The 141,136-nt window shown below is 47.2% G+C and overlaps 5 protein-coding genes and 1 pseudogene across 18 annotated transcripts in view; 3 read left to right on the top strand and 3 right to left on the bottom strand.

Annotated features, from left to right (window-relative positions):
* STAT3 (signal transducer and activator of transcription 3) overlaps positions 1 to 9,630 on the bottom strand; it is a gene marked incomplete at its 5' end in the record, with an annotated part of 60,777 nt that extends 51,147 nt beyond the window's left edge. For 3 of the 5 annotated variants that reach the window (XM_081220389.1, XM_081220388.1, XM_081220390.1), the window contains one exon: positions 8,907 to 9,186. In XM_081220389.1, the coding sequence (XP_081076515.1) occupies positions 8,907 to 9,186 (280 nt within the window). Of the gene's footprint in view, positions 1 to 8,906; positions 9,187 to 9,576 lie in introns of those variants that run through there. The other 2 variants (XM_081220391.1, XM_081220387.1) reach the window with 2 other exon arrangements.
* A 15,113-nt stretch (positions 9,631 to 24,743) lies between these two features.
* Positions 24,744 to 37,823, bottom strand: CAVIN1 (caveolae associated protein 1). 2 transcript variants are annotated; one of them, XM_081220162.1, is made up of 2 exons: positions 37,176 to 37,819; positions 24,744 to 27,180 (listed from the first exon to the last, which is right to left on the bottom strand). In XM_081220162.1, exons 1-2 carry the CDS (start codon positions 37,644 to 37,646, stop codon positions 26,479 to 26,481), a joined length of 1,173 nt encoding a protein of 390 aa, XP_081076288.1. In that variant the 5' UTR covers positions 37,647 to 37,819; the 3' UTR covers positions 24,744 to 26,478. The 2 variants fall into 2 exon arrangements, with proteins under 2 accessions (XP_081076288.1, XP_081076289.1); XM_081220163.1 differs by lacking the exon at positions 24,744 to 27,180 and adding an exon at positions 30,035 to 31,705 and having other exon boundaries at positions 37,176 to 37,823.
* A 28,736-nt stretch (positions 37,824 to 66,559) lies between these two features.
* On the top strand, positions 66,560 to 122,393 carry ATP6V0A1 (ATPase H+ transporting V0 subunit a1). 6 transcript variants are annotated; one of them, XM_081219507.1, is made up of 23 exons: positions 66,560 to 66,600; positions 66,645 to 66,699; positions 68,599 to 68,762; positions 78,812 to 78,890; positions 80,074 to 80,171; positions 81,153 to 81,281; positions 87,641 to 87,744; positions 88,270 to 88,396; positions 90,257 to 90,339; positions 91,447 to 91,540; positions 93,984 to 94,196; positions 97,288 to 97,438; positions 98,329 to 98,468; positions 99,295 to 99,452; positions 99,891 to 99,981; positions 102,314 to 102,432; positions 102,984 to 103,200; positions 103,778 to 103,885; positions 109,099 to 109,206; positions 110,172 to 110,189; positions 114,411 to 114,528; positions 114,835 to 115,006; positions 120,811 to 122,393. In XM_081219507.1, the coding sequence occupies exons 3-23, from the start codon at positions 68,646 to 68,648 to the stop codon at positions 120,902 to 120,904; spliced, it is 2,538 nt and encodes an 845-aa protein (XP_081075633.1). In that variant the 5' UTR covers positions 66,560 to 66,600; positions 66,645 to 66,699; positions 68,599 to 68,645; the 3' UTR covers positions 120,905 to 122,393. The 6 variants fall into 6 exon arrangements, with proteins under 6 accessions (XP_081075633.1, XP_081075630.1, XP_081075628.1 ...); XM_081219504.1 differs by lacking the exon at positions 66,560 to 66,600 and having other exon boundaries at positions 66,618 to 66,699; positions 87,662 to 87,744; XM_081219502.1 differs by lacking the exon at positions 66,560 to 66,600 and having other exon boundaries at positions 66,618 to 66,699.
* Positions 107,182 to 107,846, bottom strand: LOC308607517 (large ribosomal subunit protein uL15-like; annotated as a pseudogene). The gene has a single exon. The product of its transcript is annotated as a large ribosomal subunit protein uL15-like (transcript).
* A 6,146-nt stretch (positions 122,394 to 128,539) lies between the features above and the next one.
* Positions 128,540 to 135,714, top strand: NAGLU (N-acetyl-alpha-glucosaminidase). Of its 3 annotated transcripts, XM_081219508.1 has the most exons (6): positions 128,540 to 129,106; positions 129,950 to 130,097; positions 131,599 to 131,745; positions 131,925 to 132,010; positions 133,027 to 133,283; positions 134,266 to 135,714. In XM_081219508.1, the coding sequence occupies exons 1-6, from the start codon at positions 128,721 to 128,723 to the stop codon at positions 135,474 to 135,476; spliced, it is 2,235 nt and encodes a 744-aa protein (XP_081075634.1). In that variant the 5' UTR covers positions 128,540 to 128,720; the 3' UTR covers positions 135,477 to 135,714. The 3 variants fall into 3 exon arrangements, with proteins under 3 accessions (XP_081075634.1, XP_081075635.1, XP_081075636.1); XM_081219509.1 differs by lacking the exons at positions 128,540 to 129,106; positions 129,950 to 130,097; positions 131,599 to 131,745 and having other exon boundaries at positions 131,929 to 132,010; positions 133,040 to 133,283; XM_081219510.1 differs by lacking the exons at positions 128,540 to 129,106; positions 129,950 to 130,097; positions 131,599 to 131,745; positions 131,925 to 132,010 and adding an exon at positions 132,563 to 132,618 and having other exon boundaries at positions 133,040 to 133,283.
* A 1,793-nt stretch (positions 135,715 to 137,507) lies between these two features.
* Positions 137,508 to 139,873, top strand: HSD17B1 (hydroxysteroid 17-beta dehydrogenase 1). Its single transcript, XM_081219501.1, has 6 exons — positions 137,508 to 138,032; positions 138,142 to 138,309; positions 138,454 to 138,633; positions 138,801 to 138,894; positions 139,360 to 139,537; positions 139,627 to 139,873. The coding sequence occupies exons 1-6, from the start codon at positions 137,936 to 137,938 to the stop codon at positions 139,864 to 139,866; spliced, it is 957 nt and encodes a 318-aa protein (XP_081075627.1). The 5' UTR covers positions 137,508 to 137,935; the 3' UTR covers positions 139,867 to 139,873.
* Positions 139,874 to 141,136: the final 1,263 nt, after the last annotated feature.

The following is a 141,136-nucleotide window of genomic DNA, read 5'->3' as shown; positions in this document are numbered from 1 at the left end:
TTTAGCAATGGGGATAGGGAAATGCCCCCCACACCCACACCCATCATAGGCTGACTTCTCCCTTATTTTGGTGCGATTCCATTTGATTTTTGCCCCTGAAGATTTCCCTAATTTCCTGGAGAGCTCAGTGTATCCAACATTTCTTGGTGTTTTGTAGGGGAGGTTTTCAGGGTATCTAGTCTACCATAGAGCAGGACCAGAAGTCAGGACGAGATAAGTAAAGGAATTTAGGAAAACTTTAGAGGTAGAACCAGCAGCAGGACTTGCTGATGATTTGAAGAGAAGCAGAGGTATGAGAGAAAGGGGGAATTAAGGCTATTCCTAGGTTTTTGGCTTGTACCATGGGCTAGGTGATGATGCCATTTACTTAGATGGGGAAAGCTGAGTGGGGAAAAGGGCACAAGCTTGTGGTCAGAAAGCTTAAGAGTTCTGTTTCTTGGGGGGAGGTTTAAATTAGGAGCATGGGATTAACAGATATACACCACTATATATAAAATAAACAACAAGGATTTACTTTATAGCCCAGGGAACCATATTCAGTATCTTGTAATAACCTATAATAGTAAAGAATCTGAAAATATTTATATATATATTTAACTGAATCACTTTGCTGTACACCTGAAACTAACACAATACTGTAAATTAATTACTTCATTTTTTTTTAATTTATTTTTTTGGCTGCACCACGCAGCATGTGGGATCTTAGTTCCCCAACCAGCGATCAAACCTGTGCCCCCTGCATTGGAAGCGTGAAGTCTTAACCACTGGACCGCCAGGGAAGTCCCCAACTACTTCAATTCTTTAAAAAAAGAGTTATGTTTTAGACAAGATAAATAGGAGATAACTACAACTGTCCAAGGGGAAATGTCAATTAAGCATCAGGACACAGGAATTGGGAGCCTGGAGACACCTGGGTTGGAGATACGCCCTTGGTAGTCAGTCACCAGGATGGAGATGATAAAGTCAAAATAATGGATAAGATAACCTATGGAGAGAATATAGAAAAAGAGGAGAAAAGAGAGCCCCAGACAGAGGCCTGAGGCACTTCAACATTAGTGTTCAGGGAGATGAACCAGGAAAGGCAAGCAGGAAAGACCAGCAAGACTGAAGAAAAACCAGGGGAAATGTTGTCACAGAAGCCGAGAAGAGAATGTTTTAAGAAAAAAAAAAAAGATGCTCAGCTATGTCCAATACCACGAAAAGGGTGAGCAGGGTGGTGACACCAGTATCCCCTCAACTTGGTGACCCCCCAACCCACCATCCTTACTCCTTCCTTCAGTTAGGATCTAGCAATACTGCTCCTTGATATTTACCCTAATGAGCTGAAAAGTTACGTCTATACAAAAACCTGCACGAGTACTTACAGCAACTTCATTCTTAATCGCCAAAACTTGGAAACAATCAAGATGTCCTTCGATAGGTGAATGGATAAACGAACCGTGGTACATACAGACAATGGAACATTATTCAGCAATAAAAAGAAATGTACTCTCAAGCCTTGAAAAGACATGGGGAATCTGAATGAATGTTGCCAAGCGAAAGAAGGCAGTCTGAAATGGCTACATACTGTATGATTCCAACTGTATGACATTCTGGAAAAGATAAAACTATGCAGATATTAAAAAAGATCAGTGGGGCTTCCCTGGTGGCGCAGTGGTTGAGAGTCCGCCTGCCGATGCAGGGGACACGGGTTCGTGCCCCGGTCCGGGAAGATCCCACATATACCGCGGAGCGGCTGGGCCCGTGAGCCATGGCCGCTGAGCCTGCGCGTCCGGAGCCTGTGCTCTGCAACGGGAGAGGCCACAACAGTGAGAGGCCCGCGCGTACCGCAAAAAAAAAAATCCCCAGAAGAATAAATATTGAGATATGGCTTCAGAATGCTTTGATTATTCCACCTGCCCCTGTGCACAAGACAGTGACCATCCTAATTACGTTCTATTTTGGTTAATGTTTCAATAAACTTGCTTTCCCTAAACCTACTGATAAAAAGAGGCCCAAAGGCAAAGTCGGTCTGAGATTAAATATTTATTGTGTCTAAACCACAAGTAGAAAGAAATTCGAAGGTCAACGATTTTAATGCTAATTCGATGGATGATTGCACTTTGCTTGGTTTAGAGGAGAGGTAATTACACAGCTAACATCTGGGGTTTGAGGTTTTGAGGACTACATTTGGGTGAATTGCGGGGTGGGGGTGAGGAGAGAACAAAAGGAAAGTCTCCTGATTTTAGACTCTGTCAGGAAAAGCATTTGCTCAGAAGTAAAAACAAAATTAACATTAGAAAAGAAGCGAAAACATGCATTTTAAGAAGCTTTCACCTAAGCAGGTGCTCAAGGTCACACTCAAATCCTCCAATTCTCATAACAAGAATGAGAGGTCAGGCTGCCACAAACTAATAAAATCAATCAACAAAGCGGGAAAACAGTCGGTTCACAGCAGACCAGGCAGGGTTTTCCTAAATGCGGCTCACCTTCAATAATCTCAATCAGTCTTCAGAAACGGCTTCAACAAAAACTACCCAAACATCCCCCTAATAATTTGCACTCCCCCTCCACAATAGGGAAGCCATTTATTTACCAGAAGGTTTACTTTCTCTTTCAAACTCTGCTGGCTTCCTCCTGCCCCACATTCGGCCAAGAAACAGCGGGGAGGCCTTTCCTCTCCAGCCTTCTCTGACCCCAAACTGGAGAGCTGGTGCGAGAGAACCCGTTTCATGGAAGTGCTGAGTGGCTCTTCTTAAACCACAAGGCTGTTTTGAGTATTTGTTTGCAAAAGAAAGTTACAAGACAGGAAAGCAAAGCTCAACTCCTCCAATGAAAACACACGCGCGCGCGCACACACACACACAGATGTGAAGGGACAAATCACTTCCCAGCCTCGTACGGATCACTCACTCTACTTAGGATGCTGCTTCACCCCCCCAAGCTGCATGCTGTCCCACCGTCCTTGCCTGACTCCCGTACCCCTGAAACCTTTCATATTATCTGCACTTTTTGTATCAAGAAGAACTCCAAGGGACTGTTCAAATCCTAAGTGGTCATAAAAATTTAATGTGTTGAATATTACTTCAAATAAATGGGCCAATCAGAAGATGCAAAGAGACATATGTATGACAAGGGCATCTGTGTAAACAGGAATTTACGGTTGGCCTTGTCTATTCCTTTTACGTGATAGACTTCATTTCCTCCACCACAGTGTAAATCCCCCTCATCCCTATTCATTTAGCTTTTTTCCTATTAGGTTAGAATCTCCTGATTACTCCTTCTTTCCTCTGGGTCATTAAAGGTTACTGTGAATCATAACTGGCCCGACTTTATAGTTAGATAGATACTGCAGTTTTTAATAGTAGTAATTATTAAGCACTCCAATTTTAGCTATCTCCCAAGCACTGTGCAAAGTACTTCATATACGTTGCTTCAAATCTTGCTCAATCCTCACAAATCCCTTACAATTGGACCTGGCATTTGCATTTTATGGACAGAGAAACTGAAACCTGGAGAAGTTAAAGCAACTGACCCAAGATCTAAGAGGCGCTGGATCTGGGATTAAAGCCCAGGAAGTCTGATCTCATCGCCATTCTTTTAACTCTTATTGCAACTGTGGACCATGAAACCCTCAAACTCACCGCCCAAACATTTCAACACTACAGTTACAGTTACCTTAGGAAAACTCAAAACATAAGTTCCTTGTTTGATGTAGTTAAAAAGTCAGGGAAAAGTTCAGTGATTAGGAAAGTCATTTATTCATATGGATGGGGCGGGGGGGTAGCAGAAAGGAAAGCCAGACAATCTCAAGCTTATTTTATTTGGGGGGCAGATCTGCCTTCCTTATTATTCTTTTATTAGGCTGTTAAAAAGGAATTTGCGGGGTTTCCCTGGTGGCGCAGTTGTTAAGAATCCACCTGCCAATGCAGGGCACACGGGTTCAAGCCCTGGTCCGGGAAGATCCCACATGCCACGGAGCCACTAAGCCCGTGCGCCACAACTACTGAGCCTGCGCTCTAGAGCCCGTGCTCTACAACAGGAGAAGCCACCGCAGTGAGCAGCCTGTGCACCACAGCGAGCAGTAGCCCCTGCTCGCCGCAACTAAAGAAAGCCCACGCACAGCAACAGACCCAACGTAGCCAAAAAAAATAAAAATAGATTTATTTTTTTTAAAAAAGGAATTTGCAATAAAATTGTCCAAGGTAAATTGTTAAGTAGAAAAAGCTGCAAAAAAGCTGGAGAAACATACACCAAATTAATAAGACATATATATAAAACATACAGTTTATATTTCTACAAATATAAATTTATTTACAATAGCATGCATTACTTTCATACACAGGACAAAACAACTTAATGACACTTGAACCCAATTATTAGCAGAAGAGAAGGGCTAAGAGCCGTAGCTTCCTTTCCCCCCAGTTCTCCTAAATTAAGAACTTCTACCTATAGCTCCCTGAACACACTATGCTGTTTTAAGCCTCTGCACGCTCACGTTCCCTCAGCCTTGAATGCAACTATTCACCACTCAGCTTTGTTGGGAGAATTCCTACCGATCCTACAAAACCATTTTCAGGTGTTCCCATGTGAATACCCCTCTGTGATAAACCCTTTCTCTCACCCCTAAAAAGAGTTAATCTCCTGGTAATGTGTACCAGGCATTATGCTAAGTATTTTACCTGCATTCTCTCCTGGAGTCTTCAACAGCCCTAGGAGATAAGTACTATTATCCTATCCTTTTACAGATAAGAAAACTGAGGTTCAGATTCTGACTAGCAAGTGGCAGATCCAAGATCCAATCCCAGATGTGTCTGACTCCAGAGTCTGACCTCTGAACCACTGTGTTGTCATCTTCCCAACACTAAGTCCATACTGACGCAGCACATACCCCAGCCCGACAACACCACTTCCGGTTCTGTGAAAACAGGGACCATAGTGCATTATCCTTGGATCCTGCCTAGCACAATAATTAGCTCTCAATATATAATATGCCTGCTTATCTGAACTGAGTTGTGATAATACTGATATAGGGAGAACTGACCGTAACAGAAATTTTCTTGCATATGCTATTCCTTTTAAAAACTGGAGACATTTCAAACAACTTACCACCAAAGTACCATCTAGCATTCCTGACAAAAGTGCCCCGTGCAGTAAGCCAAGGTTCCTTGCAACAAATGTGTAACCACAATATTAATTTTTTTCACCATAACCAACAAAGACTGAAGTGTGAAGTAGCCCAGGGATGTCATCTTGCTGGACCTCACCAAGGCTGCTCCAGGACACCAGGAGTTCTCCAGGATTTGGGGATGTCCTTCAAGTGCTCTTTGGCTGGTTGTTACACATGACCCAAAAGTTATGATAAATTTTTTTAAATATGGAAGACAGAAAATGTGAGTGGACATTTGTAGCCAATTAAAAATCCTCAAAGAGCACTTCTGCACTTAACAACACAAATCTGATAAGTCAGGACCCCTCTTTTTTTTTTTTTTTTTTTTTTTTGCAGTACGCGGGCCTCTTACTGTTGTGGCCTCTCCCGTTACGGAGCACAGGCTCCGGACGTGCAGGCTCAGCGGCCATGGCTCACGGGCCCAGCCGCTCCACAGCATGTGGGATCTTCCTGGACCGGGGCACGAACCCACGTCCCCTGCATCGGCAGGCGGACTCTCAACCACTGCACCACCAGGGACACCCAGGACCCCTCTTTTTGAGTGCTGGCCCAGTGTATAAGGTCAGCTTCAGTGACAACTCCCCTAGGGCAGAGGCCATATGTACCGACTTACTTTGTACAAGTTAACCAAGGTCAGGCATGGGGTAGGCACTCCATAATTAAACACCAGTATTCAGCCTCAAAAATCTTTAAATTCCTTGGTCTTGCATTCAAGACCTCTTATATGCAGGCACTCCTTCTCCCCTACTTACCTTCCTAATCTACCAGGATTTTGTTTGTGTTATATCACCATACCTCCTCACCCCAAATTCTTTATATCTGTCAAATGCCAACGATTATTTGGGCCCCAGATCAAAGCTCTCAGTTAGCAAGAAGACTTCTAGACAACTGCAAGCCTCATAACCAATCCTTCTTCTGAAGACCTGTAGCGCTTAGTGAAGCACTGTCCAACAGAACTTTCTAAGATAATGGAAATGTCCTATATCTGGGCTATATGTTTTTAAATATATAATAGCTACCTTGTTGGACAGCACAGGCTTAATGTCTCACCATCTCTTTGAGGAAAACATGTTGCACTACATGGATAAAGCATTTATGAAGCTGCCTCAGTAGACCTCAAGTTCTGTAAACAAGGCGTCTTGTTCCTCATAGCAACTTTCACAAAGTTGTAAAAAGTAAATATTTGTTGATTTGGACATCACCTCTGAGAAAGCCATAAGATTAAAAGGTGCCAGACTCGGCATCTGTAATGATGGCCACCACCTCTGCCCCATCTCACCATCTGAATGTCAAGACGTGCAGAGGCAGGGAGGAGAAAGCAACTTTCTGGAGACACAAATGACCACTGATCAAGCCACAAGGCACTTTGGTTTAAATGACATTTAGGTCATGACTGTCCTTCACCTACAAACTTGCCTAAATAAATATCTCTTTCCATTAGCAAACAGTTAAATTCTGATGGTAAATTATGCACACTAAAAAGTTAGCTACTTGTGGGGAGGGACGGATTGGGAGTTTGGGATTGACAGGTACACACTGCTATATTTACAATAGATAACCAACAAGGACCTACTGTATAGCACAGGGAATGCTGCTCACCATTCTGTAATAACCTAAATGGGAAAAGAATTTGAAAAACAATAGATACATGTCTATGTATAACTGAGTCACTTTGCTGTACACCTGAAACTAACACAACACTGTTAATCAACTATGCTCCAATATAAAATATTTTTTAAAAAAAGTTACTTCCCCAGTTAGACATAGCAGTTAGATAGGAAACAAGACAAAACCAAACCCAAAAACCTAAGGAAACCCCATCTGTACATCATTTTTCACCTGTTTATTAAATACCTCCCTTGGAGTCTTACAGACTACTGGTGGTACTTCATTGTCTAGGTATATGTCAGAATTTCACTGACACCTTTCCCAGCAGAGCCTAGTCACTTTAAATCAAGATCTAATACTTAAGCACAGATAGTCAAAAGCAAAGAAAATATACAGAAGGTACAAATTCCACCACTATGACACTCTGCTGCCCCAGGCAAGTGTTTTGTTCCTTTGATCTCAATTTCCTTATCTACAAAACAGAGTTATGGTTATATGAACTATCTACCCTTTGTGGGTCAAGTCATAACTGTGGATATTTCTAGATGGCTATTCTTCCCAAAAGAACTACATATAAAAGATTTATGAATTTTCTAGTGGTTCTTTGTGGTGGACACGCTAGCAGATATAGAGATTAAGATCAAGTCTCTAACATCTACATTTTTTGTCTTGTTTTGTTTTGTTTTGAAGACTTCTTTCCTCCATCCCACTGTGCAAATGTCACTGCAAAAATTCTACTAGTACCCCAGTCTGGCACATGTAATAAGGAAATAAATGTGTTGACTCAGGGAACAGATATATTTAATATAAAACAGAAAACTGGATGAATCAAGTCATAACACATTCTAAATCCACATATAAAAGATTGAGATAATTTACTGTTCTGATTTATTCAAACCAATGCTGTATCAGCCCAGCCAGCCAAAAAATTACAACCCACACACAGAATAAATATACCCTTTAGATGCACACACAATAAAAACCAGCAGGGACACATTACATACATTTTTAATAAGAATAAGTGTGTCAGTACCATACATCCACCTGATATAACACAGAGGGATGTGGACTAAACATGGAAAAAACAACTTGGGTGATGGTTTGAATTTTGCTAACTTAAGTGCAACCACACCCCCAAACACAGGTAAAGTTTGCACACATGACTTGGCCAAGGCCAGCCTGTCTTCGTTTCCCTCTCCTCTGCATTTACCCAAGATCTTGGCTCTGAGACAGAAAACTCCCACTCTGGATTGGTTCATTCCGTCCTATGCAATTAAGCAACACCACAATCCAGTAAACGCAAGGGCTCAATTATTTATCTTCTGGCCAAGTCTACCAGGTGTTTATAAAAGAACAATGTCAAGGAGGAAATAGGTTTATTTCCCTCTAGAGCTGGCTTGATGGGGTTTTATTCTGTATTTTTAGAAGGGGGAGGAGGGAATCACGACTTTAACCTGGAAAAAGACGGGAGGGAATTTAGAAAGAGTACAAGGCTGTCAATTTCCCTACAGGAAACTAGATTCTTATGCAATCAATAATCCTACCCACAACCAACCAGTCCATGAGGCTGTAGGGGGAAGACACCTATTCCTACCTCCTCCAGGGAGGCACAGCTGGCTCCTAAAGGAGCGGGAACAGGGCAAGGCGGAGGAAGTGGCTCAGCCGGGAGCCGCCGGGCCCCGCCGGGGGGCGGGGAGGAGGCGCTTGCCAACCCGCCCCACCAACCTCTGTGGAGATCTCCGCCGGCGTGACAGTCGCTCCTGTGGCCGGAACGTCCCCACAGCCCGAGGGAGCAGGAAGTTGGGGGGCTGTCCCTCACTCCTGCCCCCCCCACCCTAGAGTGCCCTCGCCCCACAGTCCTCCCCCTCCAGCCCATTCTCTCTCTTCCTCGGCGTCTCCCCTTTCTCCAAAGAACGAAACTTCCTTCCAGCGTACCCTGTCCCTTCAGCGGCCGGCTCCTGTCATCCCGGGGAGTTGTCCCTTCAGAGCGACCCGCCGTTTCTCCTCGTATCCCCCCGACCCACTGAGGTTTCCATCCACTACTCCCCCAAACATCCCAGAGGCTCCCAGCGCCCACCCCCCGCCCCCGTCCGGGGATGCCCAGGCCTGGAGGCCGTCGGGGGGCAGCCCCACCCTTAATCCCCTTCACCTGCTGCTCGGGCTGAGGCCCGACTGGCCGGGGCTGCGCTTGCGCAGGGGTGCGGGCCGCGGGGTCCCTCAGGCCGCGGAGTCTCGCCTAGCAGATGTGGGGTGAGCGCCGAGCTGGGGTTCTTGTCAAGGATCCGGTTCGGGCTCGCTCCCTCCGCGGCGACGTCGGAACCCCAGGCTCCCCCTACCAGTCTACGCTGCCCCAGCTCCGGAAACCGCTGAATTACAGTCCCTCCAGCCAATCCCCGCCCAGCCCCGCCGGGCCGCGACATGCCGCTCATGCATAATTCATGCGACTGCCAGTTTTCTCGGCCACCCAGAGGCCCTGGTGAGTGTACTGTACAACTGATGCCCCACCCACCGGCCAATAAGAAGAGCCTCTTGGAGAAAGGGCGGAGCCAACAGAAGGCTGGGAACGCCCCTGTTCTGGCTGTTCCGAGGGCGTAGTGCTCCTCCCTCCGCAACAGCAGGGGAAGAACCAAGGCCTTGGGCAGAGAGGCCCGGGGGGAGGGAGGGAAGATGACCGGAATGTCCTGCTAAAAACTCAGCTGAGTTCCTGGCAGTGCGTGACGTCAAGACACTTTAAATGCCCCTGATGCGGCTGTCTTTTGCCTGCTCTCCCTTTTCCCGGCCCTTGACACCACGTGGGGGCGAGGTCGGGAGCCACTTACCACGTGGGAATCAGCCAGTTAGACAGTCCCCAGGTATCGCCAGATCCTCTAGGGGCCCAAGGCCTGAATTGGGTTTCTGGGGACAGCAAAAAGAACATGGGTGACTCCTGCCTGCTTTGAACTTCAGTTTTTGCGTGAGTCGGGACACACACACCCGGAAACATGACGTGGAAATAGAGTAATTACTAGAGTGCGTGGGGAGAGGGTAGTGGATTTAACCCAGTGCTGCGTTCCGTCTTCGCTTCGAGCATCAAAGGCCAACGGCTCGCACACTGGCCGGTTCAAGGGAATGAGGAGTCAGTACAGATGAAGAATGACACATATACACATTGTTTTTATGCGTCTGAGTTGAAATACTTGAAATTGTGTGACTTTTTCTTTTTCGCCTTATCTACTTCGAATGCCAGTTTTACTGCATTAAAACAAGTAGTTTATAGGAAATGTAGACATTTTACCTTACATAATAGAGGATGTACTTTGCATAATAGTGTGATTGTGTGTGTGTGTGTGTGAAGACTATCAGGGTTTTTAAAAAATAACAGCTATTAGTGTGTGTTTGTGTTTGTTGTGTTTGTTTAGTACAAAGAGGTAGTAAGATGAAATCTAAAAAGGGCCTGTTATCTCACCACCCAAATAAACCCTGATGACAGTTTTTTCAATGAAACTCACACGTTTGTGGTTAGAAAATTCAGACAGTTAAGAAAAGTCAAAAATTAAAACTGAAAATCTCCCCCCTTCCCCCACCAATCCTTCTCCCCAAGGATAGCTATTCTTATTCATTTCTGGTGAGAAAACCAATGACTCCTAACCCTTGGGGGATCATAGATACTTCTGAGGGTTTGCTGGTGACTATGGAGTCTAGTCCCAGAAATATTCAGCGTGAGCTTTTACTCACAAATTCTCCTGGTTCCCCAATTTAGACCCTTGGACCACCTTATATGCAAGTCAGAGGTGAGAGCATCTATAGGGCAAATGGTAGGGTCACTCATGGTGGGACTGAGAGTTTCCTATTGCCCTCCTGTAGGCCCAGCCCAGCGTGGAAATTGCTATATGTGTCCGTAGTGTGTGTGTGTGTGTGTGTGTGTGTGTGTGTGTGTGTGTTGGTGGCTGCATTTATCTTAATCTTCACTTCAGGACAGATATCCCCCACCTTCCACTTCACCTAAACTCTGCTTTAGCTGTGCTCTCCCATGCAGTTGACTATCTCCTTAACAATATAGGGTCTGGGACTTCCCTGGTGGTGCAGTGGATTTGAGAGTCCACATCTCGTAACTTTGTTCCATCCACTCAAACCCTGCCCTCCTCCCTGACTCCTCTGCAGCTGGCCTTTGTTTCCCTCACTGCCCTCCGCTCAATTCACATGGAACATCTAGCCCTGAATCTATCTGTTCCACCTACAAAACCTCCCTCCAGCCCAGCCACTGGTCTTTCTCCGTACCGCCAAGGCTGCCCTTGGCTTAAAGTCAGCAGTTTCTCTCACTTGAGCCAATGCTTTGATCTGAACTCCCTTTTCCAGTCTCATCCCCTCCATCCCACACACCTGAAGCTCCCACACTGAATTTATCACCTTCCTCCAAACATGTCAACGCCTTATGTAACTTCATGCCTTTGCAAATCTCCTTGCTTCCACCCGGAATATCTTCTCTTTCCTCATTCCCTACCTGAAAACTCTTACTCAGTCTTCAAAGCCGGGCTCCCACATCACCGCCTCCGGGCTTTCTGAGATTCTTCCTAGCAAAATTGATCTCTTCTGCTGGACCCCTTTAGCAGGTTGTTTCCCCATCCAGTTTGGCATTCTCCCCATTGGAGTCTAATGAATCCACTTGTTAGCCTACTTCCTGATAAATAAAATTAATGATTAACATTCATAAAACAATCACCACTTTCCAGGAACTGTGCTAAGCTTTTTACATAGATTATCTTGTTTGATCCTCACCAAAACCCATTGAGGTAGGTACTGTTATAATTCTCATTTTCCACTAGGAAACTATGGCCGAGAAAGTTGAAAGACCAGTCCAAGGTCCCACAGATAGAGACTATAGGCAAACTCAGAATGAGAATAAGGTCTGGCTGCCTCCAGAGCCTGGACTCTTTGCCCATATATGCTTGAAAACATTTCCCCTAAGCTTCTGGTTCCTGGAAGCCTAAGCCCTTTCATGCTGACTTCGTAATCCCAGCGTCTAGCCCAGAACTCACCTAAGCCTGAGTTAATGAAATATTAATAAACGTGTTGAATAATCATATTAGCAACAGCTAACACATGGAGTGTTTACTATGCACACGTCCCTGCTTCTGAGTGTGTATTATGTAACTCATTTAATCCTTAAAATAACTCCATGAGGAGGATACTCTGATTTTACAGATGAAGAAAATGAGGCTTATCCAAGGTTAAGTGACTTACCCAAGAACACAGAGCTGGTAAATGACAGTCAGGGTTCAAATCCAAGAGTGTTTTTTCTTTTTTAATTAATTAATTTATTTACTTATTTTTGGCTGTGTTTTGTCTTCATTGCTGCGTTCAGGCTTCCTCTAGTTGCAGCGAGCAGGAGCTACTCTTCGTTGCGGTGCGCGGGCTTCTCATTGCAGTGGCTTCTCTTGTTGCAGAGCATGGGCTCTAGGCGCACAGGCTTCAGTAATTGTGGCACACAGGCTTAGTTGCTCCGCGGCACGTGGGATCTTCCCGGACCAGGGCTCAAACCCATGTCGCCAGCATTGGCAGGCGGATTCTTAACCACTGCACCACCAGGGAAGCCCCCAAGTGTGTTTCATTGGAGAGCCTGAATAGCTGCTCTTCCTTGACTTCATCTCCAGGCTCAAACTTCCTTTTGGATCCCCAAGGAAGGAAGAGTCTAAAGGAGGGGAAAAGATGATGCCCCCACCCTCTACCCACCAAGTGAATAAAGGCAGAGTGCAGAAGCCCAGCCCATTCGAGCCCATGGTGGTTTATAAACATGTCTGCAAATCATTTGACACTTCTCCCATCTAAAGGTAGACTCTCATTCCACATCAGCAGTGACTCCCTTCTGATAAATAGAATACAATGGATGTGATGCTACATGACTTCTGAGGTTAGGTCATAAAAGGCGATACAGTGTCCACCTGACTCTTTCTCTTGGAACACTCACCCTTGGAACTTAGCCACCATGTTGTAAGGAAGCCCAAGCTATATGTAGCGACCATGTGAAGGTGTTCTGGCCAACAGTCCAGCTAAGGCCTAGCTGACAGCAAGCATCCACTGTGAGTCAGCCAGACTGCAGATGATTCCAGCCCCCACTTTTCAAGCCACCCCAATGGAGGCCAAACAGAGCAGAAATGAGCCATTTTTGCTGAGCCTTACCCAAATTACAAATTCATAAGCAAAATAAATATTGTCATTGTTTCAAGCCACTAAGTTGTTTGTTTGGTTTTTTCTTTAATTTAGGTAACACTGGTTTATAACACTATATAAGTTTCACATGTACATTATATTTCTACCTCTATATACCCTATAGCCTACTCACCACAAAAAATTTAGTTTCCATCCATCATCATACAGTTGATCCCCTTTACCCATTGTTCCCTTCCGCTCTGGTAATCACTACTCTGTTCTCTGTATCTGAGTGTTTGTTCTCATTTGGTTTGTTCATTTATTCTGTTTCTTTCTTTGTTTATTGTATTCCACATATGAGGGAAATCATTTAGTATTTGTCTTTCTCTGTCTGACTTATCTCACTTAGCATAATACTCTCAAGGTCCACCCGTGTTGTTGCAAATGGCAATAATTCATCTTTTTATGGCTGAGTAATATTCCATAGAGTGTGTGTGTGAGTGTGTGTGTGAGCATGTGTGTGTGTGTATACCACATCTTCTTTATCCATTCATCCATTGATGGGCACTTAGGTTGTTTCCACATCCTGGCTATTGTACATAATGCCCCAATTAACATAGTGGTGCATATACCTTTTCAAATTAGTCTTTTTGTATTCTTTGGATAACTACCCAGAAGTGGGATTGCTGAATTATATGTTAGTTCTGTTCTTAATTTTTTGAGGAACCTCCATACTTTTTCCCATAGTGGCTGCACCAATTTACATTCCCACCAACAGTGTATGAGGGTTCCCTTTTCTCCACATCCTTGCCAACACTTGTTATTTTTTGCCTTTTTGATGATAACCATGCTAACAGGCATGAGGTGATATTTCATTGTGGGTTTGATTTGCATTTCCCTAATAATTAGTGATGTTGAACATCTTTTCATGTGCCAATTGGCCATCAACAGGTATGTGTTCTTTGGAAAAATGTCTATTCATCTTCTCTGCCCATTTTTATTTTTTTATATGTATGTATATATATATATATATATAATTTTATTGAAGTATAGTTGATTTACAATGTTCTGTGATTCCATAATTCTTTTTTTTATACATCTTTATTGGAGTATAATTGCTTCACAATGCTGTCCTAATTTCTGTTGTACAACAAGGATGTATGAGTTCTTTCTATGTTTTGGATATTAATCCCTTGGATATATCATTTGCAAATATCTTCTCCCATTCTGTAGGTTGTCTTTTCATTTTGTTGATGGTTTCCTTTGCTGTGCAGAAGTTTTTAGTTTGATGTAGTCTCATTTGTTTTTCTTTTCTTTTCTTTTCTTTTTTTTCTTTTTTTGTCCATGCCATGCAGCTTGTGGGATCTTAATTTGCCAACCAGGGATTGAACCCAGCCTGACAGTGAAAGTGTCAAGCCCTAACCACTGCACCACCAGGGAATTCCCTCATTTGCTAATTTTTGCTTTTGTTTCCCTTGACTGAGGAGTTATATCTAGAAAGATATTGCCAAGACCAGTGTCAAAGAGCATATTTCCTATGTTTTCTTCTAGGAGTTTTACAGTTTCACGTCTTACATTCAAGTCTTTAATCCATTTTGAGTTGATTTTTGTATATGGTATGAGACAGAGGTTTAGTTTCATTCTTTTGCACGTGGCTGTGCAGTTTTCCCAACATCATCTATTGAAGAGACTGTCCTTCCTCCACTGTATGTCCTTACTCCTTTGTTGAATATTATTTGTCCATATATGTGTAGATTTATTTCTGGGCTCTCAATTCTATTCCACTGATCTATGTATCTGTTTTACTGCCAGTACCATGCTATTTTTAAATTAATTAATTAATTATTTAATTAATTTATTTATTTGGCTACGCTAGGTTTTAGTTGCAGCACACGGGATCTTCATTTTGGCGTGCAGGATCTTTTAGTTGCGGCATGTGTGATTTTTAGTTGCGGCATGCAAACACTTAGTTGTGGTATGTGGGATCTAGTTCCCTGACCAGGGATCGAACCTGGGTCCCCTGCATTGGGAGCATGGAGTCTTAACCACTGGCCCACCAGGGAAGTCCCCAGTACCATGCTATTTTGATTACTATGGCTTTGTAATATAGTTTGAAATCAGGAAGTGTGATACCTCCAGCTTTGTTATTTCTTTCCTCAGGATTGTTAAGCCACTAAGTTTGGGGATGGTGTGTTACACAGCAGTAGGTAACTGATAAGTGTCCATTTATCACTTCAGAGAGACTTAGGAACTATAATCTAGATTAGGAACTGAGACTGATGAATTAGCAGTAAAACTCTAATTCAAGAAGGCGGCCTGGGGGCTTCCCTGGTGGCACAATGGTTGAGAGTCTGCCTGCCGATGCAGGGGACAAGGGTTCGTGCCCCGGTCTGGGAAGATCCCACATGCCACGGAGTGGCTGGGCCCATGAGCCATGGCCGCTGAGCCTGCGCGTCTGGACCGCAATGGGAGAGGCCATGACAGTGAGAGGCCCGTGTACCGCAAAAAAAAAAAAAAGAAGGCGGCCTGGGGCTTTCCTGGTAGCGCAGTGGTTAAAAATCCACCTGCCAATGCAGGGGACACAGGTTCAAGCCCTGGTCTGGGAAGATCCCACATGCCATGGAGCAACTCAGCCCGTGCACCACAACTACTGAGCCTGCACTCTAGAGCCTGCAAGCCACAGCTACTGAGCTCTCATGCCACAACTACTGAAGCCCACGTGCCTAGAGCCTGTGCTCCGCAACAAGAGAAGCCACCACAATGAGAAGACTGCGCACCGCAATGAAGAGTAGCCCCCACTTGCTGCAACTAGAGAAAGCCTGTGCACAGCAACAAAAACCCAATGTAGCCCAAAATACATAAATTAAATTAAATTAAAACAAAAAAGAAGAAGGCCCGGCAAGGAAGAGAAGGTTTAGAGAAGACTCTCAGGGGTGGCCAAGGGGGCAATGGGCAACTTGTGTGGGTGATGAGACCCCCATGGGACTCAGCAATAGCAAGGCTCACACAGGGCTGCTCGACTCACCCTCACTAAAATCACAGGGAAGAGCAAGTCTGTGCAACATGAGTTCCTTGGACTCCTACTTTCTCTGCAAAAACGCTTCTCAGGCATCATCACGCAAGCAGCTCTCTTCCCTCTTGTCTGAACAACCGTCCTCCCTACTCACTAGTTTTCAAGGCTAAGTGCTTTTCCTATGCTGCTTAAAACATCATTCTTATCATGTCATTCCCATGGAGCTTACAAAAAAGGAGTTCTCCTTTCTCATCCCCTTCAAGGCCCCACCTACCCCACCAAACTCCCTCCTGCTTACTAAATTCTAGTCAGTCCATTTCCACCTCAGGGCCTTCGCACATGACCTTCTTGTTTCTTCTCTAGCTCTGGCGTGGCTAGTTCCTTCTCACCCTTCTAGTGTCACCTGCTCAGAGAGACCTTGTCTAACTACCTCTACCTAAGGTTACTCCTAGGAACTTCAGTCTCTATCTCTATGTGCTGTTTCTTGTGGAACTCTGATCATAATTCTCATTTTATTTATCTGTTTACAGTTTCTTTTTTTAATTTATTTATTTATTTATTTATTTGGTTGCGTTGGGTCTTAGTTGTGGCAGACAAGCTCCCTAGTTGCAGCTCATAGGCTCCTTAGTTGCAGCTCGCCAGCTCCTTAGTCGTGGTAGGCAGGCTCCTTGGTTGTGGCTCACTGGCTCCTTAGTTGCGGCTCGTGAACTGTTAGTTGCAGCATGCATGTGGGATCTAGTTCCTGGACCAGGGATTGAACCTGGGCTGCCTGCATTGGGAGCATGGAATCTTAACCACTGCACCCCCAGGGAAGTCCCTGTTAACAGTTTCTGATCTGTCTTCCTCATTATACTGTCATTTCCAGGGAGATGGATCTTGACTGTTTACTGCTCCCTTATCTCTCCAGTGCATGGCACATAGTAGGTACTCAAAAATCACATGGACTAAATGGAAGTCCTCTTGGTCCCACCCCTCCCCCTCTGAGCTTTATCCGTTCTCCTCTCCCTCCGGACCTTTTCCACTTATTCCCTCTCTTCTGTCTCTGAAGATGCTCCTTCTTTCCCATCTTGACCCTCAACTTACCCCTCCTTTCCCATCATGGCCATCATGGCTGATGTCTTCTTCTCAGTCATTCATTTTATCTAACTCTGCTGTAGAATCTGGTACTGCCGATCATCCCCCTTCCTCCCTCCTAGACATTCTTTCCTCCCTCAACCATCACAATGGTTAACAGAAGCAATTGCATTAACTAGAAAGCTGATGGAAGCTGAAGTGAGACACACAGAGTTTGAATCCTGGCTCTGACACAGAATAAATAGTGCAACCCTGGGCAATCAGCACCCTCATCTTCAAACCGAGAACCTAATTCTGACCTTGGTAAGTTTGCATTAAAGCATTCTTGATCGGATGATACTCTCAAATTAAGTGTACAACATGGCAAATAAGAGCCAGGACATGGCAGCGTCCACTGCTCAGGCAGCCCACCTACACAGCAGTGTGACCCTGGGCCAGTTGCTTAACCTCTCTGAGCCTCAGTTTCCTCATCGACAGAACAGAGAATATGAGAGCACCTACCTCACAGGTTGTTGTGAAGATTAAAGGAGGTAACCTGCAAAGCGTTCAATACAGTGTTAGCTATTATTATCTTATGCAAAAAAAAAAAACCACTAAAAAAACAAGGGCAGTGTGGGAGAAACTTATTGGAAAGACTCTGAGATCTCTCTCAAATTCCAATAAAGACTTGAACAACCACACCTTATAGAGGACAATTCCAGGAACCTCACCAGAAGGAGTTAGTGGAAGTCCCACTAAACTCTGCCCTTCCCCTGTCAGGACTTGACTTGAGGCTCCTACTGAAATGTTCAGTCTGTAACTATGGCAACAAATGCCTTTGAAGGGTAAGCAAAGGTTCCAAGTGTTTTTAATCACTTGTGTTCTTATACTACCACTTCAAGCATTCTTTTTCATTCGATTCATCTGACTGAAATTAAATATTCAATTTCCTGGTAAATGTAGGCTCAAAATTCTAAATTGCTGGCAGAGAGGATTGCATTGGCCCAGACAGGCATCCTTTACAAAGCAGCTATGGACGGGGGTAGGGGACCTGGTCACCCAGCAGAGACAAAGCCCTGGAGGGAGGGGGCAGGTGTTTTCCAAGCAGAGGGACATCCAATACACATCTGAATTACGTGAGATAATGTTTATGAAAGTGCCCTGCACCCAGTAAGATGTCCTTCTCCCTCTCCAACCACCCCACAGTCTACTTTGCTGTTCCCCCAGCCCCCTCCATCCTCTAAAGGCGGGCGCTCCTGCTTTAATTCTAAAATCCATCCTCAAAAAAATTGAAAAAACAAAGATAAATAAATAAAGTAAAATCCATCCTCTTCTCTCCGTAACTCCCTCCCTCCCTTGGCAAACTCATTTATTCCTAGCACTTCAAAGACCACCCCTCTTCTGATAACTCTTCTATGCTGAGTCTTATAAGGTACAGATAAACTACTTTCTCAGGTCCACAGGAACTTCCTCTGTAAAACAACTCCTACTTTTTCTTATCTATAAAACAAGACCTTTTGGGAATTCCCTGACCATCCAATGGTTAGGGCTCCGTGCTTTCACTGCCGAGTGCCTGGGTTCTATCCCTGGTCAGGGAGTTAAGATTCCGCAACCCACACAGCCAAAAAATAAATTAAAAATAAAACAAAACCCTTTTTGGTCTAACATTCCATAATTCTCTTAACTGTTCCTCAATCATGCCTTCAGCGTTCCTGCCTCTTTGCCTTTCCACACACTGTTCCCTTTGCTTGGAGGACTTTCCCTGTCCCACATCACTACTTATATTTAATTAACATGTATTGAGTACCTGCTATGTCAATAGATACTTCTTGGGTCCTGCCTGGCTCACAATAAGCCCTCCTTTCGTGGGAATTGCCCCCTTCACTCCCCAATCATATGCTGGAATGGGTCCCTTTAGCCATGTCTGTATTCCATGGTCCTGTCCTCCTGGCCATAGATTATTAAATCCGGGGTGAACACATGTTTACTGGTTTAATCAGATTCTCTATGCCAGGAATTTGGAATTTGAAACTGAGAGACACAGAGCCTGGGAGCCCTTAGAGCTGAGTTGCATTAATGTCAGAGGGCCATCCATCAACTCCCTCTCAGAAGTCCCTGGAGATCCCCTGATTCCTACTCTTCCCAGCCTTGGAGTCCATGGGATAACTTGGCAGCCTTCCCATATAAGTTCCTTTTTGCTCTTTTGGCCAACGTTCTTTTCTTATGCTTTCAACCAAATAACATTAACCAGTGCAATCGTATATGAGACACAGGCTCTGGTGACACAAAAATCAAGTAAAATATGGTCTCTGCCCTTCAGCAACAAGTATTTGAAATCCTACCCTGTGCTAAGGATTGTAACTCAAAAGCCCCCTTTCTCCTTAAGTTTCCCCATATGCCCCAAGCGGATGAATCTGTCTTTGGTGTACTGATGTTGCATTTTGCTTTACCTCTCTTACAGTCATCACTTGGAGTTATTTTGAATATCTACCTCTCCCACTAATTGCAAACTGTTTCAGATCAAGAGCTAGATATGTCGTCTTCATAGTCTCTCAGCTCCTAGCACAGCATCACAAACAGATCATCCGGAAAGAACACCTGTCGCTTTGTCGGGCCCCTTAGCCTCTCTCTTTCCTCTGACAGCAACCCAATTTTCCTTTGGGAAATCAGTCTTCCTCCACTCTCGGTTCCACCTTGCAGGTGGGTTCTAGAAATGGTACATGACCTAGATTTTGTCAGAGGCACAGTGATTTGAATATGTGAACTATCAGGGCCATATCTGAGATTCTGGAAAGATTTGGAAAGAAACCCTCTTAACTGAGGTTGTTGAACTGTTAAGCCATAAGCCTGCAGCTATGGATGGTCATCTTTGCCAACACATGGGGAAAATCTGACTGTTAATGAAACAAACACAGCAGAGAAGAGGAGGCAGGAAGAGAGAGAAATTCCTGATGACATTACATCAGAACTTGCAACCAGACACCCCGGACCTATCACTGGGAACTTTTTCAATTACATTAATTCCCTCTATGTTTGTTTTCCGCTTTGGTTTGTTTGTTTGTTTTGTTTTAACATCTTTATTGGAGTATAACTGCTTTACAATGGTGTGTTAGTTTCTGCTTCATAACAAAGTGAATCACCTATACATATACATGTATCCCCATATCCCCTCCCTCTTGCATCTCCCTCCCACCCTCCCTTTCCCACCCCTCTAGGTGGTCACAAAGCACAGAGCTGATCTCCCTGTGCTATGTGGCTGCTTCCCACTAGCTATCTATTTTACATTTGGTAGTGTATATATGTCCATGCCACTCTCTCACTTAGTCCCAGCTTACCCTTCCCCCTCCCCATGTCCTCAAGCCCATTCTCTACATCTGCATCTTTATTCTTGTCCTGCCCCTAGGTTCTTCAGAACCATTTGTTTTTTTTAGATTCCATATATATGTGTTAGCATACGGTATTTGTTTTTCTCTTTCTGACTTACTTCACTCTGTATGACAGACTCTAGGTCCATCCACCTCACTACAAATAACTCAATTTTGTTTCTTTTTATGGCTGAGTAATATTCCATTGTATATATGTGCCACGTATTCTTTATCTATTCATCTGTCGATGGACACTTAGGTTACTTCCATGTCCTGGCTATTGTAACTAGAGCTGCAGTGAACACTGTGGTACATGACTCTTTTTGAATTATGGTTTTCTCAGGGTATATGCCCAGTAGTGGGATTGCTGGGTCGTATGGTATTTCTATTTTTTGTTTTTTAAGGAATCTCCATACTGTTCTTCATAGTGGCTGTACCAATTCACATTCCCACCAACAGTGCAAGAGGGTTCCCTTTTCTCCACACTCTCTCCAGCATTGTTTGTAAATTTTTGGACGATGGCCATTCTGAGTGGTGTGAGGTGATACCTCATTGTAGTTTTGATTTGCATTTCTCTAATGATTAGTGATGTTGAGCATCCTTTCATGTGTTTGTTGGCAATCTCTGTATATCTTCTTTGGAGAAATGTCTATTTAGGTCTTCTGCCCACTTTTGGATTGGGTTTATATTTTTGATATTGAGCTGCATGTAAATTTTGAAGATTAATCCTTTGTCAGTTGCTTCATTTGCAAATATTTTCTCCCATTCTGAGGGTTGTATTTTTGTCTTGTTTATGTTTTCCTGTGCTGTGCAAAAGCTTTTAAGTTTCATTAGGTCCCATTTGTTTATTTTTGTTTTTATTTCCATTTCTCTAAGAGGTGGGTCAAAAAGGATCTTGTGATTTATATCATAGAGTGTTCTGCCTATGTTTTCCTCTAAGAGTTTGATAGTTTCTGGCCTTACATTTAGGTCTTTAATCCATTTTGAGTTTATTTTTGTGTATGGTGTTAGGGAGTGTTCTAATTTCATTCTTTTACATGTAGCTGTCCAATTTTCCCAGCACCACTTATTGAAGAGGCTATCTTTTCTCCATTGTATATTCTTGCCTCCTTTATCAAAAATAAGGTGACCGTATGTGCCATTTGTTTTGTTTCATTTTGTTTTTTCTGCTGAAGCCAGTTTGAGGTGAGTTTATGACACTTGCAATAAAGTCTTATAATTCATTCAACAAATGTTTACTGACATAGAGTTCTATGGAAGCCCTGGGAAGGGAATGATCAGTATGGCTTCGGTGGAGCTGGGGAAGAGGTTGGCTTACGCAGGGAGGTGGAAAGAGGGAGGCCATTCCAGAGGGCGGTAACAACCTGAGCAAAGGCCCACGGGCCTCAAAGTGTGTGGTCCATTTCCTTCTTTCTTTTTTTTTTTTTTTTTTGCCCGCGCCACGCGGCTTATGGGATCTTAGTTCCCCAACCAGGGATTTAACCCAGGCCCTCGGCAGTGAAAGCGTGGAGTCCTAACCACTGGAGGGCCAGGGAAGTCCTTGTGGTCCATTTCTGACCAGCAGACTCTTAAAGAGGATATTGAAGAACAGTAAGGCAGGGACCAAACTCTCAAGGGATCCTGTGAGCCATGCCAAGGCGTTTAACCCTTTGGTCAAAGGAAGACATTTAAACTGTAAAGTATGTTTTCATTAAAAAAAATCTATATAAATATCTATGTCTGTATTTATATTTATATCTGTATCTATCTCTATCTCCATCTCTAACTAGCAGTAATGTGGGGAATGGATTGGAAAGAGAATCTAAAGTCATTTCAAATACTCCAAGTGAGAGCAAATGAGGTCTGGACCAGTCCAAGATTGGCTGCAGCTGTCTTCTCCTGACCCCAATGGAAAGTTACCTCTTAGGGATAAGGACTTTGGAGGCACCATTTAGAGACCTGATAACTCAATCTGAGGCTGTAGAGGAACTTCCTTAGATCCCCGGTGTGACCTAAGAACGTTGCCTGCCATTATCCGTAAACAAAGGATGTTGCAGCCATCAAGCCACCATATTACAGCTGCTCCAACAGTGAGCCCTGAGGGAACTCAGGATAGAAACAAAGAATGCCCGCCATCCTGCAGTCAACTGCTACAGCCACGCCCAATGGTGCACCCTGAGGAGACTCAGGATGAGAAAACACAGGATACTGGCCCCAATAGCTGAGGTGCATATCAAAGGAATGATTTTAATGAGCCCAGATTTTGCATCTTCCCATACGTAAAACAGCGCTAATTTCATTAACTTGAGATGACTGGATTTCTTTAATTAACAATAACCTTTTGATGTTCCAAGTACCTGGCCTTTTTGCAAAACTCCTGTATATCTTGGCTCTCCCTTTCGCCTCTTCAGAACACTTTCTCAGTGTTATCTGAGATGCTGTGTCCCAGGCTTGAAGCCCTCACTGTGTCTGCCGAATAAAACATAACTCAACTTTTAGGTTGTGCTTTTTTTTTTTTTTTTTTTTTTGGTCAACACAGGTAACATTTGATGGGATCCTCTGAGAGAAAATACCCCTAGTTTATTGTCTGATTCTAACCCATGGAACTAGTGTTAATGATGGATGGGCAAGTTCATGACCGGTTGGTAAAAAAGATGCTTTGTGGGAGTGCGACCTTGGAACGGTCGACGGTAGGCAGCTATTTCTTTAAAGCCTCCTACTCCCTTCAGTCGCAAGAGAAGAAAAGGAATAATTTCTGATGTGGGGAGAGCTTCTGGGGCTGAGGCCCCACGCTGTGACATAGAACTGGGTAGGGAAGTTACAGCAAAGTAACTTGGCTGGTATTGAAAGTGTGGTGGACCAGTGAGGGGGGTAGCTTGTAGAAACAAAGTGGGAGGGGCCAGGAGCCTTGTTGCTGTGGGTAAGAGAAGTAAACAACGGCTTGCTATCCCAGGGCCCTTCCTCGTTTCCCTCAGGCTTATCTCTCCGCTGCTGGGGTGCTGACGTCATTCCCTGCTTCTCACAGCTGCACCTCTACATCCCAGAGGAAGGAGGATCCTTAGTGGGTTTTTCCTGGCTTTCCTGGCTCCCAGGCTCTGAATTTTCAGCCTCAATTTTCATTTCTTTAATTAATTTTTATCAGAGTATAGTATAGTATAATTTCATTTCTTTTTTTAAATTCATTTTTATCAGAGTATAGTTGCTTTACAATGTTGTGTTAGTTTTCATGTTTTTTGGAGGAAAGCCAACTCTTTCTGGGGGATTTGGAACGCGAGACTGCTGTGCTTGCTGCTGCGGGCGGCAGCAGGGGAGTCCAAAGGAAATGTATGGCTCCCGAGGAAGGACTCAGCTTGTTTGAGGTAGCAACAGGAGGCTGGGATACAGCCCCAGAAATGACATCGTTTTTACTAGGGGCACCACTCCCCAGGTGATTCTGACGCTGGCAGAACCCACATGATGATGTGTGTCCATTGCTCTACGAAATCCGTAACTTGTGGGCAGGTAGGGCAGGCTGCTCATGGGGAAGACAGGCTGTACAGACAATGAAAGAGGTGCCCAGGGACTTCCGGGGTGGTCCAGTGGTAAAGAATCCGCCTTACAATACAGGTGACGCAGGTTTGATCGCTGCTCAGGGAATTAAGATCCCACATGTCGCAGGGCGACTAAGCCCGCGCGCCACAACTACTGAGCCCACGCGCCCTGGAGCCTACATGCCACAACTAGAAAAGACAAAAAACCCGCACGCCACAACTAGAGAGAAGCCCACGCACCACAACGAGCCCGTGCGCCCCAACCAAAAAGATCCTGCATGCCTCAACAAAGCTCCTGTGTGCCGCAACTAAGACCCAACACAGCCAAAAATAAATAAATAAATAATAAAATTAATCTTAAACAAAAAAAACGGTGCCCATCCTAGGGCTGTGGGGAGAATTAAATATGCTGTGTGGTTATGACTGGCATCTCTACCATGCACTGGAATCCCTTCTCTGTGACATTCAGGCCTCTGAGTCAGGGTCTCTGGCTTTTCCTCTCCCCTAGACGGCCTCCTCTAGGTCTGATTTGGCAGCGTGCATCTGGGGGAAGCTCAGGCTGAGTAGAGTTAACTGGGTGGGTCTGGAGGACTAAACCTCCGACAGCAAGAAGCGGATCTAGACAGTACAAGGTTACAGACACAGTTAAAGAGACTGGAGCCAGGCTGCCTGACCTAGAATCCCAGCTGCACAACTTACCAGCTACATGACCTTAGACCAGTCACTGTGTGTGTGTGTCTTTTTCCATTTCTAAACGGGGATGATAACAATACCCCACCCCCACTCCCCATCCAGGCAAGTGAGGCCCGTTTAAACCCAAGGTCCTCTCTCTCTCTCTCTCTCTTTCCCTCCCTGGTTCCCTCCTGTCTTCTGGAACTCATCCTATGTAACTGCCTTCGGAGAATACAATCCAACACAGATCCTTTTAGAAAAGCAGGTTTATTGGTCGGGCTGCTCACCAGGACACAGCAACACGAGAGGCTCCCCAGAGCCCACAGGAAACTGTATCCGCCCACAACTCAGGCCCCTTCAGCCCATCAGCACCAAGGGACCTCGTCCCACAATCCCCATCCTCCCGCAGCCAATGTGTCTCCAACCATCCAGAAGAAAGGACCAACAAGAAAAAAAAAAAAAAGCAAAGCTTTGTATTGTAAAAAAGATGTGTCCCCAGGCTCCCTCCCTCCACCCCTTAAAAACAATTAGCTGCAATTCTATAATGCAGAGCAGAGAAGATAAAGCACAGGAGGTAGGGGGCTAACGAAGGAGCTTTCAGCCCTCCTCTTCCGGCTGTGACTTGGGGGTGAGGGGATCTGTCCTTGCTTCTGACAAGCCACCGTTACTGGGGAGGAACAGGGGAACTAAAGTGTCCTGAGGAGAACCTGATCAGAAATCAGGCTTTTGGACTGGAAGAAGCACCCCTCTCATCCCAAAGAGTCAGGAGAGGAACCCACAAGGCCAAGGAAGTCTTGGCAAGTTCTGCAGCTTTATTATAACTAGCTCTAGGGAAGGATCTTGAGAAGACACTGCCAGGAGTGAGCCAAGTCTGGGCTGCTCTACACACAGGATTTCTATCCTCTCCTCCCCTCCCCTCCAGCTCTCAGCTTGGTGGCCTGGCCTTTAGCACCTAGTTCTTTTCCCAGTCCGTCTCCCCCCTAACTACCAGCTCTCCGCAGCCTGGTGCTGCCCTCTTCCGGGACCCTAACTTTCTGGGCTTTGAGAAATGGGCTGCCCCTGGAGCACCATGCCCAGTGGAGGCATGGCGTGAGGCTTACCTCTCCTTTGGATCTCGGATTTCTCACACTGCCCTCCCTTCTTATCCTGAAAATGGTCCTGCTGTCCTCGGAGAACCCCAGTAAGATGGGATTCTTGCGCTGTGTTTCTCACGCTGCTAATGGACATTCTCTTTTCACCCATTTCCACCTTCTACTATTTCCTGCTCTCTTTCAAAGCCATAGCCATGCGCTCCTGGGTGCAGATGCATAAACAGTAAGTGACCCCCGCCCCCGCTCCCCAAGGGCTCTGCCTGGCTCCAGCCTTCCTCATTGGGACCTTTTGCAGATACAGCCTGTGCTAGACCCTCACCCAGGGTCTCCCCCCCGACACTGCCCCAGATGCTCCCCAAAGCTGCTTTTCACATCCTTCCAGTCTGGGGTCTCCCATGTGAGCAAGGGGCCTCTTCAGGATTCACTCTTCCCTTTCACGGTACTTTTGGCTTTGAAGCCGCCAGGGATCTGGATGAGAAAGAAGAGCTCAGTGAGCAGGAATGACAGCAGCTGGGTGTGAGTGTTACGGAGAAGTGCGGGGAAGGCAGCTTGCCCAAGGGGGGCCCAATCATGGAAACGACAGCAAGTTCCTCTAAGATCCCCGACTTGGATCCCCAGGACGTGCACCACCGCCCTCTGCATTTCCACCCAGCATATGCCTAAACTGGGGCTGTCCATGGGGCAGGCTGCCTCCCCCTCCCGTCTTAACAGCCGTAAGACTCGGAGGGGTGCTACTTGAGGGGAGGTGTTCTCAATTTAGAAATATCCCAGCCCGTATGGGGCCGAGAGAGAATGCGAAAGAGGAAGTTCGGAGAGAGAAAGGAATCGGGGCGGGGGCGGGGAGAGGAGGGGCGGCGCGGCGCGGCCTCCCGGGCACAGCCCCGCGCCCCGCTCAGTCGCTGTCGCTCTTGTCCACCAGCACGGCGTCCGACTCCTCGGTGATCTCCAGCAGCGTGTGCACGTCGGGGCTGCTCCCGCGCAGCAGGTCGGCCGCCTCGCCGCGCTCCGCGCCGCCCTCCTCTTCGTCGGCGCCTACCTCCACCATCTCGGTGGCCTTCAGCACCTCTACCTCGCCCTCGCGGATCTTCTTGACGTGGAAGGTAAAGGGCGGCACCCTGTAGACCGCCGTCTTGGAGCGCGCGTAGACCACGTGATCGGGCGTGAAGGACTTCCGCAGCTTGTCTCGCGAGGTCTTAAGCTTCTCCCGCCGTTCGGCGGGGACGAGGCGCGTGCCCAGCTTGTTCATGCGCTTCTCCAGAGTGTGCCGCGTCTTCTCCAGGTTCTCCTTGGTCTTGAGGCGGGTCCTCTCCAGGTTCTCGCGGGTGCGCACCTTGGTCTTCTCCATCTTCTCCTTGGAGAAGGCCTTCTTGAAGTCGTCCACGCGCCGCAGGCCGCTGCGCTTGATGCGCTCGGCGCGCGACTCCTCGATGACCTCCTCCACCTCCACCGCCTCGTCCGACGACAGCTCGAGCACCGCCGCGTCCTCCTCGGGCCGCTCGCCCTCGGCCAGCTCGTCGCCTTCCTTCTCGGGCAGCGCCTCCGACTCTTTCAGCGACTTGCCGATGCTCACTTTGGCCGGCAGTTTCACTTCATCCTAAAGGGAGATCAGAGCGAACAGATGAGGGGGCAGAGCCGGAGAACTGGGCGGGGACTTGGGGGGACGCTGGGCGAACCCGGGGCTGGGCGGTGGCACCCGTGATCCTGCGGAGTGCGTGGTACCCGTGAAATCGGCCTGGATTTGCTCGCCGTTGTATCCCCAGCGCCTGGCACAGAGCTGGACACCTCGTGGGCGCTCAAGAAATATGTATTGAATGAATAGTAACTATACAGACAGGGCGAGGAGGGAACCGAGCTTCGGATCGGAGTCTGGCCTATGTTTTCGCACTTCAGTTAAGTATCTCTGCGGCCCTCCAACCGTCTCCTTGAGCCCTGCGACCACCCATTTTAAACCAGTCCTTGCCCTTTGCGTCCCAGGGACCACAACTTAACTTTGGAAATGGGCAGAGCGCCCTCTGGTGCACTGAGCCCCACACTGCCCAAGCCAAGCCAAAAACCAAAGGGCAGAGTCTGTTTAGGTTGAGGGGTGCGGGTAGGGGGATGAGCTCACAGCCAATCTCGGGCGGCCCCCAAGTAGGGTAACTTGAAGGCAAGTTTACCATAAAGGGAGTCCGCTTCCCAGACTTCGTATCATTTCAGAAGAACCAGTATCAGGGAAGCAGAGCTGTGGCCCTGTCTCCCTCCCCCGCCTCATACTGTTTGGCTCCACCAGTGGACATTCTCCACCCTCATGTAGAAATTGAGGAAAGAGGAGGAAGCTGTCTGGGAGCCAAGGACATGTTTTCTTCCCAACCTGGACGTTTTTTCTGGTTCTGACGTCCCTGCCTTGGAATGGAAGGGAGAAATCGCTTTTCCATTCTTGCTCTTTTCCCCCCAAACAGGAGCTCAAGGGACCAGGAGTAGGAAGGCAAGAGATCCTGGAGCTCAGAGCCAGTTCTTCCCTCTTCCCCTGGGAACACCTAGCACCAGCACCGTTTTCCATTCCGGGAAGATTTTCCAAGATCCTGACTCTGGACCAACATTTCAGAATCTCAGGACCACCTCTCACCAGAAGGTAGGGGAGACTGAGCACAGACAGGAAAAGGGGACATAACCCAGAATGTAAACAGGCTCTCCTCTTTGGCCCAGACTCTCTTTAGGGACTTCCTGCAAAGGCATGATAGGCAGTAGTTTTTCTAAAGGGTTTTCTGAAGATTGTTTCGCAGAATTGTAAGAAAACCCCATCTGAAAACAATGAGGCAACACGAGCTGACCCGTCCCACGAACACACACACACACGCGCACACATACACGTATACGTTGACTCCTTGGTATCTCTGTACCACCTGCTACAGAAATTCCTTCCCCAGCCCCCAACCTCTTTCCTCTTCCCTCCCATCCACATCCCCACAGAGTTTCCTGGTTTACATTGAAAACTAGGAACACCTCCTCCCAACTTCCTTCCCTCCCTGTCAATATTATTAGCAAGGACAAAGAGGGAATGCTGGCTCCACCTCTTCTCCCAAACTGGGCACCGGCTCTGCTGGGCACCAAGCCACCTTAAGCTCTCGTTCCTCAACTACATCTCCCAGCAGGCAAGGTGACCAGGGCTCAGGGCATGCTGGGACTTGTAGTCTCCACCTGCCACAGCTGGCTGGGTACTATCACGGGCATCCTGCGGCAGTCCGTCCATCCTCTGCTTCTTATCACTCATGGAGGCACTGAAGGGGTGTTTTCCTTGCCCTGAGTGTGGGAGGGTCCCAATCTCTCTTAGCAGTCCCTCTGATTCCCAGTTGTACCCTTTGGGTCTCCCTTTTGCAATCACTTCTCCCTGCCTGCTACCCGAGCGCTCTCTCTTACACACCATTTTAGGACTCTCTATCATCTAAACTCCCGGCTACTTCTTCAGCCATCTCCTCCCAGAATTTACCGGCAGCCCTAGTATCAAAAAATGTCAGCTCTGATCTCTCCTTCATAGCCTCCTAGTCTAAAAACCCACCCACGCTCCCCCGACGTTTGAAGGAGAATGCCGTCTTTCACTAAGCTCAGACTCTGTGGATGAATTAAGGGAAGGATTAAGCGTGATGGGTGGGAAATCGTCAGGAAACAGTCCCTGCTGCTGGAAAACAGATCCGCGTTGTCTCCCGGCCCCACCCCAGCACCCGTGATTCTCCCCTCTCCTCCACTCCAGCCCGTAAAGGCTGAGCTGGCTGGTTTTCCTGGCCTCTGGCTTCCTAGATAAAGGTCTTTGCCAGCTGAGTTTGAACGTGAACAAGGCTGGGGAGAGAGTTCCAGACTTCTTGTAGCCAATCGTGTCTTCCTGGTGCCTGATGAAAGGTCTCAAATACAACATCAGGGAGCAGTCCCAGTGAGGGGAGGTTTATTCCTGGATCTGGGGTTGTCTCCCCCCAGTCCAGAAAGGCACTTGGACGCCATTCATTCATTGTAGGCTTCCTCCAGAGTGATGGCTTATACCAGAGGAGCTGCCTTCTTGGTGGAAGGTCAGGGGATGGGGGAAGAAACTGTTTTGACCTACGTCCCGGATAATATCCAGTGGATTGGCGCTGGAGAGGGTATACCACCATGACTTTAGCTTTTTGCCTCCATTAATGGATTTTGTCTTTTCTCCCCGTTTCCAAGCCAGGTTTTCCCTATGACTCACAGCTTTGGAGTGCCGTCTTGGGCCCACCCAGTTGGCCTGTTGCTACAACAACCAGCAACACAATTCCAAAGCACCTCCCCCAACCCTGGGCACAGAGGCTGGGCACCCCTGTGCCACCCCTACTTCCCTGGTAGAGCTCCTAAGCTAAAGGAGGGGCCTCAGGGTGGCAAGGAGAGAGAGCTCTGTTTGTTCTGTTTCTACATTTTTATTAAACAAAACCACCAGTCCCAACAGGCTTGGTTTCCAGAGTTACCTTTAATGACCAGGTCTGAACAAAAGCATGCACAGCTTCCCCTGTCCCCCACCAAGCACACACAGCTCCCCAACCCAGGAAAGCGCCAGTCCAGGATGAATTTTAGAGGAGCCCCAGGGTGGCTCCCAGCCCCTTCCTCTCCACTCCCCAACTCTGCTATATAAACTTAAGATCCTCTGGCTTAGGAAGATTTTTATATTATTATAATTTAATTGAGCACCTACTATTTGCCTGGTCCTTGGCCAGGCACTTCACATTTGTCAGGGAGAAGGGACAGGTGTCATATGGCTCTGGGTAGAGCCTCTCTTGACTTAGTTCTGTCCCCAACCACTGCCTGCGAATGGCCAGAGAAGACATTGCAGAGGTCATTCAGAGACCCAGGATCTGGATCTGCTCAGAGACCATGTTAGAGGAGGGTGCACACGGGGAGACGTGAAAGAGAGGGCAGTCTTAAAAACTCAGGACCTCCACTTCAGGTTGCCAGGACAAGGGGGTGAAAGACACTAAAGGTAGAAGGGTCCTCCTTTTCTGCTATAGCATGATTCTCAACAGGGGGCATGTTGCCCCCAAGTGGGTGGAAATTGGTTCTTGCAGGGGAGGGCACAAATCTTAGATATTGCGATAGTTGGTGGGGCTCCAAAGAGTCCTGATATATAGTATATCTGTAGTGTTAAAATTTCATGGGAAATAGATAAGTAATAAGAACCTGTTGTATAAAATAAATGAAATAAAATAAAATTCAAATAAAAAAAATTTCATGGGGGAGAGGACAATCAGGGGAAAAAATGTCTAAAAGGACTCCTTAGGAGAATGATATTAAACAAACATAAAAAAGGTTGAGAAACACTGTGCCATAGGGAGGCCAGAGCCAATGAAAATGTACCCCATTCTGGCCTCTCTGAGTTGGCAGCTTTTGGGTGCCCCACCCAAGGCAGGATCTGGCAAACATAAGGGATCTCTTTGCAAAACATTTTCTAAAAACAACTGGAAAAAAATAAGTGTCAGTGTTTTCCCGAACTGTAGAGAGGGGGTGGAGAGGGCACAGAACAGACCCCAGGCCTGGGCTTCATGAGGGCCCTCTCCAAAGAGGCTTTGAGCCAAACTGGTCTGTCCCTGAGGACGAGGCAGAGGGGGAGGGGAGGGGGAATCAGAAGTGTGGGCAGTTGCAGGCTATCTCATGCAGGCAGCAGTGGGTGCAGCTCAGGTGTGGTGTCTGGAGCATCTACTGTTAAGACAGAAACCAAGACGTAGGGGATGGCCCTTCCCATCACCTCCCACCCCATCGCCTGAACTCCCCATAATGAGAGAGTGTTTTCACAATACCCATCACCCAGTCACAAGGGGCTAGTGGCTTGGAAGAGACCAGCCACCCCCGACTGGCCACTGCTAAGCAGTGAGCTGGTGGTGGACCGGGTGCGTGACACCCCATGCCCACAGCCCCATGTGACCCAGGAGATCCTAAGTACTCCCACCGGCTGTTGGCTCCTCTGGGGTGGGCAGAGGCCCAGGCTCTGGGTAATAGGGCAGGGTCCTAGGTGTCTGGTCAAAGGGTGGGAGCTCAGGCACTGTCTCAGGCTTCAGGTCAAAAGGCTCAGTCTCAGGCAGAAGGTCAAAAGGCACGATCTTGGATGTGGCCAGGTCTGAGGGTACATTCAGCTTCTTCTTGGGCTAAGATGAGGAAAAGGGGTTTAAGTGGGGCTTGGGGTGGGTGTGGACGGAGTTGGGAGGAGGAAGCCTTGGTTGGCATGCAGAGTTGGGGCTGGTGAGTAGAGGGGAGGGGAGCACACAAGGATTAGGATGGAAAGACCACAGTTTAAATGCTTCAACAAGAGGGCCCCAGGGCCGCAAGGGGAGGGACAAACGCAGGCCCATGAATTAATAACCACAATTTAATCAGAACCAACCTCCCTGCCTCCCTCTAGAGACTTCCCCAGTCCCATCCTTGGCCTCCTACCTTCTACCCCGACCCTGCTCTGGTCGTGGGACGATGCTGTTGGAGGTTGCAGTGATGGGGGAAAGAAGCTGCTGGGGGCGGGGAAGGAGTTTTCTAAGAGGCCACTTGTTAGACTCCAACTGGGGAGTCTCCAAGGAGTAAAAGAGAAGGCAAACAACTTCACTGTCTTGAGTCAGATGCTGCTGACCCGTTATTCCCCAGGGCAGGGTGGGCACGGGTGCCGCCCCGGATAAGGAGAGGGAGAGGCATGGAAGAGGGACATCCTGGCTATTTCCCTTTGGCCACATCCCCACCTCCTGCCTCCCTTGCCACCCATCCCCCCACCCACTTACAGGCCATCAGACACCCAGATGCACAGAGAAATCAGGATCAAAGACAAAGCTATTGCTATTGATATTTTTGGGAATTCCCTGGCGGTCCAGTACTTAGAGCTCTGCACTTCCATTGCAGGGGGCATGGGTTCGATCCCTGGTTGGGGAATTAAGGTCCTGCATGCTGCGCGGTACGGCCAAAAAAGCCCCCCCAAACCAAGCTCTTTTTACAACCAGTGGGCCTATGTCCTGAGGCACCCAGCAGCGGCTCCCAACTCTCCCTCCTGAGTGGCTGAGCTGCCACTCTTGCTTTGGACAATCAGGAGACGTCAGGGGAGAGGGATATTTAGGGGCACCCCCAGACTCCAGCGACAGCAGTGTTGAGTAAGGCGCGCAGCCACGAATACCCAAAGCAGCAGGTGCCCACCTTCCCTGTAGGGTACAGGGAGAAGAGGTGAGTGGCAGGGAGGCTGAGGAGAGAGGAGCCAATGTGGTCCTCTCTTAGCCAGGGGACACCCCTGCTGGCCAGGGAGCTCCACCCCTTATACCCTGCACCCCTCTCCTCCACTGCCATCGGTGACCACACATTGCCTCTGCTTCAGCACTGCGAGGCTGAGCAGCTAATGGCCACCAGCCTTAGCCACTCAGCTAACACTGTGCCCACGCGCGCGCATGCGCGCGCGCGCGCACACACACACACACACACACACGCAGCGGTCCCAGTGCCAGGACTGTGCAACTACCACCCTCAGAGAATGAAGGAGCCAGAACTAGCTTAGGGCTAGCCTCCTCCCTGATTTCTTCTGCACAGCCCGGGAACAGAAGGGGGAGGCCGGGAGCAGAAAGTGTAGCAGAAGAAGGGGTACACCTGGGCTCTTGCCCCAGCTTTGACCCCCAGTCACTTGAATGACAGTAGGCAAGTGACTTCCCCTCTCTGGGCCTCAGCTTCCTCCACTACAAAATAAAAGAGCTGAAGTTGATTATCTCCAAGGCATCTTCCAGCTCAAAAAGTCTACAGTGACTGAATGATGAAATATTCACAATAGGATGGTTCAAAATAATAGAACAAACCACCACTCATCTCTGCAGTTGGTTGCCTAGCAACAATATTCCCTTTCCCTATCAGTTGCCCACTCTGTGCCATCTCCTCCCTTTTTGATTTTGACCTTTACAATAGTCAGACTTTATTTGCTTTAAAAAAAAATCAGAGGGAATAATATGATTTCCTTTGGTCTTAGGAATACGTCTAAGAATATGCTCCCACGCTCCCTGCTTTGGATCCAGTGACCAGGAAAAACAACCCAAAGCTAGCTCTTTGGAGGAAGGGTATGGTAAACACTCTCTCCACTAGGCCACCGGGGTAGGGGGTGAGAGGGACCAGAGCCCCAGGTTGGGAAGAATTTTGGACAAAAGTGTGGGGTTCTTCTGGAACCAGATAGCCCTGATTTGCTTTGAGTCCAGGAAGGAGCTATAGGTTGGGTTAGGATTTGAGGAAGAGAAGCCAGCAGGCCCTCATTCCAGTCCTGGTATCCTCCCCTTTAATGCCCATGAGCCACCTAAGCCCTTAAATGCTTCCTGGTCCTGTCCTCAAGCACTTGGAGCAGGTCTGATGGGTCCATGGGTAGGACCCACGCCTCATCAAAACTACTTCGGAAAATGTTTAGCCTCCCTTTCTGGATTCTAGAAGAACTCTTAACAATATCCAAATTAGTCGTCGTCTGGGAGAATTGGCTCCTTAATGAGCACAGCTCCTCCTATTGCACGGTGCCCACAGCCGGCCTGATCTTCCCAGCAGTTCTCAGTCCACTACCCCTAGCTACTAGTAGAATTCACTTCTCTCGTTCACTAGCTGTTGCCTAATGAGGTGTCGCCTGACAGGATGGGATGCCAACTGCTAGTTTTCGTTTGGGAGACAGGAAGGGAAATGCCAAAGAAGGACAGTACTGACTCAGAAGTGGGTTCAAGGTGAGGGCGCTGATAACCTGTGATGGGAAGGGCTGGATTTCGTGTGTGTATGTGTGTGTGCGTGTGTCTGTGTGTGTGTGTGTCTGTGTGTCTGTGTAGGGAGGTGTCATGCAAATATAACCCGTGAAATCATTATGTCTAGCAGTTCCCTGAATCTGGGTGGGGTCGCACAAGGGATTCCCTCCTTTATCCCCCAGGAAGAAGGTGTGGGAGGCCAGATGGCTGTGATCCACACAGCTGAGGCCTTCCCACCCTTTCATGCTCCCTCCACCTCACCCCCCCTTGCCACATCACCACCTCCCACATCTGCAGTGGGGAATGCCGTACCACCTCCCCTGCTCCCACACTGGAAAACTCACATCATCCCAGGAGGCCTTCTTCCAGATCTCTCTGCCTGGCCACCCAAACATCCTACCCCCTCAGCCTGAGTTTATCGTAAATGTTGCTGCCCCCAATCTTCCCTATTAGGTCTGCCAAGGCCCAGAGCTATTTTTACCTCATTCTCTTCCCAGGCCTGCAGATCTCAGGGAGGAGCAGCCTCCAACTTCCTCCAGCAGCTGAGTACGCCACCCCCTCGCCCCCACCTGGAACATCTGCTCTGCAACTCAGGGAAGATTCCCTGTTGCTGGAATCTTTTCCTTACCTCTGAGCTCCTCTGTGGGTTGGGACCACTTTAGGTATTAGTTATTTCTCCTGTGGTTTGGGGGCTCAGGGTCCCCAGCTTGAGCCATTCCTTCTCCCTCAACTCTCTGTCCCCCACTGGCCTTGATGCAGTCAAAGCCACCCTGTGATTAGACACCCTCCCCACGGCAGATACACAATATACAGACACACAATCTGTGCCAACTGCCGAGAGGCAGTAACAGAGACACGCCACTGGCCTCTGCACAGAAGTCTCTCTCCATACCTGTCCTCTCCGAATCTCCATCTTTGACCTAAGGAGGTTTACCTCCAGGCTGAGAATTTTCCCAGGTTCTGCGGTCTGGGACATTTCAAGTGAGAAGGGTCACCCATCCAAGCCCTACATGGCTCCTTTCTACCACACCAGGCTCTGGAGAAAAGACAGAGCTGGCTTGCTGCCCCACACCCCTGCCCTGTTCTCCTTGGTTTGATGTACCCCAGCACTGGGCAGTTCTCCTTAAAAGTCAACACACACACACACACACACACACACACACACACACACACACACACACACACACACACACACACACACACACACACACACACACACACACACACACACACACACACACACACACACACACACACACACACACACACACACACACACACACACACACACACACACACACACACACACACACACACACACACACACACACACACACCCACCCCCCCCACCCCCCCCCCCCCCATCCTACTTCCTCGGAGCAGTTAAATTAAGTAGAAACAATTCTGGGCAAATATTTTCTATCAGGTAGTGCTATGTGGGGGAAGCAAACTGCTTAAAGGCCAAGTACCTCTCAGGAGGAGTCCCTGGGCGCTGGCGGGTTGGGGCAGCGCCACTTCAGCCTCTGTCCCACCACCACCTCCTCAGATAAGTGTCGGCTCAGTATGTCTGCTGCCCCCAAACTTGTCCCAGTCTGCATGTCTCTTAGCTCCACCACACTGACCAAGCCAAGGACCTCACCACATCCCTGATGGTCTCTCAGGACCCAGCATACCGGGGCCTCTGAGCAGTCAGTGAAACCACAGCTTCCTGACAGAAGTCCTCTCCCTGGGGGGATGTGGGAAATCTGGCCTTCTTTTCTTTCCATTCCCTTCGGTAGGGGCAGGAAGGGGAAGAGGGGACCTAGCCTAACGCTTCCACCCCCACGATCTCACCTCCTTGGGTGGGAACATCAACCAGGCCCGCGGGAAGCAGAGAGGAGGCAAGGCTGGGCACATTCCCACGCCATCAAAGGTCACGGAGCGCTCGGCTCAGACCCACCCCTAATGGGATTGGAGAGGAGCAGCAATGCTGAGATTCCCAGGTTTACGTGGGGTTAGGATACAAAAACTCCATTTTCATCCAGGCGGGAGGAGTGGGGAGAGGTGCAAAGGAAGCAACAAGCTGTCTGGGCGGAGCCTGGGGCGCGCCAGCCTCCCGCCGCCTGTCCTCCAGCTCCTCGGCCGCCCCCGCAGACATGCGGGGTGACTCACCACGCCCAGATCGCGGGGCCCCGGGTGTGGGGGGCTGGCCCTCCCCTCCACCAGACCCTCTAGCACTCCTCAGGCCGCGGGCCACCCTCCCGCCGGCTACTTCCAACAGACTGAGGGTACAGGCACGCCGCGGGCTAGGGTGTCCACAAGGGCCGAAAGTGCCGCGAGGCGGGAGCAGATCGCAGCGAGGGGACGGCGTGGGCGGCCTAGGCTGATGCGGGGTCCGCGGGGGCGTGCTGGCAGTCGCGTCCCTCGCCTGGCGCAGCCCCCGCGGTGCGTGCCTGAGCCCTGAATCACCCGCTATATCGGGCGGGCAGCGCCGGAGGCCCCAAACACGGGCCGCGCCGCCAGTGTCCGCTTACAGCGGGCCCCAACGGCCGCCAGGCACCGCAGCTCTCCCCAAAACTTCCTCCAAGTAGGAAGACTTTTGACAGAGCCATGTCGGGAGCGATCTGCGAGGGGCAGTGTCCCCGAGTCCAGCCCCCTAACTCGGTTCCGCTACGCGTTTGACACCAGAGGGAGGGGCTGGGTGAGGGAGCGCAGGATGCAGAGCGCGCCCCTCTGTGCGCTCCAGGAGCCCGCCGCCCACCCCACTCCACCCTAGGAACGCTCGCTGGAAGGAGGGCGGGTCCCCCGAGCCGGGCCAGGCTGGCGGGAGAGCCGCGCCTCGGGTAGGTCCCCCCACCCCAAGCCCCGGGCGGGGGACGGCGGGCCTCTGGGCGCGGTCCGCCCGCCAGCTCACCTGGTAGATCATGACTTTAAAGTTGCGGCGCCGCAGCAGCTCGGCCTCGTTGACCTCCAGCTTCTTGATCTGGCCGGCCTGGCGTTCCAGGCTGCCGCGCACGGTCTTCACGTTGACGCTGACCTTGCGCACCTTCTCTAGCAACTTGCTCACGGTGTTGCTGGTGGTGGCGTGTGCCTTGCCCAGCTTGCTCAGCTCCCCCTGTATGCTCTGCACGGCGCCCTCCATCTCCGCCTGCCGCTCCTCCAGCTGGGCTTGGGTCAGCTGGATCTGGTCGACGGCGCCAATGATTTTGTCCAGAAGGCTCAGTACCATCACGCCGTTCACCTGGTCCGATTTGATCAGCTCCTCAGAGCCGGCCCCCGACGGCTCCTCCGCCGCCGGAGCCCCCATGGTGGAGGACCCCTGGTCCCCGGCGTCGGGGTACCCGGGAAGCGGCTGCTCGATGATGTGGAGCTGGGTGTCCTCCATGGCTGCCCGGAGCCGTGCGGGGCCGGCCGGGTGGAGCTGGAGCTGAAGCGGGAGACCCGGAGAAGAGGAAGAGCGGGAGGGGGCAGAGCGAGAGAGAGCGGATAGCGGAGGAAATTCGAGCCGCGTCCGTGCGCACCGGGATGGCGGCCAGAACTGTGGGGCGGGGGATCGGTGAGTCGCCCGGCTCCCAGGCCAAATCCCGGAGTCTCGTCGCCCATTGGCTGGCTCGGCCCCAGAAAGGGAGGGACCGGGGCAGAAGGGGAGACCGATGCTGGGGAAGGGGGGGCGATCCAGGGGGACCCAGGAGCCGAGCGCCCCACCCTTCCCAGGATGGTTGGAATAGTTGGAGCGGGAGGCTAGGGCGTCCGCTGGTAGCGGAGGCGGCGGGAGCGGGACTGGGGCGGAGGAATGTGAGCTGCGGTAGGGAAACAGGTCCTAGAGCGTTGCTCTACTTTCCCCTCTCGCTCTTTTCGCTCCCCGGCTAACCCACCTCCCCCTTTTTAAGTTCTAGATAAGGTCGTCAGGTGGGACAGGATATCCTGAAGTTACGTGCAAAATATTGTAGTATTTGCCTGTGTCCAGTTTTTGAGAGGGAAAGGATCCATGGCTTCCACAATCTTTTCGAAAGGGCCTCTAACTACCCACCCCATGAAGTTACCCACCACTGTTCTAAAAGGTTGGGGTCGTTTGCGGAAGGGAAGGGAGAACTTAAGTTAGAGTCACGGCGGTGGTAAGGGGCCGCCAAGCTCCTCTAGGTTCCTCTTAGAATTACTCTAACAGAGGAAGATTAAGATGGGCAATAAAGTAAAAGCTAAAGCTTTTTACTCACTAAAAATCACCTTTCCCCGTGTTTCCGCCTGCCCCAGAGACCTGGCTGACACTAACCTCTGAGAGCAGGACTGGGAGTCATCCGTCTCTCTGGAGCCCAGAGACTCGCGCTCAGCAATCTGAGATATCAAACGCCACCTGCTCACTTGACGGACCAGAAACGGAGGGCCTGGAGAGGGCAAGTGACTTGCCAGGAGGTTACCAGCAGGTTAGCGTTGGCTTGGCACTCAAACCAGGTGTCAGGACTCCTCTCTTGCACTTCCCACCTTAGCAGGCTGTATCTTTCACTGGGTCAGGGAGGAGCAGACGCTCACCCGAATGTGCCGCCAGCCTGTCGGCCTAAGGCTTAACTACAAACATATTTTCAACCATGATGCGTACCGAGGAGCAGGCAGTTCTGAGCAGGATCAAGAAGGGCCCTTAGCTCAGAAGTCCGGGGGAGAGAGAGAGTGCCAGTTCTCCCCCATTTTGCTCTCTCCCACAGCACTGGAGCTGTGAGTTCCCTGAAGCAGCACCAGCCCCCTTTCCCCCAGAAAAGCTGCAAACCTTTTCCCTGGTTAGGAAACCAACCTTGGGTTTCCCCAGCTGGATAGATGATGGTCTTGGCAAAAGGTCAGTTCTAGTCTGGCATGCATTATCATTAGGCAGAGTGAAAAACTGCTTGGTGGGGACCCTGGGCCCTATTAATCCAGTCAGAGAAGCCACCAACCCAGAAAGGTGCTGAAGAGCTCACTGCCTGGGATAGCGTGGGATCATCTGGAATAGTCCCAACAGCTATTGAACAAAATATTTCCCCTGACACTTCAATAGCTGTTTCCACAGAAGCAGGTGGCTTTCTTATCTGAGATTCAAATAGAATGAACTGGTATATAAATCACATGTATTTGTATACTAGAACTGACAGATTGCCAATTTATTTTAGAGTTTGAGAGAAAATGTGTTTTAGCAGTTTAAGTTCCTTCCACTGAGGATTGATAAGACTTCTAGAGAGGAAGAAAAGTGACAGTAGAGAACCTTACTGGACCTTCATAAGGTTCTTTTTAAAATTGATTAGATTTATTTTCATAGGTGACACGTAAGGTACAAATTGCAAATAGCACACAAAGAAATATAGTGAAAAGAAGTTTTCTTTCTATCCCTGCCTGCAGCAAACTAATTTCTGGCCAAGGAGACAACAGTTGTTATATTTTCTTGTGGAATCTTCCATAGAAAGTCTCTGCACACCATATATATATATATATATATATATATCATCACTTTGCTTTTTGTCAGTCACTAATGTATCTCGGTGATTGTTCCATATCAGTGCACGCAGAGCTGCCTTGTTTTCCAATGTAGGGATGAATTGATACTATACTTATTTAACCAGTTCTCTATCAGTGGACATATACACATTACAATTTAAACCTCGCTTGGTGGGGGAGGGGTCCTGAAGAGGAGTTTTAGTGGTTGATTTGTTTTTGTGGTTGCATGCTTGCTAAAAGGAATCAAGTCCATGCCATCTGATTTTCCCATCAGGAAAGTATTTCTATTCTTCAAAAAGGAATGTCCGTATTTGTGGAGTCTCTGACTCATTTGATGCCTCTTTAACAGAGAAGAATTTCGCAGAAAGAGTCCTACCCTCCCTGTTTGCCTATGTCCAAGAGAAGTGTTTGCACCAGACAAGTCTCTCTCCTGTTCCTCTTCTTACTAAATGCCAGCTAAATCCAACAGGGGGAGTGCTGAGCCTTGATGCACCAGCTTTATCAACACCAACACCCAGAACTGGAGCCAAACAATCCTTCCCAGAGGACTTCACTCCATTTCAGTGAAAATAAGCAGTTTCTCTTCATTTGGAATTGTGTTCAGCATGCCATAGCTTGTATTCAGGATTGATGCTTTGCATTTTCCATTGCTCACTCTATTTGCTGAAAGGCACAGTGTTCCATTGTGTGCTTTCAGCTGGTGAGACAGGGTCTGTAAAAGGGATAGAGAGGTGGAAACAAACAACCCTTTGGCCCAGAAAAAGAACACCAGGATGCAACCCTGTCAGCAGCTGGAATCTCACAGCTCTCTATCGTGTTCCTCTGTCCATCCATTTGTTCAGCAAAGTGTGACTATTTACCAGGAGCCAGCTACTGGGCTGGGGACTTCAATAAAGCCCAGTCCCTCCTGTTGAGACGCTCATAGCGTAGCATGAGGAGACAGATGCACAAATAGTTTCTGATACAAAGTGGAAGGTGCTCTGGGAAGGTTCCCACTACTTCCTGGGAGAATAGGGAAGGGTTCACAGGGTACAGCCTTCCTCCCCACCCCACCCCCTACCCTTCCTGCAGTGACGTGAGGTGTGAAAGGACAGGCCAGGTGGGTGGGAGAGCAGCCAGGCATTCTCACCTCTTATCGAGGTTCTGCCTTAAATCTTACCAACTTACATTGAGGGAGCCTCCAACAAGGTGTGAGGGGTGCAGCGTGCAGTATGTTCCATTCAGTTTTGGATCGTGCTGGAAGAGACCCTAGGGAGACAGTGTGTTTTGTTAACAACAAATGATTGGGATGAGTGATGGGTTGTCATATCAGAGAAACCATCCCGAATGGAACACCAGTCTTCAGCAGCTGGCTTACAGCTGCCAAAGACAGCAGAGATGTTTTTCTCCCCAGATTTATAAGCACTATTCTTGCTTCTCTGACATATAGGAAAAGTGCCTATAATATTTATATATTTCTCTTCCTCAAAAATCCCTTCCTTTCTTCTCCTTCAAACATTAATACATAGGTAGCTTTCCTGAACCAGAAAACAATCAGAATTATCTATTAAGTGCTAATTTATGCACAGTGTGGTGCTTGAAAACATTCAAAGAACACAGGGAATTTGCTGCAGGGTGAGAATTTTAGTCTCAGGGAAGCAGTGAGTCTGGCTGATAAACAGAAAAGTCAAGAAAATAAGTGAATGGAAATGCCATAAAATCTCTTTTCCTCCTCTACCTTCAGCATGCACTGGTCTCTTATCCTAAAAATAAAAAACAAACATAAACAAACCAAAACTACAGTCTTAATTGGTTTTACCTTCCTGCCTTTCCAAGGCTGGGTCCATCCCGTTTTCTCCTGTTCAGATTCCTTGTTTTCTAGAACTGCTGCTACATATCCCTTACCCTCAATTCAGTCCTTAAATTTCTGCAGTTAATCCAAAAAGGTGGCTTCCTTTCTACTAAAAGAGCACTAAAAGATCACCAGTAAACTCCATATTCTACCAATTATCTCTCCTTTTCTAAAGTTACTTGAACTCTCCACAGGATTTAGCACTGCTGACCAATTTGCCCTTGAGACTCTCCCTCTTGGCCTTTGTGAGGCTGTATTATTTTTATTTACAGTATTTCTCGTCCCGCTTGCTAACATTTTTTTTCTTTCTTTCATAGTCTTAAAAAACCCCAGCTTTTGAAACTGCTCAACAAATAAAAATAAAAACGACAACCACTAGCTTTATTGACATGTAGCTCACATACCATACAATTCACCTATGTAAAGTGTACAGTTCAATGGTTTTTAGTACGAAGAGGTGGCAATCACAATCGATTTTAGAACAGTTTCATAACCCCCAAAATAAACAACCTGTCAAATAAAGAACAAATCCAGAGTTAGTAAAGAGAGGCTTTATTAGAAAGGATTATTGCAGGGGAAGAAAGGGACTATGGCAGTCAGGGGAGGGGGTCTAATGTAATAAAGAGAATGCTGTGACCATAAGATCTGCAGGTGTCTCAAGGGGTAGGCAAAAAGGGGTTTTCTTTTATAGAGAGGAGTAAACAAGCCTAGAAAGAACGAGGATGAGGGAATGGGATGAAAGGGTGGCATGAGGAGAGAGCACAGCAGAGAACGCTTTTCCCTGAAGCCAGCCTATCCTCAGGACGGGCTGTGTGTTGGCTCAGGCTAAGAGTGGGCCAAAGGTCAGGGGCCTGGAAGGAGATAAGATTAAGCAAGGTTTTGATAATAAGCATTTTGTTCCGAGTGATCCCTGGGGACAAGCAGTGCGTATCAGTACACAATGGCTGCATAAAATCCTATTGTATAGTTATGCTACATGTCTGTATGGACAGTTGGATTGTTTTCTTTCTCTTTTTTTTTTTTGGCTCTTATGAAAAATTCTATGAACATTCATGCTATTTTCTTTTCTATTTTTATTCATTATGCTATTTTCTTTTTTTAAATTTTATTTATTTTTTTGGCTGCCTTAGGTCTTCGTTGCTGCGTGCAGTCTTTCTCTAGTTGCAGCGAGTATGGACTACTCTTCGTTGCGGTGCACAGGCTTCTCATTGCAGTGGCTTCTCTTGCTGCAGAGCATGGACTCTAGGCATATGGGCTTCAGTAGTTGTGGCATGAGGGCTCAGTAGTTGTGGCTTACAGGCTCTACAGAGCAGGCTCAGTAGTTGTGGCTCACGGGCTTAGTCGCTCTGCGGCATATGGGCTCTTCCCGGACCAGGGATCAAACCGTGTCCCCTGCATGGACAGGTGGATTCTTTTTTCTTTTTTTAAAAAAATTTTATTTATTTATTTTTGGCTGTGTTGGATCTTCTTTGCTGCGTGTGGGCCCTCTCTAGTTGCAGAGAGTGTGGGCTACTCTTTGTTGTGGTATGCAGGCTTCTCATTGTGGTGGCGTCTCTTGTTGCAGAGCATGGCCTCTGGGTGCGCGGGCTTCAGTAGTTGTGGCTCATGGGCTTTAGAGCGCAGGCTCAGTAGTTGTAGCGCATGGGCTTAGTTGCTCCGCGGCATGTGGGACCTTCCCGGACCAGGGCTGGAACCCGTGTCCCCTGCATTGACAGGCAGATTCCTAACCACTGCACCACCAGCAAGGTCCATGTCATTTCCATTTCTTTGTCTCTAATCTCTTCCCTCCAATTCACCCGGCATGCACAGCGCTGCCTATTAATCTCCCTAAAAAGTTACTTTGATTTTTGTCTTCCCTCTGCAAAAAAAAAAAAAAAAAAAAAAAAGCCTTATGGGGAATTCCCTGGCAGTCCAGTGGTTAGGAGTTGGACCTTTCACTGCTGGGGCCAGGTTCAATCCCTGGCCGGGAACTAAGAACCCGCAAGCCCTGTGGCACGGCAAAAAAACAATCACCTTCTATGGCTCCACTCAGTATAGTGGAGATTTATTCGTTTTTGGCTGCCAGATTTTATACAATTTAATACAAGTGGATCATTATTGTTAATTCGTTCTATTCCTTTACATTAACTTCCTGCTATTCCAGTTTGCCTGAAAGACCCTATTCCAAAGACATGCCATGAGCAACATCCCCTTAGACATCTCTTGCATTAGTATTTCTTTCTGTGTTTGTTTGCTCTCTTCAACTAAATTCTTATAGGCTTGGACTTTTCTGAAATCTATGCAGCACCTAGCACATTTTGATATATTCAGAAGGCACTCAGTTTAGAATTATGGCTTGAAATCAGTGAACTATGGAATGTTGGCTCAGTAAGGGATCTTAGTAGTACAATGTTCTTTCAGGATCATGAATTACCTTAGGGATCATCTGATTAAATGTTTTTCAGATGAGGAAACTGAGGCCTGAAGGGGTGGGGTACATAAATGGAAACTTGCTTCAATGTGAATCGTTTTAGAAAATGAATTAGTAGAGTTTAAATTATGGAATAGTACACAATTTTGAAAAGAAATTCAACTTTATTATTTCCTGCTGTGTATACTTACTCTGATCGCAGAAGTTTTCCTAGTACAGATTATGCTTAACCCTTCTGTGATAAACAAATAGATGGAATTTGAAATTAGAACTATCTATTTGCGTAACAGCAATACTTAGCACAAATCCTTCTATAAAAAGGTTTTTTTTTAATTTTTATTTTATATTGGAGTATCACTGATTGACAATGTTGTGTTAGTTTCAGGTGTACAGCGAAATGATTCAGTTATACAAATATTTACATGTATCTATTCTTTTTCAAATTCTTTTTCCATTTAGGTTATTACACAATATTGAGAAGAGTTCCCTGTGCTATACAGTAGGTCCTTGTTGGTTATCTGTTTTAAATATAGCAGTATGTACATATCAATCCCAAACTCCCAAGCTATTCCTCCCCCCACCCTTCTGCCCGGTAACCATAAATTTGTTCTCTAAGTCTGTTTCTGTTTTGTAAATAAGTTCATTTGTATCATTAGATTCCGCATGTAAGTGATATCATATAATATTTGTCTTTCTCTGTCTGACTTACTTCACTTAGTATGATAATCTCCAGGTCCATCCATGTTTTTGCAAATGGCATTATTTCATTCTTTTTAATGGCTGAGTAATATTCCACTGTATATATGCACCACATCTTCTTTATCCATCGTCTGTTGATGGACATTTAGGCTGCTTCCATGTTCTGGCTATTGTAAACAGTGCTGAGATGAACACCGAGGTGCATGTATCCTTTCGAACCATGTTTTTTTTCCCAGATATATGCCCGGGAGTGGGATTGCTGGATTATATAGATCTATTTTTAGTTTTTTAAGGAACCTCCATATTGTTCTCCATAGTGGCTCTACCAATTTACATTCCCACCAACAGTTTAGGAGGGTTGCCTTTTCTCCACACTCTCTCTAGCATTTATTGTTTGTAGACTTTTTTTTTTTTTTTTTTTTTTTTTTGCGGTAGGCGGGCCTCTCACTGTTGTGGCCTCTCCCCTTGCAGAGCACAGGCTCCGGATGCGCAGGCTCAGCAGCCATGGCTCACGGGCCTAGCCGCTCTGCGGCATGTGGGATCTTCCCAGACCGGGGCACGAACCCGTGTCCCCTGCATCGGCAGGCGGACTCTCAACCACTGCGCCACCAGGGAAGCCCATGTTTGTAGACTTTTTGATGATGGCCATTCTGACTGGTGCGAGGTGATATCTCATTGTAGTTTTGATTTGCATTTCTCTAATAATTAGCATTGTTGAGCATCTTTTCGTGTGCTTCTTGGCCATCTGTATGTCTTCTTTGGAGAAATGTCTATTTAGGTCTTCTGCCCAGGTTTAATTTTTTTAATGCGCCCAGTGTCATCTATAGGCAGAACTGATGGTAATAATGAGTTTCTCCTAAATAACTTGGAAATATAGCTATCCTTTGAGAGTTTAACAAATTTAATTAACACATAGTATGAGTATCTCCTAGACACTGGAGATAATGACTTGCTCGAGTTTAATCTGAGCTACCAGCAAGTTAAAGAAAATAAGCCTCCCTGACCATGATAACAGCAAAACTTTATTCCAGTTCAAACTGAATTATAATAAACAGTCCACTTATCCAAAAAAGATAGAGGAGGGCTCTTGTTAATTTAATAATTGGTTAATTGAATGTATAATCTGATTAGAATAGATTGTACATAATCTGCTAGACTAGGAGAAATCCATTTTACACTACACATCTGATGAACAGAATATTTATTCACATCTGTCTCCAAATTGGTGTGATTTCAAGTGAATGACTTTCCTTCTCTTAGCTTTCACCTCTCTCTTAGTTCTTAGTTTTTTCATCTACAAATGAAAAAAATAGGAGTATCTATTAGGATACCATATAGGATATCTGTATAGGAGTTCTAAGATTCCTTCCAGTTCTGATATTCTATGGCTCTATGATTCTAATCTCTGATAACTCAGAAAGCCCTTTGGGATCTTATAGTACTTTAGAAAAAGTTCATTTTGAACATCATTAATTCAAGCAAACATTTAGCGACTAGTTACCGAGTACCTGTAAATTGCTAGTTCTAGTGCTATGAGCTGGGGACTCAAAGATGGAAAGACATGGTCTTCGCCATCAGGAGCTTATAGTGTAACATGGGAGCTAGATATGTAGCTCAACAATTACAATTTAGTGGGATAACTGCCATAAAAGGCAACATATACAAGGAGCAATGGGAGCTTAATTTCATATTAAGCTCCCATTGATATCACCTCGCACCAGTCAGGGGAAAGAGTGATTACGTTTGCATAAGGGACACAGGAGACATTTCAGAGTAGTTGAGCTGTGGCTTGAAGAATGGATAGGCATTTGCTAAGCAGAAAAAGGGAGCTGGGGGTTACGATTCTAAGCAGAGGAAAGATCTTGGTAAAGGCATGAGGACGTCTGAGCCTATGGAAAATAGCTTATTGAGGCTGGAGCATGAGGTATTTGGAGGCAGAGAGGCTAGAGGTGAGGCTGAACAGGAAATGTTGTCCAATCACAGAGCATCCGGAAATCATGCTAAGAGGTCTGGACTTTATCCTCAAGGTTATAAGGCACAATTTAAGAACTTTAACCTAAAGAGGGAGAGGAACTGATTTGCATTTTAGGAAGAAAATTGATTTGAGGAAATGTAAATGATAGTTTGGAAGGGGCTGAGACTAGAAGCAGGGAGATCTATCAGGAGGCTACTGCAATAGTCCCAAAAAGAGAAGATGATCATTTGAACTAAAGCAGTACAATGTTCATAGGGGGAAGAGATCTGATGGGAGAACTCTATAGGAGGGAAAATCAATAGGGCTTGGTGACTGATTACATGTAGAGAATGAGGGAAAGGGAGAAGTCTAAAATATTACAATTTTCATTATTTAGGAGTACAGATGTAGAAACTATAGAAGATTGGATGATATATGTATTAAGCCTGCGCTATTCTGTGGAAATTTATTTTTTTATTGAGGTATAGCTGATGTACAATGTTATATAAGTTTCAGGTGTACAACATAGTGATTCACAATTTTTTTTTTTTTTTGCGATTGCGCGGGCCTCTCACTGTTGTGGCCTCTCCCGTTGCGGAGCACAGGCTTCGGATGCACAGGCTCAGCGGCCACGGCTCACGGGCCTAGCCGCTCCACGGCATGTGGGATCTTCCAGGACCGGGGCACAAACCCGTGTCCCCTGCATCGGCAGGTGGACTCTCAGCCACTGCGCCACCAGGGAAGCCCGTGATTCACAATTTTTAAAGGTTATATTCCATGTATAGTAATTATAAAACATTGGCTAAAATGTTGGAGAGGGTGTGGAAAAAAGGGAACCCTCTTGCACTGTTGGTGGGAATGTAAATTGGTACAGCCACTATGGAGAACAGTATGGAGATTCCTTAAAAATCTAAAAATAGAACTACCATACGACCCAGCAGTCCCACTACTGGGCATATACCCTGAGAAAACCATAATTCAAAAAGAGTCATGTACCACAATGTTCATTGCAGCACTGTTTACAATAGCCAGGACATGGAAGCAACCTAAGTGTCCATAGACAGAGGAATGGATGAAGAAGATGTGGTACATATATACAATAGAATATTACTCAGCCATAAAAAGAAAAGAAATTGAGTTATTTATAGTGAAGTGGATGGACCTAGAGTCTGTCATACAGAGTGAAGTAAGTCAGAAATAAAAACAAATACCATATGCTAACACATATATATGGAATCTAAAAAAAAAAAAAAGGTTCTGAAGAACCTAGGGTCAGGACAGTAATAAAGACACAGACATAGAGAATGGACTTGAGGACACAGGGAGTGGGAAGGGTAAGCTGGGACGAAGTGAGAGAGTGGCAGGGACATATATACACTACCAAATGTAAAATAGATAGCTAGTGGGAAGCAGCCACATAGCACAGGGAGACCAGCTCAGTGCTCTGTGACCACCTAGAGGAGTGGGATAGGGAGGATGGGAGGGAGACAGAAGAGGGAGGGGATATGGGGATATATGTATACGTATAGCTGATTCACTTTGTTATACAACAGAAAGTAACACAATAATGTAAAGCAATTATACTTCAATAAAGATGTTAAAAAAAATAAATAATAGGAGCCTCCCTGGTGGCGCAGTGGTTGAGAGTCCGCCTGCCGATGCAGGGGACACGGGTTTGTGCCCCGGTCCGGGAGGATCCCACATGCCGCGGAGCAGCTGGGCCAGTGAGCCATGGCCGCTGAGCCTGCGTGTCCAGAGCCTGTGCTGTGCAACGGGAGAGGCCACAACAGTGCGAGGCCCACGTGTCGCATAAATAAATAAGTAAATAGATAGATAGATATCTAGATAGATAGATAGATAGATAGATAGGACTTCCCTGGTGGCGCAGTGGTTAAGAATCCGCCTGCCAATGCAGGAGACACGGGTTCGAGCCCTGGTCCGGGAAGATCCCACGTCTCAGAGCAACTAAGCCCGTGTGCCACGACTACTGAGCCTGTGCTCTAGAGCCTGTGAGCCACAACTACTGAGCCCGTGTGCCACAACTACTGAAGCCTGCTCGCCTAGAGCCTGTGCTCTGCAACAAGAGAAGCCACTGCAATGAGAAGCCCGCACTCCACAACGAGGAGTAGCCCCGGCTCCCCGCAACTAGGGAAAGCCCACACGCAGCAACGAAGACCCAACGCATCCAAAAATTAAAAAAAAATAAAAAAAAAAGAAACAAAAAAACCCCCATTCTGTTGCACACGATAGGACCCCTTTTCCTTTAAACATTGCAGTTGGAACAAAGTCTAAATCTATAAAACAAGACACTCTCAATAAGCACAGTAAGTGTTTAGCAGCTGTGCACATTTAGGCAAAACCATTTCATTTGTGGAATCTGGCTCTTTTCCCAGAAAACAATGTTTCCGTTTCACAATGTAACAGAACAGGAAGAGTGTGAACTCTTGTTACATGTAGATTCCTTGTGCTCCACTCAGATTTCCACATTTCCATTGTGGTCTGGTGTGAGAGTCCATCTGTGCGTTGGTGGAGTGACTCATTTTTCCACCAAGATGCATATTTCTTTGAATCCCAGGGGCCATTGATTGGTGTAAAAGAGCAGTCAGCACAGACTTGGTTCCTGGATCCATCATATGACTTAAGAGATACGATTTAGTTTTTTTGCCTTGGCTTAAATTGAAAGAGGCAATTCAACTATTCAGATAATTCATGCTCCAAAACCTTTAGTGTTTACAAGTGGTTATTAAGAGCAGCTACTTGATACCACAAGGAAATATAAAGGAAACAGAGGCAAAATTATGTCCTTTGGGTGTTTAATAATCTCATTAAGGAAACAGATGCAGAAGAAGTATAAAGATTTCCAAATGAGTAGATGATATCCAGCACAAGTGTAAGTAAGATATATCCATCAATGTTTAAGAGCCTTAGAATAATAGAGTGATCAAAATGGAAAGAGGCTATCTGGAAACTTTTTTTCTGTAATTTACAAAAATTTTTTTAAAAATTTATTTATTTGTTTATTTTTGGCTGCATTGGGTATTCATTGCTGCACGCAGGCTTTTCTCTAGTTGCGACGAGCGGGAGCTACTCTTAGTTGCGGTGCGCGGGCTTCTCATTGTGGTGGTTTCTCTTGTTGTGGAGCACAGGCTCTAGGCGCGGGGGCTTCAGCAGTTGTGGCTCGCGGGCTCTAGAGTGCAGACTCAGTAGTTGTGGCACACAGGCTTAGTTGCTCCGCGGCATGTGGAATCTTCCCTGACCAGGGCTCTAACCTGTGTACCCTGCATTGGCAGGCGGATTCTTAACCACTGCCCCACCAGGGAAGTCCTACAAAAATTTTAAGTTATTTAAAATTTACAGAGAAGTTTCTTTTAAGTACAAAAAGATTATTTTTTTCTGAACCATTTGAGAGTAAATTGGCATCCTGATGTTCCATCACCCCACAAATACTTTAGTGTGAATTTTCTACAAACAAGGACATTCTGATACATAACCACAGTACAACCATCAAAATTAGGAAATTGATATTGATACATACCACTGTCTGGTTTTCAGCAACCTATCAAATTTCATCATTTGTCCCAGTAGTGTCCTTTATAGCTTAATGATCCAACCTAAGATCACACTTTGAATTTACTTGTCACATCTCTTTTGTCTCCTTCAATCACGAGAATAGTTCCTCATTTTCTCCTTGACTTTCATAACATTGATGTTTTTGAAGATTACAGGACAATTATTTTGTACAAGATTATTCAATTTGGGCTTTCTGATTTTTTTTTTTCATGATTGGATTTTGGATTTTACCTTTGGCAGGAATAGCATGAAAGAGAGGCTGTGTTCTTTTCATTGTATCCTATCAGGTGGTACACAATTTTGATTTGCCTTTTGCTAGTACTGTTAACTTTGATCAGTTAAGGTGATGTCTTTCAGACTTTTCCAGTATAAAGTTACTCTTTTCTTCTTTGTCATGCGTATTTTGTAGCGTGGTATTTTGAGATTAAGTAAATATTCCATACTCCAATTTCTCAAATAGTACCAACTACCAGAACTCACCCAATATGAAATAGATAGTTTGGATAGCTCTATAACTGTAAAGAAATTTATTTTGTAAAAATCTAAAAAAAAAAAAAAAGGTAATATCCAGGTCCATATGGTTTTAGTGGAGACTCTACCAAACATATAAAGAAGAATTAACACCAGTTCTACATAATCTTTCCTGGAAAGTAGAAGAGAATACTTCCCAACCCATTTTATGAGACCAGTATAACGCTGATATAGAAAACCAGACAGGGACTTCGCTGGTGGTCCAGTGGTTAAAAATCCCCCTTCCAATGCAGGGGATGCGAGTTCAATCCCTGGTCGGGGAACTAAGATCCCACATGCCGCGGAGCAACTAGGCCCGTGAGCCACAACTACTGAGACTGTGCGTCTGGAGCCTGTGCTCCGCAGCAAGAGAGGCCGCGATAGTGAGAGGTCCGCGCAACACGATGAAGAGTGGCCCCCGCTTGCCACAACTAGAGAAAGCCCTCGCACAGAAACGAAGACCCAACACAGCCAAACGTAAATTTTAAAAAAAGAGTAGCCCCTGCTCGTCGCAACTAGAGAAAGCCCGCTTGCAGCAATGAAGACCCAACACAGCCAATTAATTAATTAATTAATTTTAAAAACATGAGAGGGGAGTGGCCAAGATGGCAGAGTAGGAAGACCCTGAGTTCACCTCTTCTCATGGGTGGACCAAAATTATAACGATTTACAGAACAACTATTGATGAGAAAGACCCGAAGACTAGTAGAAAAGATCTTCTACAATTAAATATATAAAGAAAGAATCACAGTGAGACAGGTAGGAGGGGCAGAGACACAGTATAGTCAAGACCCATACACCTGGGTGGGTGACCCACAAATGGGAGGAGAGTTACAATTGCAGAGGTTCTCTCCAAGGAGCGAGGGGTCCAGGCCCCACATTGGGCTCCCCAGTCCAGGGTTCCTGCACTGGGAAGATGAGCCCCTGGAAATTTTGGCTTTGAAGACCAACGGGGCTTACTTTTGGGAGAGCCAGAGGACTGTGGGAAATAGAGTCGCCACTCTTAAAGGGTGCACACAAAATCTCACACCCTCCAAGACACAGGGAAGAAGCAGTAATTTGAAAGGAGCCTGGGTCAGAACCACCTGCTGATCCTGGAGAGCCTCCCAGAGAAGCAGGAGGCATCTGTAACTCACCCCATGGACATAGACACTGGCGGCAGCCATTTTGGGAACTCATTCTCCCATGAGGACCCCAGTGCTGGCAAGATCCATTTTGGAATCCTCTCTCTAGCTAATTAGCACTAGAACCTCAACCCACCCATCATCGTGTCTGCACCAGTACTGGGACAACTCAGACCAAACAGCTAGCCAGAAGAAGACATACACCCACCCACCAGCAGGCCAACTTCCTTAAGACCCTGTGACCCCCAGATGCCCCAGGACCCAGCCCTGACACCGGTGGGCCGGCACTAGCCCCAGGACCAGCCTCATCTACCACATGAGCAGGCACCAGCCCCAGGACCCCTGGGCCCTGACCCCACCCACCAGTGGGCCAACACCAACTCTGGGACCCACAGGGCCCTGCAGTCAGAGACCCCAGGACCAGCTCCACACACCAGCAGGCTGGCAGTAGCCCAGTACCCCCGGGCTGATGCTCAAAGATGCTCAAAGAACTCAGGAGGGGGACTTCCCTGGTGGTTCAGTGGCTAAGACTCCGAGCTCCCAATGCAGGGGGCACAGGTTTGATCCTAGGTCAGGAAACTAGATCCCACATGCGTGCTGTAACTAAGAGTTCGTATGCCACAACTAAAGATCCCACACTCAGCAACAAAGATCCCATGTGCTGCAGCTAAGAACTCACACAGCCAAATAAATAAAACAAAATGAAACAAAAAGAACTCAGGAGAAGAAAGGATGAACAGAGTGAGAAGTTAGAAATTTTTAACAAAGGGTTAGAAAATATAAAGAAGAACGAAATAGAGATGAAGAAAACAATAAGTGAAATTTTAAAAATACTCCAGAAGGAATCAACAATAGATTAGATGATACAGAGGAATGAATCAGCAAACTGGAAGACAGAGTACTGGAAGTCACTTAAACTGAACAGAAAAAAGCATTTTTTTTTTTTTTTTTTTTTGCGGTACGCAGGCCTCTCAGTGTTGTGGCCTCTCCCATTGCAGAGCACAGGCTCCGGACGCGCAGGCCCAGCAGCCATGGCTCACGGGCCCAGCTGCTCCGCGGCATGTGGGATCCCCTCGGACCGGGACACGAACCCCTGTCCCCTGCATCGGCAGGCGGACTCCCAACCACTGTGCCACCAGGGAGGCCCCGAAAAAAGAATTTTTAATAAATGACGGCAGATTAAGAGATCTCTGGGACCATAACAAGCCTACTAACATTCACATTATAGGGGTCCCAGAAGGAGAAGAGAGAGAGAAAGGGTCAGAGAACATATTTGCTCAACGTTACTAATCATCAGGGAAATGCAAAGCAAAACCACAATGAAATATCATGTCACACCTGTGAGAATGGCTATTATCAAAAAGGCAACAGATAACAAGTGTTGGTGAGGATGTGGAGAAAAGAGAACCCTCATGCACTGCTGGTAGAAATGTAAATGTAAATGCAGCCACTATGGAAAACAGTATGGAGATTCCTCAAAAAGTTAAAAAATAGGGACTTCCCTGGCCGTCCAGTGGTTAAGACTCCATGCTTCCACTGCAGGGGGCACAGGTTCAGTCTCTGGTCAGGGAAATAACATCCCACATGCCGCAGAGTGTGGCCAAAAAAAAAAAAAAAAAAAGGACTACCACACAATCCAGCAATTCCTCTCCTGGAAAAAATGGAAACACTAATTCGCAAAGATCACACCTCCTACGTTCATTGTAGCATTATTTACAATAGCCAAAATATGGAAGTGCCCCTCAATAGATGAATGGATAAAGAAGATGTGAGATACATATATATATGTCAATCATATATGTTATCTCTATATAGATATATATAGATACATAGCTCAGCCATAAAAAAAGAACAAAACCTTGCCAATTTACCACAGCATGGATGGACCTAGAGGGTATTATGCTAAGTGAAATAAGTCAGACAGAGAAAGACAAATACTGTATGATTTCACTGATACGTGGAATCTGGAAAACAAAACAAATGAACAAACATAATATAATGGAAGCAGAGTCACAGATACAGAGAACAAACAGGTGGTTTCCAGAGGGGAGGAGGGTATGGGGAGGAAAGAAATAGGGAGATTAAGAGGAACAAACTTTCAGTTGCAAAATAAATGAGTCACGGGTATGAAATGTAGTGTGGGGAATATAGTCAATAACGATGTGGTATCTTTGTAGGGTGACAGATCCTAACTAGACTTATCGTGGTGATCATTTTGAAATATACTAAGCTATCGAACCATTATGTTGTGTAATAGGAACTAACATAGTGTTGTAGGTCAGTTATATTTCAAAACCAAACAAACATAGAACCACAAAAATAATTTGTGGTTACCAGAGGTGGGGGGTGAAAGGAGGGGGAATTGGATGAAGGCAGTCAAAAGTATAAACTTTCAGGTATAAGATAAATAAGTGCTAGGGATGTAATGTACAACAGGATAAATATAGTTAACACTGCTGTATGCTATATATGAAAGTTGTTGAGAGTATATCCTGAGTTCTCATCATAAAGAAAAAATTTTTTCTATTTCTTTAATTTTGTATCTATATGAGACGTTCACTAAACTTATTGTGATAATCATTTCATAGTGTATGTAAGTCAAATCATCATGCTGTATACCTTAAAGTTATACAGTGCTCTATGTCAATTATATCTCAATAAAACTGCAGGGAAGGGGCTTCCCTGGTGGCGCAGTGGTTGGGAGTCCGCCTGCCGATGCGGGGGATGCGGGTTTGTGCCCAGGTCCGGGAGGGTCCTGCATGCCGCAGAGCGGCTGGGCCCGTGAGCCATGGCCGCTGGGCCTGCGCGTCCGGAGCCTGTGCTCCGCGGCGGAGGGGCTGCGGCAGTGAGGGGCCTGCAGAAACTGCAAGGAAAAAGCATGTTGAGTTATGCTTATTTAATTTACTTTAATTTGTTCTTGTTTAATAAGCATGTTTAAAGCTATAAATATTTTTCTCATTCTCTGTGTGCAACTTTAGTGATATCTCATGCAATTTCATATGTACTGTTGTCATTATTAAAAGATTGATCTTTAACTCAGTCTTGAAGGAAACAATTTGCAGAGAAGTGGTGGAATCACTCCCAAGGCAGTCAGAGAACTGACCAGGTTCATAGGCTGTTCACAGGCAAACACGTGATCATCCTTTAAGGCAACTCAAATTTCATCTCCTCTGTTAAAGGCTTTTTTTTTTGTGGTACGTGGGCCTCTCACTGTTGTGGCCTCTCCCGTTGCGGAGCACAGGCTCCGGACGCACAGGCTCAGCGGCCGTGGCTCACGGGCCCAGCCGCTCCGCGGCATGTGGGATCTTCCCAGACCGGGGCACGAACCCGTGTCTCCTGCATCGGCAGGCGGACTCTCAACCGCTGCACCACCAAGGAAACCCTCCTCTGAGAAGCTTTCAAAGCATACTTAGTGGTACCTTTATCAGTGCATCCATAGGACTATCTATATATTACTAATAAAATCCGTATTGTATTATAGATTATGAGCTCCTCCAGGTTAGGGCCTTGTCCATTTTCCTGTATCTAGGCCTGGGTCATATCAAGCACAAAACCTTGTATTGAATGAAAGAATAGAAGAGAGGCATATAGAAGTTAACTGAAAAGCTCCTAAACTTCACTTACTTCACAGATTTTACTCAAATGCAGTGTTGTCAATAGCTATTCATATTGCCAGAAAATTTTAAGGGCCCAAAGTATATTTTTTTAAACAGGAATAATTGTTCACTTGTATTCAGAATCTCTAAAACTCTAAGCAAAAAGAAACTTGTAATGGAAATACAGCTCAAGGCAATATCCAACTGAAGGTTCCCTCTTGGATAACTTTCTGCTTCCCCTAAAAAAAATTTCTCCTCTGAAGATGACTCCCTTATACATCCTCCCTACAAGTTTCCTGCAGGCTCCCTTCCCCACCATTCTCCCTCCTTGAAATACCACAAAAGCCTGGTAAGCTGCTTTTATAAAACAAAAACAACTGAAATGTAAAGCATAGCAATCTCCAGCCTTAAATAAGTACGTGATTGCAAATAACCTACACCACTTTGTCACAAGTTAAGAAATTCCACAGTATGGAGGTTCCTTAAAAAACTAAAAATAGAACTTCCATATGACCCAGCAATCCCACTACTGGGCATATACCCTGAGAAAACCATAATTCAAAAAGAGTCATGTACCACAGTGTTCACTGCAGCTCTATTTACAATAGCCAGGACATGGAAGCAACCTGTGTCCATCAACAGATGAATGGACAAAGATGTGGCACATATATACAATGGAATATTACTCAGCCATAAAAAGAAACGAAATTGAGTTATTTGTAGTGGGGTGGATGGAACTAGAGACTGTCATACAGAGTGAAGTAAGTCAGAAAGAGAAAAATAAATACTGTATGCTAACACGTATATATGGAAACTAAAAAAAAAAATAAAAAGGTTCTGAAGAACCTAGGGTCAGGACAGGAATAAAGATGCAGACGTAGAGAATGGACTTGAGGACATGGGGAGGGGGAAGGGTAAGCTGGGACGGACGAAGAGAGTGTCATGGACATATATACACTACCAAATGTAAAATAGATAGCTAGTGGGAAGCAGCCGCATAGCACAAGGAGACCAGCTTGGTGCTTTGCAACCACCTAGAGCGGTGGGATACGGAGGGTGGGAGGGAGACAGAAGAGGGAGGGGATATGGGGATATATGTATACATATAGCTGATTCACTTTGTGATGCAGCAGAAACTAACACACCATTGTAAAGCAATTATACTCCAATAAAGATGTTAAAAAATAAATTAAAAATAAATAAATAAATGAATAGAAAAGAAATTCCCAGTTTTGCTTTCTTTCTTTCAAAAATATTAAGTGTAGGGGCTTCCTGGTGGGGCAGTGGTTAAGACTCCACCTGCCAATGCAGGGGACACAGGTTCGAGTCCTGGTCCAGGAAGATCTCACATGCCACGGAGCAGCTAAGCCTGTGTGCCACAACTACTGAGCCTGCACTCTAGAGCCCACAAGCCACAACTACTGAACCAGCGTGCCACAGCTACTGAAGCCCGTGTGCCTAGAGCCCGTGCTCTGCAACAGGAGAAGTCACCGCAATGAAGCCCGCGCACCCTAAAGAACAGTAGCCCCTGCTCGCCGCAACTAGAGAAAGTCCACGCACAGCAACGAAGACCCAACGCAGCCAAAAATAAATAAATTTATTTATTTTTTAAAATTTCATTTATAAAAAAATATACTAAGTGTATATTGAATGCCATGCGCCAAGATAAGCAGTGGGAATGCAAAAGTTCAAGGTGAATCTATCCCTTTGACCATTAAATCAACCAGATTCAATAAACCTACTGGAACTTTCCCATGTATTTCTCTACTACAGATCTCACCTCCTATCTCCAAGTCACTAGAAACTCAATACAGAAGCATTTGCTAGATTCTCCACTTCAGAAATCTTGAGCTGGTTTCTTGTTTACCTCGGCAAATACTTCAGGTCTAATGTCACAGAGAGGTGTCTCTGATCTCTGTCACTCAGTCCTTCCCCTCCTTCCCATCTCCAGTTTTCTCAATTTGATTTCTTTAAGAAGCCTCTTTCCATGGCATTTTTTTTTTGACTCGTGAATTTGTTTTTATTTTTATTGGGCTATAGGGGATGGGTTGGGAAATATCTCTGTAAGTTATGCCCTACTAGGGAAATGTCCATTCTAATTCTCCTGGGACAGCTTTCGGAGCTTTTCCTTTTTCTTGGAGCTGCTGCTCTTGCTGGCAGCAGCCTCTTCAGGTCCACTGCTGAGAGGCTCCTCCTTGGAAGAGAATTTCCTCTTTTTCTTGGGGACCCTCTTGTTTCCTGACTCTTCAGGGTCACTATCTGGTTCCTCTTTGGGGAAAGATTTCTTCCTCTTGGTAAGACTTCCACTGCCAGCTGTCTCTTCAAGATCACTACTAACCAGCTCCTCCTTGGAAAAAGATTTCTTTTTTGGTGGGGTTTAGAGGAGACAGATGGGTCTTCCATTCCGTTCTCCTGAGAAGCATCCTGGGGCTTTTGCTTTTTCTTCTTTTTGGGTCTTTCACTTGTCTCCTCACATTCCTCCGGGGTACTATTGCTGTTTTCTGAAGACGCCAGGGCAATCACAGCCAGCCTTTTCTTTTCCTTCTTCAAGCGTTTCTTCTCCTGTTTCTCCAGCTTCCTAGTAATCTCAGCAGCCACTTCCTCTGCCTGAACCATTGCCTCCTTCATGACATCCAGATTCTTTCATGGAATCTCTCCAGTCTCATAGAAGGACAGCCGATCCTCAACTTGTTCTCGAAGCTTCTCCCCAAATACACTGGTAGGTACCTCCGAGAAGCAATCAATTCGTGAGGCGATACTGCACTTCTTTGCCAGGTGTCGGGAGATGCGGCCTTTGTTCCTGGCAGCTGCTCAGCCGATGAAGGTAGAGTGGAAAATGAGTCCATATTTTGGGGTGTTACCCCTTGTCTTCAGGGCTCTGGAAAGTTGGTCCCTGTGCTGGGCCCAGGGAATCACTCAGACACCAGGACTGGCCATCCATGGCATTCTTAACTCCCACAAGTTAAGAGGCTTTTTGCCTCGTGTGGGTCACAAGAGTCTTAAGGGTTGCATAAAATGTCACATGCCTTAGGCTCATTCATATCCCCTTGTGGATGTAATCATTACCAGAGCTAAAGGAAGCTGACATTGCCTGAGCTTCAGAGGGAGCCTCAATATCTATTATGAATAGATTTTTACTTAAAGACTTTTATTTGAAACATTGACAGGCTTTGCAAGTAAAAGCACAGTGTTATGTTGAGGAACTCAGAGTGAAACTGCAAAAGTAATTACATGTTTCTGTGGAGACAAACTGCTAATCAGTATTTCAAGAACAATGGTCAAGGTCATGCCAGGTCACCTAAAGGTTGTGCAGGAGAAATCTCTCATCCAACACTCAAATCAGATCTTTGGTAGAATAGTTTAAGAATTAGAGTTCATTTTTTTTTTTTTTTTTTTTTTTTTGCGGTACGCGGGCCTCTCACTGTTGTGGCCTCTCCCGTTGCGGAGCACAGGCTCCGGACGCGCAGGCTCAGCGGCCACGGCTCACGGGCCCAGCCGCTCCGCGGCATGTGGGATCTTCCCAGACCGGGGCACGAACCCGCGTCCCCTGCATCGGCAGGCGGACTCTCAACAGCTGCGCCACCAGGGAAGCCCAGAGTTCATTTTTATAAAGAAGGGAAAAACAAAACAATTACTTGACTGGACACATACGATCATTACACTGCACTGCCGTCACCCCAATGAATGCAGACAAGCAGAATTACTTTTATTTATTTATGTTTATTTTCAATTTTTAAAATAAATTTATTTTATTTATTTATTTTTGGCTGTGTTGGGTCTTCATGCGGGCTTTCTCTAGTTGCAGCAAATGGGGGTACTCTTTGTTGCGGTGCGTGGGCTTGTCATTGCAGTGGCTTCTCTTGCTGTGGAGCACGGGCTCTAGGCACGCGGGCTTCAGTAGTTGTGGCTCGCAGGCTGTAGAGCTCAGGCTCAGTAGTTGTGGCACATGGGCTTCGTTGCTCCTCGGCATGTGGGATCTTCCTGGACCAGGGGTCGAACCCACGTCTCCTGCAATGGCAGGCGGACTCTTAACCACTGCGCCACCAGGGAAGCCCAGAATTAACTTTTTTTTTTTTTTTTCTTTTTGCGGTATGCGGGCCTCTCACTGTTGTGGCCTCTCCCGTTGCGGAGCACAGGCTCCGGACGCGCAGGCCCAGAGGCCATGGCTCACGGGCCCAGCCGCTCCGCGGCATATGGGATCCTCCCAGACCGGGGCACGAACCCGTATCCCCTGCATCGGCAGGCGGACTCTCAACCACTGCGCCACCAGGGAGGCCCCAGAATTAACTTTTAAATCAAAATTTTAGCTGCTAACTGCTTGCACTATTATGCAGAGCAAAATTTCCTTCCCCAAATTGGTAAGGGAACTGTACTGGGTTGAATAGTGCTCCCCCCAAATTTATGTGCACCTGGAATAGGTGAATATATCCTTATTTGGAAACAGTATATTTGCAGATATGGCCAAGTTAAGGCGAAGTCATACTGGATTCAGGTGGGCACTGATCCAATGACTGGTGTCCTTATCAGAAGAGGGAAATGTGGATGCAGATACAGACACACAGAAGGAAAAATGCCATGTGAAGATGAAGGCAGCCATTGGAGTGATGTATCCCTAAGCCAAAGAATGCCAAGAATTTTGGACAACCACCAGAAGCTAGGTAGAGGGAATGAAGGATTCTTCCCTAGAGCCTTTAGAAATATCATGGCCCTGTGGACACCTTGATTTCAGACTGCTGTCCTCCAGAACCATGAGAGAATAACTTTCTGTTTTAGGCCACTCAGTTTGTGGTAATGTGTATGGCCGTTCTAGGAAATTAATACAGGAAGCATATGGCAGAAAAAGACAAGAGCAAATATGTTTTTCAAAACACTTGGTTTAACTTTAACACTCCCATCTAGGAATCTAAGTTGGTTGAGCAAACATGAGCTGACCTTTCACTGGTGGAAATTTAGACAATTGCTGTGCATTCATTCAAACTAAAAAAGGAAGGAAGAAAAAAGGAGAAAAAACCATTTGTTTTAGTCATGTCACTACAGTGACAATTCTTGTAACTTTTTGAGACTCGGTTAGATCATTGCCTCTGTTCTCTCTTTTGTCTTGGTAGTAGAACTGATTTTTGTAACTATTGTTTAGACATTTTCACAGATGCTAAGACATAGCTCAGTTTAGACACCCAGAATTGCATTAGTGGCTATGCCTCATATGGAATTTCTCACGTCTTCTAGGGCTGTGTGGTAACAACCTGTTTATACTGGATCTTGTTGGACATATGCTGTACTTGTTCAAATTACAGAAAGGCATAAGCACAACTTATTTCTTCCCTAGAGAAGCATATCTAGAGGTAACTCTAGATAAAAATCAACATAAATGCCTGATTATTCTGTATCAAAATATTTTAGTCAGTTTTGGGCTAAGTTGATGTATTTGCTGACTGTGATGAAAACAATATCTGAATTTAGTTTGATATTAGTACTATTTCTGTTCTATTAGCCTTTGCTTCCTCCTCTGAACAAACTTCTATTAATCCTTTAATACCCATCGAAAATGTCATGTCTTCTTAAAGCCTCCTGCAAGGCCAAACAGGATTAATAACTCTTTTCTCTGGGCTTACATAGACTTCTACTTCAATTGCTTCTATATCATGTATGTTATATCACAGTTAGTTGGTTGTCTGTCTCTCCTGATAGACTGTGAGCTCCTTGCTCCTCTTTGCATTTCCAGTTTCTAACATTATGCCTGGCATAAAGTGTGCACTTAATAGATGTTTGCTGAAGAAATGATGGATTTTTGATGACTGAAAGGTATTTATTAAAGTACCCATCATTGGGGAATTCCCTGGTGGTCCAGTGGTAAAGATTTGGCAGTTTCACTGCCGTGGATCTGGGTTCAATCCCTGATCGGGGAACTAAGATCCCGCATGCCACAGGGTGAGGCCCCCACCCCCCAAAAAAAGTACTCATCATTGAAGTTAGAGTTTTTTCCTTATAGGAATGTTCCAATGTAGAATAACTTTGGGAACTGTACATGGAATACAAGCATCAGCACTATTAGTGTACTGAACTTGATGACTCTGTAAAGTTTTCACTGACTTCACACACAGTTTCTGATTCTAGCTTCTGCTTGGAAACTTTCCCTCATATCTCTGTTACAAGAATACAAGCATCTGTCACGAACTCTTTTCCCCACAGATAATGAAGTCCATAAAACAAAGGGGACAGAAAAAATGCAGGATGTGATCATATTCCTTTTTGTCTGAGAGCTGTGTTCTTTTGTTGATAGTCGATTTCTATTAGGAGGTCCCCGTTTCTTTCAGCATCAGCTACCCATTCACCATTCATTCAAGAAATGGTACTTACCACTGAATGAGTAGGCTCAATGCTAGGGGAGAAAAATCAGGTAGAAACTACTGTGTTTGGGGGAATCCCCTGCAGTCCAGTGGTTAGGACTCCACTCTTCTACTGCAGGGGGCACGGGTTTGATCGCTGGATGGGGAACTAAGATCCCGCATGCTGCAGGGCACGGCCAAAACCAAACCAAACCAAAAAAACTCAGTGCTCTGTAGTGACCTAAAGGGAAGCAAATCCCAAACAGAGGGGATATATGTACACATATGGCTGATTCACTCTGCTGTACAGCAGAAACTGACACAGCAGTGTAAAGCAACTATACTCCAATTAAAAAAAAAAAAAAGGAGAACACACTGCCACGAGGACCTCACTACTGACCCTGTACAAACCTTCTAGGCCTCTGTACAAACCTCAGAAGACAGACTTAGGGCAGATTTATTTTTAAGCTTAATATCTATTCATACTTATTTAAAGTTTTATACTCTCTATACAAATTTTGTTCAAGAGAAAACGCAAGGGCTTCCCTGTGGCACAGTGCTTAAGAATCCATCTGCCAACGCAGGGGACACGGGTTTGAGCCCTGGTCCAGGAAGATCCCACATGCCGTGGAGCAACTAAGCCTGTGCACCACAACTATTGAGCCTGTGCTCTAGATGTCGCAAGCCACAACTTCTGAGCCCGCGTGCCTAGAGTCTGTGCTCTGCAGTGAGCCCGTGCTCCGCAACAAGAGAAGCCACCGCAATGAGGAACCTGCGCACCGCAACGAAGAGTAGCCCCCGCTCGCCGCAGCTAGAGAAAGCCCGCGCGCAGCAACAAAGACCCAACGCAGCCCAAAATAAATAAATAAAATAAATTAATAAATTAAAAAAAAGAGAAAACTCAACACATAATGTTGACCAATTAGACATTCTTAGACAATTATTAGAAGAAAACATTCAACTGAAAGTGAAATTTTTACAAATTATAGAGTGGTTGCTTGATTTTTCACAATATAAATAGTAGAAATTGTTCTCAGAGATATTTTAATATCCAACTTGTGTTAATTTCGCTTGTGTTAAAGTAAACAATGTTAGATAGAAAAAAAGAAAAAAAAAAGGATGGCTTAAGCTTGGAGCCTCGGTAACTAGGAAAGCAATGGTGCCATGAGCAGGATTAAGGATCTCAGAGGAAGAGACAGTTTTTATTCAGTGAGAGCTCTAAGTCTTCAAAACTCGTGTCACCACCTCACTGTAAACTTTTCTGACGTCCTCAGGTCCAATACTGAGATATAGTATTTCGTATCTCAACAACAATAGTGATGATGATGATGTCTAACAATTTTTTTTTTTAAGAGGATGTTGGGGGTAGGAGTTAATTAATTAATTAATTAATTAATTTTTGCCGTGTTGGGTCTTCGTTTCTGTGCGAGGGCTTTCTCTAGTTGCGGTAAGCGGGGGCCACTCTTCATCGCGGTGCACGGGCCTCTCACTATCGCGGCCTCTCTTGTTGCGGAGCACGGGCTCCAGACGCGCAGGCTCACTAGTTGTGGATCACGGGCCTAGTTGCTCCGTGGCATGTGGGATCTTCCCGGACCTGGGCACGAACCCGTGTCCCCTGCATCGGCAGGTGGACTCTCAACCACTGTGCCACCAGGGAAGCCCCTAACAGTTTTTAAATGCAGACTGAGTGCCAAGCGTGTACTAAGTTCCTTTTCTTCCTTACAATAAACATGTAAGGCAAGTACTATTATTAACCCTATTTTATAGAAGAGGAAACTAGGGCTTAGAGAGTCGTAAAGTGAGAGATATTAAATGACAGACCAAGATTTGAATTCAGGTTGGACTCAGAGACAGCACTCTTAGCAGAGTCAGAACAGTGCAGTACTCAAGAGCACAAGAAATGGGGCCAAACTGGCTGAGTCTGAATCGTGCTCTGCTATTTATTAGCTGAGTGACTTTTGGCAAATTAGTGTACCTCAGTTTCACCATAACATCTGTTAAATGAAGACAATAATAGTGTCTGCCTCCTAGTATTGTTGTGAGGATTAAATGAGTTCGTATTTATAAAGCACTTAGAAAAGTGCCTAGGGGCTTCCCTGGTGGCGCAGTGGTTGAGAGTCCGCCTGCTGATGCACGGGACGCGGGTTTGTGCCCTGGTCCGGGAAGATCCCACATGCCGTGGAGCGGCTGGGCCCGTGAGCCATGGCCGCTGAGCCTGCGCGTCCGGAGCCTGTGCTCCGCAACGGGAGAGACCACAACAGTGAGAGGCCCGCGTACCGCAAAAAAAAAAAAAAAAAAAAAGTGCCTGGCACAAGGGAAGTATTAATCTCATCTCACCTTTCTCTCTCTCTCTCTCTCTCTCTCTCTCTCTGATAATTGTTGGGACTTTATTTCTCACTGAGCTGTGAGCTCCTCTAGGATAGGAAGAGTGTCTGTTTCATTTTACTATCTCCAGCACCTAGCACCGTCTCCGATATAGCAGACTGCCTCAGCAAACGTGTATTGCCTGAATGGCATTATTCAGGCAGCTTGAAATTCCATTTCTGAGCCTTGGAGGAATGAGGTAGATGGAAAAATAGGTATGTCTTACACATAGACATTTAAGCCTGACAATAGGCAAGACTTCCAAGGAAGAGAGCATGGAGGGAAAAGAAATAGAACACTGGAGAAAGATTGATGGCAGGAAATGAAAGGAGACAGAAGAGGAGCTCGGAGAGAATATACTTTCAAGGAAGCCGTGAAAAAAGGGAATTCAAGGGAACTGATATGAGTCCAGATGAAAGGCTGTCTTAAAGGTAAGTGTATGAAAATTTGTGGTTAGCGAGTGGCTGACCCTGAGGTTACAAAAATAACTTTTTTTTTAAGTCTCAAAGGAAGGAAATGAGTCATTGTGTAATAGTTTATAAAACTTGGCAGGCTTTCAAATGTGGGTCCTTATCCGCCTTGGGGGGAAAGTTGAGAGAACTAGGGAGCAATTAAGCTCACAGGGAAAGGGAGGGCCTGGGGCTCTCCAAGGTGCTACTTCTCAACAAAATCATAACGAAGCCGTTTATATGTTCATTCACAATGTGAGATGAAAAATGCAAATTAAACGTCGGTATTTGCCCTTTATTATTTCCTTTAGGCTGGTAAAGCAAGATTGATGATGTCTTTGCCATGTAGACATATCTCAGTCATTACAGTTGAATCTCAATAGGGTTCCACCACCCACGAAGTATGAATAACCAGTTTTCTGAGTTTTCCTGATACGGTTCTGGTTATGACAAACAACTTGGGATCCCCACTCTTCCTCAAAAGAAGGGCAGGAAAAGGGAATCGACATCAATAGTTGAGAAAGGCGTTTTTATAAATAATAGGTAGACGTCACTTAATGCGTTTTTTAAAACGTATTCTTTTACAAATTTTGAGGAATAGAAAACTTTTAAGTGGTCAAACGGGCGCACAGGAATCCATCAAACAAGATTCGAAATTAACTTTCACAACACCTGGTCTAATAAGGTTTCTGTCGAGGTCCGAACGCGGGTTGGAAAAGAATTTCCAGACACAAGGCAGAATGTAAAGAAGATAGAATTTATTAGAGGCAAAGGTCACTGCCAGAACAGCGGGCCAACTTCCTAATAGCCTGGGAGAGTCAAGCCCGAACATGTGCTATTGATCAGTTTTTATAGCCAGAAAACAAAAGAAATGGTCCGAGGTGAAAATTTCCTTTACTGATTGGTCGAGGCACATATACCTTCCTTCTTAGGGTGGGAGTGGGGCAGGGCATATGCCTTTCATTACTTGGGACAGGTCCCATTGCCCAGGTAGGCATCGCCCAGGTGGTCTCACAAATTTCGTAACCATCGCAACATGGTGGGGAGGGCGATTAGGAGTCCAGTAGGGGGTGTAACGCTGACACTTTTTCAGGCAGGGTCGTTCTTTGTCCTTGAAGCACCATTGTCCTTGGAGCACCACAGTTTCTCCCACTGTTAACTGGAGAAAAATAGAACCTGGACAGTTGCTGGAAGGACTGAAGCAAATACCTTTTTTTTTTTTTTTTTTTCGGTACGCGGGCCTCTCACTGTTGTGGCCTCTCCCGTTGCGGAGCACAGGCTCCGGACGCGCAGGCCCAGTGGCCACGGCTCACAGGGCTAGCTGCTCCGCGGCATGTGGGATCTTCCCGGACCGGGGCACAAACCCGTGTTCCCTGCATCGGCAGGCGGACTCTCAACCACTGCGCCACCAGGAAAGCCCGAAGCAAGTACCTTTTTAAAGAGGGGTTCTCTATTCTTAAATGAATGAGCCCCCGATCAGGGCTCCTCTACAGGATCTAGCACCTTTAGCAAGTCGCTCTCCACTCTAGGGCTGAAATTTTCTCCCCTGCATAATAAGGAAAAAGGGTGTGTGTGTGCGCGCGTGCGCAGAGCAGATTGGAGCTGGAAGCCCTTTAAAGCTCTGCTCGAGCTCTCCAGTCATTTCATAATAATCCCTCTCCTTCATGCTACTTCCCTCGAGGAGGAAAAAGGTGTGAATTAATTCCTTGGGTATGAAAATAAAGAAAGCAGGCAGCCTGGCCTCAAGGATACATATTAGTGAGAAAAGGTCCTGAAGGGCTCAAGGACTTAAGGCCTAGAGCACCTGCACCGCCCGCCCCACACACCCGCCCTCCCGGGGCCGGCAGCCGAGGCTGCGGGAACAAGATGGCGTCAGCACGCAGGGTCTCGCCCACGCCCCCGCGACTCCGCAATGAGGCCTCCGGCCGAGTCCTCACCCCATTGGCCAACGGCAATGAGGTCATCGTGGGGGCGGAGGCCGGCGGCAGCGCGGGGGCGGGGCTTTGCGGACGCACGCACGTCGAGGTGCTGCTGCCGGGAGCTGCGGAGGCTGCGGGCTTGAGCTGCGGAGGGTGCGGGCTTGAGCTGCGGAGGCTGCGGGCTTGGTCTGTGGCGGCGGCTTTGGCGGCGGCCGGCCCGCGGCTGGAGGTGAGCTGGGCCTGTAGGTACAGCGCGGCAGGGAGCGGCCTCCGAGGGGCACAACAAACCTTTCTAACGGCCCCCTCGGTTGTCAAAGGAATTAGCAGGGGCTTCAGGTCTCGAGGAAATGGGGGTTCACCCCTCTTCGGGCACCCCTCCTCTGGGCAGAGAAACAGGAGGTGCACTCCCTTTTGGAGGCCCCGATCCCTTACGTCATTTAAGTGGAAGGCGGAGGAACTGAAGGTTATTGGGTAGGCTGAAGAATTGGGGGGCTTCTTAAAGGGGCTCCCCATTTGAGGATTATCCCCTTTTATTCCCCACTCCAGGAGGTAGGTGTGCCTGGGCTCAGAGAATTCCTCCTTCTTACTAGGTAGACAGGAAACGAGGCAGGTGAATTTGAACGGCTCGTTAGGAGGCGAGGACTGGATGACAGTCGTGAGGCAGGGCTCGGGAGCACTTTATTTGGACTCCTCTTGCGCAGGATTACCGTTTCTTCATATTTTTTTTTTGCGACCCCCACGCGCCCGAATTGCTGTGACCTTTTTAGTTTTCTCTTTGGTTCCAGTGGGATAGAGATGTTCTAGGGAGACTTGTAATCATTAAAGAACAGAAACAGGGAGGCAACTCATTGGAGGCTGTCATTATCGGCAGCCTCTGAACTATGCTGATCTGGCATAATTTTATGTGTTTAGAGGTTGTGGAATCTATTCTTGTTGAGGATAGTGTGGGATCTGTTAACAGCTGTTTTGGATGATTCAGGTGTAGGCAGTCTTAAAGGCAAGCTACATGATCTCTTGAGAAATTCTTGCTTATATCTGAATGCGTGGTTTTGCTGCCTTGAACGTCAAATGCACAAAGGTTTTGTCATTCGGATTTCTCAAAATGTCTCCCAGGCTTCCGGAGGAATAGCTCTTCCTTTGATGCCAGTTTCACCTATCATTAGGGATGCCCTCATGGTACTAAAAATACCTTACATTTTGTTGAGTTCAGATTCTGTACAGCCTGTGCCTTACAATAGCTGATTGAGAATAAATAATTGCAGTTTCAGGACCACTGATAGCGCCAATTGTCTTTCCTACCCGGTAACGGTAAGACGGACTGAAAAGGAAATCTTTATTGGCTCACTCACGCGAAGCTTTAACAGATGGAAGAATGTAGTTAATCTTGAAGGTGGGGATAAGAAACAGAAAGCTGCGAAGGTCCAAAGCTTATTCTCTGTGACTTAAAATTGCTTTGTCATTACCATGTATTCCTGTCATGCTTGACTTGAAATTGAGCTTAATGTGTAAGCTGTTGCTGTGTTTTTCTGTTTTTGTTTTTTAAGTGAATGCTTATGTGTTTAGATTCTTTTGGGAGAAAATGGTGTTTTCTGAGGAGTTTGGAAAGTTAAACCCTTTAAGATAGCCGTACCTTTAGGGCAGTGCTGGGACTTTGGCTGTTAGAAATTAGCAGTAGAGGGTAGAAAACTAGATGCAACGGAGACATGCTTTATGACAGGGGAACCGGGGTCTCTTCTGTTTGTTTCCTGACACAGGAAAAAAAAAAAATGTCAGCTGCCTCATAATATTGTGTCCAAGGTATTTAAAGAGCTGTTTCAGATTCCCAGTTCCTGTTTTTAATCTGAATACATTCTTATGTATTGAGATGTCCCAAATTATTGTCATTCAATCCTGACGTCGACTGCAAAGGAAGTGACTGTTCATCAGACACTCTCTGGGAGAAGATTCAGTAACAGCCATTGGAATTTCTCCTTTCTGTCTTTCTAAGGATGTCAAAACAGTTGTTAAAGACCTGTCAGCATGGAGTGGAAGAAATGAAATGCAAAACGGAAGAGACTTCCTGGGGTGTTGTTTGCTCTCAGTCCTCTTGATAATTCCAAGGTCATATAATTTTCTCTTTTTGCCTTAGGTTGGAGAGAAATCCAGGTACTCAGTTGACCTGTCCTTTCTGCTGCCATGGGGGAGCTTTTCCGGAGTGAGGAGATGACACTGGCCCAGCTTTTTCTACAGTCAGAAGCTGCTTATTGTTGTGTCAGTGAATTAGGAGAACTCGGAAAGGTTCAGTTTCGTGATGTAAGTAGTTATGGGGCTGCTTCTTGATTACCGCTGAACTCTATTTTTCCTGTCATGGCCAATTTGCCTTAAGACGAACGTTTTGCTTTTTATTTTCAAAAATAACATTATAGCACTGGCTTACTATTGGAAGAGTGTACATTTCAAGTTGTCTTTGTAGAGATGAGAATGTTTTGTGCCAATCCTTCCATACTTTTACTAGCTACCGCTTTGAGAATAATCTTAAGCATTCTCAAGGTAATTGCTTGGGATGCAGGTGGAGGACACCAAACTAACCTGTTCAAGGCTTGCACCTTGGTTTTGCGCTCCTTAATACCCATAGTACGGTATTAAAAAAAAAGTGTCATAGCTCTTCCATACAATAGGACATATTTATTACAAAATCTGAAGCATCCAGTTACAGATATATAGTATATAAGTAAGCATATACTGAATACCCATTGTCCTGAAGCATTATGCTGGCCACTTGGAGGAGATATCAAAAGAAAATGGACAGTCTAAGAATATAAAAAAAGTATGACCTATGGGGCTTGCAATCTGAAGGCACAATCTACGCTGCTGAAAGGAGGGGGCAGGTAACCATTCCTCATTATGCAGCCTCAAAGCTCCATGTACCTCTCATTTATAGCATTCATCATAGTCGTGATTTTCCATTCATGGGTGTGACTGGCTGATTAAAGAATCTCTCTTCTACTGTGATCTAAGCACCAGGAAGACAGAGACCTTCGTTATTATATCCTTAGTGCCCACATAAAAGATAATCAGTATTTGTTGGAATGAATGGATGGATGAAAGAGGAGTGGTCAGAAAGGGGTGGAATTAATCAGTTTTGGCTTCCTGGAATTGGCAAGCTTTCAGGAAGTTCTCAGTCTGAGCCAAAATTGCACAAATATAATCCAGTGATGTGGTCTTATTCCTTATTCTCTTTGAACTCTTTTATATCAACTCTGTTCAAATGTTCTCCTCCCCGACTCTGGTTCCTTTTCTTACCTTTCTGAAAACTCATTGCTGTCTTCCACCAACCTCTCTCTTATGTTCCTTACTCCTGCCACAGGTGTCAGTGTTCCCGAAACTCTTTTCATTGCTCTCTCTGGCTAAGCTTCTCCGTACCCACATCTTCCCTATCACTTTTTTTTTTTTCTTTTGGTGATCTCATCTCTCCTCAAATCTTCCATCTTTACTCAGCGAGTCCCAAATCTGTGTCTCTGGTCCTGACCTCCCAAACACCATCCCTGAATTAACAACTCTCTAAGATTTCTGTCTAACACTACACTGTAAATTAACTGTACTTCAATTAAAAAGAATAAAATAAAATAGCTCAGGAGGCCTTTGTCCCCCCATCCCACCTCCCCCACAAAAAGATTTTTGTCATCTCTGCTTCTCAAGCTTGTTATGTCTAAATCCCAGCACCTTGCCTTTTAACAAACTATTTCTTCATCCTGACTTTCTAAAGATGAGCTAATGCATCAATATTCTTCCAGTTTTCTAGACTTGAAACCTAAATCAAACCTAAGTCATCCTTAATTTGCAATCCTTTATCTGGTACTATGGTGTCTCCCTACCTAACACCCATTGTGTCTATTCAGTGTTCTTAACTTTTACTTATGTTGTATTTCAGTCATACAAAACATTATAGGGACTAATACAATGAATAGTTATTTTAGTTCCAGACCACTACAGTAAAGTGAGTATCTCAATAAAGCGAGTCACACAAATTTTTTGGTTTCCCAGTGCATATAAAAGTTATGTTGGGAATTCCCTGGTGGTCCAGTGGTTAGGACTCCACGCTTTCACTGCCGAGGGTACAGGTTCAATCCCTGGTCGGGGAACTAAGATTCCCACAAGTTATGTTTATACTGTAGGCTATAGACTATACTATAGTCTATTAAGTGTGCAGTAGCATTATGTCTAAAAAAAATGTACATACATTAATTAAAAAATAGCTTGTTGCTAAAAAATGCTAACCATCATCTGAGTCTTCAGCAAGTCGTAATCTTTTCGCAATCAAAAGATCACTGATCACCATAACAGATATAATACTGGAAAAGTTTGAAATACTCAGAGAATTACCAAAATGTGACACAGAGACACGAAGTGAGCAAATGCTGTTGGAATAATGGTGCTGATCAACCTTCCTCAATGCAGGGTTGCCACACACCTTCAATTTGTAAAACAAAGTAATATCTTCAGAGTGCAATAATGTGAAATACAGTAAAACGAGTTATGCCTGTAACTCTGTTTCTACTATCTAATTAAGAGAAACATTCTACAAATAATTGAAAGCTCCTGTGTCTCCTTCTTCCCTGCCATTCCTGTCTCTCCTCCCCCACAAAGGTAATCTCCACAATCTTTGCTTTTATCATTCCCTTGTTTTTTTTTCCACTTTTGCTGTGTATGTATGTATGTATCACTAAATAATATATAGTATAATTTTATATGTTTTATAACTATGTATATAGTTTCATGTTGTGTGTATCCTTCAGCAAGTACTTTTTAAATTTAATGTTTGTAAGATTTAACCATGTTGATACAGATAGTGCTAGTTCATTCCTTTAAATTGCTATATAGTTATTGTAAGAATATACAGTTTATCATTTTTTCCTTTTGATGAACATTTTGGTTGATTGCAACTCTTTGCTCTACAGTGGTGCAAGGAAGATTCATATATATGTCTTGTGGTATACATGTGTGATAGTTTCTCCAGGGCAGTGGTTCTCAAACTTTTTAGTTTAAGGACCTCTTTAGACTCTTAAAAAATTGAGGACCCCAGAGGGCTTTTATAAGAGTTATAGTTAGCGATATTATTGTACTGGAAATTAAAACTGAGAAATGTTTTAAGTGTTTACTTTTTAAATCATTTAAAAATTATAATAATAAACCCACTACATGTTATCATAACATTTTTATGAAAAATAGCTATGTTTTCCAAAACAAAAAATAGTTTTGAGAAGAGGGATATTGCTTTTACACTTTTGAAAATCTTTTAGTGTCTGAATTAGCAGAAAGCTGGATTCTCATTTGCTTCTGCAGTCAGTCTGCTGTGATGTATCTCATGAGCCTCTGGAAAACTTCACTGAAGCACTCATGAGAGAATGAGAATGAAAAAGGCAAATGATGTCCTAGTGTTACAAGAAAATGGTATTGATCTCATGGACCAGCTGCTGCTCCAGGGATTATAACCAGGAGGCACACTGCTGAGCATCGTGTGCATCCCTAACTGTTAGATGTTATCAGAGTGAACTTCAGAGTGAATGTACCTGTTCATGCTCCCATCACTGGTTGAGAGTACCTGTCGTTCCACAATTGTGTCAACACCTCTGTGCTCAGACAGAAAGAAATTTGCCAGTCTGATGGTTGCGAAGTGGTATCCTGTTGTTTTAATTTGCATTTTCTAGATTAGTACATTTAGTCTCTTCTTATTTGTTTATTGGACATAATGGGTTTCATTTTCCATGGATGTCTGTCCATATTATCTGCCTGTTTTTCTATTGGGTTTGCTTGTCTTCTGTATTGACTTGTAGGATTTTTTTTTTTTCAAGCTCTTCATGTGCTCTGGAAGCTAATCTTTTTTCTAATCCTCTACTGATAACTTCTTCCAGGCTGTGGCTTGTCTTTTCCCTCTGTTTTTGGTATATTTTGTCATATATATAAAGTTTATTTTTCTTTTTTGTTATTAGCATTTTCTGTTTTCCTAAATTTTTCTTTTTAAATTTATTTTTGGCTGCGTTGGGTCTTTGTTGCTGCACACAGGCTTTCTATAGTTGCGACGAGCAGGGGCTACTCTTTGTTGCAGTACGCAGGCTTCTCATTGTGGTGGCTTCTCTTGGTGCAGAGCAAGGGTGTAGACGCATGGGCTTCAGTAGTTGCGGCACGTGGGCTCAGTAGTTGTGGCTCGCGGGCTCTAGAGCGCAGGCTCAGTAGTTGGGGCGCATGGGCTTAGTTGCTCTGTGGCATGTGGGATCTTCCTGGACGAGGGATCGAACCCACGTCCCCTGCATTGGCAGGTGGATTCTTAACCACTGCGCCACCAGGGAAGTCCCTCCTAAATTTTTATCTTGAAAAATTTCAAGCCTGAATACTCTCATGTAGGTTCACCAGTTGTTAACATTTTGCTACATTTGATATAATCTTTTTTACTGCACTGTCAGAGAGTGAACTGTTTCTTTCAAATCCTTTTCCTTTTCTTTCTCTTATTTTACTGTATCCATTGACACCTTTAATAACATAACTTTTTTTTAATTTATTTTTTAATATTTATTTATTTGTTTATTTTGTCTGCGCCAAGTCTCAGTTGTGGCATGCGGTGGGATCTTCCTTGTGGCATGCGGGATTTTTAGTTGTGATGTAGGCTCATAGTTGCAGCATGCAGCCTTCTTAGTTGCGGCATGCAGACTCTTAGTTGTGGCACACATGCGGGATCCAGTTCCCCGACCAGGGATTGAACCTGGGCCCCCTGCATTGGGAGCTCGGAGTCTTACCCATTGGACCACCAGAGAAGTCCCAATAACATAAGGTGTTGATGAAGAGTAAGAGCAAGCTAATACTGGTTAGGATTGTGTTTAGCTGTATGTAACTGAAAACCCAAATGTTAAGGGTGTACTTTTCTCATGTAACATGAAGCCCAGCTTCACACTGTCATCAGTGTCCTAAGATCATTCTGTGTTTCTTTTTGGCCATCCTTGAGCATTTGGCTTTTGTCCTTATAGATGACCACCACAGCTCCCAGCATTTCTTCCATATTCTAGGCAGGAAGAAAGAAGTGCAAGGAGGAGGGGGAAGTACTTACATATGGAGGAAAACAACTTTCCCAGAAACCCTCAGCAGACTTTGCTAATTTATCACTGGCCAAAATTATGGCATACTCTAGCTGCAAGGGAGTCTGGGAAATGTGGTGGTTTTCTTTTTTTTTCAGCTGAGCAGTTGCTGCCCTAAACAAAATTGGGATTATTGTTAATAAGGAAATAGGGCAAAATGCTTTGTATCTATTATGTAGTATGCCTGTCTTGCTTCTAACTTTAAGGGGAATCTTTTAAATTTTTTATAATTTAAATAAGACATTTATTCTTAATTTTTTGGAAAATTCTATTAGATTATGCAGATTCCTTTCAACTTCTGATTTTCTGAAGTTACTGTCACAAATGGTTGTGGAATTTTATTGAATGCCTTTCCTTATTGAGGTTGCCATGTTTTTTTCTCCTTTAATCTGTTAATTTGGTGAATTACGTAGCCATATTTTTTCCTACTAATTTTTTTAACAGCTTTACTGAGATATAATTCACAGACCATACAATTTATCCATTTAAAGTATACAATTTAATGACTTTTAGTATATTCACAGAATTGTACAACCATCACCACAATCAATTTTAGAACATTTTCATCACCCCAGCGAGAAACCCTGTAGCCATTAACAGTCACTCCCCATTTCCTCCCAGCCCCACTCCCCACCCCCAGCCCCTGGTAACCACTAATCTTCATTGCTGTTTCTGTGGATTTGCCTATTCTTGGACATTTCATGTGAGTGGAGTCATACAATAAGTAGTCTTTTGTGTCTCGCTTCTTTCATTTAATGTAATGTTTTCAAGGTTCATCTATATTGTAGCATGTATCTGTACTTTTCTTTCTTATTTGTATCTTTTTTTAAGTATGAAAATATGCAGCATATTAAAATGAGTGGTTTCAGTATAAGAAGTGGTTTCAGTATAGAACTAGTTGTTACTTATCTTCTATACAAAAGATATTGCCCTGGGTTTTAGAGGGACAAGACATGTTTCGTTGCTCGACTTGTTCAAAATCTTCTGTGGCTTATCTGTCCCCTCATTCATTCTTCTCTTTGACATACTTCTTGTCTATTCTTCAGTCCCTTACTGTCCAACATGTAGGATCATAAGGACAATTTACATTTTGTGAATAGATGTCATGTTGAACATTTTACATTATTACTGCAGGCATTCCTACAGCAACCTGAGAAGTAGAACCTCCTTTTCAATAGTGGAACCTACCACTCTTATTTTACAGTTTAGGAACCTGCAGCACAGATGAAAATACCCCAGGGACACATAGATTTGTATCCAGGATTGTCTGATTCCACTGCCTATGTTTTTTTCAATTGAGATATACCAAAAAAGTCACCCTTTTACAGTGTACAGTTCAGTGGTATTTAGTGCATTCACATGGTTGTGTAACTGTCACCACTATCTAATTCTGGAACATTTAATCGCCCCTGCATAGAAACCCTGTACCCATAGCAGTCACTCCCCATCTCTCCCTCGCCCCAGCCCTTAGCAATCACTTAATCTACCACTGTCTTTCTGGATTTCCCTATTCTGGATGGACATTATCTATGAATGGAATCATATGACACATTGCCTTTTGTATCTTGCTTCTTTTGCTTAGCGTATTGTTTTCAGGATTCATCCTGTTGTAGCATGTATCAGTACTCACTCCATTTTATGGCTGAATATTTTCCATTGTATGTATATACCACCTTTTGTTTATTCATTCATTAGTTGCTGAACATATTTGAGTTGTTTTCACATTTTGGCTATTGTGAATAATGTTGCTATATAAACATTCGTGTACAAGTATTTGTTTGAGTGCCTATTTTCACTTCTTTTGGGTATATGTCCAGGAGTATGTACCTGAAATTGCTGGGTCATGTGGTAATTCTAACACTTTTATTATAGCCATCCTAATGGGTGTGAAGTGGTATCTCACAGTGGTTTTTATTTGCATTTCCCTCATGGCTAATGATGTGGAGCCTTTTTCATATGCTTACAGACCATTTGTATAGATTTTTTTAAATGTAAAATCATCCCTGTAAGCCTTGGAAGCTTGGTCATGAGGTGTATTCAAAAGAATTTTAGGGTTCAATTTCCTAATAATTTTATTAGGATTTTTTCATTTATATTTATAAATGATATTGGTCTGTAATTGTCCTTTCTTAAACTATTCCTATCTTATTTTGGTGTAAAGATTATACTGGTGGGCTTCCCTGGTGGCACAGTGGTTGAGAGTCCGCCTGCCAATGCAGGGGACACGGGTTTGTGCCCCGGTCCGGGAGGATCCCACGTGCCGCGGAGCAGCTGGGCCCGTGAGCCATGGCCGCTGAGCCTGCGTGTCTGGAGCCTGTGCTCCGCAACGGGAGAGGCCCGCGTACCGCAAAAGAAAAAAAAAAAAGATTATACTGGCCAATCTCAGTTATTGGTTGAGTAATGTTCCTTTCATTTGTCTCCTCGTTGGAATAGTTTTTCTAAGCTTTGGGCTTATCTAGTCTTTGAAAGAACCTATCTTTAAACCTTCTAGGCCTGGTGTTTCTAGATGGGTATATTTTAACTGTTGACATTTCTATCTGTAGTGAACTTTTTTTATTCTTATGTTTATTTATGCCTTCTTTCAGTCTTATAAAAATTTGGTCCGGGCTTCCCTGGTGGCGCAGTGGTTGAGAGTCCGCCTGCCGATGCAGGGGACACGGGTTCGTGCCCCGGTCCGGGAGGATCCCACATGCCGCGGAGTGGCTAGGCCCGTGAGCCATGGCCGCTGAGCCTGCGCGTCCGGAGCCTGTGCTCCGCAACGGGAGAGGCCACAACAGTGAGAGGCCCACGTACAGCAAAAAAAAAAAAAAAAAAAAAAAAAATTTGATCCATTTTGTCTTTTTAAATAACCAGCTTTTAAGAAAAAATGATAACAAATAAAATGATAAAGAAGAATAAAAGAAAAAAGTCAGCTTTTGACTTTGTTTTGTTCAGGAACTTTTATTCATTTCTGCTCTTTTTAAAAATTTTTTTTAAGTCTTTTTATTGAATTTGTTACAATATTGCTTCTGTTTTATGCTTTTTGGTTTTTTGGCCCAAGGCATGTGGGATCTTAGCTCCCCAACCAGGGATCAAATCTGCACCCCTGCATTGGCAGGTGGACTCTCCACCACTGCACCACCAGGGAAGCCGTATTTATTTTTTTTATACAGCAGGTTCTTATTACTCATCCATTTTATACACATCAGTGTGTACATGTCAATCCCAATCTCCCAATTCATCCCACCACCACCACCCGCTGCTGCTTTTTCCCCTTGGTGTCCATACGTTTGTTCTCTACTTCTGTTTCTCAATTTCTGCCCTGTTAACCGGTTCATCTGTACCATTTTTCTAGGTTCCACATATATGTGTTAATATGCGATATTTGTTTTTCTCTTTCTGACTTACTTCACTCTGTATGACAGTCTCTAGATTCATCCACGTCTCTACAAATGACCCAATTTCGTTCCTTTTTATGGCTGGGTAATATTCCATTGTATATATGTACCATATCTTCTTTATCCATTTGTCTGTCGATGGGCATTTAGCTTGCTCTATGACCTGGCTATTGTAAATAGTGCTGCAATGAACATTGGGGTGCATGTGTCTTTTTGAATTACGGTTTTCTCTGGGTATATGCCCAGTAGTGGGATTGCTGAGTCATATGGTAACTCTAATTCTAATTCTAATTCTTCGTTGTTGTGCTCGGCTTTCTTTAGTTGTGGTGAGCGGGGGCTACTCTTCGTTGCTGTGTGTGGGCTTCTCATCGTGGTGGCTTCTCTTGCTGCAGAGCACAGGCTCAAGAGCGCAGGCTCAGTAGTTGTGGCTCGTGGGCTTAGTTGCTCTGTGGCATGTGGAATCTTCCCGGACCAGGGCTCGAACCCACGTCTCCTGCATTGGCAGGCAGGTTTTTAACCACTGCGCCACCAAGGAAGCCCCCCTCTTCTTTTTTATGGAGGTAAACTTCATATTCAATTAAATGCATAGATCTTAGGAGTACAGTAAATTTATATACCCTTATAACCACCACCCCAGTCAAGATATAGAATATTTCCAGCAGCCCAGAAAGTTATCTCGTGCACACTTCTGGTCAGCCCCTACCCATCATAGGTAACCACTGTTTTGATTTCTACCATCATAGATTAGTTTTACCTGTTCTTGAACTTTATGTAAATGAATGATACATTACAGACTCTTATGTCTGACTTCTTTCGCTCAACCTCGTATTTTTGAGATTTAATCTCATTTTGTATATATCTGTAGTTGATTCTTTTTTATTACTGAATAGCATTCTATGGTACGAACATATCACAGTGTCTTTATCCAGTCTCCTGTTGATGGCATTTGGATCATTGCCAGTTTGGGTCGATTATGAATAAAGCTGCTGTAAACATTCTTTTACAAATTTCTGTGGACACGTTTTCATTCCCGTTAAGCGGGTGCCTAGCAGTAGAATGCTCAGTCATGAGGTAGGTAGATATATGTTTAACTGTATAGGAAACTGCCAGCAATATTTTGCTTACTCTTTAATAACGTTTATCACAAAAGTTGTATTGATCGGTGTGTGTCTCTCTTCTGTGGGGCTGATAGCTCTTCAAAGCTAGGATATCTCTTATTCTCTATATTTATGCCACTGCCTAATACAGTGTCTGAGACATACTTGGTGCTCCACAAATGTTGAGTAACTATAATCCTTTCTTTGTATTGCTTTTATGGAATTTATCACATGCTCTCTTATTGGTTGTATTCATCTTTCTTCTCTATTCGTTTGCAAGCTTCTTAATGAGTAGGAACTTGTTTTATTCTTCTTTGCATTTCCCAGAATATCTGTCACATTGCTTTGAAAATTACTTGTGATGTATGACTGAATACACCAGCCTTTCACCTAGAAGGTGAAGACCCTGGGGCAAAAGAACAAGAGAAGTTTGCCAGGCAGAGCTTCTATTATATCCATTGCCCACATGTGGGAGGTGGTTGTGCTCACTGAGACTTTTGGCCCGGGAAGAACATTTTGTGCCACGTGCTTTGTCTAATCTGCCTCCATTCCAGGAATATGTTGCAGCAGTGAGGGAGGGGATTTTACTTTTCATTGGTGTGACTGGTCCCAAAGCAGGTTGTGTGGATCAGTAGAAAGTTTTAATTAGTGTCGCATCATACACTGACACTAAATTAGGTTTTCACTTTGCAGGATGTGTTGCTTATGAAAGAGAGGAAATGTAGTATTTGAATATTTGGTATTCTGTTCTTATTTTGCAGTTAAATCCAGATGTGAACGTTTTCCAGCGGAAATTTGTGAATGAAGTTAGAAGATGTGAAGAAATGGATCGAAAGCTTCGTATGTGCATTTTGGCCTTGTCTGATGTTCCTCTAGTGAGCCACTGTCTTAAATTAGAGTCCTCTTAATAAAGGAAGGAAATACTACAGGAGGAAAAGAAGAGAGGAAAAATCTTGCAGTCTGATGTAAAGATGAATTTCTTGTGCACGAGTAGACGTGTGGTGTTTGAGCTAGGTGGTGCTTAATAGAAACCTCGTTTGAGATGACAAGGCTGCAAGCTGAAAAATACTGGTTATTTTTTTATGGGAAGGGTTTTATGGCAGTACTACCCTGTAGAATTCTGAGAGGTAGGACCCAGAACACCATCAATTTTATATGTCAGCATAGCCACCTTTTAATTTGAGCTATTTATGAGGGAAGAATCTAACATTTATTAAGGTCCTGTTGAGAGTTAGGGTGTTCATATACTTTATTTTGTTCATTCCCCACAACATTCCTTCAAGATGGGTGATTTAGTACCCGTATTTAGTAAATGAAGAAACCAAAGCTTAGAGAGGTTAAGTGACTTGCCCAAGAACGTAAGCTGTCATGATGGGATCAGTGTTTGAATCCAGGTTGTCTGTCTTCAAAATCCAAGATCTTTCTACTATACTATGCCAGCTTTCGGTTAGCTGTTAGGTGAATTTAGTCCCCGTGCTAAAAACTAAGTCAGTAGTTATCACCTGAAACACTTTCCTCTTCTGGTGTTTTGGGGCCTTATTCTGTGCTTTGTTTTTTGTATTTTTTAAGTCAAAACTGACCTGTTTTCAAATTTAATGAAACCCGTGTAGGCTGGAGTTGTCTCACTAGTGTGCTAAGTTTCAAATATTCTACTGAATCGCACTCTTCTGTAGCTCTTCTCTGCCAACAGTATCTGTGACCAGAACCGTCATACAGTAGAAGTCACAAAGGGTAGAGAGCTGACACAGATGAGGACCAGTTTTAATATCAGAAGAGGGAAAGAAGACAGTAGTGGGATGATAAGCCTGTTTGGGGGTAGCTATGCTTTAGAGACGGTAGGGTAGGAGGAAGAGGAATGTGGAGAAAAAAGGATTTCCATGATCTGCCTTTTTTATGTAAAAGTGTCTTTCTTAGAACGAAGCTCTTTTTAGCCAGGTTTGGGGTCTTATTATTTTTTTCCTCAAGTATTGGCAATTCCAGACATGTGCAGCTAGACATGAATGTTTCGATTCTGTCGTTCTAGGATTTGTTGAGAAAGAGATAAGGAAAGCCAATATCCCAATTATGGACACTGGCGAAAACCCAGAGGTGCCCTTCCCCCGGGACATGATTGACTTAGAGGTAAACAATTCTTCTGAGGAAGCCAGATAAGTTTCTTTCTATTTAAATGCAGAGAGTAATTTCCTGAGTAGTTGGAGAGTAGAATAATTCTTGCTGTCCTTGTCTGTTGATTGCAACAGCAGTTGTCTATTGATTGCAGCAAGTTTCTTGTGGATGGGATTTAAATGAATCCCATCCACAAGAATGGGATTTGCTTTTTTATGGTATAAAAAACACTGTGGTATCTCAAATACTATCACATGCGACTAAATAAATGTTTATTGGCTTATTGAAACTTTATTGGATCAATGTTAATTTATCCAGTAATTTACTAATCTCATAGACTAAATGAATAGCCTTTCATTAACTTTTCAATAATTATTTTATCTATTCGAAGTCCCCTGAGGAATTTAACCAAGTGTACAACAGAATCTATAGACAGAGAAAGACGATTTTAAGCCAAAAAGTTTTCATAAAGAAAATTGCCCTGGTAAAAACACAATACAGTTGTCCCTCAGTATCTGAGGGGATTGGTTCCAGGCCTTCCCTCGGATACCAAAATCTGCTGATGCTCAAGTCCCTTATATAAAATAGCTGTAGTATTTGCGTATAACCTATGTACATCCTCCCATATACTTTAAATTATCTCTGGATTACTTATAATACCTAGTACAATGTAAATGCTATGTAAGTAGTTGTAAATACAATGTAGATGCTAGGTAAATAGTTGCTGGTGGGCAGCAGATTCAAGTTTTGCTCTTTGGAACTTCCTGGAAAATGTTTTTCCCCAAATATTTTCGAACCATGGTTAGTTGAATCTGCAGGTATGGAACCCAAGGATATGGAGGGCTGACTGTACTTGCTGTGTTGTTCAAAGATACCTTTGAACCATCTGGGTGGCAAGCGTTCTGTGGGATGGATGAATTCATCTGTCTTTCAGAGCAAGCATTTTGAGCTTCCTTTGAGTAAATTGGTTTTGTGTTGTTGTTGTTGTTTCTGTAGGCCAATTTTGAGAAGATTGAAAATGAACTGAAGGAAATCAACACAAACCAGGAAGCTCTGAAGAGAAATTTCCTGGAACTGACTGAATTAAAATTTATACTTCGCAAAACTCAGCAGTTTTTCGATGAGGTCAGACTATTATTTCTTTTTAATATTTGAGCAGCTGATATTACACCAGCACAAGTGGGCCATATTTTTATTCCAATAATTATTTTAATTTGCTAGTTTGAAAGCAATACCATTTCTGCACCCTGTTTTAGTTGAAGAAATGTCAGATTATGTTCCATTTTTCATGCAGTACACAGCCAGCCATGGTTTTGTATAATTTTGCATTTTCAGCAATTTTTCATCTCAAGATGGGGAAGGGAACCCTAAAGTAGTTGTATAAACATAGTTAGATGAAATTTTTACATTTTAAGGTAAGTATATGCTTAAAGTTGAAGCAACAGGAAACAGTTAGTTATACATGAAATTATAACAAAGGTTTAATCTCCAAACCTTTTGTCGTTAAATTTTAATTTTTATCCTCTATGTTTGCTTGTCAACCTTTGAGCACATTTTTAAGTACTCCAGATTGCACATCACACTTAATTTTTCAAGAGCTTTTCTTTATGTTGTTTGGAAAATTGGTAGGATGCCTGTTTGAAATTCCTGGATTTTCATATAAACTCAACTTTATTACCTTGTAGGGAAAAAATGTTAATAAGTTCCTGGGTTAAAAATGTAGGTGACTAAGTTGCCAGGTGACAGCTTGCTGAGGTGATCCCATGGAAAGGATTGGAATAAGCCTTTCAGAAGGCTTCCTTCTCCTAATTAAACCTGAGGAGGAGTCTTAGCTTTCAGCCTGGACGTGCTTTTTCTGATGGCCTAAAATACGGGTAACTCTCTTTTCAGTAGGTGTCTTTGCCACCAGATTAACAACATCAGACATTTCAGAGATTGTCCCAGTCACTCTTCAGTGTACCTTCCCATAAGTTCTTTATTTCCTTTGCTCAACAACAACAAAAATGAGCAAAGCTTTTGAAAAATAGAAGGCCCATTTTAGTTAGCATCTTATATGTCCTCAGTTTTACTTGTAATTTCTGTCTTTCGAGGAAAGAAAAACTCACTGGTTCTCTAGCCTGGAGCAGGGGGTTGCCAGCTAGCAACATCAGCCTCACCTGGGAACTTGTCAGAATGCAAATTTTCAGTCCTCACACGAGACTTTTTCAATCAGAAACTCTGAGGGTGGTGCCCAGCCCAGCAGTCTGTTTTCACAAGGTGATTCTGAAGCATGCTAGTGTGAGAACCGGGGGGCTAGAGAAAGTCAGCTGAAGATGTGATACATTCCTTAGCAAACTAAGGATGTGACTCAGAGAAGCCATGCTAATTAAAAGGATCTCTTGGAGCCAGGGAAAGGAGAAAAGCTCATAGGAATTTAACTGCCCAGTCTTCCTGAGAATCAGGATCTGGCTACATACCAGGAGAGGGTTGGTGTGAATATTCAGTTTGCTCACTGAGTTGAGAGTTTTGAGACTGATGGTGACTTCTTTCACCAGTCCCCGATATAACATTAAAGGGTGTGGGGGGGCTTCCCTGGTGGCGCAGCGGTTGGGAGTCCACCTGCCGATGCAGGGGACACGGGTTCGTGCCCCGGTCCGGGAAGATCCCACATGCCGCGGAGCAGCTGGGCCCGTGAGCCATGGCCACTGAGCCTGCGCGTCCGGAGCCTGTGCTCCGCAACGGGAGAGGCCACAACAGTGAGAGGCCTGCGTACCGCAAAAAAAAAAAAAAAAAAAAAAAAAAAAAAAAAAAAAAAAAAAAAAAAGGGTGTGGGGCAGTGTGATTAACTCTTTCCAGGTGTTACAGGTCTTTTGCAGCAGGCACGGCCACTTAACGCCCAGTGGTTTTCATGAATAAATCATCTGGAATTCCAGTGTACTCACTGTGAAAACATTATTGTGTTTATACTCATTAATTCACAGAGCATTTGAAGAGCACCTACTGTTTGTAAAGCATAAGATGGGTAAGACATGGTCCCTTTGTTCAAGGAATATGTCACTTACTCATATCAGGAAACATCCCTGAACACAGTGCCTCCCTGTGCTCACAGACATGTGCTTTTCTATACATGTCCAAGCTGCTGCCCACAGATCCAAAGTAAATCTGGCCTCAAGGTCAAAGCTCAGTTACTTTCATCATTATTTGGGACTTAATTCTTTTACCCTCTCTCCTCTTTCTTTCCCTTTTGATATAGCCTTTAGTTTACTGCTGGGATGTTGCTGAGATGTATAAAACTGTTTTTCATAACCTCCTGAGTTTAAGGATTGGGATAGGCTTCCTAGTCTAGTTCATTCTGGTAGAAATTCTGAATAAAGACTGACAAATGGACTCCCTTAATGGAAACAGTTTTTTAAACTGTTAATTTTATAATTAAGAAAATAGTAAAAACAAAATAAGAGGATATATAAAATAGATAACTAATAAGGACCTACTGTATTGCACAGGGAACTCTTCTCAGTACTTTGTAATGACCTATATGGGAAAAGAATCTTAAAAAGAGTGGATATATGTATGTGTATAACTGATACACTTTGCTGTACAGCAGAAACTAACACAACATTGTAGATCAACTATACTCCAATAAAAATTTTTTAAAAAATAAGGGGAACCACTTGGCAAGATGATACAAGATTTTAAAATTGTAGCTATGGGCTTAGGAATTTTCTTTGTGATTAATAGGTCTAAACATGAAACACTCATCCTGAGAAGGCAGACATGACCTTCACGCCCTATCCATTTTGTATTGTTTTCCCCCTCCTACTCGTGCAAAACATTTGTTTTTAATCTCTGGAAGTACTTTTGAGCACGAGGCCTTGGCTGTGAGCGGTTCTTCTGTTGCTTTCGGCATCAGTCCCTGTCACTCCCCTGTGAGGAGTCTTCTGGCAAGCACCACTCCTCCTTTTCTCTGCTAGTGCCCAGTCAGTGTCTTGCCCGCTCTTACCATTAGCTCTTTGTCTCAGCCAGGTCCCTTTCACTAGCCCCTGCCCTGCTGTGGCCATACAGCAGTCTCAGGTGTCACTGCCACGATAGGAGACAAGGCCTCACAGAGTTAAGCACGTCTGCACATGCGAGGGCACGCTTTACTTAATGCAAGAGATGAGGAAACTTGGGACCCTCAAATCTCAGAGATGTAGAATTTCATGAGACTTGCTTCCATGCCTGAGATGATAATGTTTGCAAGTGGCCTGAAACACTACCAATTTTAAACCCTTCTTTTTTAATATAATTTGGTGAATATGATCAGTAATTTACAATAATGAGTTAGCAGAAAATGGCTAAATCAGAAGATGATTCTTTGCATCTCCAGGCATAGGGGTTATGATTGGCCAAGGGTGTAGAAAGGGAGAAGTAAACATATATTGAATATTCCTATGATTTATAATGATTAAAAATTTGATTTAGCCATTTCTTATCCAGAGCATTTAAAATGACTTGTTAATGATTATCCTTTTCTCAGTCTTCTTGCTTATGAAGAACTGTAAGAGCTGGAGAGATTTCTCTGCATCTTTTACCATAAGCACCATAACATATGAGAGCGTAAAGAAGACTGGAAAAGTAATGGTTAATGGCATGCAGATCCCTGCCTTCCTTTCCTTCTGAGTTTTCCATCCATCTGCTTTCTTTACTTTTGTTTCCCATCTGCCATCTCCTTTGGGGCTTGAGTGAATACCTTAGGTGAAGAAATATAATTTCTTTCTCAATGTAGATGGAAACGGAAGTGTTTGCTCTTGGTAATGTAGCTTGAACTGGATGTGCCGCTTATACTGAAGTGCAGAAATAGAACTACTGAAGTTCTGCTACTTCCTTTTTTCAAGGCATGGTGTTAGAATTCTGACTGGGGGAAGGGGTAAATCAGCGGGCATAGCAAATAATTGAGAAGAACCTTGGCAGTACTTTTATTAGAGAACCCAGATTAGTATTTAGATACTTGATGACATGGTTTTCAGTATTGCTTTAAAGGCCCTCAGTTAGTGGTTGTGGACATCTAGTTTCTCATCAGGCACAATTATTTCATTTGACAAATTTTAACTTTCCTCTCTAAGACTTAGGATTCTTAAGTATGAAATAGTGAAATTATTAATTAGAATATTATTGCAAATTTCTATTTAATTTTAATTCTGTTGGGGTTTTTTTGTTCTTTTGTTTTTTTAATTCCCAGAGAATTCTGGATATACTTTTTGGAGTAGTCTAGTTGCTAAACACTACTTGCTGTTCCATCAGTTTTCCCCTTTAGAGCACATATATTTGCACCGAGTCTGATCTTTATGGTTTACGTAAACCAGGTCTTGTGAACCATGTAGGGAAGTAGACAGGAGGCTTGTGGGTAGTAGTCAGTTTCACTGGTTTTTGGCAAGGGACACCCTAAGAGCAAGTTGAAAGGCAGTAGTCACCTGGATCCTCAAAACAACTTGCCTGTGGCTTGCAGTCAGCTGATCTGATTTTAAGTAGAAACAAAAAGAGCCCCGTAAGCTTCCATTTGAGGGCAAGTGGTAACCTGTGCCCCCATTATCTCATCTTAAAGTTTTCCAAATCTCATGACAGTATTTCTCTGCACTTCTGGTGTACCCAGTGCCTATCCTTCCTTTTTTTTTTTTTTTTTCCCTTTTGGTTGTTGAGAGTAGATCCTGCTTCTAGAATTTACTTCCCAAACAATTGCTTTCACTTGTTTAGACTTTCAGACTTATCATCTGGTTTATACTCAGTTCCCCACCCCCCACCCTTTGACTTTACACTTATGGTCCTATGACTTTATCAAGAGGGGTTCCCACGTGGCATTTTTTCGATAGTGGGGTTGACAGAAATAGAATCAAATTGAAATTTAGAGTGAAAATGATAGAGAAAAATTCTCCTGATTTTTGGTTTAGTTTTGCTTTTGAAAAGGAAGATTATTCTGGCTTACTTCTAGTCTTTGGTCAAACACGTAGTGCATGGATATTGAAGTTGGGGAGGTCAGTCAGTGGAGAAGTCAGTTGGCCTTCATTTTTTAGGGTAGCTTCTCCTTCCTGATGAGAGGAAAGGTGGTAAGATGTATTATGAAGAGAGAGGCTAGGAAATGTAGACCTACGTCTGAGAAGATCCTGCTCCTCTTTCATTTTATTGTATAAACTGTCATGGTGGAAATCATTTTAAATCTAAACAATCAAACTAGTCCACATGCTCTATATTGGCTTATTATCTGTTACTTTTTCTTCACTTCACTTGATTTAGGTTGTTGGCTTAAGCTATGTTCTCAAGAATCCTGAAACTGTAAAGCCTACGTGAACTTTTTTTTTTTTTTTTTTTTACTGTACGCTGGCCTCTTACTGTTGTGGCCTCTCCCGTTGCGGAGCACAGGCTCCGGACGCGCAGGCTCAGCGGCCATGGCTCACCGGATCAGCCGCTCCGCGGCATGTGGGATCTTCCCGGACCGGGGCACGAACCCGCATCCCCTGCATCGGCAGGTGGACTCTCAACCACTGCGCCACCAAGGAAGCCCTTTGCTTTTTTTTTTTTTTTTCTACGTGAACTTTTTAATATTCCTAGATTCCTGGTCAGAAACTAGAACATTCAGATATGTTTTCACTTTTCCTTCCCTTTATTGATGCAACGGAGGCTCATGCCTGCCCAGCTATTGTGCTTCTTATCCTTTTGGACAAAGAAATACTCTTTAAATCCCATGGTTTGGAGCATTTTTTACAGTGTTCATGCTGAAAGTTCTCATGTTCTGAATTTTTAAGAGCGTGGAAAACTTAGAAATCTGGAGATGCCCCTTCTATCTTTCTCCTGTTCAAGACGGTGACAACACCTTGCTTTCTTCCTTAGAAAGAGAGTCTCGGGAGGGAGACGCAAGAGGGAACGGATATGGGAACAGATGTATATGTATAGCTGATTCACTTTGTTATAAAGCAGAAACTAACACACCATTGTGAAGCAATTATACTCCAATAAAGTTGTAAAAAAAAAAAAAATAGAAAGAGAGTCTCCATCTTTTGCATTCTTACCCTGAGAAAATTCTAGCTTGTAGCTGCCTGGAAAGTTGGTGTTGAATGTATCTGCAGAGCTGCCTTGTTTTTGCTCGAAAGGAAGAAACACTTTAGCTTCTATCCATATGCAAAGGTATTTCTTGGTACTTTCATGGCTCATTCAGGGAAACATAAGAGAAAAAATGGTTTCCACCAAGTAACAGATTTATACAGGTGTTACCATCATTTAATGTTTTTTCCTTTATTCCTTATTTCTAAAACCATTTCCCCAGATGCTTTACTGGGGTAATTCTGCTTCCTTTACCTCTTGTTTCTTTCCTTTGTTTTCTTCCCCTGTTCTTTTTGACTTCTTTTTGTAGGTATGTCTTCTCTTTTGGTGTTTTTTTTTTTTTCATCTTTATTTTCTGAACTTATCTCCTGGTTCCTCCTTCCCTGCATGCCACTAACTATTTTCATTAGATATTAATTGATTTGTGAATTCAGGCTGAATTGCATCATCAGCAGATGGCGGATCCAGACCTGTTGGAAGAATCCTCATCCCTCTTGGAGCCAAGTGAGATGGGAAGAGGCACGCCTTTAAGACTTGGGTACGTACCACTTCAGCCCTCTGTACTCAGTGGGGTCATGTTCATTTTTGCTTTTCAAAAGAGCGGTGAGGCTGGGCATTCACTTGCTTCCAGGATGCCCTCTCTTCTGAGCCCATTGTGAAGTGTTGCTAAGTCGCTTTGGATTCGGTTCCTGAGTTGTTCTGTCAACCCTCTGCTGAGTCCAGGAATCAGACTTTGGCAGCCCTTTTTTTTTTGCGGTACGTGGGCCTCTCACTGTTGTGGCCTCTCCCATTGCGGAGCACAGGCTCCGGACGTGCAGGCTCAGCGGCCATGGCTCATGGGCCCAGCCGCTCCGCGGCACGTGGGATCTTCCCGGACCGGGGCACGAACCTGTGTCCCCTGCATCAGCAGATGGACTCTCAACCACTGCGCCACCAGGGAAGCCCTGGCAGCCCTTTTGACATAAAATGCATATTCTCCTGTTTGGCGTCTTTGCCCCCTGCTCTCACTTTCCTCCCATACTGTGGCGTGGAATAGTTCCCAATATGGCTCTTCTCCCCACAGCTTCGTGGCTGGTGTGATCAACCGGGAGCGCATCCCTACTTTTGAGCGCATGCTTTGGCGGGTGTGCCGGGGGAATGTGTTCCTGCGGCAGGCTGAAATCGAGAACCCCCTGGAGGATCCTGTGACTGTAAGACAAGGAAATTGCGTCTCATGGAGTAGGTCTTGTAAAAGGAGCTCAGAGCAGTTACGCAGCAGGTGCCACCTGAACCTGACCCTCCCATGGAGGAGCCCTTAGGTTTACTCTGCTTTGATCTATGAATTTGAAGGGCTGCTCTTTTCCTCTTTACCTCCATCACGTGTGTACATACGATGTATATGTGACGTATACATATATATTTTCAAGCTTTACCTTTGTAGGTATTATTTTGATTAGAAGTATGTTTTTTCCAGTTATTTTAAACTTTAGCTTTATATGTTTTCTGTTACTTATCTGGGACCCAAAGAAAATTAACTTTCTATGAAAATTAACTTAAAGACATCTAGTTCCAAGTCTGGTAACATCCATATGTAAAAAGAGGAGAGATTTTCTAAACTGTGATCTTTATAAGCTGATGAAACTTTAATTGGTAAAGTTTTTTGTCTACTTGTTTGTTGGGAGTTTTAGGAACTTAGTTTAAAGATTTATATTGTACAAGATGGGATGATCTTCCCCACCCAATGCTTTGGAAAGTAGAAGTAGCTTAGCATCTTGGCATTTGACATAATGGGACAGAGTTCTTAGCATAAACCTACATTTAGAATGATGAGTCCTAATTTCAGGGATGACAAGCAAAGAAGATTAAATGTTCTGCAAAAAATTTATTTCACTTTGGTATTAGTATTATTTAGAAACCTGGAGTTGGTTTTTATGTTCTCAAGTGTCTTTTGGGTTTCTTAAATTAGTATTCTTTTTTCTACCTAAGAAGAGAGGTTGAATTATGAGGCTTCTCAGAGTCGGTGGGTCATACAACTAGAAATGATCCTGGTAAATGGATCTTCTCCTCGGTACCGAGTAGGGGTGTGGTGACACTTAGGTTACGGCGAGTGTCTCCTTACACGGAGGAGCAGTGTTATGGTCTTACTGAAGGCTGTCCTTGGGTTGTAGAGACATTGTAGTCAGCAGTCACACCTAGTGTGGAGCTGTCCTCAGGAATATTCAGCCAAGTTCCTGGGCAACAGAAACATTATTTTATCAACAAATCGAGTAAGGGAGGGTCTGGATATCTACAGCAGAGCAGCTGCGCGAAGAATGTGCTCCAGTTGATTCCTAGAGAACTTAGGAATTTCAGACTCTTGAGCCTTACTTTCTTCACTCCTTCACTCTTCTTCCCTCCTTATCCTCCTATAATTTTGTTTGTTTTCCTGTTACAAAAGCTCTATAGGAATAGGAGAAAATACAGGCAACCGGAGACAATTCTGGTTGACACCCACTATAGCTTATTTTCTTCATCTTTCCTTCTAGCCTTTGCCTCATACTTCAGGTATAAACTTGGTATTTGGAATGGATTGCCTTCCTCCCTGCCCCCTAAGGTGTAAATGGGCATGAATCATGAGATTCTGCATCAGCATTCTTCCCAACTACTCAGTTCCTTGTAGTTATTCAGCCCCCTTTATCTGGAGTTTCTAAGCATGGGAATAGGCAGGAATGGCTTCCTTCTCTTCGCTCTTCTCTGTACTTATGTCATTTAGGCAATATAAGATGTATTCAGTTTAAAGTTGAATTGGTAAATAGGGCTAAATTCTTCTAAGAGAATCATCTTTGCATCCATGTCAATCTCCTGGTTGAGTTGAAAAACAAGTACAGAAAGATTTTTGCGAATCAGAGGTTACAGGGCAAATGTTCTCGTAGTGGAGCTTAAGAAATGGATTGAGGGTAGTGGTTAAAATACACAGTTGCCATATCCTTAAAAGATTCCAGTTGTTTCTATATCACCAAGAAAGTAAGTTACTTAAGAAGTTTTCTTCTGGATTATAAGTCTGAATTCTTGGTTTTTGGTTTGGGGCCTAGGGAGACTACGTGCACAAGTCTGTGTTCATCATTTTCTTCCAAGGTGATCAGCTGAAAAACAGAGTCAAGAAAATCTGTGAAGGGTAAGAGGAAGGTGCCTCCCCTGAGGGTGCATCCAAGCCACCTATTATTAAGCCTAGAGAATAGAGAAACACAAACCCTGTTAGTTCACCTTGACACGGTGAATATATCTTTTAATAATGTTAAGGTTATTTTAAACAATGAGAAATGGCCTAAGTTTATTTTATTTTTTATTTATTTTATTTATTTTTTTGTTTTTGTTTTGTTTTGTTTTGCGGTACGTGGGCCTCTTACTGTTGTGGCCTCTCCCGTTGCGAAGCACAGGCTCCGGACGTGCAGGCTCAGCGGCCACGGCTCACGGGCCCAGCCGCTCCGTGGCATGTGGGATCTTCCCGGACCGGGGCATGAACCCGTGTCCCCTGCATCGGCAGATGGACTCTCAACCACTGCGCCATCAGGGAAGCCCCCTAAGTTTATTTTTTTAGACTGTCAAAATCACAATTTCCTTTTCTTAGAAAAAGTAATTAGGACTCACGATTTATAAATTCTACATTGTTCTGGGACAATGGGTCTTCATACCTAGCAGTGTACCATAGGCACTGTGCCCTTAAACTCTTCTGAAATTCTGCTCATGAGATCTTTTCTCCATGCCATTTTTCTCCAGCAATTTATCATGTAATTTGTATCACCGTTTCTTTTTCTTTTTTTTTTAATCTAAAGGAATTTAATAGCTACACAGAATGTCAAAACAGTTCACATGTTGCTGCTCTATCTGTAGGCTCCTTCCCATAAATAGTTATTATTATTATTATTATTTTTTTTTTTTTTTTGCGGTACGCGGACCTCTCACTGTGTGGCCTCTCCCGTTGCGGAGCACAGGCTCCGGCTCCGGACACGCAGGCTCAGCGGCCATGGCTCACGGGCCCAGCCGCTCCGCGGCATGTGGCGTCTTCCCGGAACGGGGCACGAACCCGTGTCCCCTGCATCGGCAGGTGGACTCTCAACCACTGCGCCACCAGGGAAGCCCAAATAGTTATTATTGATTAGTGCATCAGTCTGAACGAATCCTGTTTGGGTCCTTCTCGTAGGTTAACATTACGTTTTGAGATTGCTTAAGTCGGCTACGGTAAAGCATTTCAGTGTTTCTCAGGCTGCGTCTGCACTTCCAGGTTCCGGGCCTCACTCTATCCCTGTCCCGAGACGCCACAGGAGAGGAAGGAGATGGCTTCTGGAGTTAACACCAGGATTGACGATCTCCAAATGGTACACAGAGGCCCAGAGGGAATTTGTTTTTGTGAAATACTACAGTAGAAGACCATTCTTCTCCGTTGAAACACGGATAGGTAGTTGATTAGGCACCTGCAGCAGCCCAGGATACATTTCTTTTTTTTGCTATTTTTAATTCATTCCTTGAAACTTTTCCCCAGCTCCCATGCGGAATGACTTAAAAATGGCATGAATCATCTTCAAATAAGACAGGGATGCTATGCTTCTGAAATCGTTGTTGCCTAGAGTATTCAGTCCCCCTCCTCATGAGTCTGAGATATTTTTATAGTAAAGTATGCTTAGTTAAGAAAAAAAATCAAATAACATAGAAGTACATATCAAGTCAATTCTGCCTCACACACACTGTCTCCAGAGCAGCCACGCTTAACAGCTTGGTGTGTATCCTTCTGGTCACCTTGAATCTGAACCACAGAGTCTAGCCAGTGAGTCCTGGTGTAACTCTTGTACCCAAGAAGAAACGTTTACCAAATTGCAGTGTGTGTGGTTTGCACACACCATGGTTGTCAGGGGGTTCTAAGTAGGGAGTCGTGATTTATGCACACATGGAAGGAAAAGGGTGCCCATTTGGAGCTTTGTTCCCTATTGAAAGGATGTGATGATTGCCCCCTTGAAGCATCAATAAACATACTTAATCCCAAAGGCAGTTCTTTCCAGCAGTGGCAAATTGTCAGAGATACGTTGTAACTCCCATTTCAGCATCCTTTCTCATCTTTCCCTCCAACCCCCTTTGTACGTGACCCACCGACTTGACCCGTTGCCAGCTCCTTTCAGATAGACTTACCTGTTTAACCAAGGGAAGAGTTTTTTTAGAACTGCTGGTGGGTGATAAGCCATGCTAGTACATTCTGGGTTCTAGGACTGTTCTACCCCCTGCTTATGAGGTAGGCTTGTGGTAGATTTTGAAGAGCATGTGCAGTAGTCGTTACAAATGACTAGAATCTGATTTTTAAAACACCAAACTGTGTGAAGTAAAATTTTAAAAGGGAATGAATACCAAGGAGTGAGATGTGTGGGCGTGGGCTGGTGGGGAAAGAGAAAAGCAAATAGAACATTGCTTGCAAGTTTATTTAGCATCCTTCCAGAAGTTTAAATAGTAATTGTGAAATTGTCAACAACCAGGAAAGAAAGTAGCTTTGTTCCTTTATTCTCAAGTGATCCAAGAGTTTCCCTTAGCATGCCATGGCTTTTTTTTTTTTTTTTTAAACCTCTCATGGAAGTTACTTTCTACTGCCCAAGACAGTTTCTCAGGGAGCAGTGAGGACGTTTTTCCCAAACTGACTTGAAAAGCCAGCTATGATGGAGACTTGAGCTAAAATGATTAATGTATAGTTTTTCCTCTTCAAACAAATGTGGAGATTTAAGGTAGATTCTCATGCGCAAGTGTGCATGGTAGGGTGCTTGCCCAATTTTGGCTTAGCCCCTCTTCTGCTATAGAAATCTTAAATATTTGGTGATAAACAAGGCAGTAGAACGTAAAGTGTTCCTGGCTCTTCCTCCCACTCTATTCTTGGCAATGTGATTCCTCCGAGGGCACTCTGTACTGGTTTCCAAAGCCTTCTTGGGGGGAAAAGAAGCCTGACAGAAGAATCAAGCCTTATCTGCTCCATGCTGACCGTGGTATGTGGCGGTGTAAATCCCCTCTAAAGGCCGTGGTGTCTCCTCCCCCTGGCAGGCAGCCTCTCTTTTTTTTGTTTTTTTGTTTTTTTGCGGTATGCGGGCCTCTCAGTGCTGCGGCCTCTCCCGCTGCGGAGCACAGGCTCCGGACGCGCAGGCTCAGCGGCCATGGCTCATGGGCCCAGCCGCTCCGCGGCATGTGGGATCCTCCCGGACCGGGGCACGAACCCGTGTCCCCTGCACCGGCAGGCGGACTCTCAACCACTGTGCCACCAGGGAAGCCCGGGCAGCCTCTATTGGCAGAGGCAGATGCTGGTGTTCAGCAGTGCCTCTGTCCCCCCAGTCCCTGAGGCTGGCTTATGTTCAGGGCGTTCTGCCGCTTGCTGTTCTTAAGTAGGGACCTGACAACTTGGTCAGCTCCTGGGCCTGTGATGCTGACATCTTTGACTCTGAGTTACAGGCTCCACATGGAAAGTCATTGCTCTTTAGCAAGCCAGATAAAAGCCAGTGACCTACGTTGTTCTGCTGTGGATTTTGTGGTAAGATTAAATTTAGAGAGAAAAGCTAAAAACCATTTTCTCAGGTTTCTCTTCAGCTTGAAGCTAAATGAATATGAATGTTAGTCATTGGAAATCTAATTTCTTATAATTCGGCCAAAAAAAAAGAGAGAAAATTCTAGCCAGAGGAAGAAAAAACCCAGATCCCCACCTGCCTTTCTCAGAAAGCTGTGCCTCTTTGCCTTCATGTCCTGAAATCCAAGACTGGTGTTAGAAGGATCCCTGTCTGCTCCTTTCTCTCCTAAAAGGTTTTGAATCAAACGGAGGATCACCGCCAGAGGGTTCTGCAGGCAGCTGCTAAGAACATCCGTGTCTGGTTCATCAAAGTGCGGAAGATGAAGGCCATTTACCACACTTTGAACCTGTGCAATATAGATGTGACCCAGAAGTGCCTGATTGCGGAGGTCTGGTGCCCTGTCACTGACCTTGACTCCATCCAGTTTGCGCTCAGAAGGGGCACGGTGAGTCCCCCACAGCTAGCAGTGCAGCCTACAGCCAGGAAGAGAGGATCCCATCCACAGTAACATGAACCAATTACATTTTTATGGCATTTTTAGTCTCAGAGTTCTTTAATATACTCATCTTGTATCCTGACAGTACATTTTGTATATGCTTCTTTTTCTTTTCTTTTTTTTTTTTTTTTTTTTTGCGGTACGCGGGCCTCTCACTGTTGTGGCCTCTCCCGTTGCGGAGCACAGGCTCCGGACGCGCAGGCTCAGCGGCCATGGCTCACGGGCCCAGCCGCTCCGCGGCATGTGGGATCTTCCCGGACCGGGGCACAAACTCGTGTCCCCTGCATCGGCAGGCGGACTCTCAACCACTGCGCCACCAGGGAAGCCCTGCTTATTTTTCAAATGTAGAAATTGCAGTTGAAAAAGAGATTAAATGATTTGGGCATATACCCATGATCCTTCAGGGTAGCTCAAAATCGGAACATTTCCTGATCCACTCTCTCTGTCCATTAGACTAGTTCCATAATATAACCCTCGCAGTTCCATTTAGTAGTTAATTAGAGCTACTGCCCTATCCAAAGCACTGATCTAGGGGCCAGGAGGTACAGAGATGTAAAAAATAGGCCTTCAGGTATCTTATGACTTACTTGAAGAGGCTGACGTGCATACAACACGGTCTGTGCTAAGAGCAGTTTATGTGTGTGGAGGGAAGGAAGGCACTAGCTTTTCCAACTAGGATGATCAGAAAAAGCTTCAAGAAGGTGGCATTTACTCAGGGCTTTGAAGAATGGGTAAGATGTCGACTGGCAACAGTGAGAAGAAAACAGTATGGACAAAGGCAGGAAGTACAGTGTGCCCATGTGTGGTTGGGCCAGAACAGGAATTGTAATGGGTGAGCCGAAAGAGCAGGAGGCAAACCTAGGTCAGGGAGACTAGAACCTAATTGTCAAGGGTTGTTTTTTGCTGTTTTGTTTTTTTAATAAATTTATTTATTTATTCATTTATTCTTTGGCTCTGTCAAGTCTTTGTTGCTGTGCGTGGGCTTTTCTCTAGTTGCAGCGAGCGGGGGCTACTCTTCGTTGTGGTGCATGGGCTTCTCGTTGCAGTGGCTTCTCTTGTTGCGGAGCACGGGCTCTAGGCATGCAGGCTTCGGTACTTGTGGCACACGGGCTCAGTAGTTGTGGCGCACAGACTTAGTTGCTCTGCGGCATGTGGGATCTTCCCGGACCAGGGCTCAAACTTGTGTCCCCTGCATTGGCAGGCAGATTCTTAACCACTGCGCCACCAGGGAAGTCCCATGAAGGGTTTTTAATACCAGGTTAGTGGGTTTAAATTTTATCCCAAAGAGAGTGGAGAGACATTGGAAGTTATTTAGCAGTGAAAGGACATGATCAAAACGGTTTTTTTTTTTTTTTTTTTTTTTTTTTTTTTTTTTTTTTTTTTTTTTTCTGTATGCGGGCCTCTCACTGTTGTGGCCTCTCCCGTTGCGGAGCACAGGCTCCGGACGCGCAGGCCCAACGGCCATGGCTCACAGGCCCAACCGCTCCGCGGCATGTGGGATCTTCCCAGACCGGGGCACGAACCCGTGTCCCCTGCATCGGCAGGCGGACTCTCAACCACTGCGCCACCAGGGAAGCCCCAAAGAATACTTTTTTTTTTTTTTTTTTTTTTGCAGTACGCGGGCCTCTCCCGCTGCGGAAAACAGGCTCCGGACGCGCAGGCTCAGCGGCCATGGTTCATGGGCCCAGCCGCTCCACAGCATGTGGGATCTTCCCAGACCAGGGCACGAACCCATGTCCCCTGCATCGGCAGGCGGACTCTCAACCACTGCGCCACCAGGGAAGCCCCCAAAACGGTTTTAAAAGAGTAGTCCAGGGACTTCCCTGGCAGTCCAGTGGTTAGGACTCTGTGCTTCCACTGCAGGGGGCCCGGGTTTGATTCCTGGTCAGGAAACTAAGATCCCATATCCCACATGCCTCGAGGCATGGCCAAATAAATAAATAAATAGAATAGAATGAGTAATCCATTGATAGCATCTGGGTTGGACTGGGGAATAGAGAGAGTTTACAAGTAGGGGTTCCGTTAGGAGGTTATTGTAAACACAGAGCAGTAAGTGATAATGACCCCTGCAGTAAGACTTGGCAATGGGAAAAGCAAATGATGAATTTGTGAGACACTCTGAAGGAGGTATCAATTAGTATATTGGGTATTTAGCAATGTGCAGGAGAAGTACAAGGAGAAAAGATTAAAAACGTTTCTGAGGCATCAAAGCTGGGTGGCTGGTAGAATAATAGTTTCATTGATGGAAGTAAAAGTTCAGCACGAGAAACTTATTGATCGGAGAAGGATGATAAGTTCAGTTTCAGTCACATTGAGGGGTTGGACAGAAATCCACATGGAAATCTCAAGCAGAAAATGGGATAGGTTCTCGAAAGAAAGGGCAACATGAAAGAAATGGGTTGCATGAGGTTGGAAGGGCGTGAGACCTCCAAGAGAGAAAATAAGGAGCTAATAATAGAACATGGGGGGCCCTGCAGTGTTACAGGCAGGGGAGGAAGAGCCAGCAAAGAGACAGGAAAGGCATGGTTGGTAAGCAGAAGAGGTAGCTCTGCAGTGCCAGGGGCTTGCATATAAGAGAAAAGACCTTTGGATCCGGTGATGAGCCAGCCACTTTGGCTAAGTGTGCTCTGCTTGACTGCAAGGATTAGGGAGTTCAGAGTAGGTGGCGGAGGAAGAAAGCCAGAGAATAACTTTGCTTCCTCCGTAAAAGGAGAAGAGAACGATGACACTTGTAGGCAGGCAGATAAGGATGTCTCCAGAGGAGGTACCACAGTTTCTTTGGTAACATATTTTAGATTTTTTTTTTTTCAAGGTGAGGGTAGTTTTCCCGAGACTTCATTTAAATCTTTCATTGTAAATTTTATAGCTAGTTCCAGTTTCCCCAAAGACCGGAAAGCTTGAGATATAATTTACAAAAAAGAAAATACACATATTTTACGTGTACTGTTCAATGAGTTTTGATAAATATATATGCCTGTGTAACCACCATCACAATTAGGAGGGTGACCTGATTCTGAAATACGTGCTTTATGTTTCCCAGGAACACAGTGGCTCCACCGTGCCCTCCATCCTGAACAGGATGCAGACCAACCAGACTCCCCCAACCTATAACAAAACCAACAAGTTCACATGTGGTTTTCAGAACATAGTGGATGCTTATGGAATTGGAACTTACCGAGAGATAAATCCAGGTAAAAAAGCTTGACTCTTTTCCCTCTTAGAGGTTTTATTCTTTGTTATTTCTTTCAGTGCCTCACTCTGAATGCAATTGAACACAATTGGCTTAAAACTAAAGATGTTGTCAAGGCCTCAGCTGTTGTGTATTTCCTGTGAGGAGGTGCCTGTTTGGATGCAGGGAGTGAGGTTTATCGCTGGGTGGCACCCCTTTAGGAGGTGGTTTTATAGGAGTTTTATAGGAATGAGCTCCGTGGATTCGATTCCTCTCTTTGCCCTCGCGGCTGTACAGCACCTGGCTTTCTCTTGCACACCATTTGCTGGAACTGCTTTAAGCAAAAAGTTTTTTCCAAGGTAATTGATATTTTAAAAGAGCTTCCCTGTTCCAGGTTAGATAGAGAAAATATAGCAATTGTTGACCATTTTAGGCACAAGGCAGATTTCTCCTCTGTTCAGAGAGTTAATGATTAAATCCAGAGTGTGAGAATTCATTTTCAGTGGGAGCCTTCTGCAGGACCTGCTTTGCTCCAGGTTCTGGGCTTTCTCCCACTCACCCAGTGGCTTTTTTCAGCTGGTTACTATACAAGGGAGGAAAGCTGGCCTGCCCCAGGGGTGAGAGAAAAGAATCAAAGAACAAACCACACTGGTGCCAAGGCTAGAGACAAAACTTTCATTTCCTGTGTGGTTCTTTGTTGAAAATGCTGGCAGTAGCTGGGATGCCACCAGAGCTGCTTTGTGAGGCTGTGCAGATCCTGCCGTGAAAGTTATCCCCTGCGAGTCCCTCTGACCAACAGCTTGGGAATAAGTCACCTTATATTGATCTTAGATGACAGAGAGGGGTGTGATATGTGCGGAATTGCTGCGGTTTTCTGTACTTGGTCTTTTTCCTTCTTTGGTTTCTTTATAGCTCCATATACCATCATCACTTTCCCTTTCCTATTTGCCGTGATGTTTGGGGACTTTGGCCACGGCATTTTGATGACCCTTTTTGCTGTATGGATGGTGTTAAGGGAGAGCCGGATCCTCTCCCAGAAGAATGAGAATGAGGTAATGTTTTGTCTGTTTTTGATAGAAACTCAGAAACATAAGATAACTGTATTATTTTCTTGACATATTTCTAATATTTTTCTTCTGTAATCTTTGGCTGCTTACTACTATCATTGCCTCTTCATAGGGCAACACATTTATAATCATTTTGTCCAGACAGAGGATAATTCAGTCTTTCCTCTAGCATGATTGATGGAAGTGTATTTATTATATTTTTGTTTTTCATTTATTGAGATATAGTTGACTTGCAATATTATATTAGTTTCAGGTATACAACATAGCGATTCAAAAATTTTATAGATTATACTCCACTTATAATTGTTATAAAATATTGGCTCTGTTCCCTGTGCTGTACAATATATCTTTGTAGCTTATTTATTTTATACATAATGGTTTGTACCTCTTAATCCCTTACCCCTATCGTGTCCCTCCCCACTTTGCCTCTCCCCACTGGTGACCACTAGTTAATTCAAGAACAAGGTAATGTTTAAGTTACCTCTGTGTTGGTCTGAAACTTTATAATTCCTCAAGCATTCATTATGAAAATTATGATCTGGAAATCTTTGATCCATGAATTTATAGAGAAGTTATAGAGACTGTTTAGAGAATAGAGAAGTTATTTTCATTTTAACACTAAAGAGGTCATGTGTTATGAAAGTAAATTTCTCGTTAGCGTTGTATTTCGGTCTTTGCTTCAGGCTCTCTGACCCAGAATGGGGTAAGAGTGGTGTGAGAAGAAGGGTCTAGTACATCCTAAATAACACTGTCACGACGTTAGCTGCAGCTCATGAGTACATTGCATTGACCTCTTTCTCCTGGCTCCCAGATGTTTAGCACTGTGTTCAGCGGACGGTACATTATTCTGCTGATGGGTGTGTTCTCCATCTACACTGGCCTCATCTACAATGATTGCTTTTCCAAGTCTCTTAATATCTTCGGGTCATCCTGGAGTGTGCGGCCAATGTTTACTTTATACAACTGGACGTAAGTTGCAAAGAAGCTGAAAGTCAAAGCTTGTTCCTTTCGTGTTCAGCTCTGGTTTTCCAGACAAGTGGTAAACTAACACTTCTTTAGGAAGCGGTTGACACTGTCTCTATTCCAAAAGAATGTAGTGTCTCCTCTTATTTATGCTGCAGCCTGGGAAGTGCTTTGTGATTGGTTCAGCATTGTTAAGGAACATTGATTCCTTTTGTAAGTTAAAAGCGGGTTCCCCAGTTTCCCTATCTGGACTTGTATGTGTGTTTAGTTTTTCTTTTTGTTATCTCTGATCCCTTCTCACTCTCTGATGCTAACCCCTCCTCTTTTATTGAAGAGACAAAATAGCTATAGTATCAGTGGTTTCTTTGGGGATCAGTTTCTGGACCGCAGTAATTTCCCTCTCTTGAATAAAAAATAAATGCAGCTTTTCTCCTAACATGGTAGGGAAGAGACGGTTCGGGGGAACCCTGTCCTCCAGCTGAACCCAGCTGTCCATGGAGTTTTCGGTGGACCATATCCTTTTGGCATCGATCCAGTAAGAGCACTTCTTTTCTATATGTCTGACACCAAATGTTTTAACTGAAACCCAGAAGTGAGAGAATGAAAATGAAGATAAATAGTTATTTGGGTTTTAGTTAACATATTTTTAGAAAACCTCAGTGTATCTGTCCAGAGCACTTTAAAGCTGCAAGATATCCAGATGCCTTGGGGAGCCAAGTAATTTTTCCTGCACTACTTATTTTAGAGGTGGCTAATAATACTGACTCTGGGAAGATTGATTTTCAAGACTCCTTCCCAGTTTATTTTTGTTTAACTTAGTTTGGTTTTTATTTTTAGCAGATGTTTTAACAGAGAAAAATAGCTCTTTTCTATGGATTTTAGATTTCCATTCTTATCTTTATATACTTAGACAAAAACTTATCCCAGAATTTTATTTTTTTTCAAATACTTAGGCAAGAAAAGTGTGATCAAGTCTTTTGTGTTATATGCTTAAACAGGGGAGGCGGGGGCAGGGGTGTGTGTGGAATTTAAGCCTAAAGGTTAGACTGTAAGGATTACAAAATTCCAGAGGAAAAGCAGATCATTATGGACCAGAAAGATTAAGTTTCTTGTAAAAAATGGGAATTAATCTGGCCTTTGAAAAATATTTCAGATTGTTATAGGTGAAGAGAAGTGTGTGCAAGAGCATAGACGTAGGGAGATACAAAGTTAATTATTTTAATTATTATAGAAATTAATGGTACTGAAATGCTTACTATGGCTCAGAGACTGTACTGAGCCCTCAGCATGTCTGATTTATGCCCAAACAATTCTATCAGGTAGGTATTGCTATCTGTATTATACAGATAAGGAAACTAAGGCTTGGAGATATTTAATAAGATTTCATATGTGCATTTAACAGATGTTTACTGAATCCCTATTGTCTGCAAGGCATAGTGCCTGCTGGGGGAAACACATAATTCTAACACACAGCTCCTGCCCTCAAGTAACTTGGAATCCAATAATAATATTATCTCACATTTAGGTAGTGTTCTGTAGTTACAGAGGTTTTTTTTTTGAAGACATCTCATTTGGTGCTTACACGGTAGATACTGAGTTTAAAGTGCCTGTGGGACACCCGGGGATAAATGTCCATCAGGCAGTTGGAGTTGCAGAACGTCAGGCAAGACTGGGGCTGCAGAGAGAACCAGCCACAAGCTGTCAGGTTAGAGGTCACCGAGGATGAGCTGTTCATGAGGAGGCCAGTTCAGAAAAGAAGATGCTGGGCTAGATGGTGGAAGATCTGGCTCATCAGGGTACAGAGTTTGCACTTTATCGTAGAGACGACAGTAGGGGTTCTGGGAGGTTTCAGCACAGGGAATGACTGCCTCGGAGTCACGATTTAGGAAGCATAATCTGATGGCCAAGTGGAGGCAGAACTGTCAGGAAAATTTTACAGGCATCCAAGCCTTAGGTGACAAAGCATAAGGCAGTTAATGTTTAAAAATAGATGGAAGGACAGCTCCCCTGGGTTTCAGTCGGCAAAATACAGATTGTGGGAGCATCTACAAGATAAACGTCCCAATTTCTTCAACAAATCTTTTGTAATGAATAAAAAGGGAGAGCTGGAAGGAGAACCTCTAGAGGCTTAAAAGCTGTATCAAGCAATCATGGTGTATAGACCTTGTCTGGACCCCACTTTGAATAAGTGAATTATTTTTAAAAGTATGGATACAATTGGGGAAATTTGAATACTAACGATTCCGTGGTATTACAGAAACATTGTTCATGCTTTGGGGTATGATAACAGTGTTGTGGTCATGTTTTAAAAATGAGTTCTTACCTTTTTTTTTTTTTTTTTTTTTTTTTTTTTTTCTTTTTGCGGTATGTGGGCCTCTCACTGCTGTGGCCTCTCCCATTGCGGAGCACAGGCTCCGGACGCGCAGGCCCAGCGGCCATGGCTCACGGGCCCAGCCGCTCCGCGGCATGTGGGATCCTCCCAGACCGGGGCACGAACCCGCGTCCCCTGCATCGGCAGGCGGACTCTCAACCACTGCGCCACCAGGGAGGCCCAGTTCTTACCTTTTAGAGATCCATACTGAAATATTTACAGGAAAAATGACATAGTATCTGGACTTTGCCTCAAAATAATATGGAGGTGGGGAGTGGGTTGGGGATATGATGAACATCATTGACAAGGAGTCAGTAAATAATCGTTGAAGCTGGGCCATAGGCACATGGGAGTTTGTTATCTTATTCTCTCTGCTTGTGTATATGTTTAGCATTTTCCGTAATTAAAAAAAACACAACTATGTTTTAGAATAGGTGAATATTTTTCCATTTGAGAACGCTTTGTAATGCCTTTTTGTTTTCTTGGGTTGTGACAGATTTGGAACATTGCTACCAATAAACTGACCTTCCTCAACTCCTTTAAGATGAAGATGTCTGTTATCCTTGGTATCATCCACATGATGTTTGGAGTCAGCCTGAGCCTTTTCAACCATACGTGAGTCACTCTGTTTCATCATAAGAATGCACTTAGTTCAGACAGTGCTTTTGCCTAAAGAAATCGTAACACCTCTAAGGAGGGATTAATAACTCAGAACACTGTTCTGTGTTAAAGAAATGCTTTTATAAAAATCTCATTTGTTTGAATGAAGCTTGCTTATTAATATTAGTCCCTTAACAATGTACAGTCATACTCAAGATCTTTAAAAAAACCTTGTGTAATTTTCCTCAAAGTGAGAGTTATGTTCTTTTCCCTTGATGTGTAACTCACATAAACTTATGAACTGTGGTCTCAGAATGTACCAGATTTTCCCATCTCTTCCTCATGAGAGATCGATAGGGGTGGTATTGGAGCTGTTCACGGTCCAAAAGTTTGGTAGTCATAGTTAATCCTGCTTGTTTCTGTTGCCTCCAGTTCTTCTGGCTTTTGCTTCTTCAAATGATACGCAGAGAGTTGAGGGAGCATTAGGTAGAAAATCTAGTATACTTGGTATAGGGGTGACCCTGGGTCTGTTCACCTTTAACATTTTTTTCTCTCTTACTTTTTAGCTATTTCAAGAAGCCCCTGAATATCTACTTTGGATTTATTCCGGAAATAATCTTCATGACCTCTTTGTTTGGCTACTTGGTTATCCTTATTTTTTACAAGTGGACAGCCTATGATGCTCACACATCTGAGAAAGCGCCAAGCCTTCTGATCCATTTCATAAACATGTTCCTCTTTTCCTATGGGGACTCTGGTAATTCGATGCTGTATTCTGGACAGGTGCGTCAACCCAGAGGTAGACTGTCTTAGGTGGTTTTCCTAGGTCAGGAAGCCAGATGTTTCTGTGACCCTGAAAAAGCTTTAGGGACTTCCCTGGTGGTCCAGTGGTTAAGACTTTGCCTTCCAGTGCAGGGGGGTTGTAGGTTCGATGCCTGGTCGGGGAGCTAAGATCCCACATGCCTCACGGCCAAAAAACCAAAACATAAAACAGAAGCAATATTGTAACAAATTCAATAAAGACCTTAAAAATTGTCCACATCAAAAAAAACAAAAAACAAAAAAAAAAGCCTTAAAAAAAATCCCCATCAGCCACACATCCAAATTTAAATTCAGCCCATCCTCGTCCTTTGGGAGGGGGAGCTGTAACTTCTGAATGCAGAAAGGGTAGAATTTATAACTCTCATCCTATGGGACAGTCCTGGGCTTTGCCACAACATCTGCTAATTATTTTGAGGAGCTGGATTGTGTTATTTATTCATAAATCGACAGGAAAGTACTATTTTAGAGGGAATTTGTGCCGGAGTTGGAAACTGCACATTTGATTAATGTGATGTGCCTTGTCCTTCTTACTTTGCAGAAAGGAATTCAGTGTTTCCTGGTAGTGGTCGCGCTGCTGTGTGTCCCTTGGATGCTGCTGTTTAAACCACTGGTCCTTCGCCATCAGTATTTGAGGAGGAAGCATTTGGTGGGTGTATTTCTGTTGCTGAAAGTTTACTAGACTTTTTTTTTAAGATCAAGGCAATTCCTCAGTGGATATAGTGAGTTGTGCATAACCTGTATTCTCTTAAAATGCATTTGTGTTGTATCCCAGCATGAACACTAGGCCTGCTGAAATGAAAAAAACCAAAACCAAACATGTAATTGCTGCCCAGACATCCAGATTCAGCTTTGAGTAGCCCAGGTAGCGAGAACAAGTCATAAGTTTTTACCTTTCCTGATCACGCTTTGCTCATGTTGTGCTCAGCAAAATCCAGGTCTGGGCCTGTCTCGATGCAGCATCAGCCAAAGCAAGGCTGCAAGAGCTGCAGACAGGTGAACCCACTCATGTGGTTTGCCTAGGCAACCACAGAGCTGACGCTGAGATATTTTCTTTTAAAATGAGACCGTGATACTTTCACCCAACCAAAACATCCGGGACGGGGAAAGATTTGGTTTAAAGCACATTAACTTTTTTCTTTTTAAAAAACAGCAACATACTTGTGTTTACTTAATGTATATATGTGTGCACCTGAATTACACACACACACACACACATACACACACACACTTAAGATGCCAGATGTCCATTTCTGGCTATGCAATAATGCTTACTTATTATATTGCCTGGTAAAGACCAAAAGATCTTGTTGCATGACTCATGCGGCTGTTAGATTGTGACTCCTGTTGGAGAGCGCTGAGTTACAAGACATGCCTTCTCCCTTTTCTGACCATCTTCATCCTTCCATGTGCCCTCATTCGTCTCCCCTTTCACTCCCTCCCTCCTTGGTTTCCTTCTCCCTTCCTCTTTTCTTCCATTCACTACCAGGAAGGGGCAACCTGTGGGGGCCCCAGTCAGCCCACCCCCAAGCCAACAGGGACTAGAGGCAGCAGCGGCTGCAGCAGTGAGTGAATTAAAACCAACAAACCATCACGTTTTGTTTAAAGAGGTGGCAAACAGTGCAGCAGAATTCTTTTTAACTATATCGAGAGCATGGGACATGTGTGCTCTTGGGAAGTATGTCCTTGGTACTCATTGAGAGGATGACAGAAAAGATTCCCACCTCTTAGGAATAGATTCTGATACCATCTTTACCATTGGTCCACTACGTTTCCATTCAGTATGTAAGTACAGTCCTGTCTGTGGAAGCAGGGCGGTTGTTGTACCCTCTCCAAGCCCCATCATCTTAATCCAAGAGGGCAGCTCTTAGACTCATCCACTTTCATGTCTGTATTTTGTGACCATGTACTGGATGGATTTTTTTAGCATGGAGTGAGAACATCTCTGTGATTCTTGAATTGATTTCCCTGCACTTTAAAGTTCTGCTTCAGAGTGATGCTTGAACATTTGGTCCACTTTAGCTGTAACTTACTCTCTTTCCAGTGGAAGCTTGTATGTGTCTACTTTTTTGTGAGAGACTCAGAAGCCCTCATGTCCTCAGCTGTTCATTGAGACCTCCACCCTGCCATGTGTCTCATGTGTACTCTGCATCTGGTGTAATAACCAAAGTCATCTTCTGTTTTGATCTTTCCTTCTTCCAGCACTAGCTCGTGATTCGGTAACAGCACTTTGATTGTTAAGCATTTCAATATTTGTCCTTAAAACATCTCTTAACCAAAACCTTATAATGCATGAATATCAAATTAGCCCAATCTATTCTAGGTAATGAATCTATAATATTTTTTAAATCTCACCAGTAGTGATTACTCATATACTATTGTGTTCTAGTAGCATCATACTCCTTTAGATATATGAAATATTTAGATGATGACTGTTTCCTTCATTAGGTGTTCCTGAACATTTTAACTCAGAAAATTGCTATAATTATTCTTCTAGGACTAGTTTTAAAAGGCTGATATTTTGGATCAGAAGATACTTAAATGTTGCTGCTTAAAATTATTTTCAAATGGGGACTTACTCTCTTCTTTCTAATGAGAGGAAAAAAAAAACCTTAAAGCACATACTGTCCACATATTGGCGTTCTTCTTTCTGCTAGTCTTAGTTTATTTAAGATGTGCTTCTGCTGCATCAGTCTTGATGCTTTTAAGTCTGGCATCCTCTTTTATGAAACTATCCAAGTTAAAAGTCCCTGGTCTGGAAATCTGCATATTTCAGAGGGACTTCTTAGCGCACTGGTTCTTTAGCAGCCAAACATCTGTTTCTGGAGGGCAGCCCAAAGGTATCAGGATGATCATTCTACCACGGAGGTCCTAGATCCCTGACCCCAAGGGCTGAGGACATGAACACTGATCTGTTTTTGTTCTGTTCTCTGTACTCTTGGTTGTCTGTAAGCAGTGTATCACAATTTAATACTTTCTTTTCTTCTTTCTGCTGATGTGTGTCTCATCCCCCTTCCTGTAACTCACATCCCCTCTGTTCTGAAGGGACACTTATTTGTGTCTGGCTGGGAGGCTTAACCTGTCTGCCCCTCACTTCATCTGCTGGTTGGGGAAAGCTTCAGAAATGGCTTTCTGCTTTAGGCCTTAAAGCCTAAAGCCTGCCTCCTCGACCCTGGGATCCATCCCAAGATACTCTGGAGTCCTCTCTTGTCACCAGTGTGGTGCAGAAAGTGCACCTGTGTTGCACCTTTAGTCCACCTTTTGTGGGTTGTCAGGTGTAATATTTGCATGACCTGGAGGTGCCAGGCGCTTCAGCAGTTCCCAGATCTGACTACACATCAGAATCACCTGGTGAACTTTAAATTTGTTTCTTAGGGCATTAAGACAGAACAGACAAGTGGAGGAAGGCATAAAGATTGCCTGTAACGCCATGATCCAGACAACCCCCAACTGACATTAAAAACTAAAATCAAAGCAATAGGTGCACTTGGTTAGAGATGCAAATAGTACTGACTGTGAAAGCCTTCCCAATCCCCAGCCCTTCTCCCCCACCTTCTCCTCCAGGGTATTGTTAACAGGTGGGGAAGTTTGCCTTAAAATTTTTTTCTGCAGATCTCAGCATGTATCTATCATCTATTGATAGACATATGTATATGTGTATGTACACATATATTTAAAACACATTAGCAATTGTGTTTTAAATTGTAGCACTCTGCTGCCCCTTGATTAGGTTTTTTAAAATTTCGTGTCCTTAGAGATCGTTTCGTAGTGATACTCTTATAGTTGCCTAGCATTCCATAGAACATTCTGTTGGATGTGCTTAAATCATGTAATCAGTCTCTTGTTGATGCTCTGTTGGTTGTTCCCAGTTCTTTGCTATTCCAAATAACACAGGGAACGTCCTTGTCCTTGTATCTTGATAAAACTTCACAGGCACAGATGTTCCCAGCAGTGGACTTGCTGTCTCAAAGGGTGCATGCATTTTTTTTTTTGCGTGCCTTTTCTTTCTTTTTTTTTTTTTTCACTTGTCATCATTTAATGAATCTCCCACCGTGTGGCTTCAAGCTACCAGGACACAAGCCCCACCCACACCCTTAATCTTCTCCTCAGCTCTTCTGCTGAAGAATTTGGCCTTCACGATGACAGCCTGCTTTGGGAGCTTTCCTTTCCCCAGAACTTTGTAGTAGCCCGATTGCACCACATCAGTGATAGGAGCAGCTCCAGTCTTGTTCTTGGCGGCATTTACCCGTGTCTGCTCACTGACCCAAGGTCCACAATTTATCAAGGTTGACAGTTGGGCAGGAGCTCTGGTCCCTCTTTAAGTGGTAATGCCTCATACCAACTTTCCCAAAGTATCCTGGGTGTTATTTGTCGAAGTTGATCCTGTGGTGATGCATGCCACCAGCATTACCGCGGCCTCCTGGGGTCTTCCGGTGTTTGCCGATGCGGCTGTGGCCGTGGCTCACGTGGCCCCTAAGTTTCCGGGTCTTCCTTATTCTGGATGGCATGTCGGCGGCCGAGACCAAAGAGCTGTGCATGCCTTTTCCATTTTGATAGACACTCGAAATGATCATACAGTTTGTACTTGGGGAAATATTTTTTTAAATACAGATTTTCTAGGCCCCACCCCAGACCTACTAAATTTACAATTTCTGGGGGTGGTATTTGAGAATCTCTGCTTAATGAAATGCAACTTTCAAGGTGATTCTGATGCAACTGGTTCTCTGACCACTGCTAGAAGAAGAGAGAGAATCTGCCCAAACCCTGAGGGTTGATGGTCGTATGCTGTGGTCATAGATGCCCACCAGAGGCGAAGCTGCGAGTAGGGACCTTGGGGCATTTGACCGAAGCTGTGTGCACGTTCTTTGCGCTGCTGCTCAGAGGCCATTTTGCAGGAGAGCGGTCTTTGAACTCTTGCCTTGTTTGACTCCCCTGACAGAAACCACATGAAGTGGGTCTTGGAGCTGTTTCTTCAGCTCCTTTTCACTCTGTGGCAGGTTAGCACTAAGTGGTGTCTGTCAGACTTAACCCCAGTTCTGCCTGGTTTTCGTACCCAAAAAGTCCTTTTGCCTCAGTAAACCCAAACTTTTCCAAGTCAGGTTGACATAGAAATCCTGGTCCTAGGGACCCTGCTGAAAACTGCCTGGGGAGTGAGAGGCAGCCAGTCAGCATCCGCCCACCTGCCTGTGGAAGAGTTGCGTTAATACTCCAGAATCCTCCACTGAAGGATAGGATCGGGTTTTTTTTGGTTCTGTTTTGTTTTATTTTAAGTCAGTATTCTCTAGCTACAAGCTAATGTACATAAAGCTTTTTTTTCTTCTGTGACCTGGGAGGTCCTTTGTTCCTGGGCAGAGACCTGGTACATTTCAGGGAGAGGTTGCTGGAGCTCTCGGGCTCCTGTTGCCATCTGAACAGACTGGGTTGCAGTCACCATGTCATTTGGCTGTCCTCCCTCTTAGAAAGTCTAATCTTTAGTTCCAGAAAAACTTAGGCCATTGAACTCTTTACAGATAGAGCTGCGCTTGTTAGGAGACTTTGTTCGTATTAAGCTTTTCATGCAAGCAGGACTCTGAGTCGGTGTTGGCCAAGGCAAGGTTGGTGTCTCTTGGTGCAGCAGGAACTGCCTGTTGCCTCTGATCAGGATGAGGTGCTACATGTAGTTCGGGTTGGGCCTGGGCGGTGGTAGTTGGGATGGGAACAGTGGCTTGGTTTTACTTAGCTGTTGGATCAGTGGGTTTTGCTTTTGTTGTTAGAATATATGCTTTTCTGAGGTTTGTATGTACTAACCATCGCCCTTCCCCACGTCACAGAATGTCACATTAAAGCCCAGGCAAATTCTACTCTTTCTGTTCATCTGTGTAGGGAACTCTCAACTTTGGTGGGATCAGGGTGGGCAACGGACCGACAGAGGAGGATGCTGAGATTATTCAGCATGACCAGCTCTCCACCCATTCAGAGGACACAGAGGAGGTAAGATCAGTGGTGTGGGCTTCCTCTCCTCCCTCCTCGGGTCAGCCCTAGTCTTGTGTCCCTAAGTGGCCTCACTCCTGTCCGCTCCTTGAAAAAATGAAAAGACTAATACGAGGATCAGCTTGCTTTCTGGACCTCTTAGGGCACTACAGCTTTTTCCAATGGTCCCTGCTCTGAACTCCAGGTGTTGCCTGCAGAGCCCGCAGCAGTTTTGTTCTGTTGTCCGGCTTCCTGAGTTCCAAGCGGCCCACAGTGCTCTGCACGCAGATCTCAGTTGTCGACTGCTCTCCTCGGGGCCGAGGCGGAGGCGGCCCCAGCGCCCCAGCTCTTGCTACCAGAAACCCAGGCCACTTACGGCGGCTCCTTCATCCCTTGCCCCTCCCCAGAACGGTTCCTGTTGGAACTTTAGTCACTGGGACTTTTGAAGTCCTGTTCCACTAATGTGCTCTTGTTGCAGACATGTTATTGAGCCTTTTAAAAATGTGACTTGCCTACTTTTTAGCCAAGTTTAGTCTAGTTTAGCCAAGCTAGACTTTTCCTTAAACCACCATTGGATTTTTAAAAATCCAATCTCCTTGCCTGACCGTTCGTACCCCAAAGCCTCTGAGCTGAACTTTTGAACCTCATCTATTCAGTATATTCTTTTTAAAACAAATAGAAAAGGAGTTGAGGACCCAGGGGACTGGACTTTGCAGTCTGACTGACCGCGTCTGCTATGTGTATGACTTAAAAAAAAAAAAATTGCAAGGCTTGGGGTGCCTTTTAAAAATTAAGTATCAACACTCTTGGTCCTGCTGACTTTGCTCTCCGTTTATGCTGAGGAGGCTTGCCTCCAGTGTCAGACCATTTAACGTTCACAATCCCCACGCCCCCGCCCCCAAGAAGCAATCAGTAGCCTTGTGCTCATGACTTGTGACCTTGTGTGTGGCATGGCTTCCCACTAAGTGTAAATTTGTGTTTTCAAGCCTACCGAGGATGAAGTGGTAAGAAACAAGCTGGCTTTAGCTTCATGTTTATCTGGGGCTTCTCTTCCCGTCCTTGTGATCACTCTGCTGTCCCTGCTGCATCCTGGGGCCACACATGACACCCATGTATTCTGCATCTCACTGGCCATTTCTAACCAGTTTGTGAACCCGTGTTCTGAAAAAGCTCATCTCCATTAACTGCATCTCATGTCAGTCACCTCTGTCTTTGTTTCATTGACTTTGCTGATCTAATGCCTTGAGAATGGCTTTAAAGGAGCTACAAGTAATGTCTGCATTGGCATTCTTGAAGTGACTCCCCTTGGGAGTTAAATCCCATTGGCCCCTGCCTTCCTCTCCTGTGTTGTTATGTATGGTCGCTCTGCCCCGGGAATAACTGTTTCCTCCCTGCTCCTCTGAGTGCTTATGGGAAAGCTCGCCCTTCCTCCCTGTCTGAGATGCAGCCAACCTCTTCCTGCTGCCCTCATCGGCTTGATGATGCTTGGAATGAGAATGCTGGACGTTCGCTTGGGGTCAGCTTTACCTCCACGTGACCCAGTTGGGAGGTAGACAGTTTTCAAAAGGAGGCTTTGCCTCTCAGATGCACCCCAGAAAAAACAATCCATCTGTGTGAAAGGAGTTCATATTATACCAGTCACACATAGAGGACAACATATTTAGAAAGTTGGCTAAATATTCTGGCCACAGCCAGAGTAGAAGGCCTTCTAGCTCAGCAGTATAGTTCATTTAGCAATATACAAGTTCTGAATTGGGTTTTTAATAGGCCTTGCTGCACTGTTTGCATCTTCCCCCCAAATTTCTCTCTAAAATACCCAGACCTGTCCCTTTTCTGGCTTTCCTGGTCCTCTCTAAGGGGGCAGTGGGATGGGAATGGGAAAAACCTTTGCTGTTGCTGTGTGAAAGCAGACAGTTGTCGGTCTTCCAGAAGGCCGGAGAGGCTCCTTTGCTGGCATCTAGGAGCTTCTGTGTTCCTCTGGACCACTCATCTGTGCAGAGCCACAGGCTGAGCCGCCTGGAAGGTGTCTGTCAGCATAGTCCTCACGTGTAGCCACGTCCCGGGGGAGTTGACATCCAAACAAGATGGACTGGAATTCAGCCTTCCCAGTCTCTGGCCCCCCAGCTCCCTCAGAGGTTCAGTTTCCCACAGCGTCCTAAGTAGTGAGGACATTTTATCATCATCAGGTACATACACAGTCTAGTTCTCTACAGCCAGGTTTAGATAACTGTCTCAGTTACCTAAATACGTCACCGGTGGAAGCAGCAGTCCCTCTCCCTGGGGCATGGACAGTCCAGCTGCAAACCAGAGCCAGGCTCATCAGTTGTCGGGGAAAGTTTTGAAGGCCTTAACCACTCAGCAAGGGTCAGTGGGACCTCTCCCCACTGTGTCCTCTCGCTAGGTGCATTCATCCAACCCATCCATTCATCCACCCTCTATGTGCCAAGCACTCTGTTTAGAGCTGCAGAAACTGAGAGAAGAAAAACAAGTCCTTGCCTTCAAGGAACTCCCAAATTTAGGACACAGTCTGTGATCAAGGTGTGCCCAGGATGCTGTGGGAGCACAGGAAGAGGGCACCTGACAAACACTGGGGGGGGGGGGGTAGGGAAGAGGAGACCTGGAAAGGATTCCCTAAGGAAATTATTGCTGAGGTTAGTTTGGTCAAGCCGGCGTCTCTGTGGAGGGAGAGAGGGAGGGAATGCGGATGCATCAGTGTGTATAGCTATCATAAAGATACAGAGGCCTGCGTCATCAAGACACATTTTGGGGATAAACAAGTATTCAGCTTGGCTGGAGCTCGGAGTCAGGAGTTGAGGGACTGGTGAGAAGTGAGGCTAGAGGTTGGCGGGCACCAGCCATGGTAGAGCGTTTAGGTAAGAAGGAGCGTCAGAGGGCAGTGAAGCTGGAAGTGACACAGCGCGTGCCTTTGCTGAAATGCCCTAGTGGAGGGTGGACGGTGTGTTGGATGGGGGAGGGGCACAGTGTGAGAGGAGTGGGGAAAGAACTGGGAGGCCTGAAGGCATTTGCGGTGGGAGTTGGAAAGAAAGGGACCAGTATGAGATGAAGGAGGTAAAAGCTGCAGGCCCCAGTGCCTTCATGAATGCCGGCAGTGAGAGTGAGTGAAAAGTCGGGCTCGACTTCCAGCTTTGGGTGCCTGGGGCACCAGTAGTGACCCCCTGTTAGACATGGGACGAGGAGTAGAAGTAGGTCTTGGTGGGTCAGAGGAGAGCAATCGCTGAGTTTAGTTTGGGTGGCGTCGAGTTTGAAGCACCTGTGCTGCAGCAGGAGGAGATGTGGCACAGCTGGTTGGAAACAGGCAGCACGGAAATAGAGGTGTCCATTTGTGAGCCCCTCCCGGCGTGGCCGCTGAAGGCCCGCGTGGCAGTGCTACAGGAGAGACGTTAAGGGCCAAGGCAGGAACTCCAGCACTTAAGGAGGAACCAAGAAGGAGGCTGAGAGGAGCATCCAGAGGTAGGAGGTGAGCCTTCCCGAGAGGGAGGAGGACAAGGCACTAAGTGGCGGACACTGCAGAGGCTCAGGTCACGGATGTCTGTTAGACCTCCTGGCTGGGAGGTGAGGGGAGCGTGCGAAGGAGGCGTGCGGGGCCGAGAGGGCGCAGGAGGGGAGGGGTCGGTCGTAGCGGACTCGCATGGGGCAGTGACGGACTTCTAAGCGCTTGCCTGGGTTTCTCACTTAATTCTCGCCCCACTTAATATCTCCCCCCACTACGTAGATAAGAAAACTCACCCAAGGTTGCAAAGCAGGAAGTTGGGAATGGAGGAGAGGAAAAAGCGAGAGCAGTGGCTGGAAGGGAAGCTGTTCATGGGAGAAACTCAAGGTGGAATAAAAAGGCTGAAAGGGGCTGGTTCTGAGGGAGCCCTGCACTCGCTTCTTTCTCAGGGCTCTTAGTTAAAGCCCTGCGCTCCTTGGGGCTGGGGGCCTGTCCTTCCTCAGAACACGGGCTTTGGTGCGACGGCCGGCATTGGTGGCAAAGAGCTCTTAACAGCACGTTGGGCTTCCGGTGACTGTGATTACCCTAGTTTTCAGGGTACCTAGGAGACTTGGAAGAGCCTGCTTCAGAAGAAAAGCCCAGAAGTACTCTGGGTGTAGATAGTCAGAGGTGAGGGGAAATGAGGCAGAAGCCCAGACATGGCGAGTTGGAGCTGGCCCCTCTCCCCACTGGCCGTGCCTGTGAGGCCTGGGCCGTTAGCGCCTTACCAGCCAGCCCTCCTCTCCTGGCCCCATGTGATTTCTCAAGACAGTTCTTTCTGGTATCTTTTGGGGGTGAAGTCATGTGAGTCTGCAAAGAAACTGGTGACAAACAGACTCTGACCTGTGGGCAGGGCAGGCTGGGGAGGCCCACTGGGCAGTGGCCCTGTGCTCCTGGAGTCTGGTCTGGACCCCCTGGGGAGGGCCGGGGAGGCCCCCCAGGAGGGGAATGGCCCACCTCCTGGCCTTCAGTGGCTGCGGCCCCACCCAGGAGAGTGAGGCCCGGAAGCGTGCCTGCGGCTTCTCCAGCAGCCCGGCTTGGAGCAGCCCTAACAGGGAGCTCCCGGAAGCTCGCTCCAGCCCCTCCGCTTTACGCTGCAGATAATTTCTGATGTTGAGACAAAAACTGGAAGAAAGGGAGCGTGAGGAAAACAGAAACAACAGTACATTCTGTTTAGTCTTCATCCACGTGTCCAAGGAGGAATTTGCAAAACTTTTGCTAAGACGTCCCTGTGCGATCTTTTCAGAAGTCTCAAAAGTAAAAGGAGGTTACCTTGCCGCCCACGTGTTGTGAAAATAAGAAGTGGCTGCAGAGGTTTAGTCTTCTCCAGGCGGTTGCCAGCCTGGTGGCCCGTCCCCTGACGTACGACCTGGGAAGAGCCCTTCCTGCCCTCCTGGCTCCTCCAGAGGACGGTGCTCCGCTCCCAGGCACCCGGAGGTGGAGGTCAGCCGGAGCGGGTGCCCCCAGACCGCCCTGACCTCGACACGCAGCCACTCGGAAGCTGACAGCCTAGAGGGGAGGTGTGTTGACGAGAGCCTCGTTCCCTGAGACGCGATGTTCTGAGGGGCACGCGGTGTCCCAGTCGGGGGCTCAGCCAGGCAGGATTTCCGGGGACGGCACGGCTGAAATCCGCACCCGGGGCTCCGGGCCCACGTAGCCGTTCGTGCCAGCGCTCAGAGCCCTGCACACTCCCCTCCCAGCCTTACATCTCCTCTCTGGTTTCCTCCCATGACAGTTTGATTTTGGGGACACCATGGTCCACCAGGCCATCCACACCATCGAGTACTGCCTGGGCTGCATCTCCAACACCGCCTCCTACCTGCGGCTCTGGGCCCTCAGCCTCGCTCATGCACGTGAGTGTATTTCTCTCAGGTCAAAAACTATGTTTCTCCCCTTCTCCGGGCACTCCCTCAGGTGGGGGCTTAGAGTGGAGATTATGCAAAGCCTCTGGAATTACTGACTCCTGAATCCAGAGAGAATGATGTACAGATGGGAGGATCCGTGCTTTTGCCCGGGTAGCTGGGAAGGTCGCAGAAAGCCGGGGGGGGGGGGGGGTGCGGCCAGGAAGACTGCGACCGGCGGGTGGCAGGGCACAACGCAAGGCCTGCGGTGCCGCTGGCCCGGCTGAACGGGATGCCACGTCTCTCCCCGCCCCGCAGAGCTGTCCGAGGTGCTTTGGACCATGGTGATCCACATCGGCCTAAGCGTCAAGAGCTTGGCGGGAGGTCTGGCGCTGTTCTTCATCTTCGCCGCCTTTGCCACCCTGACTGTGGCCATCCTCCTGATCATGGAGGGCCTCTCAGCCTTCCTCCACGCGCTGCGGTTACACTGGTGAGGGGCAGCGCGGGGCCGGGGGGGCGTGTCCTTAGCTGCGTGTCCAGAATCCACAGACACTAGCAAGTACCCGCTCCCACATCCTCATACCCAGGACGTCCTTGGTAGTGAGCCTCAGGAAATGTCCCGGAAAAGCACAGCTCGCTTTCGCAGCCGCCAGGGAGGGCTCTCTGGTGAGTGTTGTCACCGTTGCTCTCCCTGTCTTCAGCCTTCTTCAGTGCTCTTCATTATGGCTTCAAAGATCTGCTGGGGTTTTTTCGTTTGTTTGGGGGGGCGTTTTTCACACTGGCATAACTCTCTCCTGTCTTGAGAGCAATGAAAGCTGCTCTGGAATAGATTCTACGTCCAGGAAAGTGCTAGAGCACACCGTGCCCTCATTTCGTCCCCCTTACTCTGTCATCGTGCCAGTGGCTTTGGGTAGGACCCCTGGCAGCTCTATGTGAGTAGGGGGATTCTTGGCTCCATAGCACGCTAGCTCAGTACACTGAAGCCGCTTCTTCTGAAGGGCAGGTCTTGGATTCGTCAGTTTTCTTTAATGTCGTTTTTGGCTCTTAATGGCTCTGCATGGAGATAGCTCAGTCCCAGGGAGTGGGAGATCTGGGGTCTCGTCCGGACTGGGACTCCATGACCTCAAAGTAAGGTTGCCAGGTTTAGCAAATAAAATTACAGGGCACTCAGTTACGTTTGGATTTCAGATAAACAGTGAATATTTTTTTTACTGTATTTCCCGAACGTCCATGGGACATACTTATACTAAAAGCGGGGCATCCCGTACTTTATCTGGCTACCCTACCTCAAACCCTACATCTTCAAGTCTCCATCTCCCCCTTAACATTTATGATTCTCCCTCTCTTTGGGGGTCCAGTGGCTCTGGAAGCTCTAGACCCTCTCCTCAGAGAAACACCCCCCTCAATGTGTGCACACAGTTTTACCAGTTTAGGGGCTCACAAACTCACTGACCCTACCTTAGGGCTCCCTAGACGAGATGATCTGTGGTGTTAATGACCTCAAGGTCAGAAGAGGGCCGTGACGGTCTCTTTCCATCACTTCTCGAAACCAGAAGAAAACCAAAATCTGAACCTGGGAAACCTCTTCCCCACTCCCTTTATCTTTGATTTTTCTCCTGGCTTGGTTACGACTGAGCCTGCTCAAAGAGTCCGCCGTTGGTTGTTCTAAATTACAGAGGGGGAACGTGAGGCATGTAAGGGTGAGCCGTGGCCGGGACTTAGGCTTCCCTCAAAAGCTCCTTTTGGGGCTTCCCTGGTGGCGCAGTGGTTGAGAGTCCGCCTGCCGATGCAGGGGACACGGGTTCGTGCCCCGGTCCGGGAAGATCCCACATGCCGCGGAGCGGCTGGGCCCGTGAGCCATGGCCGCTGAGCCTGCGCGTCCGGAGCCTGTGCTCCGCAGCGGGAGAGGCCACAACAGTGAGAGGCCCGCGTACAGCAAAAACTTTAGAAGAGTCTGTCCTGCTGCGTCAGTACACGGTGCTTTCTCAGGCCTGGCCCTCTCTTCCCGCCTCCCGTCCCCTCCCCGCCCAGCTGTTGTTTACTGGGAGCCAGGAGGCTGGCCACGCTCCCGGCTCCCAGCTTATCAGCGCACGCTCGCCCCAGCACACTTCCTACCGCTCGGTGCGAGGGGACGTCTGTGCTGCCACCCTGGGGTGACTCACTTTTTCTTGCCCTCTTGGCTTCCTTTCCTATTCCCTTCCCCGTCTCCTGAGCCCTGGGCTTGAGGGAACAGTTACCACGCTACCTTGACTCCAGCCCAAGTGGGGAGCCTGTTGCATCCTCCCTGGGTGGGTGGGAGCCGCCAAGGAGCTGGAACAGACCTGTCAGAGCAGTGAGCCAGGCACGCCACGGAGCAAGGAGGGCCGCCTGGGCTCAGGCCTGTCGTCCAGAATGAGCTGAGGCGGCTGGGAGGTCATGCTTTGCTGCCTTCAGGATTACTTCTTCCCCAGGCTCACCTGCGGCCTCCGAGTGAAGGTGTCTTCCCACGTCCTCATGAACGAGCCCAAGGAAGTGACAAGTGGCGAGAGAGCAGGCTTCAGAATCGGGTGACCCGAGTTTAAATGCCAGCTCTGCCGGTGCTGGCTGGGTGACCCTGAGGAAAGCACTTACCTCTCTGAGCCTCACTTACTCTCATGTGAAAAGAGAGGATAATGTCCCTGTGACAAGGTTGCTGTGATTAAGTAGGAAATAACGCCCAGACCGAGTGACTGCCACGGTGCCCTGGCACGCCGTAAACCTGTGTTCAGTTGCAGATGCGGCTGCCCTGCGGAGAGGGCTGTGGCCCCTGTAAAGATCTGCTTCCAGTCCGTTAGAGAGAAGGGAGACCCCAGGGGGATGCACATGATACCACTTGAATGCCTCGCAGATGCAGTTTGCAAGGAGTAGGCCGGTCAGACATACTGTACTTGCAGGGTGGTGGGTGGTTGCTGTTGTTGGGTAGTGGAAATATTGGGTAGAAGAGAAAAGACAGTGAAAACTCCTTTGTGCAGCTTTCAGAATCCCATCACTGGGGGCCTGTTCGGAGCATCTCCCCCACCACCAGAAAGGAGTGAATGAAATTGGTGCTCATGCACCCCCTCCTGGCCGAGTGTGGACATGCCTCGAGGATTCCTGGGTCTCAGTCCAGCAGGACTGCAGGAATTCCGAGTCGAGGCCATCCTCTTGGGGGTGGGAACGGCTGGGCCCACTGAAAATGGCTGCAGGGACATTGCTGCAATTTTTCCTGGCGTCCAGCCTGGGCATCTTCATACCTGTCACTTTACCCCTGGTGTTCAGCTGGGGTTTCTTGATTCTGATGCAAGGGCTGCCCCGTTACACAAGTTCTGGGTCTCTTTGGTGGGGACAAGAAAAAAACATGTGATTGGAAAGCAAGGATAAACCACAGGTCTGAGGTTCGTGTAGGGTCATGAGGAGGCAGGTGACATCTGGAAACAGCAGCGAGTTGGGTTCACGCACCCGCCTGCTAATTCCGTCTCCTCCTGAGTCACGTCTGTCTCTTTTCCTCCCACCAACTGTGTGTATTGTGCTTGGTCTTCTTGGCTACCATAATGAGACGTCTTTCCTTCCTCAGAAGAGGCAAAGGCGCAGGGGTATGATTTGTGGTTTTCACTGTGGACACCGGACCGCCATTAGCAGAAAGACTGCTGCCCCATGGCCTGCCTTCACAGGAGCCTCATCCCTTCCTAGCTAACAGATTCCACATGAACACTCACAGACCGGGAGCTAAAGGGGCAGATTTGGGGACCAGTTTGTTGCAAGGAATTCAGTGGCGCCACAGCAGGACCCCGCAGGGTGGCTGCCCAGGAGAACGAGAACACCTGAAGTGTGACCCCATGGCCCCGGCACTGCTCGGAGAGGGACAGAACCATCTTTCTAAGACTGCCTCCCCTCGGCCACATCCCCACAGGCAAGGGAAGAGGCCCAGACTTTCCCCTTCATTCGCTTGAGAAGACATGGTTTCTGTCACGTAGCAGGAGTACCCTCTCTGTGGACTCCCAGTTAGTCCTTCTGGGCCACTGGGTTGCCTTTTCCAGGTGCGGGAGCTGGCAGGGGTGACAGAGAACCCCATCTGACTGCCTGAGGCTCTCCTCACATCTGCTGAATCCTGAGATGCGTTTTAGTGGCCTGGGGCGTGGCAGGGTCCATGGAGGCGCCCCGAGCAGAGCCCCTCAAGAAGGAAGAACTTGCAGGGCAGCCAGCGGGGCCCCGCTGTGCCCCGGCACAGAGAACTTCATGTTTATACTTTCTCAGGAAGCACACAGTTCCCTGGCTGGGAGGGAGGAGAGGGCGGGGAGACCAACAGGGAAACTGCTTTCCAGCTTTGTGCTGGGATGTTAGGGTGAGCACGGCTGAGAAGGGAGGCGAAGTCAGGCTGACGCTGAGATACCCAAGATGTCCCTGGTGGGGGCCACCCTAAGTCCCTAACCTCGGGCAGCAGCTGGTGGGCAAGGTGGTGTCAGGTGGTGTGTCAGAGGGACCGCCCATCTGCTCACACAGCAGAACTTATGTGCCCCCATCCCAGGCGTGTGTCCCCTGATGTAGATGAGGCAGGCAGGGTGAGGCCAAGAGAAGGGTGGTGATCCCTCAGGCGTCTGAGAACGTCTGCAGCTTCTCCATTCACCCAGTCTGGAGTTAGAATTGTTTGTGTGATGAGCCAGCCAGAGGTCAGAGTTCAGATACCTCACAGACCCCAGGGTGAGTTGCCCACCGTCTGGCTGTACACTGTTGAACGAAGGAAGTGAAATACCATTGCCGTGTGCAGACACAGCGTACCCAGCGTGGAGGATTCAGTCGTCACAGCAGCGGGCAGGAAGCAGGAACCTGCCCCCATCCCCACCGCATTCCCCCAGAGGAGGCCTCGGGAGCTGGGCCCTCTTCTCCAGGTGTTGGGACTCAGGGCTGAGTCCTGTGACGGACGGCAGTTTGAAATACCCCCTCCCGGATCCCATTTACTCTGAGGGAGGCTTGGCCGAGACACTGATGGGAATCCTCCAGGGGCCGGGAGGCTTTGGGGGCCTTGGTGTGGCCCCCAGAATGTGCGGTCGGGGAGAAGGCTGCCTGTTCTTACGCCCACACAGAAAATTCTGTTCCCCACTTCTCCCCAGCGGGTGGAGCTGGCAGCCCTGCAGTCAGTGTCCTCAGCCGGCGCCCCAGGGCTGAAGGGGCCTCTGAGGACATCTCGGGGCCACCAGCAGACAGTCCTCTTCCCGCTCCCTTTTCACTGATTTCTCCCTTATCTTGGAGGGAGGCCGCCCTGGCTGAAGGCTGAAGGCTGAAGGCTGAAGGCTGAGTGAGGGGCACGAAGGTGGAGAGCGGCTTGGCGCCCTGCTGTGCAGTCAAACCGCTGCCTGCAGCCTGCCCCCGGCCCAGCACAGCCTGCCCTGGGCCCAGCGCAGCGCAGCCTGCTATCGCAGGGATCTGGGGCCCCCGGGGTCACCCCCGGGGTCACACAGCACTGAGTGGAAACTATTCCTCAGGGCAGCTCTCCTTGGCTTTCTTATCCTCTGAATCATGCATTTTTCTGCCCATATTTGGTGGTGATGTGGTGGCTGGGCAGACATCCAGGGCGAACTCGCAGCCTGGCTCTGCGTACAGGCGTGTGCTCCTTCCTGCCCCCTCAGAGTCTGAAGGGCCCAGGGAGACCATCAGGGATGGATGCTGGGCTGCCGGGGAAGGGAGCTAAAGCTGTTTTTCCTTTCAGTCCCCAAGAGGAGAATTCTTTCTTAGATGTTTTTGTAGTTGGAGAATATTTTGGCCGTTGCTTTGAGAAGACTTCCCCTCCTAACTTCCCCCTTTCCTGGGAATTTCCTCCCCTAAGTCAAAAGCCTCTTCACTAGCAACCCTCCCTTCTCCTTCCTCCCCCGAGAAGAGAAATAAACAAGAAAACAGTGGCGCCTGCCAGGGTTCCTTGCGCTGAGCTGGTGGCTACTCACAGGCTTCCCTTGGAGGTCCGCTGTGGGCCCTGCCAGGAAGGGGGTGTTGGGGGGACTCTTCTTCGTCGTTAGAGACTCAGGCCAACTGAACATTTTTTGCACATGGCCCTCTGCAGAGAGTTTTGCATAAACACACTCTCCGCTGAGCAGGACGGAGCAGGAACTGAGGCCAAGCCAGCGCACTGGTGTGCCCTCTTGCCGAGGGCAGGCCCTGGGCGTCACGAGTGGGAGGTTGTGTTGGGATTAGGGTTGTGGGCGGTAGGAGGCTCGGGGAGCTTGGGGTTGGGTCATCTTTCTGGCCCAACCGTGGAGTCCCAAAAGGTTTCTGTGGAATGATGACTCTCCCCTTCTCTTTCTCCAGGGTGGAATTCCAGAATAAATTCTACAGCGGGACGGGTTTCAAGTTCCTACCCTTCTCCTTCGAGCACATCCGAGAAGGGAAGTTTGACGAATGAGCCCCTCGGCGGGGCTGTGCGCCCTCTGCCCTCCCCGCTCCCTCCCCGGTGATTAGCTTGTGCTCTGCTTGCCTGTTGGTTGTGATCCCTGCCACCCTTCCCCCAGCCACCTGTGAGTCATTTAGATACCCAGCCCTTCCTGGGTCCCCCGCCACCTCCAGCTTTGTGTGTTGTAGTGCAGTGATTTTCTGGAGAGAAGCGGGCCCGAGCGGTCACTCAAACCCACTCCCACTGGGCACCCTCCTCGCCCTCCCAGCCTCTGTCCAGCCCTTCCTCTGCCCCCTGGTGGTGAAGCAGTTTGTGCGTTTGCCCAGGAGCCCAGAGCGCTTGGAGGGAGCGCCTTCGCTGTCCGCACCCAGACTTTGAGCCCCCTGCTCCTGCCACCACTCCCCTTCCTGGTTGGGGATGGGGTGCTCTTTAACACTCCCCACTCTTGGATTAGCAGGGGTGGGTCCAGGAAGATGGTGTTTCTGTCCTCTGCCCACCCCCTCTGGTCTTCAGTGCCCTCATTAATCAGGAATTCAGCTGGACCCAACTGTGCCAGCGTGCGTGGCTTCTCCCTGGCAGCCCCAAGGGTCCCTGGATACCCTGACCCCCACCCTAAACTCACACCCTCTCCTCCTCCTTCCCAGAATGCCCTTTTAGCACCCAGCATAACATACACAGCAGGGCGGACCCAAAGCAGAGGTCCTGGCTGGCTCCTCTGGCGGCTGCTTCTCAGGCCATGCGTGGGCCGCAAGCACGCCCTCGGGGCAGAGGGTCCAGTCCGTGCTCTTTCCTGGTGCAGACCCGCAGACCGTTCCCCACCCCCAGTCACGAGTCTTGGGTGCAGAACCGTAGTCATCAGGGGTGGCTCTGCCTGCAGACTTGCCTTGCTCTGCCCACCGGCGCCCCTCCCCACTTCCACACCGACCCCAAGTCGAGCAAGTGGGTCCTGGGGAGGGAAAGTCAACGTCATTTACCATTTGCCGATGGGAGGCGGCTGGCAGGGCCGCCAGTGCGTGCGGCTGTGAGAGCTGCGTGGCCCTGCCCTGTCAGGGCTGGTGGGGAGCGCCCCCACAGGGCCGCTGCCCCTGTCACCCCCACGCCAGGACGTGGATCTTGGGGCCTTTTAATCATGCGTTGGCACAGCAGCCCGGGCTGCTTCAGCTAAACTGATCCCCGTGCCTTCAGTGGGCGAGAGGACCCCCTCAATTGGTCGGCCCCTTCCCACCCCACCCCTATCCCCTGCTTGTCTGGGAGCTGCTTAGCGCTGCTCACTGGACTCTCCCAGGCTGGGCCACCCGCCCCAGCGTCACCGCGCAGTAGCCAGTGTGACCCGACCCAGCCCTTGTGCAGAGCCCCCTTCCGTCCGGTCCCTGTGGTTTACGTGATGATGATCTTTGCTCTGTTTACGGCGGGGGCCTGAAGCAGAGTTCTTTGTCAGGACTCCTGCCCAAGGCCCTTCTGTTCAGACATTCCCGTGTGGAATAAAGTGTGTTTGACTCTGTCAGGGAGGCTGCTTGTCTGCGTGCCCGCAGCCCCTGCGTCACTCAAGGCTCAGCCCTCGCGAGCCCACCTAGTATCCTTACACCTGCCACTTCCCTCTGCCAGCATTTCTGCTTTTTCCTCTAATCAAAGACCGCAGTTGCAGTGGCCCTGGCCAGGCAGTTAGTTTGTGAAATTCTCATCTTATCTCGGGTTTCCCAGGGGCCTACCCAGTCCCTGAGCCCCACTCCCTGAGCCAAGGCAGCTTTTCAGACACTACCCATGTCGGGGAGGGGACTTGGGGACCCATCTCCGTCCCCCTTTCTGCACCACACACCCAAACAGCCGGGGTAAGCAGGGACCTGGACGTCTGCCCACCCTCCTCTCCTGTGAGTGTGCTCTCCAAGGCTCAGCAGCCTGGCTATTTTGAGCCCTGATTGCCTTTGGCCTTGGTGTAGGCGGAGGCTCAGCGTAGGGTTGGTTCCTGAGGGCAGCTGGAAAATTCGAGGTGCTGAGGCAGGCAGCCCAAGAGCCCAACGGGATGTCCTGGCAGGCGGGGTGGGCAGGGCGGGCGCCTTCCCCCTCCTCACTGCCATGTAAGGTGACCACATTCTTTCTCAGCCCTCCCTCTCCATTCCTCCCACTTGGGGCCTCCAGGGCAGGGGCTGCCCAGGAATGTGAACAGCAGGCTACCAACTGCTGCTCCAGGAGGGGCAGGAACACCCTGTTCATTCCATGCTCCTCAAACCCTCTCCTCCCTGACAGGCCACCTGCCCTGGAGCAGCCCTGGGTACAACACCCAGCATCCACTCCTCAAAAAGTTGAGGGTGGACATTCAGGTAAACGAGCCCTTTTAACCTCTTCCCTGTTACTGACTCAGATAACTAGGAATCGATGGACTAGAATTGAGGGTTCAGAAACAAACCCTAACGTGTAGAGTCGACTGATTTTCCACACAGGAGCCAAGATAATTCACTGGGGAAAAAAGTCTTTTCAACAGATGGTGTTAGTACAACTGGGTACCCACATGGAAACGAACAAATTTGGACTGCTATCCACTATATACAAAAATTAACTCAAAATGGATCATAGACGTAAACATAAGAGAAGTCTTAGAGAAAATCATAGGAGTACATCTTCCTGACCCCGGGTTAGGCAGTGGTTTTTAGATATGACGTCAGAAGCATGAGTGATAAAAAAGAAGATAAAAGATAAGTTGGGTTTTAGCAAAATTAAAAACTTCTGTGCTTTGAAGGACAAGTTCAAGACACCCCTCACACTGGAAGAAAATATTTGCAAAGCATGTATCTAATAAGGAACTTGTATCTGGAATATATACAGAACTTTTACAACTCAGTAATAAAGACAAATACCTCAGTTTTTAAAAGGACAAAGGATTTGAACAGGCATTTCTCCAAAGAAAAACGAATAGCCAATAAGCCCATGAAAAGGTACTCAGCCTCATTAGTCATTAGGAAAATGCAAATCAAAACCATGAGGAGACACCACATCACACTCACTAAAAAGGCAATAGTTTAAAAAAGACAATTACAAGCGTAGGGACTTCCCTGGTGGCGCAGTGGTTAAGAATCTGCCTGCCAATGCAGGGGACATGGGTTCGAGCCCTGGTCCGGGAAGATCCCGCATGCCACAGAGCAACTAAGCCCATGCACCACAACTACTGAGCCTGCGCTCTAGAGCCCACAAGGCACAACTACCGAGCCCGTGTGCCACAGCTACTGAAGACCACACGCCTAGAGCCCGTGCTCCGCAACAAGCGAAGCCACTACAATGAGAAGCCCATGCACCACAACCCGTGCACAACAACGAAGACCCAACGCAGCCAAAGATGAAAAAAAACAAACCACCACCAACAACAACAACAAAAAACGATTACAAGCGTTGACAAGGATGTGGAGAAACTGGAACCCCCATCCACTGCTGGTGGGAATGTAAAATGGTGCAGCAGCTTTGGAAGGCAGCCTGGCATTTCTCAAAATGTTAAACGTAGGATTGATTAACTTAGGACCCAGCAATTTGACTTACAGATATCTACTCAAGAAAAATGAAAAAATGGGCACACAAACTTGTGCACAAGTGTTCATAGTGGCATTATTCATAATAGCCCTAAATGGAAACAACCCAAATGTTTATCAGCTGATGAATGGGTAAGCAAAAGGCAGTATATCCATACAATGGGTATTATTCTACAGTAAAAAGGAATGGCATACTGATACTGCTGCAACAAGAATGGACCTCAGACACAAGGCCACATAATGTAGAATTCCATTCATGTGAAATGTCTAGAATGGGCATATCTGTAGAGACAGAAAGCAGATGGGTGGTTGCCTAGGACCCGCTGCCGGGTGGGGTTGGGGGCAGGGTTTCTTTGGGGGGATGAGGAAATGTCACATCAGATTATGGTGACTGCTGCACAACTCCGTGGCCACACTAAACACTACTGAGTTGTACACTTTAAACTGGTAAACGTTCTGGTGCAGATCAATAAAATGGGTCTGGGGAGGGAGGACGGGGACCTGCCCGGGAAGAAACTCCTCCCGGGCCTGGATGAGAAGACCTGGGCCAGCGGGTCATTGGCTAAGCTGAGCTTCCAGGATCTAGGGCCTTGGGCTGCTTCCAGCCCAGCCATCTAAAGATGGGACCAACTGGGAACTGAGCCCTGGAGGGTGTGGGAATTCCCAGGAGCCCTGGGGTGGGGGTAGGGAACAGGATGGCTCCATTGCTCCTTTTTTTTTTTTTTTTTTTTTTTTTTTTTTTGCGGTACGCGGGCCTCTCACTGTTGTGGCCTCTCCCGCTGCGGAGCACAGGCCCCGGACGCGCAGGCTCAGCGGCCATGGCTCACGGGCCCAGCCGCTCCGCGGCATGTGGGATCTTCCCGGACCGGGGCACGAACCCGTGTCCCCTGCATCGGCAGGCGGACTCCCAACCACTGCGCCACCAGGGAAGCCCCATTTCTCCTATTTTTAACAGTCTTGGCCTTTATCCTGATCCCCCTTCTGTGGAATCTCTGGACCCCAGGCATCTGCTTAGTGAGTCTGTGCCCCCAACCGGCGAATGCTTCCCATCCTAGAACCCATGTGGAGAGGGTGACTTTGGGCCTGCTCAGTATTATAAAGATAGGGGACAATTCCATCACCACCTTCCGAACCCCCCCCCCTTTCCTGTCCCTCACTGGGGACCTGGGCAGGACTGTGTCTCTTTCTACCCAGGAGCCCTCGGTGGAAAGGGCATTGGAGCTCCCCTCAGATCTGAGCCTGTGTGCCTGCCCTTCCCTCTCCAGCCTACCTAAGGCAAGGCGTAGGCTGCCCCCTGGTGGCCAGACAGGGAAGGACTCATCCCTCCCCACAGGTAAGATGGGTGGGATCCTAGCAGGGCTGCGACAGGCAGGCAACTGGATTGGCAGGGCAGAGGGACAAGGGATCTGGAGGGATTCTGGGGTGCACAGGCAGAGGGGAGGCTGGTAGGAACGAAAGAGATGAGATAGGAGCGGGGAGAAAAAGTAGTCAAATGTATCACGTGGTAAAAGGATCAAACAGTACAAAAGGCCCTAATATAAAAGTAAGTCTTCGGCTCCAGCGCCCCAGTACCTTATCCGAAGCAAGCACTATTTACATAGCCTTAAAAAAAACACACACAAATGGGACGTATTATACCCAGTGATTTGACATCTCTTTTTAAATAAACTCAATATTTAGCTGGTTTTTAAAAATATTTTTATTTATTTATTTAGGCTGCATTGGGTCTTAGTTGAGGCACACGGTATCTTCGTTGCGGCATGTTTAGTTGCGGCATGCAGGCTTTTAGTTGCCGCATGCGTGCAGGGTCTAGCTCCCCGACCAGGGATCGAACCTGGTCGAACTATGCTGCGTTGGGAGAGCAGAGTCTCACCCACTGGACCACCATGGAAGTCCTGATTTGACATCTTCTAAAATTTTTTTGTTTTGTTTTGTTTTGGCCGTGCGGCTTGTGAGATCTTAGTTCCCCGACCAGGGACTGAACCCCGGGTCCTCGGCAGTGAAAGCGCTGAGTCTTAACCACTGGACCACCAGGGAATTCCTTGACCTCTTTTTAAAAAATACACTTTGCAGGACTTCCCTGGCGGCGCAGTGGTTGAGAGTCCACCTGCCGATGTAGGGGACACGGGTTCGTGCCCCGGTCCGGGAAGATCCCACATGCCGCGGAGCGGCTGGGCCTGTGAGCCATGGCCGCTGAGCCTGCGCGTCCGGAGACTGTGCTCTGCAATGGGAGAGGCCACAACAGTGAGAGGCCCGCGTACCGCAAAAAAAAAAAAACACACACAAAAAAACACTTTGCAGAACATTCCGAATCAGCACCAACACATCTTCCTCGCTTTTCTTTTTTTTTTTTTTTTTTAGCAAACGCTTGCTATTTCATCCTATTGATGCAACTTAATTTGTTCAACCAGCCCCCCTATTGTCCTCAAAGAGTTCCCAGCTTGGTGGGGAAGAGGAGAAAGACAGTGTGACACACCCGGAGTAATCGATGACACTCTTGCCAAGCATCCATGAGCTCAGGCTGTGAATGTGCTACCAACCTCCCCGGATGGTGTCCCCACCCTGCTGCCCCTGCCAGCATCCGTCTGCCATTCTGGATGAATCCAGACCCCACAGAGAGGAACCCTGAGCCTGACGGTGGACCTGCAGCCGAATTCCCCCAAGCAATGTGTTCCCTAAAATCCAAATTGCTGGTAAAACAGGTCCTGGGAGGAGGAGAGTCTGACAAATCTCACCTGAAGCCAGGGGTGTTTGGAAGGGGGTGTTGGAGGGAGTGTAGAGAGGCCTGGGGGGCTACAAGCTGTAGCTCCATGAGGGCCCATCTCTCTGGGCAGGTCTAGGAGCTGTTCTCTGGGAAAAGCTGAGAACCTTCTGATGTTAGGAACTGGGTGGAACAGGGCTGCACCTCCTGAACTAGCTGCTCGCTGAGCTGGGAACAAGGCAGGGGGCCCTGCAGCTTGAGTCTGCAGCTGGGGGCAGGGGGCAGAGGAGCAAGCTTAGGGGCCTCCCATGTGCTCCTTCAGTCCAGGCTCTGGATTTCCTGGATGGCCAACCCTCCTCTGACCCCTTCCCTGTCTCTAAGCAGCTGCACTCAGGCCTGACAATCTGGAAAAATCTACACCTGCCTCCAAAAGGACTCAGAATCCCTTTTGAAAGTGCAGTCTTTAAAAAAGGGCCCACCACCCCTGGCCATCGCACAGCCCCACTCAAACCCTCCCTGCTGGTAAGCAGCCTGAAAAGTTGCATCTCTTGGGGGATAGTGGTAAAAACACTTATCTGAGAGTTAAGAGTTCCTGGTTCTAGTCCCAGACCTGCTGTCTTACTGGTCACTGATCTTTGCAGAGTCACTTCCTATCTCTGGCCCTCAGTTTCCCAGGATGTAAACTGAAGATAACTCCCATCCTGTTCAGCTGCTGCTACCGCTTACAGATCACATGAGAGCCCCTGTTGCACCCACTAGGACCTGCCCCATGGCCAGTCCAGGCTCACAGGGCGCATCCCTCCTCCAGCTTCCTGACCTTTTGGCTCCTCAGATCTGCTCAGCTCTTTCTTTACCCTTCCTGGGTCTTCATATATGCATTTTTTTTTCTTCACGGAATGGTATTCCCCTCCCTCTTCTCCTAGTCAATCCCAACTTAATTCGGATTAAATGCCACTTCCTTTTGGAAGCCTTTGGCTGGGGACCGTGCACAGCATCACAAGTACAGTGGACCCCTGAACGACACGGGTTTGAACTGCCGGGTCCGCTTATATAGGAATTTTTTTTCCATAAATACGTGCTACAATACTACATGGTCCGCGGATGCGGTACCCTGGATACAGGAGGGCTGACTGTAAAGTTATATTTTGGCTGCCAGAGGGTCGGCCCTCCTAACACACATGCAAAGTTTAAGGGTCAACTGCATAATGTAAATCTTTGTTTATATAAGTACTTGGTTTGTAGGTCTCCCCGGAAGAGGGGTGGCAGTGCCTGGTACAAAATCAACTTCAAATATTTATTGGATGGTAGGATGGACGGAAGGAAAGTGATCGGCCTGTGAAAGCGCGCTGTACCTGAAGGCATTTGTGAAGGACTACGAGTCACATCCGGCCCCGGACTTTTGAAGTCACCAGAGTCACGCGCTCTTGCACCACGTGTGGTCAGAAAACACCCTCAGGAGCTGGTTTGGAACCCGGAAGCTGGTCTCTTAGCCGCCGGCCGGTGCTTTACCTTCAGTTCCGCGTGACCTGAGGCCCGCAGCTGATTGGACGCGGCCGTCACGCCCCTGGTCCCGAGTCCCCATTGGTGCCCGGCGGGCTGAGACCGCTGGATCATGGAGGCCGTGGCGGTGGTCGCGGCTCTGGGGTTCCTGCTCCTGACCGCGGCGGGGGGCTCGGCCGGGGACGAGGCCCGGGAGGCGGCGGCCGTGAGGGAGCTGCTGGCCCGGCTTCTGGGACCCGGGCCGGCGGCCGCCTTCTCTGTGTCGGTGGAGCGCGCCCTGGCGGCCGAGTCCGGCCTGGACACCTACCGCCTGAGTGGCGGCGGCGTCGGGGCGCGGGTGCGGGTGCTCGGCTCCACGGGCGTGGCCGCCGCCGCGGGGCTGCACCGCTACCTGCGCGACTTCTGCGGCTGCCACGTGGCCTGGTCGGGCTCTCAGCTGCTCTTGCCGCAGCCGCTGCCCGCGGTGCCGGAGGAACTGACCGAGGCCACGCCCAACAGGTACCGCGGCCGGACCGCGCCCCTCGGCTCCCTTGCAGCTCCCCGCCGCCTCCACCCACCCGGGCGCCAGCCCAAGCTGAAGTCCCCGTCCTTCCCCACCCCCAGCGCCGGGCTGCCAGGAAGCGCTGGCCTTAGGGTCGCACGACCTGGCTTCAGACCCCAGGTCTGATTCTAAAAGCCTTGTATCTTTGAGCAACTCACTTAGCGTCTCTGAGCCTCGGCTGGCTCATCTGAAAAATGGAAATAATGTCATCTACCGTGCAGTGGTGCCGCTTTGATTGTGAGGATTTGCACGGTGCGGGGTGTAGAATTTGTGGTGCATAATCGGTGATCGGCAAATGCCATTACTTTCCTACCCCACCCACCCCTCTCTTCGAAGATGCTAACTGAGGAATGACCCCCAGCCCTGTCACAGGCCTCTGTTCTAGCGTTTGCCCCACTACACCGAGGTGATGCATTCACACAGCTGCCTCCCCATTAGACTGTGGGGAGAGGGATCGCCCCCTTCAGGACGGGGGCCATATGGCACTTAAACACTGTACACAGAGTAGGAACGAAAGCGGAATATGCTCTCCCAGATATCTAGGAGGCTAGGGAGCTGAGTGCTGGGCGCAGGTGGGTGGGCACCTCGGAAGCTCAGGCTCCACCTGGAGTGGATCCTGGAGCGAAGCAGTAGAGGCCACGTCTGGAGCCACGTCTTTCTGGGTTGGATCTGGGTGGTGTGGAGAGCTGTTCCAGCACCGGGCTGCCCTCCAAGCTCTTCCCCAGGCTGTGGACCCTCAGGGGTGAGGGACATCCTCTTTGCCCCCAGGGCCACGCCCCAGCTCACGCCCCTGCCTGCAGGTACCGCTATTACCAGAACGTGTGCACACAAAGCTACTCCTTCGTGTGGTGGGACTGGGCCCGTTGGGAGCAGGAGATTGACTGGATGGCGCTGAACGGCATCAACCTGGCGCTGGCCTGGAGCGGCCAGGAGGCCATCTGGCAGCGGGTGCGTGCCCACCATACCCCAGGCATCCCGCCTCCCCCACATCAACGCAGTTATCTGGCACACAGAGAATAGGGCTCCGGAAGTGTTGGTAGCAGGGTGATGGCTCCAGCCTCCCAGCTTCCATGGTTGAGGCAAACACACAGGAGCACTTACCCAGGGCTGGACCCCAGCACCCTACTGTAGACACTCTAAGAAGCCGGCCGCCCCTCTCTCCCCACCCTCACGTGGGTCAGTCAGCTGCCTCTGTGGGTTCTGTCTCATTAGCAGCTCTCGATCTGCTTTGTCCTCTCTCGATCTGCTTTGTCCTCTCCATCCTCATCCACGGCCCCAGTTCAGGCTCTCATCCCCTCTGCCTGGACCCCAGTCTGCCAGAGCCTCTGAACAGCATCAACCAAAAAATAATGCAGGAGGCTGCAAATAAGAAAAGTTTATTTGGGGTCTTTACTAATTGCAATTTGGGAGACACGGGCTCGGGTAATCCTGAAAGAGTGTTCGGAGGAAGAAAAAGGGGCTAATTTTTTTTTTCAGCCATGAGATTGTTAAAGATTGCCTCGTGAGAATTGTGACTGACTCTGACGTAAGCTGGAAAATATTTGTTCATAAGGAATTGAGCGTTATTTTAGGGTAAGAGTCCAGTAAGTATCTTGAATTTCTAGTAGGCTCTTAGGATAACTTGATCAGATCAAAAGGTAGACTCCATCCAGTCTGAGACATGAAAAGTTACACTGCCTTAATGGCCTCCCGGCCCTGAGAGCTTAGACAGCTCTCTAAGCAATATTTTCCTTTCAAAACAAGACTCCTGACTCTCCAAATTCCACCAGAGTGTCCTTTCTGAATTGCAGATGGTGGAGACCTTCCACTATTAACACACTCAAGAGCTCTCCATTGCCTTCAGGCTTTGCCCGGCCTGGGAGCTTCCATACTGAGCCCTGAGCGCTCTGGCTGCACCTGGGGCTGTTTAAGCCCCCTGCAGAGCTGCCCTCACCCATCATTCTAGCCCTCCTTGCTCCATGAAGCCTTTAAGGCCCCTCCACATTTTTTTTTTTTTTTTTTTTTTTTTTTTTTTGCGGTACGCGGGCCTCTCACTGCTGTGGCCTCTCCCGTTGCTCCGGACACGCGGGCTCAGCGGCCATGGCTCACGGGCCCAGCCCCTCCGTGGCACGTGGGATCTTCCCGGACCGGGGCACGAACCCGTGTCCCCTGCATCGGCAGGCGGACTCTCAACCACTGCGCCACCAGGGAAGCCCAGCCCCTCCACATTTTGGGGAGAACCCCTTTGTGCCTCACCTCACCCATGCATCGAGGGTGACATACTCTCAAACTCGCCTGGTCACGGATCTGTTCCTCCCGGACTTTGGGCTCCTCGCAGGCAGGGATCGGATTTTGTCTTAGTAAGTCTAGGGTGCAGCCCAGAGAAGAGATGAATGTGCGTATATTGAGCGAATGGATCAATGAATAGAGAGAAACGATTTACACGTGTGGGGCTCTCCCTCCTCCTCAGGTGTATCTGGCCTTGGGCCTGACCCGGACGGAGATCGATGAGTACTTCACTGGTCCTGCCTTCCTGGCCTGGGGGCGCATGGGCAACCTGCACACCTGGAGTGGCCCCCTGCCCCCCTCCTGGCACCTCAAGCAGCTTTACCTGCAGGTAAAAGGATGGGGCAGGGAGGGAGCAGAACTGGTGCTGGACAGGCTTGGGGCGGGGGGTGGTGTTTGGCCCACCCCGCGGCTCTTAACTGAACGGTGGGGACTCCGTGTGCCCTGAGAGAGTGAGGGCCTCCCGCCTCGGGGGGCCGTGCTCACCGCCACCCCTCCCGTTCCTCGCAGCATCGGATCCTTGACCGGATGCGCTCGTTTGGCATGATCCCCGTGTTGCCAGCGTTCGCAGGGCATGTCCCCAAGGCTCTCACAAGGTAATGTCCCCCGTCACCCTCCGTTCAGCTCAGAGAGAGAATTTATGTTCCCCTGCAAGGCACGATTTAAAGAAAAACTTAAGCTCTAGATGTAGGCCTGTGCTTGATTCCTGGCTCTGTAACTGACTAGCCATGTGACCTTGGACAGATTACGTGACTGCTCTGTGCCTTAGTCTTCTCACGTGTGAAATGTATATATGGCTTGGTATGGAGCCTTAGCAAATGGCAGCTCTTAGTGATGGCAGGGGGCACTGGTCTCCTCCTTCCTGCCCCTCTGTTCCTCTGTGCTACCCACCCATCCTCTCCTGCGGCTGGCAAACTTCTTCAAGGCCCAGCTGAGACCTCCCCTCCTTCAGGAAGCCTTGCGGGAGGGCCCCCAGCCTCGGTTACCACCTCCCTCATGCACGTGAGCACCTGGTTCCCACCACTGTCAGCGCTCAGCACACGTGGCCGGCCTCCCTGGCCACTCCTTGGCCTCCCCAGCTGGACAGCAGGAACCTCATTCGTACATTCAGCCAACGTTTGTCAGGCTATCCGGGGCTGCCCAACCATCCAGGCTGCCAGCACAACCATCCCCTGTGCTGGGGCCTGGGGATGCAGCCACAAAGGTGCACAGAGGCCCTGCCCCCAGCGGGAGATACGTTGCCAGGGGGATACAGTACAGTGATAAGGGCAGGAATGTATGTGGGCCCAGTTCTCTGTCAAGGTCACTTCTGCTTGGGGAAGGGAGGGTGCAGCAAGGGCTCAGAGCAGCGGTGATGTCATTTGTTTCAGCCAGTGGGAGGGGGAGAGACAGCAAAAGCTTTCCAGACAGGTGAAGCTTAAAGGATGTCGAGGAGAAGCCAGATGCCTAAGCAGGGAGGGAGGAGGAAAGGGCTCCAGGCACAGGGCACAGTATGTGCAAAGGCACAGAGGCATGAACAACCCAAGAGCTGCAGAAGTTAGTGAGCCTGGAGGTGACTACTGTGTCAGCCTCCACTAAATGTCTGAACTGTCACACACACCCCCCCAACTAGGGTGTTCCCGCAGGTCAATATCACCCAGATGGGCCGGTGGGGACATTTCAACTGCTCCTACTCCTGCTCCTTCCTCCTGGCTGCGAAAGACCCCCTATTCCCCATGGTGGGGAGCCTCTTCCTGCGGGAGCTGACCAAAGAGTTTGGCACGGATCACATCTATGGGGCCGATACTTTCAACGAGATGCAGCCACCGTCCTCGGAGCCCTCCTACCTGGCTGCAGCCACCGCCGCTGTCTACCAGGCCATGATTGCAGGTTCGGTGCCAGGGGAGGTCAGAAAGGGAAGCCCCCCCAGACCCTCAGGGAGATGGGGGTGGCAGAGGTCAGTGGGGGGTGGGAGGAGGGACTGGGAATAATAACACCTCACTGTGACACACAGCACTTTACAGTTTACCAAGCACTTCTGCACACACACATCTTCTCATTTAATCACACTGTGGTTGAGGGGTGAGCTCTGGAGCCAGACACCCTGCTCCAACGCAGGCACTGCCACTTCCTACCTGTGAGACTTGCAACGACTCACCTCCCCACCCAGTGCCTCAGCTACTTCATCTGCAAAATGGGCTACCTCACAAGTAGAATAATGCCTGGCCCAGAGTAAAGTGTCATTAAGTGCTAGCTATTGAAAATATTTTATTTGGTCTCTACCTCCATGCTGAAGTAGGTAACACAGGCCAGAGGTTAGGGGATGTGCCCCAAGCTGGTAGGTGCCCTTCTAGGTGCACAGATGTGAACCCAGCTCTCCTTCCTGCCACTTGCAGGGGAAGGGCAGAGAGGGGCCAGGTCAGGAATGGCTTGGGGAGGCCTCTGTGTCAGCCAGGAAGGAGCATATTGGCTCAGGCTTTGAGCAGCAATGCTCCAGGTGTGACCCTGGACGAGCAGCATCAGATTCACCCTGGAGCCTGTCAGATGTGCAAATTCTCAACACCTCCCCTACCTCCTGAGTCAGAATGACTGGGGCTGGGGCCCAGCCCTCTGGGTAATTCTGATGCTCTGTAAAGCTTTATAGCACTACCCTGGCACTCCCAGTGGGAGGAGGAGGAGATGGGACGGATGTGTGTTGTGGAATGCCCTTCTGGCTGTGGGGGGGGGGTGGGTTTCAGGGGAAGGAGTGTCCTGTGATAGAGTCATTTAACTTCTCTGGACCTCTGTTTCCTCATCTGTACAATGGGGTGAATGCTCTCCTGCCCCCTCTCCTCTTACCACCCTCTTTTCTGTCCCCACTGTCCCACCACAGTGGACCCTGACGCCGTATGGCTGCTCCAAGGCTGGCTCTTCCAGCACCAGCCCGAGTTCTGGGGGCCTGCCCAGGTGGGGGCCGTGCTGCGGGCCGTGCCCCATGGCCGCCTCCTGGTTCTGGACCTGTTTGCTGAGAGCCAGCCCGTGTACGTCCGCACAGCCTCCTTCCAGGGCCAGCCCTTTATCTGGTGCATGCTGCATAACTTCGGGGGCAACCACGGCTTGTTTGGGGCCCTGGAGTCTGTGAACCGAGGCCCCACAGCCGCCCGCCTCTTCCCCAACTCCACCATGGTAGGCACGGGCATGGCCCCTGAGGGCATCGGCCAGAACGAGGTGGCCTACGCCCTCATGGCTGAGCTGGGCTGGCGGAAGGACCCAGTGGCAGATTTGGGGGCCTGGGTGACGGGCTTCGCAGCCCGGCGGTACGGGGTCTCCCATGGGGACGCAGAGGCAGCGTGGAGGCTGCTTCTCAGGAGTGTCTACAACTGCTCTGGCGAGGGCTGCAGTGGACACAATCGCAGCCCGCTGGTCAGGCGGCCATCCCTACAGATGGTTACCGCCGTCTGGTACAACCGATCGGATGTACTGGAAGCGTGGCGGCTGCTGCTGACAGCCACCCCTAGCCTGGCCACCAGCCCAGCCTTCTGCTACGACCTGGTGGATGTCACTCGCCAGGCAGTCCAGGAGCTGGTCAGCTTGTACTACGAAGAGGTGAGGACCGCCTATCTGAACAAGGAGCTGGTTCCCCTGATGAGGGCAGGAGGCGTCCTGGCCTATGAGCTCCTGCCCGCGCTGGACAAGGTGCTGGCTAGTGACAGCCACTTCCTGCTGGGCAGCTGGCTGGAGCAGGCCCGGGTGGCTGCCGTCAGTGAGACTGAGGCCCGCTTCTATGAGCAGAACAGCCGCTACCAGCTGACCCTGTGGGGGCCAGAGGGCAACATCCTAGACTATGCCAACAAGCAGCTGGCGGGACTGGTGGCCGACTACTATGCCCCCCGCTGGCAGCTCTTCGTGGAGACACTGGTTGAGAGCCTGGTCCAAGGCATCCCCTTCCAACAGCACCAGTTTGACAAGAATGCCTTCCATCTGGAACAGACCTTCGTCCTCAGCACAAAGAGGTATCCTAGCCAGCCCCAAGGAGACACAGTGGACCTGGCCAAGAAGCTCTTCCTCAAATTTTACCCCCGGTGGGTGGCTGGCGCCTTGTGACAGATTAAGCACCCTTGGGCCACATTCTCCCCAAATTCCAGGCCTGAACAGGTTCCCAGGCAGGGCCTGGGGCTAGGCAAGCATCACAGGAGTTCCCCAGGCCTGGGTGAAGGAATTCATGCTGATGGGATCAAGCATGGAAGGATTGGAGCGAACCGAGCTGCCTTCCTCCACCATCCCAAGTGTGGGATCAAAGTACTGTCTTAATACAACTTAATAAACTGATGAATCACCTGGACCTGTGTGTCAGAATGTCAATGCCATGATGCCGGGGAGGACTCAGGGCTATAGCATGGACACTGGTGAGGTCAGGTCTCCCTGCCCCCTTACCTCAGCTTCCTCAGGTGTTTTGTTTGTTCGTTTCTTTTCATCAGTTTTATTGGTCGTATACCCAGAATTCATTATAGAAATCTTTCAAAATAACTAGATATTACAAGAATATCTACAATTCAGCTCTCATTGCGCAAATACTTGACACAGGAAACCTTTTTTACAAATACTTATTTTTCTTATAAGAATACTTTAGTACAACACCGCTATATTTACAATGGATAACCAACAAGGACCTACCATATAGCACAGGGAACTCTGCTCAGTGTTATGTGGCAGCCTGCATGGGAGGGGAGTTTGAGGGAGAATGGGTACATGCATATATGTGGCCGAGTCGCTTTGCTGTGCATCTGAAAGTATCACAACATTGTTAATCGGCTATGCTCCAATATAACATTAAAAGTTTTTTAAAAAAGAATACTTTAGTGCAGAGAATAAGTCTCTATGTATCTTACAGCAAATTTTATGCAGTGTTTGTTTTACCAATTCAACCATCATTTCAGGTTTCCTATCACAGCGCATCCATCACATCCCATAAAGCAAATCGTAATCTGCTGCTGCTTCTCATTTTCATTCACCACATTGTTGAGAGTTTTTAGGCTTCTTTTTCGAATCTCTCCTGATCTGAAAGAATTCATGCATTCAGGCTAGAAGAGGTGATTTAAATAACATTCCTTCCAAATCTAACTTGCATTGGGTTAATCACTGTGCTTGGTGAAGAGTCTTTTCACTTTTCTCTTAGGCTAGACTGGCTACTAGTTCACCCCCGCCGTATCAAGCAGAAGGGATAAAGTCCTAGTATTCCTAAACGTTTCTAAACTGCAAAAACAAAACCCTAGAGACGAGTTAAAGACAAATATTTAGAAAGCTAAAACGTTTGCTAATGATGAGAAATAGAGAATACTTTTAGATCTGAGGCCTCTCCTAGGTTGAAGAGGACATAAAAGAAAGTGTAAGGATGTGTCACTAGTTCTATATGGATAAAATATTGAAAAACTGAACAAAGTGAATCACTTAGGTCAGTGGTGTGGTGTTTCCATAGTGCCAGGAGATACAGGATCTTAGGCTCTGTTGTGGCTCGCCGAACTCTTTGACATTCTTCGGATGCTGTGACTTTGAAATAGCCTAATAAATACCTTGGTCAGAGCAAGTAATCACTTAGGCCAGGGTAACTTTACAGAATACTGACCAGGTTTCCCTGAAGAGACAGGACACCTCCCCAGGGGAATCATTTAGTATTCGCTCCATTCCTTCAGTTACCGAGAAGTATGTCCAATTAGCAAAAGCTTGTCTTCCTTTTCAGGTAGCATGAATTCAACCCGAGAGCCTGGCAGCAGCCAAGTTCCCGAGCGCTCAGCTCCAATTATCCAATATTCTTTTAAAAAATTAATTAATTTGTTTGCGGCACGCCGCGAGTGGGGGCTACTCCTCGTTGCGGTGCGCGGGCTTCTCATTGCGGTGGCTTCCCTTGTTGCGGAGCATGGGTTCTAAGCGTGCGGGCTTCAGGAGTTGTGGCGCGTGGGCTTAGTCGTTGTGGCATGCGGGCTCTAGAGCGCAGGCTCAGTACTTGTGGCGCACGGGATTGGCTGCTCCGCGGCACGTGGGATCTTCCCAGACCAGGGCTCGAACCCGTGTGCCCTGCACTGGCAGGCGGATTCTTAACCACTGCGCCACCAGGGAAGCCCCGGAACCCCCCCGCCCCCAGTTTTAAACTAACCCCTGACCTTTGAACTGAGAACGGCCTTCCAAAACATTTACTTTCACACCCTCAGCAACAAACTTTGGCAACTATAATTGTCCCTGTGGGACAGGCTTGCCAGGCAAAGATCTGCCCAGGGTGCTCAGTGCCCACATGGGCACTTTGCAAACTCCTGTTTGCAAAGCTTCACCCTCCCTCTGACTAGCAACTTAAAGAAGGGGTGTTCTAAGTGGTGGCCTCAACTCTGCCTTGACCTAGAGTAGGCTGGGGAGAGAAGGCCAGGGATCCACAGGAGGTCTCAGCCTTGAGATTGTGCTGCAGACATAACAAGGGGTGGGGACCCGGCGGGCAGGGGCGGGGCGAAGCAGGTGATATCCATCCCAGAGACCAGCGCCCAGCATTCCCGGGGCCTCTCCCTACGCACAGCTCCATGGACCGCAGCGTGGTGCTCATCACTGGCTGTTCCTCCGGCATTGGCCTACACCTGGCCCTGCGCCTGGCGTCCGACCCATCCCAGGGCTTCAAAGGTACATGAGGGGACTGGGGTGGAGAGACCAGCTCCTTCCCGGTCCAGGGGGGCCTAGGGAGGGCTGTAAGCCCGAAATTCAGAGCCTCGTCCTCTCCCTGAACCTCCAGTGTACGCCACGCTGAGGGACCTGACGGCACAGGGCCCACTTTGGGAGGCCGCCCGGTCCCGAGGGTGCCCTCCCGGCTCCCTGGAGATGTTGCAGCTGGATGTGAGGGACGCAGATTCCATAGCCGCTGCCCGGGCACGCGTGACCGAGGGCCGCGTGGACGTGCTGGGTGAGTCTCCCTGCAAAACTAGTGCAGGAACCTTCCTCACCCTGTGTCCAAACCAAGACGTCCCGAGGCCCAGGGAGCACGAGGGGACAGGCGGGGAGGAGGGCCGTGCGTGAGGCGGGCGGAGCTCGGTCTCTCTCCCCGCAGTATGTAACGCAGGCCGGGGCCTGGTGGGGCCGCTGGAGGCACACGAGGAGGGCACCGTGGGCTCCGTGCTGGATGTGAACCTGACCGGGACCGTGCGGATGCTGCAGGCCTTCCTGCCGGACATGAAGCGGCGACGCTCGGGACGCATATTGGTGACCGGGAGCATGGGAGGCTTGATGGGTGAGTGGAAGCCGGGGGAGAAGCAGGGGCGCGCAGGAGGCGGGGCTCAACGGGAGAGTCGGGGGTCTGATAAAAGGGGTGGGACCTGGTGAAACTGCCCCGGGCCCCTCCCGCTCCCCGCGGCTCCCCACCTCGACGCGCCTCACCAGCCTCCTCTCGCCTCCAAGCTCTTCCCTTCAACGCCGTTTACTGCGCCAGCAAGTGTGCAATCGAGGGTTTGTGCGAGAGTCTGGCGATTCTGCTGCAGCCCTTCGGGGTCCAGTGAGTCACCGACCCGCCCCCGGGACCCTCTGAACTCCGACTTTGGGAACCCCAGCACCCTGTTTTGTTGGAACCGCTCTCAGGCGTCCTCCCTGGCCCCTCCTTGGTGCGGCTCCCGTTTGTTGTGTGCCAGGCACAGTACTGGGCGTTTGGCACCTTCCCTCTCACTCCACCTGCCGACCTAGCTGGTGAGACGTCGGTATTGTTAGTGGGAAGCTCAGGCCTAGAGAGATTCGATGACTGGCCCAAGGTCACACAGCTGTTAAGTGCCCCAGCCAGGGTGGCATAATGACGCCAGAGCCTCTCTCACACCCTCCAAGGGACGTGGGGGCGCTTTTCCGGCAGTAAACCGCTTTCAAACGCTCGGCTTACCCTAAGCGCCCGCCAGCCGGGCGCAGCCCCCCTCCGGCCCTCCCTCCCGGACTCGCATTCGCCCCCGCCCACTCGCCGCTCTCCCGCCGGCAGCTTGAGTCTCATCGAGTGCGGCCCGGTGCACACCGCCTTCCCGGAGAAGCTGGAGGGCGGCCTGGGCGGGGTGCTGGACCGCGCGGACGCCGAGACCCGCGACCTCTTCTCCCGCTACCTGAGCCACTCCGAGCAGATCTTTCTTGAGGCGGGGCAGGATCCGGAGGACGTGACCGAGGTGAGCGCCGGGCCGGACTGCGGGAGCGGGGGCAGCGCTCCGGTTCCCCAGCCCAGCCCCGGCCAGCGCGCTTCCTCCCGCCGCTGCAGGTCTTCCTCCAGGCGCTGCGCGCCCCGCGCCCGGCCCTGCGCTACTTCACCACCGAGCGCTTCCTGCCCCTGATACAGCTGCGCTTCTCCGACCCCAGCGGCCGCAGCTACGTCGCTGCTGCGCACCAAGCAGTGTTCGGCGACCAGGCCGCCGAGGGCTCGGACGGCGCCGGGGCGGAGGCCGGAGCCGGAGAACTGGGGGCACCTGAGCTCGGAGCTCCTCCTGACGCCCCGAAATAAAGGCCTGGTTCGCCGCTGTCTCCCGCGCTCTCCTTTGCGGCCCCGGGGTGTGCGGTTTGGGGATGAAAAGGGGAAGGGGCTTTTCACTGCACCGCACTTGTGTCTGGCGCGCGCGGCGGGTGGATGATCAGGAAAGGTGTTAGCCCAGGTTATACCTACGGAAGCCGAGGTCCAGAAAGGGAAGGAGCTAGCCCAGGGTCACGCCTCAAGTGCGCCTCAGGGCAGGGAGAGTGGTCCCTGGGTTCCCGAGGGGTGTCTGCAGCAGTAGGAGGTAGGTGGACTTGGGTGCGGGGACAGTCGGCTTGTGACTTGGCTCCCACGAGTCCTGGGACTTTAGGCAACGCCCTACGCTCTCCGAGTCCGTTCTCTTGCCCGCAAAACGGGTATAATACCTATGTCGTGGATTGTGATAAGAATTAATTGAGATAATGCCCCAAAGTGCTGGTATAGAAGTCTTAATAGCAGGCCCCGACTATTATTACTACTACTAGTGGCATTACTATTGTGATTGTGTTCCCATGTGGAAGCCAGATGTGTAAGGAAGAAACAAGGCTAAGTGAGCCCAAAGGAGACAGCCCCACTCACCCCTCTCCTCGCCCCCTGCCCTAAGACAACACTCAGCAGGAGAGGTCCCCCCTCGCCCAGAAGCTGACCTCACCAGGGGGTCACGCTGAGGCTCCAGAGCTGCCCTGTGGTCCACGCCCTCCTTCCGGAAGGCAGCAAAAGGAGCTGGAGTGGTAGCAGCCACTTACAGGGCCTGCAGGGCTGCAGAGCCAATCTCCCCCTAACTTCCTCTGAGGTTGGGTGCCGGAGGAGGAGGAGGGGTGGAGATAGAGACTAGGTGAGGAGCTGCAGGCAGAGGAAGGCAGGAGGGGCGCCGCAGGAGGGGCGCCGCAGGAGGGGCTTAGTGAAGAACATACATTAGCAGACTCATCAGGTACACAACACTCTGGATAATGGCACAGGTGCCTCCTTGCGTGGCAGTAATAATGTCTGAAGGCATCCTATTTTGGAGGACAGCTTTCTCATTAGAGACCTAAGGACGGGCTTTGTTGGTTATCATTTAAGGCTTGCTGGATGCAGTTAGTAGTTAGTAAGGCACCTGTGTGTGCTGTAACATTTCCCCCAGGCCAATGGAGGGAAACAAGACAGCGGCCAAATGACTGCAACAGTGGAAAACAGAACGTGCCCACCCGGCCTTGAGGAGAAGGAGGTGGCAGCTTTAGGCACTTGACCTGGTTGTGCATACCATACATGTTGGCTGGGGAGG

Source organism: Mesoplodon bidens (assembly GCF_964165515.1).
Source record: "Mesoplodon bidens genome assembly, chromosome: 19".
NCBI lineage: Eukaryota > Metazoa > Chordata > Mammalia > Artiodactyla > Ziphiidae > Mesoplodon > Mesoplodon bidens.
The sequence above is the reverse complement of the archived record's forward strand: the minus strand, read 5'-3'. Positions and strand labels throughout refer to the sequence as shown.

Coding starts and splice junctions, on each gene's coding strand:
- NAGLU (XM_081219508.1), top strand. CDS start 128,721: ATGGAGGCCGTGGCGGTGGTCGCGGCTCTGGGGTTCCTGCTCCTGACC. Junction 130,098..131,598: donor AGGAGGCCATCTGGCAGCGG/GTGCGTGCCCAC, acceptor CCTCCTCCTCAG/GTGTATCTGGCCTTGGGCCT. Junction 132,011..133,026: donor GTCCCCAAGGCTCTCACAAG/GTAATGTCCCCC, acceptor CCCCCCAACTAG/GGTGTTCCCGCAGGTCAATA.
- CAVIN1 (XM_081220162.1), bottom strand. CDS start 37,646: ATGGAGGACACCCAGCTCCACATCATCGAGCAGCCGCTTCCCGGGTAC. Junction 27,181..37,175: donor TTAAAGTCATGATCTACCAG/GTGAGCTGGCGG, acceptor ATCTCCCTTTAG/GATGAAGTGAAACTGCCGGC.
- ATP6V0A1 (XM_081219507.1), top strand. CDS start 68,646: ATGGGGGAGCTTTTCCGGAGTGAGGAGATGACACTGGCCCAGCTTTTT. Junction 97,439..98,328: donor TTACCGAGAGATAAATCCAG/GTAAAAAAGCTT, acceptor GTTTCTTTATAG/CTCCATATACCATCATCACT. Junction 103,201..103,777: donor CGATGCTGTATTCTGGACAG/GTGCGTCAACCC, acceptor CTTACTTTGCAG/AAAGGAATTCAGTGTTTCCT.
- HSD17B1 (XM_081219501.1), top strand. CDS start 137,936: ATGGACCGCAGCGTGGTGCTCATCACTGGCTGTTCCTCCGGCATTGGC. Junction 138,033..138,141: donor CCCATCCCAGGGCTTCAAAG/GTACATGAGGGG, acceptor CTGAACCTCCAG/TGTACGCCACGCTGAGGGAC. Junction 138,634..138,800: donor GAGCATGGGAGGCTTGATGG/GTGAGTGGAAGC, acceptor CTCGCCTCCAAG/CTCTTCCCTTCAACGCCGTT.